General features: G+C 43.7%; 1 protein-coding gene and 3 long non-coding RNA genes across 6 annotated transcripts; 3 read left to right on the top strand and 1 right to left on the bottom strand.

Moving 5' to 3' along the window:
* The first annotated feature begins 42,223 nt into the window (after window positions 1–42,223).
* On the top strand, window positions 42,224–74,920 carry LOC140000535 (uncharacterized). The gene is made up of 3 exons (XR_011805576.1): window positions 42,224–42,388; window positions 46,417–46,557; window positions 74,543–74,920. It is a non-coding gene; the product is annotated as an uncharacterized lncRNA (long non-coding RNA).
* A 27,373-nt stretch (window positions 74,921–102,293) lies between these two features.
* On the bottom strand, window positions 102,294–106,011 carry LOC140000534 (uncharacterized). Its single transcript, XR_011805575.1, has 2 exons — window positions 103,282–106,011; window positions 102,294–102,603 (listed from the first exon to the last, which is right to left on the bottom strand). It is a non-coding gene; the product is annotated as an uncharacterized lncRNA (long non-coding RNA).
* An 8,140-nt stretch (window positions 106,012–114,151) lies between these two features.
* Window positions 114,152–116,142, top strand: LOC140000533 (uncharacterized). Its single transcript, XR_011805574.1, has 2 exons — window positions 114,152–115,044; window positions 115,797–116,142. It is a non-coding gene; the product is annotated as an uncharacterized lncRNA (long non-coding RNA).
* A 9,389-nt stretch (window positions 116,143–125,531) lies between these two features.
* LOC140000555 (uncharacterized) lies at window positions 125,532–133,904 on the top strand. 3 transcript variants are annotated; one of them, XM_072030570.1, is made up of 3 exons: window positions 125,532–129,395; window positions 129,479–129,652; window positions 130,213–133,904. In XM_072030570.1, the coding sequence occupies exon 3, from the start codon at window positions 131,772–131,774 to the stop codon at window positions 133,788–133,790; it is 2,019 nt and encodes a 672-aa protein (XP_071886671.1). In that variant the 5' UTR covers window positions 125,532–129,395; window positions 129,479–129,652; window positions 130,213–131,771; the 3' UTR covers window positions 133,791–133,904. The 3 variants fall into 3 exon arrangements, with proteins under 3 accessions (XP_071886671.1, XP_071886670.1, XP_071886669.1); XM_072030569.1 differs by having other exon boundaries at window positions 125,532–129,652; window positions 130,292–133,904; XM_072030568.1 differs by having other exon boundaries at window positions 125,532–129,652.
* The last annotated feature ends 10,275 nt before the right edge of the window (window positions 133,905–144,179 follow it).

The raw sequence follows: 144,179 nt of genomic DNA, 5'->3' as shown, positions 1-144,179 counted from the left end.
CCAATCAATCCCACTGCAACCTTGTCATTTTTAGTTGCAGAGTCCCACACCTTGACCTCAATTTGGTCCCATGTTTCAGGATCATAAACTGTCCAATTATTAAGAAGGAGAATGAGATGTAAGGTTACCAGGACAGTCTTTGTTTCTAAGGGCGTATGATTCCCCATAATGTGCAACTGCTTACCAGCGAGAGGCATTTGTGTGTGCAGGTCCTCTTCTCTCAGCTCGAGCTTCTTTACAGCTCCAGTGCACCTGTTTCCAGCGACTTTCTGTACGAGCTTCTTTAAGCAGTTTTCTGAGTTTGACCGAACCTATCTTCATGAGGCGATCAATGTGCCTGTTCCCATCCTGGTCTCTGTTCTTCTAGCCTGTTCCTTTTCATTCCTTCTTTTTGCTTCTTTATTTATGACATAATTTCATCACATTGTGTTGCCTCTTTTTTATTTTTTTTAAATCTTGAGGGCAGGCTCCCCTCTTATACTCTTCTCTCCACAGCAGTTCTTTTCAAAACAACTTTTCATTGGTCAGACAACTTTGAATGTAACAACAACAGAAAACACCCAGAAACATCCATACCTTAACGGCTGGAAAACAAGAGACCAGCTGGAGAACAAGCAACCCCAGATGGCAAGCTGTCACCTCAATCACCCTTCTTTGTTCCCTCTAAACTCTTTTATATTCCTGATGGCCTCATCGTTAAGAGTCTAATGTTATCTCAACCATGGGGCTTTCCAACCCCCATGGCCACACTCTCAAATCTCCCCCTTTATTAATATCAACCATTTTCTCGACAGGAATTACCACTCCATATATAACAGACTGAAAAGTGCTGTTTTATCCAAGTTTTCATTAGTGGTGCCCAATATATGGGCCTGGCGGTGTATCTTGTGATCCTATTTTTGCTCTTAAATGCTTTGAGTGTGACAAGAAGAAAGGCGGGAGCATTATCTAAGTAACAGTTTAGAAGTTTTGGTATATTTGCTGTGGTGTTTGGTCACTTTCCCAAGTACTGGGGGGGAAGGGGCTGACTGATTATCAAAGCAGTAGAACGGAGAGAGTCATTTCTTTGGTGGTTTGGGCTTGAGCCCTGGGAATTTGTTAAGAACTGGGATATCGAATTTTTTTAGGCGTCAATACCTTTTTAAACCCCCATATTGAGGGATGCACAGGAGTGATTCCTTGTTTTGTATGGGCTTACTAACAAAGTGCATGAGAAAAATTGGTATTCGGCTTGAAATTCGGTCCTGTTGAAATGTAAATTTTGTGGAAAAGGTGGTAATATTTGTCTAGAAGATGGAAGTCTGAATGCTTCAGGTGTTTTCCCGAAGTCCAGAGGATTTGTGATTGGAATGGACCTCATTAGTAATCTGAAATAGTAAAGTTTGTATGTGGGAAGAAGAGTTTAATCCCAGAGAACTGGGACATTTGGAAAGAAGATTAGGAAAAGATCGTAAAAACCTGCAGTGAAAAGATTTGTGTGGAAATTGAAACAAGGGACAGTAACCAGTAAGGAATAGTAAATAAATAAATACAAGTGATTTAAAGATCAAAGCCTAAATTTCCTTAAGTGGTATATTCTTTATTGCAGCGCTGGATGCACGGGGGATCTTTCCGCCTATCGTGCATGTTCGAAGTGACAAATTATCTCATATTTATACAGCGAAACAATGAATATTCTATTAGCGCCTATACATAGTCATTACCTAAACCCGCCTACTCTCGCTTCATATGCTAATTAGCTTATCAGTCCTTGCGCTTTCGCAAAGCCTTCCAAGAACTGTGGGCCGGGGTCTTTGGGTGTGGGCAGTGGTCTTTGGGAGGAAGGCCGTAGGTCTTCCTCATGATGCACTTTTCACCTTTTGCTTAATCAGTTGTTTTCCAAGCTGTAAAAATGCTGAGTTGGCTTTCGGCCTAACTGAGGGTCAGCAGATAACAGGATGTCTCAGTTAACAAGACATAACATACAGTTGACTCAAGTTATCTCAAGTCTCAGCCTGACTGAGGGTTAACAGACAACGGGATGTTTTCAAATAACAAGATGCTTCAACATAACAGAAGGACAACAGATAACAAGATGTCATTTACTTTGTTCTCATTAATTTTTAACCACAAGATTTATTCTATTCTAAAGTGAGTCTATACAATATCATTCCCCCCTTTTCTGGAAAATCTAGTAAATTCTTTTACTTAATATGAAAATTTTCTTCCCAGTCTTTATGATATGTACCCCTCAATACCTTGCCATGCACATTTGTCAAGGAGGCTAACATGGACATTCGTTGTAACAATTTCCAGTTCCAAACAAGTATTACAAAAGACAATATTAAACTTATACCAACTAATATCAATAAAACAATAATTGGGTGACACAGTGTGTTCAAAATCCCAGTTGCAGTTGGTGACCATCCAAAGAGTGTATCCCACCAGTTGTGACTTGTGTCTTGTTTCACTCTTTGCAAAACTCTGCTTATTTCCTTTGTATCATGATGGACAGTGATTAGAGTCTTCTCTCCATTTTCATGAATGCCTTTTAAAATTTTAATCAGGTCTTGGTGTTTAACTAGTTGCTTCACTAGTGTGAGGTTCATCCCAATAGGTGTAGGTAGTAACTTATGATACATTGTGTTGTTAGACTCGATCAACTGGTGGGATACCACTGGTGCCAAATATTGAAAATCACACCCGACGATTCTAACAAAGTTACAAATACAGAAGTTAGAATGATTTTTGCTATGGAGAGTTATATTCTCCTTATCTATTTCTACAAAATCACAAGCAGTTATTAAACACACACAGCCTTGACCAATATATACAAGAACAGTCTTTTGACTAGTATTTGGATGAATTTCAAAGTGGCAGATACCTTGCTCGTGTCAAGACATACGTCCTGAGCATCAATTGTATTGCTTTCACAAATAAATCCTCGTTGTTCCCGGGTAACACATGATTCTAGATTTACAGACTGCCATTTCCCATTCTCCATCCGTGCCCATGTTCTATGCTCCGAAGGATAGAGCACTGTCTTGCAATGATCAGGTGAATAACATAAACTGTGGCATTACATATAGTAAGCACAAAGGCAGTAGCCATGTTAACAATGGGATCATAAGTAAAATTTACCAGGGTCCACAAGGACTGGAACTTCTTCTCAAAATCATTAGCATTGTCCCAAACAGTCTTTTGGACTTCTGCCCAAAAAATGCCTTCACTTCCTTCCCTAATGATCAAGGCAGCCGTTGCCTGCAACCATAACTGTGCTTGCATACAACTAAGAGCTAAGAATATATTATCTTGAACCATACTAAGTGCATCTATTATTAGTTTGTGGTAATCCAATTTACCTGGGCGAATACAACCTTCTCGTTTGCCATTTTTGGAAATCGGTTTTACTAAAATCCCCGTTACTTTCTCATAGGCCGTTCCATTAATCATTCGGCACCCTATTTTAATTTCATCCCCTTATGGTTCTTTGGTGTGTCCACTTTTCTCCTAATTTTCGTCATTCTTATGGTTTATATAAATAGTTACCATTTGTTCGCCAGATGACCATGACTGATAACTTTCCATTAAAGTTCTTATCCTCTGTTGTTACGGCTTCAGTCCAAGGCCACCCACCATTCTCTATTATCACAGAAGCACCTTCTTGAATCACAATTACAACTATAAGCCATAGAAACAAAACAATTCTATGAACAAATTTTCTACCAACCATATTACCAAATACTCCTGACCATAATGTCCTCATTTTGTTCGACTAAGCTTTAGTTTCAGTTCATCGTCACCTGGTGTTACTTTCCAGGGAGCTCCTGGAGCCTTCTTCACTCGGGAATAATGGATCCAAGCGGCTTGTTCTCTAATCTTGATAGCAGTGTAAGTTGTCAGCAACACTTGATACAGTCCATTCCATTTTTCCTCTAGGGGTTGTCCTAAAAAAGTCTTTATATATATATATAATCCCCAGGCTTAAAGGGGTGGATTGGTTGATCCAACCCTCTAGCCCTGGTCCCTAACACAAATTTATGTACTTTATTTAATTGTTTTTGAAGTTTAGTTATATAAGCATATAAATATTCTGATCCCAACTGTTGCAGGAAGCACGGCCAAAAGCATGACAGACACCAGCAGAGTCAGATCATGCTCCATTTTATTGCCCAAATAGCCTAACTTTTATAGTGAACTTAACAGGGGTGGACAGCGTTTCACACAAGATTATTGGTCAAAAGCACTCAGACAAACAACTACAAGAAAACAACCCCACCTGCAAGAAAACAACCCCTTGTGATTAGCAGTCACGTAGACCTTGTCCTTGAAGCCAGCTACTGGTAACAATATTTTTCTGAATTCCTCAATTGGGCGATGTGGGAACACTGTCATGGGAACTTCTCATAGTTGCCCTGGTAGCTTGGTTTGCTCAGCTACAGCAAGCCATAGGATTTTTGCTGTTTCAAGAAATCCCTCAACAATTCCCCCTTCTTCTTTTGAGCAAACCAAGCCCGACACAGCAGTTTTACAAGTAACTCTTTAGCTCTACTTACAACACACAACGATGATTACCACCACCATAAACCAAATCCTTAATCCCCTTGTGACTAAACCCAGCAACCATCTACACTTTGTTTCAAGCAAGTCAGTGAACCATTGATTGAAAGGATTGATACCATATTGAATCTTTCTCATGTGCTCTTTCAGGAAAGTAATGGATTTGTGAATTGACTTATTACGATCAGAAAGGTTTAAACAGTACATTCCCTTAAAGTCCTCACACCCATTCCTTTGAGCCAAAAGCAAGATGTCAATAGCAGCTTGATCCTGTAAAAGCAGATGTCGCAGACTATTTTGATCTGGTAACATCTCCTCAAGTATCTCTGTCGTGGCATAGGCTTGCCTCTCGGCCCAGCATACCAATTTTTCTAAGTTGTTACGTGCGGCCGCAGATGCCACTCCAGGCACTGAAATTGCTAATGCCGCTCTAGCTGCAACCCCACACAATTCAACATTATCATTGCAATCCGATGCAAGCAATGCCCATTTATGTCTGGTGATCTCACACAACTGTAACAAGCTAGGAGCAAATACAATGAGTTCATCTAAGTAACATGGACATCTGATAGCATTTGCAGGGATACCTTGCCAGGCCCCATCCCCACAAATCAGAAGCACATCAGGAGGTAAGGCCAAAGCTGCACAATTGTTCCAAACACTGTAGTTGTTACCCCTTGTCTCCATGCTATAAACCCCTAAACCCTGCTTAGCAGCGTCATTGTAATCACAGGTGTTATTTGTGTTTTTGTACCGGTATGGCCCTTTCCCAGTTCCTGTAGCAGGATTCATCTGATAGCCACGGCTACGTTCACATTTGTAGCCACCTTTCAGGTTGATACAGATTTGACTACAGATACCAGGGTTTTGGCATTCATCAATGTCTCCACAGTTTCTCTTGTCTACAAACTCAAACCCAGCTGGACAGTCACATTCATTTTTGTTGCATTCCTTCAGGGGCTCATCACCCTAGTCCTTGCAGTCTCTCTGCCGGTTACACACTTTATTGATATCTATGCATTCTCCACTTCTGCACTTGAATTTGCCAGGTCCAGAACACTGAATAACATTGTTACAGTTTGCTTCATCAGTGCCATCCAGACAGTCTCTCACACCACTGCACTGCTTACTCCCATGGACACAGTTCCCATCTACACATCTGAACTGGTCTGGCCTGCAGGTCCGAGAAGGGCAGTTAATTTCATCACTTCCATCCTTGCAATCAGGATCTCTGTCACAGTCTTTTTCACCTGAGCCGCACTGTACCTCACTCACATAACACTTCACCAGAGTTGCAGGCTGGCGGCCACACTGCTCCAAAGATTCATCCGAGTGGTTGGAGCAGTCACCTTGACCATTGCAGACAAAGCTTTTGGAAATACATTGTCCACTACTGCATGTGGACTCTGCTGCACTACAAGTCACGTTGCCACAATTCTCTTCATCTTCTCTACTGTCACAGTCCTTTTCACCATCACATTTCCATGACACTGGGATACACTGGGTCGACTGAGGACCACAGCTGATTTCATTTACCCAACATGTTCTCATATGACACAGCTCAGCACTCTCGTCAGACCCATCTTCACAGTCCGGATCCCCATCACACTGCCATCTGTTTGGCACACACTGACCACTGTTGCACACAAAGTCAGATTCAGCACACGTCTTCTTCACAGAAGCACTCTCATCACTGCCATCTGAGCAGTCTTCATCACCATCACATTTCCAGAGTAAAGGAATACGGCATCCATTACTACATGGGAACTAGGATTCTTCACATTTTGCTCTAGCACTGTCGGCAGCAGTGCACAGGCAGGTGAGGGCGAGCAGCAGGCAGAATGCCCCACAGCGCGGCAGCGCCTGCCGCCACCCTGCACCTGTGTCACGTATACTACTCCTATTACCCATGTCAGTGGCATCCTCCTGGTACCGTTTCTGTCTTTGTCGCCCCTTACTCTCCCCCTTTTCTTTTTGCCACTGACCATTCACCACAAATGGATGAGACACATGATTACTAGTTAGGAAAGAGAGTGTAACGTCTGCTATACAGCTGTAGGCTGTGCCAGCTGCAACCTTAGAAGCTGTTTGTGAACGAGCCTGCCGGTGGGCATTTGGCAGTGTAATCTGCGCCTCTGCACTCCTGCTCCACAATAGAGCTAAATTGTCACTAGTAATCCATAGAATGTGGCAACCCCACGGAATGTTATCCAGAAACGTAGTTATAACACCAATCTGGGGACGAATAGTCTTTTTTGCATTGCAAGATAAACCTCTTATAACAAGAATGCCAGAGAGAAGCAGCACAGCCGCCGCTGCCTCCATGGTCACGTCAGACGGGCTGCAGGGTCCTGATGTCAGTCCCTCTGCTCTGTGCCGACTCGCCACATGGTGAGGGTCGGCTGCCGTTGTCCACTGACGCCTCTGGTCTCCTGTAGCAACTCGATCTCGGATGTCCCGCATCGCACCGCGATTACTTCAATTTCATGCGATTACTGCAAATTTCCCGCGTCTCTCCGCGATTCCTTTTTCCGCGTCCCCCCGCGATTCCGCGTCTCTCCGCGATTCCCTTTTCCGCGTCTCTCCGCGATTCCGCGTCTCTCCGCGATTCCTTTTTCCGCGTTTGACAAGGAAAAGCTTCAGGCCATCCTGAAAACGTGTCAGTCAGAACCAGTAAATAACAATACCCCCCTTTTCTAGGAAGTTCTGAAAAAATCAATTTACCACTGTTTTCCCAGATAATTTCCTTTACCGATTATTCCAAATTTTATTCTATTCTTGGTATTGGGGTTATTGCGTAAACAGATGCTACATTGTTGAGTTACTTGTTCTCCCCAATATGTTTTATTGTGTTCTGTAAGAACTATGGGCCATGTCAAATTAGAGGGTATTATTACATGGTTATCTTTTAAATATACCCATCCATCTGGTTTCATTTTACCTTTCAAATCTTCATTTAATTTTAAGTCCTTTTTTTTTTGTATAATTTGGCTTTTTGGTTCATGTATATAGTTTGGATTTTACTGTCTGGTATCAAAGACAATGCCTTCACCTCAGTTATTTCAGCTGCCCACTTAGCCTCCTGATCTGCCAATCGATTTCCAATTTCAAAATCAGCGTTTCCCTTTTGGTGTCCCCGACAATGCATGATAGCTACCTTTTCTGTTTTTTTTTTACAGCCTCTAACAATTTTAAAATTTCTTCAGCGTGTTTTATCTGTTTTCCCTGTGCGGTCAGCAATCCACGTTCTTTCCAAATCATTCCATGAGCATGTACCACGCCAAATGCATATTTAGATTCTTTCCAAATATTTATTTTCCTTCCTGCTGCCAGTTCCAGTGCTCACGTAAGTGCAATTATCTCTGCTTTCTGGGTGGACGTCCCAGGGAGTAATGGTTTAGACTCGATTACCTGTTGAGCAGTTGTAACAGCGTATCCTGCCTTACGTCGTCCTTGTTTTACAAAGCTGCTCCCATCAGTATACCAAGATTCATCAGCATCTTCTAAAGGTTCTTCCTTAAGATCGGGTCGATTAGAATACATAGTCTCCATTGTTTCTATACAATCATGAGTTATAGGTTCATCCAGAGTTCCGCTAAGGAAAGAAGCTGGATTTACGACGTTAGTGACCACAATTTCCACATCATCTTGTTCTACTAATATTGCTTGACATTTTAAAAATCTCTGTGGTGAAAGCCAATGGTTTCCTTTTTGTTCCAAAACTGTTGAGACCGTATGGGAGACTAACACTGTCATTTTCTGTCCCATTGTATATTTCCGAGCTTCTTGTATATTGAACATCTGCAACAGCTCAAAGGCATCTGGGCTATCCTTTACTTACTTCATCTAATTATTTAGAGAAGTAAGCTACTGCTCATTTATAGGGACCCAATCTTCGTGCTAGTACTCCCAAAGCTATCCCTTGTCTCTCATGAGAGAACAACCAAAAGGGTTTTGAGAGATCCAGTGTTAAGGGAATCTGGAAACAACATAGATCCCACGGCCTGCTGCAGCTGAGCAAACCAAGATACCAGGATAACTGTGAGAAGCTCCTAGGACAGCGTTCCCACATCGCCCAACTGAGGAATGTAGAAAATATTGTTATCAGCAGCTGGTTGGTGCCAAGGACAAGGTCTACGTGACTACTAATCACAAGGGGGTTGCTTTCTTGCAGGTGGGGTTGTTTTCTTATAGTTGTTTGTCTGAGTGCTTTGACCAATAATCTTGTGTGAAACACTATCCTCCCCTGTTAAGTTCACTATAAAAGTTAGGCTATTCGGGCAATAAAATGAAGCATGATCTGACTCTGCTGGTGCCTGTCGTGCTTTCGGCCGTGCTTCCTGCAACATATGGCGCCCGAACAGGCTGAGACCCGAACAGGCTGAGGCCGGGACATCAGAGCGGCGCCGGGACATCAGAGCGGCGCCGTGAGATCCGAGGCACACGGCAAGCCGACCACCGCACAGAGAGAAGCATTGAAACACCCTACTAACCGACCTGAGCAACGGCCTCGTGGTGAGACGCGGGAGGGACGCGGGAAACGGAATCGCGGTGGGATGCGGAATCACAGCGGGACGCGGGAAACGGAATCACAGTGAGACGTGGAATCGCGGAGGGACGCGGAAAACGGAATCACGGCGGGACGTGGAATCGCGGCGGGACACGGGAAACGGAATCGTGGTGAGACGCGGAATCGCGGTGGGACACGGGAAACGGAATCGCGGTGGGACACGGAATCGTGGCGGGACGTGGAAAACGGAATAGCGGTGAGACGCGGAATCGTGGCGGGACGCGGAAAACGGAATCACGGCGGGACGTGGAATCGCGGTGGGACACGGGAAATGGAATCGCGGTGGGACACGGAATCGTGGCGGGACGCGGAAAACGGAATAGCGGTGAGACGCGGAATCTCAGTGGGACACGGAATCGCGGAGGGACGCGGGAAACGGAATCGTGGCGGGACCTGGAATTGCGGGGGAATGCGGAAATTTGACGTGATCATGGTGCGACTCAGGACATCCGAGATCGAGTTGCTACAGGAGATAAGAAGTGTCACCGAATGACAACAGGGCGGAGATCGCGTAACCATGGAGGCGGAGGCGGCCGTGCAGCTTCTCTCTAACATTCTCACTATGAGAGGCATGTCTTGCAATACGAAAAAGGTTAAAGCCTTGATAAATTGGGCCCAGAAGGAGGGTTTTCTGAAGGAGAGCCCTCAAACTTTTAGCCCAGATGAGTGGCAGCTCATAGGAGACCATTTATGGCAGACAAGTACCACACGTGGAAAGTTTGATAAGGATTTATGTAAAACCTGGCGTTTGGTGATTGATGCACTGGGCAGTCTGAAGGCCGAACGCCAGGTTGTCATGGCGGCGACGCAAGCTTTGTCCATGCAGTCTGGGGCTACCAAAACATCAACTACGAAATCCGACACCTCATTGTCACAATTGTTTCCATCGGGTCCTATACTGACCCCGGTTCGAGGCATGACCTCTTCAATAAAGGACTCAGCGGCAGCCATTGCTAAGGGACTGTCTGAGCCCGGTATGGATGCGGCCTGTGAACTGCCCTCTTCGCCTCCTGCACCAGAAAATCTCGACACGATGCCCCCAGCATCTGCGCTGCCACCGGAGAACCATAAATCCACCCCGGATGTCTCTCCCTCGTTATCTACCACCCCAACTCCATCAGCACTGATATCAACCAGGTGGTCTGGTATCATACGTGACGCTATTATCGAGGGAGATTGGCACGCCTCCTCCTCCTTGGCCTGCCCAGTTATTGTCAACTCTGGGCAAGGCACCGGGTCGTGGCAGCCACATGATTGGAAGCTTCTACAACAAGCTAGAAAAACAGTTACGGATTATGGCTTACACTCCCAGGCGGCATGACAAATAATTCACTGGATCTTCCAGGAAGATTTGATGTGTCCATTCGACTGTCAAAACATAGCCCGTCTATTGTTAACTCCCTCTCAACTGTTGATTTTTGAAAGAGAATGGCTACGGTTGGCACAAGTGGAAGCGGGTCGACCGCGTCAAACGGGGGACCCCCTATACGGCACCACGGTTGAAATGCTAATGGGGACGGGCCCGTACTTCGATCCTCAACTTCAGCTGCAGTTCCCTGAGATTGTTCATCGAACAGTTGCACAGCTCGCACTACGGGCTCTTTTTGCCCTCCCTGGGGAAAAGAAAGCTCCTCCATTTGCTTCAGTTCACCAGGCCCAAGGTGAACCTTATAACAAATTCATCGACCGATTGTGGACAGCGATCATGGATCATCCAGACTTGACACCAGACTTAAAACGGAGCATGTTTAGAACGCTTGCTTTTGACAACGCGAATGCAAAAACCCAAAGCATCCTAGCCACGCTACCAAAAACTGCTCCCATCGAAGAAATGTTGGAGAGGGTCGAGCGTGTTGATCAGTCCAAGCAAGCAGCTGTGATGGCTCAAGCTGTTGCAACAGCCATTGGTGATCCTTTAGCTGCCATAGTGTCCCGATCCAATGGTGGTCCCTCAAGACGTAACCCCCAGGAGCAGTGGCGATGTACAGCCAGACGGGGCGGATTTCTCGACAACAATGCCCCAGCCACCAGAGGAAGCCTCGGAGTGGACCTGGCAACAGCAGTAAGCACTTTCAGTTTCACACTTTCCGATAAGTCTGTAACGGCAATTCCTACGGGGATCCAAGGCCCACTATCAAACACACCATTAGGCGGCTTGCTATTAGGTAGATCCTCTGTAGGCCTTAAAGGATTGATGGTCATTCCTGGGGTTATCAACTCTGACCACGTAGGAGAAATTAGCGTCATGGCGTACACGCTCAACCCACCCTTGTTTATTCCGAAAGGTACCAGAATAGCTCAACTTGTTGCACTCCGAAATTATCAACCCTGTGTGGGAGCACAGGTCGACCGAGCAGGCGGTTTTGGCTCCAAGGACCATGTTATCTGTTTTACCAGATCTTTGGCCTCCCGACCTATGATGAATGTGGTATTATCCATCAGATCACACCAAATTACTGTCACTGGCATGATCGATTCTGGTGCGGATGTTACGATCTGCAGCTCCATGATATGGCTGAAACATTGGCCACTAACATCTCCAGCCACTGGAATTACAGAATCACAGAATCACAGAATCACAGAATTTCTAGGTTGGAAGAGACCTCAAGATCATCGAGTCCAACCTCTAACCTAACACTAACAGTCCCCACTAAACCATATCCCTAAGCTCTACATCGAAACGTCTTTTGAAGACTTCCAGGGATGGTGACTCCACCAACTCCCTGGGCAGCCTGTTCCAGTGAAAGACGGGAGTAGGCGGCAGCTCGGCGACATATCTCAGTGCACAGGTTGTGACATTGAAATTCCAAGAGAAAACGATTTCGGCTAGGCTGTATGTGATGGCACTGCCCGCAAATCTTCAAATGTTAATCGGGAGGGATATACTTTCTCAGCTCGGGGCAGTGATTACTACCGACAGCAAGGATTTTCCTTAGCAGCCACTGCTGAGCAACCGCCCACCCTGGCCTTAACATGGCATTCTAATCGGCCTATCTGGGTGGAGCAGTGGCCGTTGACGATGGACAGGTTGCAGCAAGCACAGACCTTAGTTCAAGAACAGCTCCAGGCAGGACACATACGTCCATCCACAAGTCCCTGGAATACGCCGATTTTTGTGATTCGAAAGAAATCAGGAAAGTGGCGACTCCTACAAGATCTCAGAAAAGTAAATGACCAAATGCAAGCTATGGGAGCCTTGCAACCTGGTTTACCATCCCTGACCATGCTGCCTGAACATTGGTCCCTTTTGATCATAGACTTAAAAGACTTTTTTTACAATTCCCCTAGCAGACAAGGACTGCCAGAGATTTGCTTTTACGGTACCCGCCATTAACAAGCAAGCTCTGGCGAAACGCTACGAATGGCTCGTGCTTCCACAGGGTATGAAGAACTCCCCCACATTATGTCAACTACATGTAGCTTGGGCCTTGGAGCCAATCCGAACAGCGTGGTGTGATGTCATTATTTACCATTACATGGATGACATTCTGTTTTGCAGGCCAGATTGCCTCCAGGATTCCGATCTACAGTTTATTCAGAATACCCTGGAAGCAAAAGGACTAAAGATAGCTCCAGAGAAAGTTCAACGTGTCGTGGTTTAACCCGGCCGGCAGCTAAACACCACGCAGCCGTTCGCTCACCCTCCCCCCTCCCTCTCTGGGACGGGGGAGAGAAATGGAAAGTGAAGCCCGTGAGTTGAGATAAAGACAGTTTAATAAGACAGGAAAATAATAATAACAATAATAAAATAATAATAATAATAACAATGGTGATAATAGGAAAATAATAATAATATGTACAAACAAGTGATGCACAATGCAATTGCTCACCACTCGCTGACCGATGCCCAGCCTAACCCCGAGCAGTCCGGCCCCCTCCCCCTGGCTAGCCACCCCTATATATTGTTTAGCATGACGTCAGATGGTATGGAATACCCCTTTGGCTAGTTTGGGTCACCTGTCCTGGGTCTGTCCCCTCCCAGCTCTTACTGCACCCCCAGCCTGCCCGTTGGCAGGACAGAGCAAAAGGCTGAGATGTCCTTGGCTTAGTATAAGCACTGCTCTGCAACAATTAAAGCATCGGGGTGTTATCAGCACTCTTCTCATCCTAAGCCAAAACACAGCATTCTACCAGCTACTAGGAAGAAAATTAACTCTGTTCTAACTGAAACCAGGACATCTATCCACCCCTTATTCCCTACCATTTATGTCATGCTCAGGTTACACTCTTTTCCATACATTCTAATCAGTCACCTATAGTAGTCATGGTAGTGATAACATACAGTATAATATACTAATTAACATGGTACAATTCAGTTCATGGGCTATTCTCACCCAGTATTAAATCTCCTTGAGGTACACACCGGACCTCTCCGTTCTTTTGCATCACCCACCAAGTGTATCCAGGTCCCTGAGCGAAAACAATTCCACGAATAGGTTTGCCTTTTCCTGAGGCAGGAGTAGCCCAGACTGTTTTACCCAGCATATTTCTTACATGCACTACAGGAACTTTATCCCCATCTACAGTACGTAACAGGTTGGATTGGGCAGGTCCAGCTCAGTTGGCAGATCCCCTAGTATTGACTAACCAGGTGGCCTTTGCCAAATGCGTATCCCAGTTTTTGAATGTCCCAGCGCCCATTGCTTTCAGGGTAGTCTTTAACAGTCCATTGTATCTTTCAACTTTCCCCGAGGCTGGTGCATGATAGGGGATGTGATACACCCATTCAATACCATGCTCTTTGGCCCAAGTGTCTATAAGGTTGTTTCGGAAGTGAGTCCCATTGTGTGACTCTATTCTTTCTGGGGTACCATGTCGCCATAGGACTTGCTTTTCAAGGCCCAGGATAGTGTTCCGGGCAGTGGCATGAGGCACAGGATATGTTTCCAGCCATCCGGTGGTTGCTTCCACCATTGTAAGTACGTGGCGCTTGCCATTGCGAGTTTGAGGGAGTGTGATGTAATCAATCTGCCAGGCCTCTCCGTATTTATATTTCAGCCATCGTCCTCCATACCAAAGAGGCTTTGACCGTTTGGCTTGCTTGATTGCAGCACATGTTTCACAGTCATGAATAACCTGTGCTATAGCGTCCATGGTCAGGTCCACCCCTCGATCACGAGCCCATCTGTATGTTGCGTCTCTACCTTGATGGCCTGAGGTGTCATGGGCCCATCGGGCTATAAATAATTCGCCTTTATGCTGCCAATCCAGGTCCACCTGAGCTACTTCAACCTTAGCAGCCTGATCCACCTGCTGGTTGTTTTGATGTTCTTCAGTAGCCTGATTCTTGGGCACATGAGCATCTACGTGGCGTACCTTTACAGCCAGGTTCTCTACCCGAGCAGCAATATCTTGCCACAATGCAGCAGCCCAGATGGGTTTGCCCCTACGCTGCCAGTTGTTTTGCTTCCATTGCTGTAACCATCCCCACAGGGCATTTGCTACCATCCATGAATCGGTGTAGAGATAGAGAACTGGCCATTTTTCTCGTTCAGCAATGTCTAAAGCCAGCTGAATGGCTTTCACTTCTGCAAACTGACTCGATTCACCTTCTCCCTCAGCAGCTTCTGCAACTCGTCGCGTAGGACTCCATACAGCAGCCTTCAATCTCCAATGCTTCCCCACAATACGACAGGACCCATCAGTGAACAGGGCATATTTCTTTTCATTCTCTGGTAACTGGTTGTACAGTGGGGCTTCTTCAGCACGACCCACCTCCTCCTCTGATGATATCCCAAAGTATTTGCCTTCTGGCCAGTCCATAATCACTTCCAATATTCCTGGGCGACTGGGGTTTCCTATTCGAGCCCGCTGAGTAATCAGTGCAACCCACTTGCTCCATGTAGCATCAGTTGCATGATGCGTAGAGGGGACCCTTCCCTTGAACATCCAGCCTAGTACCGGCAATCGGGGTGCTAGGAGGAGCTGCGCTTCAGTACCGACCACCTCCGAAGCAGATCGAACTCCTTCATATGCTGCCAATATCTCCTTTTCAGTTGGAGTATAGCGGGCCTCAGATCCTCTGTATCCCCGACTCCAAAACCCCAGGGGCCGACCTCGAGTTTCCCCAGGTTCTTTCTGCCAGAGGCTCCAGGTGGGGCCGTTCTCCCCGGCTGCAGTGTAGAGCACATTCTTTACATCTGGTCCTGTTCGAACTGGCCCAAGGGCTACTGCATGGACTATTTCCAGCTTGATTTGTTCAAAGGCTTGTCGTTGTTCAGGGCCCCATTCAAACTCATTCTTCTTACGGGTTACTTGGTAGAGTGGGTTTACAATCAGACTGTAATTTGGGATGTGCATTCTCCAAAACCCCACAACACCTAGGAAAGTCTGTGTTTCTTTTTTGCTAGTTGGTGGAGACATAGCTGTTATTTTGTTGATCACATCCATTGGGATTTGACGACGTCCATCTTGCCATTTTATTCCTAAAAACTGGATCTCTCATGCAGGTCCTTTGACTTTATTTTGTTTTATGGCAAAACCGGCTTTCAGAAGGATTTGGACTATTTTCTTCCCTTTCTCGAAAACTTCCTCTGCTGTGTCACCCCACACAATAATGTCATCGATGTACTGCAGATGTTCAGGAGCTTCCCCCTGCTCTAGCGCAGACTGGATCAGTCCATGGCAAATGGTAGGGCTGTGTTTCCACCCCTGGGGCAGCCGATTCCAAGTATATTGGACTCCCCTCCAAGTGAAGGCAAATTGTGTCCTGCACTCTGCTGCTAGAGGGATGGAGAAAAATGCATTAGCGATATCAATTGTGGCGTACCACTTGGCTGCCTTCGATTCAAGTTCATACTGAAGTTCCAGCATGTCCGGCACTGCAGCACTCAGTGGTGGCGTCACTTCGTTCAGGCCGCGATAGTCCACTGTTAGTCTCCACTCGCCATTAGACTTTCGCACTGGCCATATGGGACTATTGAAAGGTGAATGGGTCTTGCTGATCACTCCTTGGCTCTCCAATTGACGAATTAGCTTATGGATGGGAATCAGGGAGTCTCGGTTGGTGCAATATTGCCGCCGGTGCACAGTTGTGGTAGCGATTGGCACTTGCTGTTCTTCGACCCTCAGCAACCCCACAACAGAGGGGTCCTCTGAGAGACCAGGCAAGGTAGATAATGGTTTAATGCCCTCTGTCTCTAAGGCAGCTATACCAAAAGCCCACCGGAACCCTTTTGGGTCCTTGCAATATCCTCTTCTAAGATAGTCTATGCCAAGGATACATGGAACATCCGGGCCAGTCACAATGCGGTGCTTTTCCCACTCATTCCCAGTCAGACTCACTTCAGCCTCCAATACAGTCAACTGCTGAGATCCCCCTGTCACTCCACAAATACAGATGGGCTCTGGTCCTTTATAGCTCGATGGCATTATAGTACATTGTGCACCGGTGTCTACTAAAGACTTATACTTCTGTGCGCGTGATGTGCCAGGCCATCGAATCCACACAGTCCAATAAACTCGATTGTCCCTTTCCTCCCCCTGGCTGGAGGCAGGGCCCCCCTAATCCTGGTCAGAATCTTCTTCGTTTCTGTGTTTGAAGGACTGTCTGCTGGAAGTTGGAGCAGCAAACTTTTCGGAGAATCCCTTTTTCCTGATTGTTTTCTTTTGCAACTCACGTACCCGTGCCTCTAGGGTCGCGGTAGATTTTCCATCCCATTTTCTCATGTCCTCTCCATGGTCTCGTAAGTAAAACCACAGGGTGGCACGGGGTGAGTACCCACCATATCGTCTTCCTTGTGTAGGTGAACGCCTACCCCTGACAGCTGAGACACTGCTCTGTACAGGTACGGAGGAGAATAATCTCTCTTCAAGTTGGTGAACCTTTTCAGAAAGTTTCTCCCAAGTGTTCTCTTTTGGTCGGTGGACACTAGTTTGTTTAGGTGGGGAGGAAGATAGATTATTGGTCAAAAGCACTCAGACAAACAACTAGAAGAAAACAACCCCACCTGCAAGAAAAAAAAACCCTTGTGATTAGCAGTCACATAGACCTTGTCCTTGAAGCCAGCTGCTGGTAACAATATTTTTCTGAGTTCCTCAATTGGATGACGTGGGAACACTGTTGTGGGAACTTCTCATAGTTGCCCTGGTAGCTTGGTTTGCTCAGCTACAGCAGGCCATGGGATTTGCTGAGGCCTACTCCTGGTTGCTTAAAGCAAGCTCAGATCGAACAGTTGTTCCACGGACTCATGTCCACGCCCTTTGTGCCAATTCCCAACAGTCATGGAACTTAAAGGATTGTTTGTTACCTTTTCTGATTGTACATATGTATAGGCGTACTCATGTTTTTTATGTAAAAACAATGTTCTATGTATTTCGAATGTTTGATGTTCATGTGTGTGTGTTGATAGAGCGCAGACTCCCTGCGCACCCAGCGCTGCTTACTTGTCTTTTGTACCTTTTATAAATATTCCTTTTATAAATATTACTAAATTCAGATTGAGTTGAGACTTCATTTATAACACGGGTAAAGCAGACTGCACATAGGAAAATTAATAAAATTTATTACCTATTGCTGATGGGCTGGAGCAGTGAGAAACAAGCTGGGGGCATCTTCCCACATCTACTCTCTTCCACCTCTTCCCTGCACTGGGCCCGAGACTGGTTAAAGAGGCATGATCCATGAAGTAGTGGAGAAGGGAAGAAGGTAGGCACTCCGAGTTCAAGAATTGATCTGGTAACTCTGTGCACAGACCAAGATAAGAAATATTAAGTATTGCCTTGGGGGTCAGGTGAGACTCTGTGTGATGTGTGATTGACACCTACTTTTGTACGAAGCGAGTGTGGAGTTCTTATCTGCGGTTCTGTAGCTCCGCGAGCTGCATGGCTGTCGTGGTTTAACCCGGCCGGCAGCTAAACACCATGCAGCCGTTCGCTCACCCTCCCCCCTCCCTCTCTGGGATGGGGGAGAGAAATGGAAAGTGAAGCCCGTGAGTTGAGATAAAGACAGTTTAATAAGACAGGAAAATAATAATAACAAAAATAATAATAACAATAATAATAATAATGATACAATGGTGATAATACAAAAGTAATAATAGTATGTACAAACAAGTGATGCACAATGCAATTGCTCACCACTCGCTGACCGATGCCCAGCCTAACCCCGAGCAGTCCGGCCCCCTCCCCCCGGCTAGCCACCCCTATATATTGTTTAGCATGACGTCAGATGGTATGGAATACCCCTTTGGCTAGTTTGGGTCACCTGTCCTGGGTCTGTCCCCTCCCAGCTCTTACTGCACCCCCAGCCTGCCCGTTGGCAGGACAGAGCAAAAGGCTGAGATGTCCTTGGCTTAGTATAAGCACTGCTCTGCAACAATTAAAGCATCGGGGTGTTATCAGCACTCTTCTCATCCTAAGCCAAAACACAGCATTCCACCAGCTACTAGGAAGAAAATTAATTCTGTTCTAACTGAAACCAGGGCAACTGCCGAAAACGGAAAAAGCGTGAGATAAGGGAGAGAAAGGAAGAGTCTCAGGAAATTTGTTGTGCGGTACCCCTTGCACGGTAAAGTGCTTGGCAGTACACCCCACTTTTCCAGAATTGGAATTTTACTGCGTGGTACCCTGCAGGAGGTAAATTTCTGTAGCAGCACACTGACAAGGGCTAGGAGAAATGGGAGAATGTGGGTTCCAGGGGACAGGGAGATTTCCTTTGGGGAGTGTCTACCGACAGTTCTTCCTGAAGAACGATAAGAAATTGGAAAAATAATCTCAAAATTAGAGGAGATGATAAAAGAAAAAAAATAGTTAAATATTGTATATCAGTCTGGATAAATGAACCAATTTTGGAAACAGCAGTATTTTGGCCAAAATATGGGTCTGATGAAAATTCAGGCTTTAACTTTATATGTAAACAATAAGATTCCTTTTTTGGAGAAGGAGCCAAGTTATGCTCCCTATAATCCTAATATTGCATCAGTGACAGCAGCAGTTGCTCTGATCCACGCTCCACGGCGCGACTTCTCCAGGGACAGCGTCAGCTGCAGTTGCTGTGTCCCCTCCTGGAGCACCTGCCGCTGCCTCTGGTGCAATATCAGGATTTTAGGGAGCATAACTTGATTACTCCTCCAAAAACCTTATTGTTTACATATACATTTCAAGCCTGAATTTTCATCAGACCCGTTTTTTGGCCAAAGTATTTGGCCAAAATACTGAAGTTCCTTTTATTAGCTTTTTAGGCCAGATAATTACACAATATCAAACCATTTTTTAATCTTTTTTCCTAGTTTTTGGGTTGTTTTTCCAAATCCTTATCATTCTCTCCAAAGGACTATCTTTAGGCACAATCCCAGGGTCTCCAACCCCACCCTGCTGACTCTTGGAACCCTTAATCCCCAGCTCTTCCTGACGTGCTGCTGTGGACTTTACCACCCACAGGGTATCACATGCTTCACCTAGGATGAGGACAGAGGTGGGGTATACTGCCAAGCACCTCACTTCACTGTGCTCAGGGTACCATACACCTAAGGGCCCCAAACCCTCGAGACTCTCTTTCACTCCTCTCTTTCACTTCGTCCCTCTCCAGCCGAGGGGATTTCGTTCATCCCCTCACAGGACTACAGAGCCTTGCAGATCTGGACTCCATGATCGCTTTGCACTATAAGTGCATCTCATTCACACTCCACAGGAGTCTCCCTGAATCCAACCTGAGGCAAGATACGGTAAAGTTTCCCTTACCTCGGTCTGTGCACGGCTTCTCAGTCCGGGTTATCAGCAGTAATCCCAGTGCCTGTTCCCAATTCAGTCTGAACTATATCTGGGCTGTGTCTGTGTATGTCAGTGCTGGCCTCCGTTCTCCCCAGAACTTCATAGAGCCTGTCTTCAGATTAACAGTCTCAGTCCTTTGCCATCTGTACTGAGACAACCCACCACCACTGACAGGACTGCTGAAATCAGTGGAGTGCACCTTCCTGTCTGTGGTGGCAAGAAATCTTCGGCAGGTGACAAGATCCTGGAAGAGCCCCCAAACTGTAAGAAAAATCTCAAATAACTTTTTCTTCAGACAGCATCTTCTGTGAAGCTATTTTATTAGTGATTGCAATGGCGGGCGTCCTGTCAATCAGGAGCACCTTTTAGTAAACAAATCATAACCTTTTATTCCCTATTACCCGACACCTGATCACCTCCCCTGTTTCCTCATTGGCTGAATACTACAGGTTCACAAGCTACTCAATGCTCCTCTATACCATATATGTACAATTTTTTTTTCAACTCTTTAATTTCTCCTTTCTTATGTTTTGAGAACTTGTAATCTTTGTTTTACTGTTCTCACACTGCTCATCCTGTTTTTCTCAAGCTGCTAAGTTATTTTGGAACAGTGAGGCCTTCTACTGTCCACTTATTTACTTAGCATTTCTCTTTATGACTACACAACTACCTTGGAATACAGAAAAGTAATTCTCTACTGCAAAAACACAACTTAATTTCTCACAATATTAAATGGGTACTAATATTGCAATTGGACAACAGGCTCCTGTTAATCTTCCCTAAAAAGCAGATGAAACACAGTTCCTCATATAAAGCTAATTCTGTGGTTTCCTAGTTCCTATGGACTATGCTAGCAGATGGTATCAGCAGCATCCCTTCAGCTTTGGCTAAGAGTCAGCTTTTCATTTCAATTTGTCTCTTTTTAATTTCAACCATGGGCACTATATACAGTAACTGCTCGAGTTAGTCTAATAATTGTTGCAAAATACCATTTGTGGTGAAATTTAATGTCTACCTACTGAACAACAACTTGCAGATAACATTTTTTTTTTGGTCTACAGACAGATACAGAAATAATTCAAATGAATTTCCTTTATAAGTTACCCAAGGCAGATCCATGCAGTGTCACAGAGCATTCCTCCTTCCTAACAATTTGGATCTCTTTTTCAGTGATACCTTTCAAGTGCCTTTCCTTATTAGTCATGGGCCCAACTGGTAATGCAACGATCCTTAGGTCCTTGTATGAGCTTAGGACAGAGGACGAGAAGTTTGCTGCTGGCGTTGCATCTCCTCATCAATAGAGATGATTCTGCAAGAGGTATACGTCTCCCTCCAGCAGCCTAACAAATTCTGGACCATGTTTTCCTCACCACTTGAGATAACCCTGCCTCTCCTCAAGAGTCAAGACCATTCCTCTGACGATAGTGTTGGTGAATCTGCGAGGCACATTCCCTTTTGTAGGTTGCTTCCTGCTGAAGGAAAGCAAGCAGAGGAGTCAAAATGAATGGAGTGACCTTTTCCTGAGCAGGTTGCTTTCTTCATACAAAATAAAAGTTCTGGTCAATGGCCACTCTCTCTGCTTTTTACGGACAAAGATGGGGAGGATAAGATGAGAAAGGATGACAGAGGAGATTATCTTTCTTGACTGGTATCTGGAGAACCCAGTTTTGTGCAGCCCCATGAATTATAGGGACACAGTACTGTAGGAAGACTGTGCACTACGACAGGCAGTATTAACATGAAGTATGGTTCACAAAACTTTAGAAGATCTAGCTAAGAAAGTATTTCTGATTGCTATGAAAGGATTCCACATACAGGTGGGCAGGTTTCATATTGCAAGAAAAATATGATATAATGTATATAATTAGATATAAAAGTGAAGATATGAGAAACAAACTTTTTAGTATTGGGCAGTTTTTACAAAAGAATGTTCTTGGTAAAATTCTTGGTATAATATACATAAAATAAAACATTTTGATGGCTAGAGACTGTGGAAATGGGGACTGTAAACATAGTAGGATACAGGAATATGAGCCATAACTTACAGATAACAATTTTTATGTTTTAATTTATTTTATTGATCTCATGTTTAGATCCTTAACCTTATTCTCTGCTAACTGCATCCTGTCTCATTTTTATTTTTACTGATGGGATTATTATCTGTTGTATGTATTTTTAAAATTATTTTTATTTACAGATGATGACTGTTAGCTAGTGAAAAGGTCTGATATTTAAATATCTGAACCATACTTTGTTTGCTGTAGAGGAAAAAGGTTCATTTTAAATTATAAGAAAATTCTAAATTGTTGGCTTCTACTATTTTTCATCAGGACAGTAATGGTATATTAGTAAAATGTTGCTTCTAGGCTTGTGATAAACATAATGCCATGCAAACCTTTTATCCTGAAATTTTGAAAAGTATATATTATCTCAGTGGTTTTAAATTGTATTAAAGCATCTAGTGAGGTTAAAATCACCTTTTTTTCCTTCCTAAAGGATGGAAAACATGAACTGAATTCTTTGTGGCTGTATTTTTATACATTTCTTAGAGTATCCCTTAGGACTTTTTAGGAAATACAAGATTTCTACACAGAAATAAATAATTAAATGAATAAATCCTACAACTATCTTTTATTAATTCTGAAGTTCTTGGAAATGTATTTCTGCCCTTGTCATTTTGACATTCAGTGAATATTTAACAAATGTTTTCTTCCATATCATTTTAGTGTGTGACTGATGAAACGTTAAAATGCTGTCAACAGTGGTATATTTACATGTATAAGTTTGACTGCAAAAACATGTTGCCTATGTCTCCATCATGCACTAAACCATTACTATGCAGGAGAGAAAAAAGAGAGAAGAAAATGGAGGGAAGGTCCCTCCAGTATTTTCTGGACAGGTGTTCTGGTTGCTGAATCATAACTTTGATTTTGCAAGTGTGAGATTGGGATGGTGCTCGGGAATACTGGATGGGGAGGTTGTTTGTGTGATCTGATTACTGACACTTGCTTTAGTACTTAGATAATAAGGGGCAGACAAAAGTATCTCCTTAACAGTAAGTCAAAAATCACAATGAGATTTTCTCATTATTAAGCAGTGTTTTGCTGAAATGGAACTTTAGTTGTGGTTTAACCCAGTGGGCAGCTAAGCACCACACAGCCGTTCACTCACCCTCCCCCCTCCCTCTCTGGGATGGGGGAGAGAATTAGAAAGAAATGAAAGCCTGTGAGTTGAGAAAAAGACAGTTTATTAGGACAGAAAATAAATGAAAATAATAATAATAATAATAATAATAATAATAATAATAATAATAATAATAATAATAATAATAGAATCATAGAATCATAGACTACCCCGAGCTGGAAGGGACCCATAAGGATCATCAAGTCCAACTCCTGGAACCACACAGGTCTACCCAAAATTTTAGACCATGTGACTAAGTGCACAGTCCAATCGCTTCTTAAATTCAGACAGGCGTGGTGCAGTGACTACTTCACTGGGGAGCCTGTTCCACTGTGCGACCACGCTCTCGGTGAAGAACCTCTTCCTGATGTCCAGCCTAAACTTCCCCTGCCTCAGCTTAAACACCATTCCCGCGGGTCCTATCACTGGTGTTTACGGAGAATAGGTCACCTGCCTCTACACTCCTCCTCGTGAGGAAGCAGTAGACTGCGATGAGGTATCCCCTCAGCCTCCTCTTCTCCAGGCTGAAAAGGCCAAGTGACCTCAGCCGCTCCTCATACGTCTTCCCCTCTAGGCCCTTCACCATCTTCATTGCCCTCCTCTGGACACTCTCCAACAGTTTTACATCCTTTTTGTACTGTGGTGCTCAGAACTGCACACAGTACTTGAGGGGAGGCCGTATCAGCGCAGAGCAGAGCGGGACAATCATTTCCCTCGACCGACTAGCGATGCCGTGCTTGATGCACCCCAGGATATGGTTGGCCCTCCTGGCTGCCAGGGCACACTGCTGGCTCATATTCAACTTGCTATCAACCACAATCCCCAGATCCCCCAGATCCCTCTCTTCTAGGCTGCTCTCCAGCGTCTCGTCGCCTAGTCTGTACATATAGCCAGGGTTGCCCCATCCCAGGTGCAGGACCCAGCACTTGCTCTTGTTAAACTTCATGCAGTTGGTGATCGCCCAGCTCTCCAATCTGTCCAGATCTCTCTGCAAGGCTTTTCCACTCTCATCAAAGTCCACAACTCCTCCAAGTTTGGTGTCATCAGCAATTTTGCTCAGAACACCTTCTAGTCCTACATCCAAATCATTTATAAAAACATTGAATAGGACTGGCCCTAAAATGGACCCTTGAGGGACCCCACTAGTGCCCATCTGCCAGACAGATGCGGCCCCATTTACCACAACCCTTTGGGCCCTGCCCGTTAGCCAATTGCTCACCCATCGTATGATGTTTTTATTTAGCTGTATGGTGGACATTTTGTCCAGTAGGATCCTATGGGAAACTGTGTCAAAAGCTTTGCTGAAGTCCAAAAAGATCACATCATCTGGTTTCTCTTGATCGACTACATGGGTGATCTTATCATAAAAGGAAATCAAATTTGTTAGGCAGGACCTACCTCTCGTGAACCCATGTTGGCTGGGACCAATGACTGCATAGTCCCCCAGGTGCGCTTCAGTAACTTCAAGGATCATCTTCTCCATAATTTTACCAGGCACTGACCTGAGACTGACAGGCCTGTAATGGCTAGAGTCTTCTTTCTTACCCTTCTTGAAAATTAGCACATTTCCCAGCTTCCAGTCTACTGGGACCTCTCCAGATTCCCAAGATCGTTGAAAAATAATGGAGAGAGGTCCCGCGATGACATCAGCCAGCTCTTTAAGCACCCTGAGATGAATCCCATCTGGACCCATGGACTTGTATGGATCCAGGCGGAGCAGCAAATCCCGCACACGTTGAGGGTCGGTTGGGAGGTTGTCATTCCCACCATCATAGTCCTCCAGGTCAGGGCACCCTGTGTCCCGAAGCCCATCACCAGCATTGAAGACAGAGGCAAAGAAGGCATTAAACTTCTCTGCTTTGCCTGTGTCATTGTCTGTGAGGAGACCTTCTCCATTAAGTAGTGGACTTATGTTTTCTTTGGTCCTCCTTTTTCTGTTCACATATCTAAAAAAAAACTTTTTATTGCCTCCCACAATCTTGGCCAGCTTCAACTCTAGTTGGGCTTTGGCCACACGAATCTTCTCCCTACAAACGCTAACAGTGTCCCTGTATTCCTTCCACATTGCCTGACCCTCCTTCCAGCAGCCATACATTTTCTTTTTTTCCTAAGCTCCAGTAGACAATCCCTGGTCAGCCAGGCCGGCCTTCTGCCCCGCCTGCTTGACTTCCAGTATTTTGGGATTGCCTGATCCTGTGTTTTTAGGAGGCAGTGCTTAAAGACTGACCAGCACCAATGGACACCAATGCCTTCAAAAGCAGTTGCCCAGGGGACCTTGCTGACTAGTTCCCTGAGCAGCCTGAAGTCTGCTTTCCCCATATCCAGGGCTGAAGTTTTGGTGGCAGTTTTCCTTCTGTCACCATAAATTTTGAACTCAACCACTTCATGGTCACTATGGCTGAGAAGGCCACCAATTGCCACGTCCTCCACAAGACCCTCTCTGTTTTCCAGCAACAGATCTAGGAGGGCGCCTTTCCTAGTTGGCTCCCTTAGCACTTGCACCTAGAAGTTATCATCTAGGTGCTTTATGAACCTCCTGGACTTGCTCGTGTTGGCTGTGTGGCACTCCCAGTTGATGTCTGGCAAGTTGAAGTCCCCCATAAGGACAAGGGGAGTTGATCTCGAGGCATCTCTTAGTTCTGCAAAGAATACTTAATTGGCATTGTTGTTGTGGCCTGGTGGTCTGTAATAGACTCCCACAACGACATCCCCTTTATTTGTTCGTCCCTTAATCCTTACCCAGAGGCTCTCAACTTTGCCATCGCCAACTTGAAGTTCCACACAGTCCAGCCCATGCTTCACATACGCCTCCACCCCACCACCTCACCTACCCTGCCTGTCCCTCCTGAAGAGCCTGTAACCATCTATTGCAACACACCAGCCACAGGACTCATCCCACCAGGTTTCGCTTATGCCAATGATGTCGTAGTTGTGGGACTGGGCCAAGACTTCTAGCTCATCCATTTTATTCCTCATACTGCGTGCATTTGTGTAGAAGTATTTCAAATGTGCCTAATTGCATGCAGCACCTTTTGGAGCAGACCGAAGGACCTCACTAGCACACGGTCTCTCTGATCCTAGCACACCATCCCTTAGCTCTTCATTGGCGGGCCTGGTTTTATCCCTTTCCTGCTTCGACTCTAGTTTAAAGCCCTATCTATCAGCCCTGACAACTCCTGAGGAAAAATCCTTACCCCTCTCTGAGAGAGGTGCATCCCATCTGGTGCCAGCAGGCCTGGTGTCAGGTAGACCTTCCCATGATCAGCAAACCCGAAGTTCTGCCAGTTGCACCAATCTCAAAGCCACGTGTTAATGTGATGAGTCTGCATCGATCCCCCCTATCGGAAGGACAGAGGCAAACACAACCTGTGCCCCTGATCCTTTAAGTAGTCGCCCTGTTGAAGGTCTTTTTGAAACAGCAAAGATCCCATAGCTTGCTGCAGCTGAGCAGACCAAGCTACCAGGGCAACTATGAGAAGTTCCCATGACAGTGTTCCCACATCACCCAATTGAGGAATTCAGAAAAATATTGTTGCCAGCAGCTGGCTTCAAGGATGGGATCTATGTGACTGCTAATCACAAGGGGGTTGTTTTCTTGCAGGTGCGGTTGTTTTCTTGTAGTTGTTTGTCTGAGTGCTTTTGACCAATAATCTTGTGTGAGACACTATCCGCCTCTATTTAGTTCACTATAAAAGCTAGGCTATTCGGGCAATAAAAGGGAGCATGATCTGACCATACTGGTGTCTGTCGTGCTTTCGGCCATGCTTCCTGAAACATATGATGCCAGAACAGGCTGAGACCCGAACAGGCTGTGACCCGGACACACTGAGAGACGCTGAGAGATCTGACAGATGCTGACAGAAACAGAGAGACTTCAGAGACACAGAGAGCCCTGAGAGAAGCTGAGAGACGGTGGGAGAAGCTGAGAGACGCTGAGAGAAGCTGAGACCTGAGAAACGCTGAAAGACCCAACAGATGCTGAGAGACCTGAGACACACGGAGAGACTTCAGTGGCACGGAGAGCCCTGAGTGACGCTTCAGAGACACGGACAGCTCTGAGAGACACGGAGAGACCTGACAGAAGCCGGAACACCTGAGATATACTGAGAAACTCCAAGCACTGACCCGGACAAAGGACTCGCGGGGAGACGCGGGACAGTGACATCATCGCGGTCAGACGCGGAAGTCGCTGTGAGATGCGGGGTAAAATCGCGGGGAGACGCGGAAATCGCGGGGAGACGTGGGGAGAGATCGCGGTTCGACGCAGAGAGATTGCGGCTAGACGCAGAGAGAGATCACGGTTCAACGCGGGGAGAGATCGCGGGGAGACACGGAGAGATCGCAGCTAGACGCGGAAAACAAAGGAATCGCAGTGGGACGCGGGAAATTGACGTCATCACGGTGTGACGCGGGACATCCGGGATCGAGTTGGCACATAGCAGAGGGGCGGAGATCAGGACCCTGCAGCCTGTCTGAAGTAACCATGGAGGCAGCGGCGGCTGTGCTGCTTCTCTCTAGCATTCTTTTTATGAGAGGCATATACTGCAATGCAAAAAAGACTATTCGTCCCCAGATAGGTGATATAACTATCCTGTTACATAATTTGACAGATGTACAAATGTTCCTGGATAACATTCAGAGGGGTTGCCACATTGTACGGACTACTAATGACGCCTTAGCTATATTACTACCTTTATTGCGGTGCAGGAGTGCAGAGCCACAGATTACGCTAACAAATGACCACCGGCAGGCTCTTTCGCAAATAGCTTCTAAGGTTGCAGCTGGCACTGCCTGCAGCCATATAGCAGACATTACACTCTCTTTCCTAATTAGCATTCATGCGTCTCACCCATTTGCGGTGAATGGTCAGTGGCAAAAAGAAAAGGGGGAGAGTAAGGGGCGACAAAGACAGAAACAGTATCAGGAGGATGCCACTGACACTAACAGCACTGGGAATAGGAGTAGTATAAGTGCCACAGGTGATGGCAAAGGTGGAATGATAGGGCAGCTTTTTCGAGTTCTGGAATGGATTTTCCTACCGATTCAGCCAAAAACGAGTATTCCATATTCTCCCACGGGCCAAGTGATGGTTGACCAATCACGCCAGGTTTTAAAGGAACAATTAGTGAGATTAAAAGACATCAAGAACATCGATGAACAATTGTCCGAGGCATTGGTTGTCTTGAATCACTTATGTTTGACTAGTGACCGAGAAGACCCTCCTACAAGTATTCATTTTCAAACAATAAATATAGCAGCACCAAATGTGTTACCACAAATAAGAATGAATTACCGAGATCCTGCTACAGGAACTTGGAAAGGGCCATACGGGTACAGAAATACAAGTAACACCTGTGATTACAATGACACTGCTAGGCAGGGTTTAGGGGCTTATGGCACGGAGACAAGGGGTAACAGCTATAGCGTTTAGAACAATCGTACAGCAATGGCCTTACCTCCTGATGTTTTTCTGATTTGCGGGAATAGGGCCTGTCAAGGTATCCCTGCAAATGCTATTGGAGGTCCATGTTACTTAGGTAAATTTACTATATTTGCTCCTAGCTTCTCGCAGTTGCATGAGATCGCCAGACATAAACGGGCATTGCTTGCATTGGATTGCAATGATAATGTTGAATTGTGTGGGGTTGCAGCTAGAACGGCATTGGCATGGATGCCTGGAGTGGCATCTGTGGCCACACTTAACAACTTAGAAAAATTGGTATTCTGGGCCGAGAAGCAAGCCAATGCCACAACAGAGATACTTGAGGAGATGTTACCAGATCAAAATAGTCTGCGACATGCACTCTTACAGGATCGAGCTGCTATTGACTTCTTGCTTTTGGCTCAAGGGCATGGGTGTGAGGGCTTTGAGGGAATGTGCTGTATGAACCTTTCTGATCGTAATGAGTCAATTCACAAATCCATTAGTTTCCTGAAAGAGCACATGAGAAAGATTCAATATAGTATCAACCCTTTCAATCAGTGGCTCACTGATTTGTTTGAAACAATGCATAGATGGTTTCTGGGATTAATCAAAGAGGGATTAAGGATTCTGTTTGTTGTGGTGTTAATCATCATTGCGTGTTGTACTGTAATAAATGTGGTTAAAGGTTACCTGCAAAACTGTTACAACCTTTCTTGTGATTTGTGTTTCTGATACAAACAGCAATTACCCAGCCAAGTAATGAGACTCTAATGAACATGTCTTTCCTATATTATTTTTGAAGTTAATCAGAGAAGCCTTGTAGTATTGTAAAATTAAAGTCTGCTTTTTCCCTGACAAGACACATCTGGTTGTTCTACTAAATATTTATACTTGAGTAATTGAGAGTTATTAAATATATATATATAGGTTTTCCATGTAAACATGAAAATATATTATTTTTATTTACCTCTGGTTTTATTCTAGCATGATACAGATCAAATTTTTTTTTCTGCTTAGTCTGATCCAAATCCAATATCGATATATTTTTTTAACCGCGTATTTCATGTGGAAGTGTATCTCACCTGTGTACAGGAGGGAGTTTTGTTTAGTGGAAATAAAGCTGCAAGTGAAGAGAGGAATATTATTTTTGAGATCAAGGAACTCCTCCTTATTATGAAATGTAACAGTCATGAGCCATAGATTTATTTTTTTATTATTATTATTTCTGTCTCTTTTTTGTCTCATCTAATACAGTCTTCAGGACTGTGTGAAAAAAAACAGCAACTTCTCTTTGAGTCTTGAAAATGCAGATGTACCTGTGTACTTATAACCCATGTGTGGCTGGCCTGGTTGCACTGCTGAGGAGAGTTTAGATGGAAGCCTGGGACTGTTGTCTTCTGAGACTGCTCTTTGGAGGGCGGATTGGGGATCGCAGGAGATGTACGTTTGAAGCCCTAAAGTTGAGAAACTTGAACCTGCATCCTAAACCTAAGTATTGGAAAGTAAATTTGAAAATTACATGAAGTTTGGTGGAAAAGTAAATCATACTAAGAAGAGGGTATGGATTTTTTTAGCCTAGATTTTTTGGGAAGCAGTCTTATTCAAACAGGGTGAATTTGGTACATAAGTGCAAAGCTGTGGAAGATCTACCTGCAAAGAGAACCTGGGGGAAAATATTCTGGAAATGCATTTCGGGGGGGGGGGGGGGGGGGGGGGCGGAATAAAAAAATTGGAGGACCTAAACAAGGCTATGAACTTGAGTTCAGTACAGGGCTGTAAAGGAGTGGGACTACACAACAAAGAAAGGAAAAGTGGGGTGATGGCATACCTCTGCTTGCAATTGGTATGTCCTGACTCATTGGACTACCTGTCAAAATTTCTATATGACCAAGCATTGCAAATCATTTACCATATAATTTACCAACTCAGAGGGATGAAAGGCGAGTGGGAATTTTTGAGGGAGTTTACTGGCAAGAAAGGAAGGTGCTCCGCATCCTTTTCTTACTGTTCTGGACATTCATCTTATGATGGTGTGGACCACACTCTAGAAGAGCTACTTTCTGTCTGAATAGACAGGGAGTCATGTAAGTCTTGGTCTGATATTGAGTTTTCCATTAGAGAGATTAATGTTTAATCAGAGAATCCCACCATAAACAGCTCAAAATTTTTCATGGTAACAAAACTTAATTTAAGCTATGAAACAATAATTTCTTTTATAGGGCATTAACATATGCTTTGGATAGGCCATGCAACAAAAACAATACTGTGAATTGCTTTACTGGGATGAATTTTAAAAGCAATTTTAAACATTTTGATAAGAGTCTATTTTTTGCTAGATGATTTATCTATTTACTGATTTAGTATGTGTTTTTCTCTTACAACGTGTCCTGTAATAAGGGAGAGAAATCAGAGGAGAGAAAGCTGATGCTATTAATTGGAAATATTTTTTAATCATATCTACATGTTTCCCAAGTGGATTTTCTTTACAGTAAATTACTTAATAGCAGTGTAATCGGAATTTAACATTGTTTCAGTTTCATGAACTACTTACATTAATGATGATCTAATCTCCAGGTTGATGCACTCCTGTTTAGGAATTTAAATGCCAGCTTCAGGCTTTAAAAGTTTTTAAGATCTAATTGTCTAATTGTTAATAGTGTCTTGTTGCAGGAAGCACGGCCGAAAGCACGACAGGCACCAGCAGAGTCAGATCATGCTTCATTTTATTGCCCGAATAGCCTAACTTTTATAGAGAACTTAACAGGGGTGGACAGTGTTTCACACAAGATTATTGGTCAAAAGCACTCAGACAAACAACTACAAGAAAACAACCCCACCTGCAAGAAAAGAACCCCCCTTGTGATTAGCAGTCACGTAGACCTTGTCCTTGAGGCCAGCTGCTGGTAACAATATTTTTCTGAGTTCCTTAATTGGGCGATGTGGGAGTCATTGCCGTGGGAGCTTCTCACAGTTACTCTGGTAGCTTGGTTTGCTCAGCTACAGCAGGCCGTGGGATCTATGTTGTTTCCAGATTCCCTCAACAGTGTCTGTGCTTGTAATGCCAAAAAAAAGGGGGGGGGGGGCTTAAGAAACAGGACTTTATAGTTTTGTTTTCCTACAGCTGCTAGTCAATACAAACATATAAAAACAGGTACTACTAATTATCCTGTCATTGATCAAATAAAAATGACCTTTACCTTGTGTCAAACAAGATTCAGTGTTAAAAACGATAGTTCATTTAAGCAGCTTTGTCTAAGGAGAAACACCAAAAGCAACAGCAAAAATTCCCTGTACCCCGTAGAAATACCTTGAAACCAGGTTCCTAGCGCAAGGGCCCCAATACTTTTCCTTCTGGAACTCAGATTTTTGCCTGTGAGTTAGAAATTACACTCCCTGAATTCAAAGTATGTAATTGCTGAGATAAACAATTCAGGAGCAAGCCTTACATTGAAAATTGATAGGTGCAGGTTGCTGGTGTACAAAGACAAATGATGACTCTGCTCGGGATGTGTTTGCAAACAGAAAAGTAGAAGAAGGGCTACACGTATCAAACACTTACATTGCATTGAATAATGTGATAGGTTATTGTCAGTAGTAAGTAGAAAACATTAGGAAAAAATAGTGGTATTGCAGAGAATGGGATGATATAAGAAAAAGAAGAGCTGTAAGGCTTGGGAGCGTGTGTGCAGAGGGAAATTGGAATTGTCTGTAGAAGAACAAAGAGAACAGCAGGAAAGATAAAACATGGGTGATGGAAGGATAGTAACAGCTATTAATTACAATGAGAAGTCATTTGCGCTGTACCTTCACTGCGTGAAAATGGTGATCATTGAAATAGCGTAGGCCCAAGCATCTGAATCCAATAAATGCGGCTTATTTGCAGATGTGATGCCAGCAAGTGAAACCTTGCAAGAAAAAGAAATGCAAGTGCACCTTTGGGCTTGAAATTCACTCTTGGAACCAGATCATTTATGTTTATAGCCTCCATCATTAAGCATCTCTTCCCATAAGTATGCAATCTCAAATGCCAAACTGACCAGTGCTATTAAAAGTGTAAAACTTTTAAGTAAATAGAGAACATAGAAGGAGGAATAACATTATATATATATATATATATATATATATATATAAAGTATTAACCACTAAATATTTACCTCTTTGGTGCAAGTTTTATTGACCAAAATAAAAATTTGACCTTTTTTTTTCTAAAAGGGGAAAATGTTGTTCTCTTGATTTATTCTATCTGACAACTAAATATACTTTTCAAAGAGTTCTAAAAATAGTTGTCACACTATTAGTTACCTTTTTTGTTATTATTATTTATCTGTATCTAGTTCATATACTACCATCTTCTTTATAAGTACTTAAAAACATTAAACAACAATAACTTTACAAAGCTGTGGTGATTTTACCATGCTGGGCAGCTAAACCCCACAACCGGGCTCTCACTCCCCCTCTTTTAGATGAGGAGGGGGAGAAGTAAAGCAAAGAACAATTCACGGGTTGAGATAAGGATAATTTAATTAAAGGGAAATAATAATAATAATTAAATAAAGATTATTATGAACTAAACAATTTAACTAAAGGGAAATAAAAAGGGAAAGGGGAAAAGGGAGGGGGAAAGGGAAAAATAAAAAGAAGGGAGGAAAACAAACAAATAAAATAAATGAAGGCTATGTGGAAGTGCAGAGGAAAGAAATTACTCTCTACTTCCCACAAATGAGCGATGATTGACCAATGAGCAAGGCCTCAACGCACGCAGCCGGTGTTCGAGAGGAGGACCGACGTTTTCCCAACGAGAGCCCACCCCTCCCCTCTTCTTCCTGTTTCCACCTTTTATTGCTGAGTGTGACATCACATGGTATGGAATTTCCCTTTGATTGGTTTAGGTCAGCTGCCCTAGTGATGTTTCTCTTCTCACTTTTTTGCCCACCCCCTAGGAGGGTTAGAGAAAGTCCCGATGCTGTGCCACTGCTGCTCAGCAGTAGACACAACACTGGTGTGATAACACTGCTGTTCCAACTACAAGTGCAGAGTACGGCACTGCATGGGCTGCTGCAGGGAAAGTTAACATTCCAGCCAAACCCAATACAAAAGCGAGACTTGCTTTGCTTCATGGAAAACAAATGTTGAGAAAAGTGGTGTTACAAGCAAGCAGTGCTGCAGAGTGCTGAGCTAATGTAAATCCCCCATTTATGTAAAATAAAGGGTGAAGAGAGATTTAGTGAGTAAACTCAAAAGTTTAAGAGAAAACAGGTTTCAAAACTGACCTGAGCAGGATAAATTGTGACATTACTCACACAGTGCACACAGGGAAATGGATTATGTAAGAGAAAAGTAATAACAAAGATATTCTGTGGGAAAGGAATTTGCAGGTGGCTCTGCGCTGTTTCACACGTCCCTGAATTAGAGATAATGAGGAAACAAGCGGTAGAAACAAAAACTTGAGCAAGGTTGAGATAATGTAAATTGGCTACAGTGTTAAAGATGAGCTTTGGGCAGTGGCCAATTGCTGGCTGGATCAAAGGGTGTGTCTGAGGGTCTCTAACTAATAGTATGACAGAGCATGGGGCTATGGGGAAAGTATATGTAGTAGTGAAAAAGGGCAATAAATGTCTCCTGTTCAAGAGCCATCAGGAGTCTGTGTCTTGCATCCCTTCAATATTCTTATTTAATAAACATTCTGTGTTCATCTCAGTATTTTTCCTCTCAATGATAACAATAAAAAGAACAGGAAAGTTTATGCAGTAGATCTAGGAAAATATAAGTGGCTTGTTTACAATTAGTACAGCATTTTCTGAATTTAATTTCTTTGCTTTCTCTTTCATCCCTTGTGATACCACTTTGTCCAGGTTCTTGTCAGCAGGAGCCATTCCTTTACTTTGTGTGTGTAGTAGCCTGCATAAGGTAGATAACTGGCAAATTGTGCAACTGGACATTGCTGTTAACTGTTGTTATACATCGTCAATTATCACAGCCACATGAGAGCTTTTAAGCAGAATGCTTTTGATTTCTGAGGCAATGATTTTTGAGATATTCTTTTACTGCTGTTTGGATTGAGATCACTAGAATTGCATGTATTTTGCTGAAAACCAGGATATAGATATTCATCTTCTGTTACTTCATGTAATTTGTGTGTTTGTACCACTGCTGTGTTAACTCAAGACTTATATCTGAACCATGGATTTGTTTTATACAGGCAAATTAAACTGGATATGTGTCGTGGTTCCGCTAGAGTGGGCAGCCAAGCTCCACCACAGCCGCTCTCTCACTCCCCCTCCTCAAAGAGGAATGGGGAGAAAATACGATGAAAAGGGCTCAAAGGTTGAGATAAGGACAAGAAGATCGCGCAGTAATTATTGTAACGGGCAAAACAGACTCAGCATATGGAGATAGTAAGATTTATTGCCTATTACTAACAAGCTAGAGAAGTGAGAAACAAAGGAAAGAAACCAAAAGCACTTTCCCCCCCCCATCCACCCTCTTCCACCTCCTCCCCCCGAGCGGCGCAGGGGAACGGGGCAATGGGGGTTATGGTCAGTCTACAGCGCTTCTTCTCTGCCATTCCTTCTCGGTCACTCTCGTCTGCTGTGCTGTGGGGTCCCTCCCACGGGATACAGTCCTTGATGAACTGATCTGGTGTGGGCTTCCCACAGGCAGCAGCTCTTCCAGAACTGCTCCAGATATGGGTCTGTGAAATATGATAATCTGATTCGTGTCAGTATGGAACAGTGCTAGGGCCGCATGGTATGATGAATGTGACCTTCTGTCTTACATACCCTTGTATAACCACAAGTCTAAGAAAAACAGAGCGGTTAATGTATATAGTTCTTGTATCTTGCAAAGGAATGTTTTAGCAATTCATGTCAATAGAGGGCTTGAAGGGAAATGTATTTGTAGGCTTTTCCTTGAAGTCTCTGATATCTGGGGGGTTTCAGAATAACTGCTAACTATTATGACTATTGCATGGGACACTATGCAAGTCTCTGATATCTGGCCAGGAGATTAAGGAGACGGGGAGAGCTGAAGAACAACCAAAAGACAAAGCTTGCAAGAGAGGCTGCAAAGTCTCTGACATCCGGCCAAGATGGACAAAGGAGAAGGGCAAGAAAAAAAGCCTGGGAGGAAGACTATGAGCCTTCGGCACAAGAGATCCCCAGAGACCCCCAGAGGGACCACCGGAGACTGATACGCATGTTCCAGTAGGAGGGTTTGGATTCCAGAAACTAATTATAATAACCCTGTTTTTTTCTAGAAGTAATAATGAATATGAACTTATTGAGGCGCACCTGGGGGACAAAGCAGTCATTGGTCCCAGCCAGCATGGGTTTGTGAAGGGTAGGTCCTGCCTAACTAACCTGATTTCCTTTTATGATAAGATCACCCGTATGGTGGACCAAGGGAAACCAGCTGATGTGATTTTTTTGGACTTCAGCAAGGCTTTTGACACGGTTTCCCATAGGATCCTACTGGACAAAATGTCCAGCATACAGCTAAATAAAAACATCATACGATGGGTGAGCAATTGGCTAACGGGCAGGGCCCAAAGGGTTATGGTAAATGGGGCTGTGTCAGGCTGGCGGGCGGTCACCAGTGGGGTCCCTCAAGGCTCCGTTTTAGGGCCGGTACTTTTCAATATTTTTATAAACGATCTGGATGTAGGAATAGAAGGTATTTTGAGCAAGTTTGCTGATGACACCAAACTTGGAGGAGTTGTGGACTCGAATGAGGGTGGAAAGGCCTTGCAGAGGGATCTGGATAGGTTGGAGAGCTGGGCGATCACCAACCGCATGAAGTTCAATAAGAGCAAGTGCCGGGTCCTGCACCTGGGACGGGGAAACCCTGGCTGCACGTACAGACTGGGCGATGAGACGCTGGAGAGCAGCCTAGAAGAGAGGGATCTGGGGGTCGTGGTAGACAGCAAGTTGAATATGAGCCAGCAGTGTGCCCTGGCAGCCAGGAGGGCCAACCGTGTCCTGGGGTGCATCAAGCACGGCATTGCTAGTAGGTCAAGGGAGGTGATTGTCCCGCTCTACTCTGCGCTGGTGCGGCCTCACCTCGAGTACTGCGTGCAGTTCTGGGCACCACAGTATAAAAAGGACATGAAACTGTTGGAGAGTGTCCAGAGGAGGGCTACGAAGATGGTGAAAGGCCTGGAGGGGAAGACGTACGAGGAACGGCTGAGGGCACTGGGCCTGTTCAGCCTGGAGAAGAGGAGGCTGAGGGGAGACCTCATCGCAGTCTACAACTTCCTCGTAATGGGGTGTCGAGAGGCAGGAGACCTTTTCTCCATTAACACCAGTGACAGGACCCGCAGGAACGGGGTTAAGCTGAGGCAGGGGAAATTTAGGCTTGACATCAGGAGGAAGTTCTTCACAGAGAGGGTGGTTGCACACTGGAACAGGCTCCCCAGGGAAGTGGTCACTGCACCGAGCCTGTCTGAATTTAAGAAGAGATTGGACTGTGCACTTAGTCACATGGTCTGAACTTTTGGGTAGACCTGTGCGGTGTCAAGAGTTGGACTTGATGATCCTTAAGGGTCCCTTCCAACTCAGGATATTCTATGATTCTATGATTCTATGTAGGAGCCTAGGAGCAAAAAAATCAGCTGCCTTATGTAACTGGTGTGCGTCTTGGTGGAGCAGAGACTCCCGGTGCACCCAGCGCTGTTTGCTTACCTCTATTCCTTTAATAAATTGTAAACTTTGATTATAGTCCTATTTTGAAGACCGAGACATTTATTACAGGTCCGTACCACGGGGTCCATCCCTCAGGAGAAAACTGCTCCAACATGGCTCCCCCACGGGCAGCAGCTCCTGCCAGGTCACCTGCACCTGCATTGTCTCCTCTCCACGGGCTACAGGTCTGGCCCAGAATATGCTCGGGCAGAGGTCTTCCACAGGCAGCCTCCGAGCCTCCGTCCATGCAGGTCCACCTGCTCCACCGTGGTCTCTTCCAGGGGCTGCAGCATGGAACCCTGCTCCACATTGGTACTCCAAGGGCTGCAGTGGGACATCCTGCTTCACCATGGTCCTCACCACAGGCCGCAGGGGACTTCTGCTCCGGCACCTGGAGCACCTCTCCCCCTCCTTCTTCACTGACCTTGGTGCCTGCAAGGCTGTTCCTCACTCCCCTCACTCTCCCAGCTGCTGTGTGGCGCAACATTTTTTTCCCTGTCTTAAATATGCTCTCACAGAGGCGCAAAACAACATCGCTTATTGTCTCGGCTCTGGTCAGCAGTGGGGCCCTTACCACACATGGGGCAGCTTCTAGATCGTCCTCACAGAAACCACCCCTATGGCCCCCTGCTACCAAAACCTTGCCACGTAAACCCACTACAATATGTCAAAGCTATAGTCTTGCAGCAATGATATGTCAATGATGATTAACACCACAACAAACAGAATCCTTAATCCCTCTTTGATTAATCCCAGAAACCATCTATGCATTGTTTCAAACAAATCAGTGAGCCATCGATCGAAAGGATTGATATCATATTGAATCTTTCTCATGTGCGCTTTCAGGAAAGTAATGGATTTGTGAATTGACTCATTACGATCAGAAAGGTTCATACAGCACATTCCCTCAAAGTCCTCACACCCATGCCCTTGAGCCAAAAGCAAGAAGTCAATAGCAGCTCGATCCTGTAAGAGTGCATGTCGCAGACTATTTTGATCTGGTAACATCTCCTCAAGTATCTCTGTCATGGCATGGGCTTGCTTCTCGGCTCAGCATGCCAATATTCCTAAATTATTAACTGCGGTGACAGATGCCACTCCTGGCACAAAAATTGCCAATGCCACTCTAGCCGCAACACCAAGCAACTCCACATTATCATTGCAATCCGGTGCAAGCAATGCCCATTTATGTCTGGTGATCTCACGCAACTGCGACAAGCTAGGAGCAAATATAGTGAGTTTACCTAAGTAACATGGACCTCCGATAGCATTTGCAGGGATACCTTGCCAGGCCCTATCCCCACAAATCAGAAAGACATCAAGAGGTAAGGCCATAGCTGTACGATTGTTCCAAACTTCCAATTGTTCCAACTTGTTCCAATTGTTTGAGAATTAATACTCTCAGGAGGGCCGTGTCTTCTCGGTCACTAGTCAAACATAAGTGATTCAAGACAAACAATGCCTTCGCTCATCAATGTCCTTGATTTCTTTTAATATCGCTAATTGTTCTTTTAAAACCTGATGTGATCGCTCAACAATCGCTTGGCCCGTGGGAGAATATGGAACACCTGTGACAGGCTTTACTCCCCACATTTTCATAAACTTCTAACCCTTTTGCTAACATACGCTGGACCATTGTCCATCTCGCTCTGCTTTGGCCCTCCCATAATGGCAAAACACACCATCAGATGTCTAAACACATGGTGTGCTTTTTCTCCCCCCTGCACCGTTGCCCATATGAATCTTGAAAAAGTATCAATACTCACACGCACATATCTTTCAGTATCAAATTCCGATACATGTGTTACATCCATTTGCCATACCTCAAGTGCCTTAACACCCTGTGGATTAATACCCAAACCTAACCCTGGTCCATGATGACTACAGGAAGGTCACACTCTTACTATTCCTTTCGCCTCTGTCCAAGTAAGTCCAAGCATTCTCCAAAGACCCTTTGCATTCTGATGGAACATTTCATGCAACACTCGCGCATTTGCAAAATCACTCTAAGGCCTCTTTGTGACTATACTCACCAACTTGTCTGCTTGTGAATTACCTTCTGTTAACCCAATCGAGAACTGATGACTACGTATATGGATAACACAGTAAGGTGCAGTTCTCCCCTGAATGGCATCTCGCAGCTGCAGAAATAATCTGTCCCTCTTAGTTTGCCGTATCAAGGCATCCTCTATCCGTTTTACCACGTTGACAACATACAGAGAGTCTGAGACGATATTAATCGGCTCATGCATCCAGCACTAACAAGCCCAAACAACTGCAGACAATGCCAATGTTTGTAATGAATCCCCTGTCTCCTCCGGAATTATGTATTTCTCCCAACTTCCGTTCTCGTACCACACACACACAGCCTTCCTACTTGCCATACCTGCATCAGTGTATACAGTGCGACCCACCACTGGTCGGGACGAAAGCCGTGGTACTATCCTGCCATTTATATGATCTTATAACTTGCCATGGAGGCCCCTTTGGAGTTCGGGAATGTACCAATCCCGGGTAACCTAACACAGCTTCTCGTAGTGGTATGGATTGCTGTTAGCACCATTCCAAATGATCCTGAGTCATCAGAAGACTAATATCTCCTGGTTCCTGCCCGCTGATCTCAATACTCCGAGAGTAACCCTTACACACTAACTCTGCGATAGCTTCCACCCATGTTTGAACACTCGTTTTTGGCTGAATTGGTAGGAAAATCCATTCCAGAACTCGAAAACGCTGCCCTATCATTCCACCCTTGCCATCACCTGTTTCATTTATGTCATTCCTATTCCCAGTGCTGTTAATGTCAGTGGCATCTTCCTGATACCGTTTCTATCTTTGGCGTCCCTTACTCTCTCCCTTTTCTTTTTGCCACTGACCATTCACCGCAAATGGATGAGACGCATGATTGCTTATTAGGAAAGAGAGTGTAATGTCTGCTATATGGCTGCAGGCAGTGCCAGCTGCAACCTTAGAAGCTATTTGCGAAAGAGCCTGCCGGTGGTCATTTGTTAGCGTAATCTGTGGCTCTGCACTCCTGCACCGCAATAAAGGTAGTAATATAGCTAAGGCGTCATTAGTAGTCCGTACAATGTGGCAACCCCTCTGAATGTTATCCAGGAACATTTGTACATCTGTCAAATTATGTAACAGCATAGTTATATCACCTATCTGGGGACGAATAGTAGAGTCTGACATTTTCCATCCCAAGTATAGCCATGGCTGTTTCTGTTGAACCTTCTCTGGGGCTGTCTTCAACCCTTTTGCTTCCAAAGTATCCTTAATAAACTTTAAATCTGAATCCTGGAAGCATTCTGGCCTACCAAACCGAATGTTATCCATATAATGGTAAATAATTATGTCACACCACGCTGTCCAAATTGGTTCTAATGCCCAGGTCACATATAATTGACATAATGTAGGGGAATTCCTCATCCCCTGTAGAAGCACTAGCCATTCATAGTGCTTTGCCGGGGCCTGTTTGTTAATGGAGGGTACCGTAAAAGCAAATCTCTGACAGTCCTGTGCCACCACATCTGGTTGCCTCGACTGATCAGCTCTCTGTACCAACATGTCCTCTACTGCTACAGTTCTCAGCAGTGTAACTAAGATGTTTTGAGTTTTTGGGTTTGCATTATCAAATGCAAGCATTTTGAACACACTGCTTTTAGACTCCGCTGTTAGATCAGGATGATCAGGAATTGCTGCCCACAACTGATCGATAAAATTATCATATGGTTCCCCAGGGCCCTGTTCTAGTGATGAGAATGGAGGTGCTTTCTTTTCCCCTGGGAGACTAAGAAGAGCCCTCAGTGCGAGCTGCGCAGCTGTTTGGTGAATAATCACAGGGAACTGCAGCTGAACCTGGGTATTGAGATAAGGACCCATCCCCATTAACATCTCTGCAGTAATCCCATACAGAGGGTCCCACGGTTGATGCAGTTGACCCACTTCCCCCTGCGGTAACTGCAACCATTCCCTTTCAAACAATAACAATTGGGAAGGAGTTAACAATGAGCATGACAAGTTTTGAGAGTCAAGTGGACACATTAGTTCTGCCTGGAAAATCCATTGAAATATCTGTTGAGCCACCTGGGATTGTAAACCATAGTCCATAACCGTTTTTGGAGCTTGTTGTGAAAGCTTCCAATCATGCGGCTGCCACGACCCAGTGCCTTGCACAGGGTCGATATTAATAGGGCAGGCCAAGGATGTAGCATGCCAATGCCCTTCTATGATGGCATCACATATGACATCGGAGCACCTGTCCCTCCTTGGTGCCGACGGTGGTGTAGGGATGGACAATGAGCGAGTCGGCTCCGGTGGGGCAGACGATAGAAGAAGCTCCTCCGAATATGCAATTTTTAAGTTCTCCAATTTCACTAGCAGTTCTTGGAACAACTCCTCCACTGAAGGTAGATTTTCGCAAGCTGCTTCTGCACCTCTCATTGGCAAAGCATCCCGAGTGGATTTATTGCTGCCTGGCAGCGGCACAGATGCTGGCAGCACAGCTTCATCAAGATTTTCTGGTGCAGGGGGTGGGGAGGGCAGCCCCCACTCCCCATCAGCACTCTGCTCCGATAGTCCCGTAGTTATTTCTGTCGCTGATTGATTTATTGAAGAGGGCATACCCCGAACGGGTGGGTGCAGGAACCGACGAAAAAGATCATGCCAGCCATGTTCCTGAGGTCTCAGGTTTCATACTTGGCGTTCTGTCAGTCCCAGACAGTACTGACAAAGATTGTGCCACCGCCATAGCGAGCTGCTGTTCGCTTTTCATACCGCACAGCACATTAATCACTGTGTGCCACGTCCCACTTGCATCTTTATCTAGCTTTCCACTTGAGATGGCTTTATCCCATAAGTAATCTCCTACATGCTGCCACTCATCTGGGCTAAACATTAAAGGGATTTCCTTCAGAAAACCCTCCTTCTGAGCCCAGTGCACCAAGGATTTGATCTTTTTTACATTGCAAGATACACCTGTCTTAGAGAGAATACTAGAGAGAAGCTGGATAGCTGCTTCCTCCTCCGTGGTTACGTCAGACGAGCCGCAGGGTCGTGATCTCCACCCCTCTGCTATGTGCCAATTCACCACATGGTGGCGGTCGTCTGCCGTTTCCACTGACGCCTCCAATCTTCCATAGCAACTCGACCCCGGATGTCCTGCATCTCACCACGATTCTGCTCCGCGTCTCACCGGGATACCTCTGTTTCCGCATCTCACCGTGATCCCTCTGTCTCACCGCGATACCTCTTTCTCTGCGTCTCACCTCGTCTGTCCGGGTCTGTGCTCCAAGTCTCTCAGTGTCCCGCATGTAACCGCGTCTCTGTTCCTAGGCTATCTGCGTATCTTTGTGTCTGTCAGTGTCTCTCTGTGTCTCTCAGCGTCTCTCTGTCTCTGGGTCTCAGCCTGTTCGGGCGCCATATGTTGCAGGAAGAACGGCCGTAAACACGACAGACACTAGTATGGTCAGATCATGCTCTCTCTTATTACCCGAATAGCCTGACTTTTATAGCAAACTTAACAGGGGCGGCTAGTGTCTCACACAAGATTATTGGCCAAAAGCACTCAGACAAACAACTCAGACAACTCACCTGAACCTCAGTGCACTATGTACGATGGACTTCCTTTAGTCAAAACATAGATGACAAAGGGGACTCACGCTATCCTAAAGTTCATTTCTAAGAAAAACTTGCTACATTTCTCCACTGCTTAAAAAGAAAGACTGGATAAGTGGTTTCAACTGGAGGAAAGTTAGACAAGCCAAATCTAAATACTAGTTGCACTGAGAGATGCAATCACAGTAAAGATGAAGATACAAAGACATCTGTTGCAGGAACAACGACCAAAGTCATGACACACACCAGTATGGTCAGATCATGCTCTCACTTTATTACCTGAATAGCCTGGCTTTTATAGCAAACTTAACAGGGGTGGCTAGTGTCTCACACAAGATTATTGGCCAAAAGCACTCAGACAAACAACTGCAAGAAAACAACCCCCTTGTGATTAGCAGTCATGTAGATCCCATCCTTGAAGCCTGCTGCTGGCAACAATATTTTTATTCCTCAATCGGGCAATAATGGAACATTGTTATGGCAACTCCTCATAGTCGTCATGGTAGCTTGGTTTGCTCAGCTGCAGCAAGTCATGGCCTCCATGACTTGCTGCAGCTGAGCAAACAGTTGTTACCAGTCACATAGGGTCAAGATTTCTGGTCTAGATCCTGCCATATTTGGTAAGCTTTATCTGCCCTGACAAAATAAATTGAACTAACCTCTCTGAAAAATGATGCATTTGTTTGCTTCTTCCTTTGGGCCTTGAAAATAGCTTTCTATCTGAAATGATGTTAGTGTCAGGAGGTTGACATATAATTTAAGCTTTTCAGTTTGTTATATCATAAACCTATGACCTACCAAATTTTTGTCTCACAAATATCTTATAGACTTTATAACTTATATTTTTACCATAGGACAGTGGAGGGGAAGGCGCCAATGTATTCTCTTTAGTCACCAGTGATAGGACCTGTGGGAATGGTGTCAAGCTGAGTCAGGGAAGGTTTAGGCTAGACATCAGGAAGAGGCTCTTCACTGAGAGGGTTGTTGCATACTGGAACAGGCTCCCTAGGGAAGTAGTCACTGCACCAAGCCTGTCGGAGTTTAAGAACCATTTGGACTGTGCACTTAGTCATATGGTCTGAATTTTTGGGTAGACCTGTGTGATGCCAGGAGTTGGACTCAATGATCCTTATAGGTCCCTTCCAACTTGGGATATTCTATGATTCTATAGTATGTATATACCCATATATACCCATTTATCATTGTTAAAATGGACTATGCTAGGTTGTCCACTTCAATCCTTTTCAAAGAGGTATATTGACACTTTACTAGAGAACAGCATCAGGTTAATTGCACAGAAGCACTTTTTTTTTTTTTAACCTACATGGGGATTTATAATGTGTATACTTATACTGAGCCAGAAATTCTTTACTGTAGGAATTGTAACCTGAAGTCTGCTTTTGAATCTTATAGCCTTTTAAGATATAAAGATATACTAGGGTCTGCATATACAATGGTTAAAGTACCTCTTTAAATTTAATTAGTAGGTCATTAGTGATCATTTTAATACCAGAATGTTTACAAGGCTAATGAAAACAAGGCTAATGAAATACAGGAAGAAATCCAAGCCAAGAAAGTATAAGTACAGAACAGAAGACCTACTAAACATTGTCCATCATACTAAATGGAATGAAACTGGACTTTCACCAAAATAAGTTGATAGATCTGTCCCACTCTTTCTAAGAGTGTGATCCCCCAATGAAGTCTTCATTTCAATATCCCTGCAAAACTGTCTGTTCACTTAAATAATGTTAAAACAAGTTTGTTTATTTTTTTAATTTAAGCTGAACTCCCACTCCCCTTCTGTAGAAAGTTAGCTCAACAGGCTCACAGTTACCAAAATGACATGATCTACAGTAAGAAATGGATCTGTGATTCCTCTCTAATGATAGAGCTTAAGGAAGTGGAATACCTAGTGACAGCTGCTATATGAAAATAATCAGACTTCAATCAGTGGGAATGATCTCACAGCAGGCTTCTATTATTCAATAGAAAATGTTTAGAATAAAAATTTTATTGGTGCAGAAAAGAAAAATAATTAAGCAATAAATAGCTTGTCATAAACCCCATAGCAAGTTTGATTAGGGTTGCACTATTACAAACATACTCTAGAGATGGAGAATAATAATTGCAATTTTTTCATACAAGACTGGAGCACATTGCCATCCCTGTTGATTTCTTTTTTCTTTTGTTCATAAATGCTCGGTAATAGAAAATGAATTATGAAAACACAAACTTGTAAACTTGCTGACCTGCAACTTCAATACACCATTAAAAATCAGCAACTTTAGCACCAACAACTAACAAGCTTCCGTGGTTTTACTGAAAGTTTCAGGCTTCCTGTTGAGAGTTCTTGATGCCTCTATATCAACTCATAGTTATTGCAATGGATTTAGCAGAGGTCATAATGAGCACAACAAAACAGCTGATGGTATAGAACTGGACACTTACAATGCATGTTTCTGCAATAGAATTACAGTCATTCTAAACTAAAATCATAATATAAATACATTTTAAGTGCTTGGGGAAAGAAAATAAAAAGAAGCACAAAGCAAGTTAGATTCTGTGGTATTGCTCATCATCTTGCAACATCATTATTTTAGGTAAATTTACAACAAGAAAGGATGAATTAAGACTTGATTTAAAGTATAAGTATCTTGTACAGGATATAGAATATTTTTTTTATTGCCTGTAGCTAAGTAGCTAATTACCAAGTAGCTAATTACCAAGTAGCTCATACAGAAAGAGTGAGTGTGTGAGAATAAACTGATTGCATTATTTAACTCTTACAGTTTGAAGAAGTAGTAATGGTAATGGCAAATGAGTGAATGGAAAAATAAGATTTTCCCACCTTCTTTCAATTCTCTTTCAGTAACCCTTAGGCACAACTCCCTAATCACTATGGTTCCAGATCACAGTCCTCCTTTATGTGTGCTGGAGAGACTTACTACTCATACAGTTTAGAAAAACAGGTTGTTGGTTAAAATGCCATGCCTGGGGAACCTCACTGAACTCTTTGGTAGAATTAAGACTAGATGTGATCCCACAAATTATGATAGAGTGTACATATATATACTTATGAATGCATGTTCAGATATTACTTTAATAATTTAATTTAATAATTTAATTTTTTTTCCAGAAAGTACATCCTTCACAGAGAAGCATTTATTACAGTAAAGTATACACTATTTAAGAGTTTGTTCTTTGTCTCATTAACTTTGTCTTATGTCAGCAAAAAATTGTGCTTTAAAAAAATACATGAAAGATTTTCTTATGTTTCTGTTGAATCACTTGATTCTAGACAAGAACAACTGTAGTCAGGCTGACTCTGACTCCCAGTGAATGCTTTTTGAAGAAAGATTTTATTTACTGAATAGCCCTGTTGTGGCTCTGGAATTAAAAGGAGGGTGCAAAGGGAGAGCTGGCTTCCTTACAAGCTCCATAATGCTCCTTCCATAAAACCTTTCTAAACCTGACTTTTTCATGTGAGAAGACAAATGTTCTCATTCTATAATACTGTTCAAACTGTTTCACTAATCCTTAAAAACAACCAAACAAAACTTAAACTCTGCTGATTTTTTTGACTACGGCAATTGTGTTCAAGTTGAGGGTGTTTGGATGCCACTCAGAGAAGACATGTCCCAGAGCATTTTGTAACAAAATACATTAGTACATTCTGTTTCTTATTTCAGATTATGAGTTGCCTGAAGGATAAATGGCTCATAAAGTTCTCAATGGTCTAAAAGCAGGACCATCTGTTGGAGTCATCAATGACTTTGTGGCTAAGCTTAGCAGCTGGGAAACCTTCAACTCATCAGCTCTTCTTTAATCAGGTAGGCATCTCTGAAGTCAGTGGGAATTATCATAATAGATTCTCAAAGAGCTGAGACAATAAGAGCCTTCCCCATTTGGAAATGATATCCATATTTCAGCTCATTTCCATATGCAGATTTTTGGTTGTTTAGGTACCTGACAGTCATGCTAAAACTACTCCACATCTGCTCATATTATTCAGAGATGTCAGAATACTAGAAAGTGATAAAGAAAGATCCACTGGACCCTTAGTTATGATACAGCTGATAAATTTGAGTACTCAGATTTGGATGTGTGCTTGTGATTGTTACTTATGAATTTCTTTGTGCTTGGGAAGACAAAAACATGAAGGTCCAGGGGCAAAGGTGGGAGCTAATGCTTTGCTGGAGCAAAAGGAGAGTGTTCTTAATGAGTACGACTAAGATCACAAAGTTTGAGTTTCTGTTTCTACTTGATGTGTAGAAATACTATTGTGTATGACCAAACATACATTTTTAGGTTGAACTGCAGACTTGAAGTCACATGTAAGCTCTTTAGGCATTATGTGAGGAAAGGTCTGTAAATCAGACTGGAACATACAGTAATGGATGCTGAGTGTAGGCTGTTTCAGCTATTTACTAAGGAAACGATGAGGATTGGAGTGTTTTAAATCTACCTTCTCAGAGAGATGGATTGCAAACAACTGTAATGATGTATATTTCTGACCAAGAACTCTCCTCAAAATGTAGTAACCTGATCCATTACTTTTTAAATTTATTTCAGGAAATCGGGGAAAAGAGGGAAGCTGGCTGTTCTTGAAAAAGATCTCAGCTATTCTTTTCAGTAGCTTCAGAGAATAAATTATTCATTTAAATAGTTATTAAAAATAAATTACCTGCTTTACCTGACTAAATTTAAACATAGAACTCTTATTTTTATCCAACACTGAGGTTTAGAAAATGTAAGTGACAACAGTTTGTCGTGGTTTAACCCGGCCAGCAGCTAAACACCACGCAGCCGTTCGCTCACCCTCCCCCCTCCCTCTCTGGGACGGGGGAGAGAAATGGAAAGTGAAGCCCGTGAGTTGAGATAAAGACAGTTTAATAAGACATGAAAATAATAATAATAAAAATAATAATAAAAATAATAATAATAATGATACAATGGTGATAATAGGAAAATAATAATAATATGTACAAAAAAGTGATGCACAATGCAATTGCTCACCACTCGCTGACCGATGCCCAGCCTAACCCCGAGCAGTCCGGCCCCCTCCCCCCGGCTAGCCACCCCTATATATTGTTTAGCATGACGTCAGATGGTATGGAATACCCCTTTGGCTAGTTTGGGTCACCTGTCCTGGGTCTGTCCCCTCCCAGCTCTTACTGCACCCCCAGCCTGCCCGTTGGCAGGACAGAGCAAAAGGCTGAGATGTCCTTGGCTTAGTATAAGCACTGCTCTGCAACAATTAAAGCATCGGGGTGTTATCAGCACTCTTCTCATCCTAAGCCAAAACACAGCATTCCACCAGCTACTAGGAAGAAAATTAATTCTAACTGAAACCAGGACATCTATCCACCCCTTATTCCATACCATTTATGTCATGCTCAGGTTACACTCTTTTCCATACATTCTAATTAGTCACCTATAGTAATCATGGTAGTGATAACATACAGTATAATATACTAATTAACATGGTACAATTCAGTTCATGGGCTATTCTCACCCAGTATTAAATCTCCTTGAGGTACACACCGGACCTCTCAGTTCTTTTGCATCACCCACCAAGTGTATCCAGGTCCCTGAGCGAAAGCAATTCCACGAATAGGTTTGCCTTTTCCTGAGGCAGGAGTAGCCCAGACTGTTTTACCCAGCATATTTCTTACATGCACTACAGGAACTTTATCCCCATCTACAGTACGTAACAGGTTTGATTGGGCAGGTCCAGCTCGGTTGGTAGATCCCCTAGTATTGACTAACCAGGTGGCCTTTGCCAAATGCGTATCCCAGTTTTTGAACGTCCCAGTGCCCATTGCTTTCAAGGTAGTCTTTAACAGGCCATTGTATCGTTCAACTTTCCCGGAGGCTGGTGCATGATAGGAGATGTGATACACCCACTCAATACCATGTTCTTTGGCCCAAGTGTCTATAAGGTTGTTTCGGAAGTGAGTCCCATTGTCTGACTCTATTCTTTCTGGGGTGCCATGTCGCCATAGGACTTGCTTTTCAAGGCCCAGGGTAGTGTTCCGGGCGGTGGCATGAGGCACAGCATATGTTTCCAGCCATCCGGTGGTTGCTTCCACCATTGTAAGTACGTGGCGCTTGCCATTGCGAGTTTGAGGGAGTGTGATGTAATCAATCTGCCAGGCCTCTCCATATTTATATTTCAGCCATCGTCCTCCATACCAAAGAGGCTTTGACCGTTTGGCTTGCTTGATTGCAGCACATGTTTCACAGTCATGAATAACCTGTGCTATAGCGTCCATGGTCAGGTCCACCCCTCGATCACGAGCCCATCTGTATGTTGCGTCTCTACCTTGATGGCCTGAGGTGTCATGGGCCCATCGGGCTATAAATAATTCACCTTTATGTTGCCAATCCAGGTCCACCTGAGCTACTTCAATCTTAGCAGCCTGATCCACCTGCTGGTTGTTTTGATGTTCTTCAGTAGCCCGATTCTTGGGCACATGAGCATCTACGTGGCGTACTTTCACAGCCAGGTTCTCTACCCGAGCAGCAATATCTTGCCACAATGCAGCAGCCCAGATGGGTTTGCCCCTGTGCTGCCAGTTGTTTTGCTTCCATTGCTGTAACCATCCCCACAGGGCATTTGCTACCATCCATGAATCGGTGTAGAGATAGAGAACTGGCCATTTTTCTCGTTCAGCAATGTCTAAAGCCAGCTGAATGGCTTTCACTTCTGCAAACTGACTCGATTCACCTTCTCCCTCAGCAGCTTCTGCAACTCGTCGCGTAGGACTCCATACAGCAGCCTTCCATCTCCGATGATTCCCCACAATACGACAGGACCCATCAGTGAACAGGGCATATTTCTTTTCATTCTCTGGCAACTGGTTGTACAGTGGGGCTTCTTCAGCACGACCCACCTCCTCCTCTGATGATATCCCAAAGTATTTGCCTTCTGGCCAGTCCATGATCACTTCCAATATTCCTGGGCGACTGGGGTTTCCTATTCGAGCCCGCTGAGTAATCAGTGCAACCCACTTGCTCCATGTAGCATCAGTTGCATGATGCGTAGAGGGGACCCTTCCCTTGAACATCCAGCCTAGTACCGGCAATCGGGGTGCTAGGAGGAGCTGCGCTTCAGTACCGACCACCTCCGAAGCAGATCGAACTCCTTCATATGCTGCCAATATCTCCTTTTCAGTTGGAGTATAGCGGGCCTCAGATCCTCTGTATCCCCGACTCCAAAACCCCAGGGGCCGACCTCGAGTTTCCCCAGGTTCTTTCTGCCAGAGGCTCCAGATGGGGCCATTCTCCCCGGCTGTGGTGTAGAGCACATTCTTTACATCTGGTCCTGTTCGAACTGGCCCAAGGGCTACTGCATGGACTATTTCCTGCTTGATTTGTTCAAAGGCTTGTCGTTGTTCAGGGCCCCATTCAAACTCATTCTTCTTACGGGTTACTTGGTAGAGTGGGTTTACAATCAGACTGTAATTTGGGATGTGCATTCTCCAAAACCCCACAACACCTAGGAAAGTCTGTGTTTCTTTTTTGCTAGTTGGTGGAGACATAGCTGTTATTTTGTTGATCACATCCATTGGGATTTGACGACGTCCATCTTGCCATTTTATTCCTAAAAACTGGATCTCTCGTGCAGGTCCTTTGACTTTATTTTGTTTTATGGCAAAACCGGCTTTCAGTAGGATTTGGACTATTTTCTTCCCTTTCTCGAAAACTTCCTCTGCTGTGTCACCCCACACAATAATGTCATCGATGTACTGCAGGTGTTCAGGAGCTTCCCCCTGCTCTAGCGCAGACTGGATCAGCCCATGGCAAATGGTAGGGCTGTGTTTCCACCCCTGGGGCAGCCGATTCCAAGTGTATTGGACTCCCCTCCAAGTGAAAGCAAATTGTGGCCTGCACTCTGCTGCTAGAGGGATGGAGAAAAATGCATTAGCGATATCAATTGTGGCGTACCACTTGGCTGCCTTCGATTCAAGTTCGTACTGAAGTTCCAGCATGTCCGGCACTGCAGCACTCAGTGGTGGCGTGACTTCGTTCAGGCCACGATAGTCCACTGTTAGTCTCCACTCGCCATTAGACTTTCGCACTGGCCATATGGGACTATTGAAAGGTGAATGGGTCTTGCTGATCACTCCTTGGCTCTCCAATTGACGAATTAGCTTATGGATGGGAATCAGGGAGTCTCGGTTACTGCGATATTGCCGCCCGTGCACAGTTGTGGTAGCGATTGGCACTTGCTGTTCTTCGACCCTCAGCAACCCCACAACAGAGGGGTCCTCTGAGAGACCAGGCAAGGTAGATAATGGTTTAATGCCCTCTGTCTCTAAGGCAGCTATACCAAAAGCCCACCGGAACCCTTTTGGGTCCTTGCAATATCCTCTTCTAAGATAGTCTATGTCAAGGATACATGGAGCATCCGGGCCAGTCACAATGCGGTGCTTTTCCCACTCATTCCCAGTCAGACTCACTTCAGCCTCCAATACAGTCAACTGCTGAGATCCCCCTGTCACTCCACAAATACAGGTGGGCTCTGGTCCTTTATAGCTCGATGGCATTATAGTACATTGTGCACCGGTGTCTACTAAAGCCTTATACATCTGTGCGCGTGATGTGCCAGGCCATCGAATCCACACAGTCCAATAAACTCGATTGTCCCATTCTTCCCCCTGGCTGGAGGCAGGGCCCCCCTAATCCTGGTCAGAATCTTCTTCGTTTCTGTGTTTGAAGGACTGTCTGCTGGAAGTTGGAGCAGCAAACTTTTCAGAGAATCCCTTTTTCCTGACTGTTTTCTTTTGCAACTCACGTACCGGTGCCTCTAGGGTCGCGGTAGATTTTCCATCCCATTTTCTCATGTCCTCTCCATGGTCTCGTAAGTAAAACCACAGGGTGGCACGGGGTGAGTACCCACCATATCGTCTTCCTTGTGTGGGTGAACGCCTACCCCTGACAGCTGAGACACTGCTTTGTACAGGTACGGAGGAGAATAATTTCTCTTCAAGTTGGTGAAACTTTTCAGAAAGTTTCTCCCAAGTGTTCTCTTTCGGTCGTTGGACACTGGTTGGTTCAGGTTGGGGGGAAGATAGACTCTCTTTAAGTTGGTGGACCTCTTCAGAAAGTTTCTCCACAGCTGAGACGCAGGCCTGTAAGGAAGAGGAAAGACTTTCTTCGTACTGCCGGAGTTGTTTAGCCGCTTCATCCACTGTGGGTTCCTCATCCTCTTTCCAGGCCATTATTGCCAATGAGCTGGCATATGATGATGGTGCACTCCGTACAAACTTCCGCCACATGGGTCGTGTACACTTGACTTCATCTGGGTCTTTGGATGTTTGTCTGAGGTCTGGATCCTCATAAATCACTTCCCGTATGGCTAATTCCCTCAGGTACTGGATTCCCTTCTCCATAGTGGTCCACTTGCCTGGTAGACATAAAAGTTCTTCCTTGAAGGGATACCTTTCCCTCACAGCTGAGAGGAGACGCCTCCAGAGGCTGGTGGATTGTGCTCCATCTGCAATTGCTTTGTCAATGCCGGCGTCTCGAGCAAGGGATCCCAGCCGCTTGGCTTCCCTGCCGTCTAATTCTACACAATTGGCTCCAGAGTCCCAGCACCGGAGCAGCCAGGTGACAAGCTGCTCACCTATACAATGACCAAAATCTTTTCGCACATCTCGTAGTTCGCGCTCGTTTAGGCTTCGGGTAGTTACTGTTGCTTTTTCGGCATCCTCATCTTCCTCCTCCTGAATCCTTGATGGCCCAGCGTCGTCGTCATCTTCGTCATCTCTATACCTAGTTTTGGCAGAAGCCTTACTTGGATTGGCAGAAGACTCTCTGCGTTCTAAATGACCTGAATCTCTATACCATTTTTTCACCTTCTCTACAGGGGCAGCTTGCACTGCTACTGCTCGTTTCTCTGACTTTGTTACAGGGTCTGCCACAGAGGTTGGAATACCCTCTGCAGGGTCAACTTGCACTGCTACAGCTCGTTTCTCTGACCCTGTTACAGGGGTTGGAATACCCTCTGCAGGGTCAACTTGCACTGCTACAGCTCGTTTCTCTGACCCTGTTACAGGGGTTGGAATACCCTCTGCAGGGTCAACTTGCACTGCTACAGCTCGTTTCTCTAACACGGCCACAGGAGCTGGAGCGGCTGCAGGAGCTGGAGCGGCTGCAGGAGCTGGAGCTGGAGCGGCTGCAGGAGCTGGAGCTGGAGCTGTTGCAGGAGCTGGGACTGGAGTAGCGGCAGGAGGTGGAGCTGGAGCGGCTTCAGGAGCTGGAACTGGAGCGGCTGCAGGAGCTGGGACTGGAGTGGCTGCAGGAGCTGGAGCTGGAGCGGCTTCAGGAGCTGGAACTGGAGCGGCTGCAGGAGCTGGGACTGGAGCGGCTGCAGGAGCCGGAGCTGGAGCGGCTGCAGGAGCTGGGACTGGAGCGGCTGCAGGAGCTGGAGCTGGAGCGGCTGCAGGAGCTGGGACTGGAGCGGCTGCAGGAGCCGGAGCTGGAGCGGCTGCAGGAGCTGGGACTGGAGCGACTGCAGGAGCTGGGACTGGAGCGGCTGCAGAAGCTTGGACTGGAGCGGCTGCAGGAGCTGGGACCGGAGCGGCTGCAGAGTCCACCGTAGGGGTCACAGTGGCCGTTGGATCTGTCACAGGGCTTGGAGTGGCCGCAGGGTCTGTCACTAAGTTGATAGCAGTATCAATGGCAGCTCGATAGGCATGAGCCAGGCCCCAGCACGTTACAATGATTTGTGTTACTTTGGAACTGCCAGAATCATGACACCTTCTTTTCAAGCATTCTGCCAGTTTTTGAGGATTTTGCCATTGTTCAGGGGTGAATTTCCAAAACACTGGGGGTGCCAACTGCTCTAGATGCCTGCCCATATCCTCCCATACTCCCTGCCACCCACAACTATACTGCCTCCGGGCAGATCTCCGGATGAGCTTCCTAAGTAGTTGTTTAACTTTAAGCAGGATCTGAAGTGCATTCATGAGGCAGAACAACAAGACTATGGTGGTCTGAGTATCCCAAGAATATTCAATATCTTGGAGAGCTATTGTGACAAGCTCAGGGGATAAGAGGGTGGTGAAGGAGGAAGGCAGAGTGATCCAGGAGGATACAGGGGTGGTGAAGGAGAAAGGGAGAGTAATCAAGTAAGAAAAAATATCTTCCCCTTTCCCCTCCACATATTGACTCTCTAATGGAGAAAAACAATAGGTATAATTGCTAATAGTTCCCAAGATACTGTTTCCAAAGTACAGAGTCCACGATGTTACTGAGTATAAATACCAAGTTAGAGTCATGACCAGATATCTTATCGTCTCATAAGCCATTGCTATAACACTCAGTACCATAATGATCTGAAACCAGGGCCCGGAGAGGATAAACAACACTACAGAGAGCAAATACGGAAAATAATGTACTATAATACTCAATTTGGAAAACAGGCGCAGCAGAGTTGAGATTAAAGCAATCAGCATCATGACAAGTGACTATTAAGCAGGTCTAATCCTTACACCAATTTTAGTTTAACACACTCTGATCAGATCTGCCATTATCTCAACCTTTCGGGCCCCACGTTGGGCGCCAAAAAGACTGTCGTGGTTTAACCCGGCCGGCAGCTAAACACCACGCAGCTGTTCGCTCACCCTCCCCCCTCCCTCTCTGGGACGGGGGAGAGAAATGGAAAGTGAAGCCCGTGAGTTGAGATAAAGACAGTTTAATAAGACATGAAAATAATAATAATAAAAATAATAATAACAATAATAATAATAATGATACAATGGTGATAATAGGAAAATAATAATAATATGTACAAAAAAGTGATGCACAATGCAATTGCTCACCACTCGCTGACCGATGCCCAGCCTAACCCCGAGCAGTCCGGCCCCCTCCCCCCGGCTAGCCACCCCTATATATTGTTTAGCATGACGTCAGATGGTATGGAATACCCCTTTGGCTAGTTTGGGTCACCTGTCCTGGGTCTGTCCCCTCCCAGCTCTTACTGCACCCCCAGCCTGCCCGTTGGCAGGACAGAGCAAAAGGCTGAGATGTCCTTGGCTTAGTATAAGCACTGCTCTGCAACAATTAAAGCATCGGGGTGTTATCAGCACTCTTCTCATCCTAAGCCAAAACACAGCATTCCACCAGCTACTAGGAAGAAAATTAATTCTAACTGAAACCAGGACACAGTTGTTGAATAATACGTTTTCTCTTCATGCATTTGTCACTATTTTTTATGACTTGCTCAAATATGTAGCAAATCAGAGTTTGTATTTTACCTCTGTTACCTGTATATTGTGTACCTGGTAGCTATACAACACAAATCCCCATTAAAATGTTGACAATGGAGTTTCAAAGGAGTGTCCTTAAGATGCAAAATTCTAACACCCTGATGCTCTGATAACATAAATCTGTTCATATAAGTGAAAGACTTTGATGTAAATGTTGAAACAAAGTGCTGCTGAAAATCAAAATTACTTTGGTTTTCATAATGTGCATTTTCACAATATATTAAGGGGAAATGTCATTTCTGATATGTTAACAAAGATGAAATTCTTCAAAAAGTTCTTTGCCTCTTTGCAACAAAAAGAAGAAAAAATAGCAAATCTGCTTGCATGTCCAGAATAAGAGCTATTAATACTTTGATACATGTTCATTGTAGTGCTTTGGTAAATCACAGTTGTCTTCTGAGGCCCAACTCGAAGCCCATGAGAAGCAGAGGGAAGAAATGCATTAACTGAAGGATTTCAGTGCAAGTTTTTCTTTGTATTTCTATGCTTAGTATGCTCCAGCTCAGTACAGAAAGGGTCAAAAAAAAGTAAAAGATATAACTGCCTTTATCTACAATATATTGTTGTTATAAATGAAGATACAACTCAATCTGAATTTAGTAATATTTATAAAAGGCAAGCAAACAGCGCTGGGTGCATGGGGAGTCTATGCTCTACCAACACGCACACACGAACATCGAACTTTCTAAATATACAGAACATTGCTTTTGCATATTAAATACGAGTACGCCTATATATACGTACAATCAGAAAAGGTAACAAACAATCCAAAGCAATGTATATTTAGAAATTTCGATGTTCGTGTGTGCTTGTTGGTAGAGCATAGACTACCCATGCACCCAGCGCTGTTTACTTACCTTTTATAAATATTCCTTTTATAAATATTACTAAATTCAGATTGAGTTGAGACTTCATTTATAAGAAAGACAACTGAGGAGAAGCAGGGAAAGAGGTAGAATGATAGAAAACTGATGATTACCAATTCTGACAGTAATGGTTACCTTTCTATTATTCACACAATTGATAGTTTGTAAAATTTGAAAGCATAAGGTAGAAAAACAGTTTAAAGAATTCTAAGCATCAGTGCTCTCAGCATTGCTTCTGTCTACAGGAAGCCAAAAAAGGTTTGTTTGCTTTTTTTCCTGGCAAATGGTGAAACATAGAAAAACACCATGAGAAACTGTGAGAAACACTCCATAGCCAATAATTTAGGCTCAGGCAAGGATCTCAGTGAAGTAGTAATTTATTCGCGATTGCAGTGGAGGGCGCCCCACAAGCAGGAGAGCACACCTACTAGTTCCAAAACACAGTTTATATACTTTTTGATGACAGGATCCTCCCCTGTTTCCCCACTAAGTGGGTAATCCAGGTTCACAGTCTATCTGATGCTTAACAGACAATGCATGGCCTTCAGTTGACGGCCTGTTAAATTTCACAGAATCACAGAATTTCTAGGTTGGAAGAGACCTCAAGATCATCGAGTCCAACCTCTGACCTAACACCAACAGTCCCCACTAAACCATATCCCTAAGCTCTACATCTAAACGTCTTTTAAAGACTTCCAGGGATGGTGACTCCACCACCTCCCTGGGCAGCCTGTTCCAGTGTCTAACAATCCTTTCAGTTTTTGAACTTTTTGAGTTCTTTACTGTTTGAAGGGGTAATGTTTCTTCGCTTATCTGACTTGACTTGACACCGTGATTTTCACCAAATTGTCCTAAGGAGTCTGATTGTCTGCATTTTACAAGGTCGCCTGCTAAGCTTTCTTATCACTGTAAGCCTATGTCAATACCACATTCCTTTCCTCTAAACAATGTAACTCTATCTTTCTATTCCCACAATACTACTACTACTAATGATAATAGTATTACTACTAATAATGTGTACAAAACAAGTGATGCACAATGCAATTGCTCACCACCTGCTGACCGATGCCAAGTCTGTCCCTGATCAGCAGGTCCCCGCACACTGGCTAGCCACCCCTATATATTGTTTAGCATGACGTCAGATGGTATGGAATACCCCTTTGGCCACTTTGGGTCAGCCGTCCTGGGTCTGTCCCCTCCCAGCTCCTGCTGCACCCCTAGCCTGCCCGCTGGCAGGACAGAGCAAGAAGCTGAGACATCCTTGGCTTAGTATAAGCACTGCTCTGCAACAATTGAAACATCGGGGTGTTATCAGCACTCTTCTCATCCTAATCCAAAACATAGCATTCTACCAGATACCAGGAGGAAAATTAACTCTGTCCTAGCTGAAACCAGGACATATATCCACCTCTTATTCCATACCATTTATGTCATGCTCAGGTTGCACCAATTCCAAAACATTCCAATTAAACGCCATTTTCATCTGTGGTATTGAAACATGGGATTAGAAATTAGAGAGTGATCGATTAAGAATGAATATCTAGGCAACACTCATTGCTTAATATGTGCTACATTTGCGATGTGCCTGTGCTGCGCTTAGGCCTTCAGATAACAGGAGCCCCTGGGACCCCAAGAACCAGATCAAACCAACCTCATGGTTCAGACTGTGACCAAGGGCTAGGAGATAAGGAGGACTGTTCTTAAAAGGACAAGATAAAGAATGTCAAACATGGAAGGCCTCGAGATAATAGGAGCCCCTCAGACCCGGAGAAAGGGACCAAACGCACCTTAGGCCCAGATTGTGACCAAGGGCTCAGAGACCATGCACAAGGAGACGAGGTGAAAAGTTCAACTTTTCAGACGAGGTGAAAAGTTCAACCCTGATGAAGACATCTTACTTCATCCTCATGACCCTCAGCGCCCACCACCAGAAGGCACCACGCAAGCGCAGAGGGGAGGAGTTTATGGAAATGACTTCCTGGAGCTAATTTTAATACTAAGCGGGGACACGTTATGAATATGTATAGGCATACTGGGAAACCTCACAGAATCACAGAATCACAGAATTTCTAGGTTGGAAGAGACCTCAAGATCATCGAGTCCAACCTCTAACCTAACACTAACAGTCCCCACTAAACCATATCCCTAAGCTCTACAAGCTCTATAAGCTCTATCCCTAAGCTCTACCTCATGCATATGTAAATCTTTACTGCATATAACCAAAGCAAGTTGCCGTGTTAGCGGCGCACGACTTTGGTGGGACTACCCCCCGTGCTACCCAGCGCTGCATAAACATACCTACTTTACAATCTTACTGATTGTGGAGTCAGCTTTCTGTGAGTCATTTTTGCGAGCCAGCCAGGAGACACTCTGCTCAGCTGCGGGATCATCTGCGGAGCGGACGCCCCTAGGTGCACCCTGGGTATTTTGCTCAGAGGGGACTCCACTCTCAGCTGCTCACCACTGGAGCAGACAAAGACCTCCTGAAACTGTGGAAAAATGGTATGTTTTACAGTACAGGAAAGACCTGTAAGTCGTACACGTGGCTGGGGCAGCTGGTAAATCGTGCAGAGACGTCTGGTGTGCAGCATAGTCCCCGTAAGGGAGAAGGGTACCCTACAGGCTGACCGATAGAGCGGTCAAGGGAGATTTGCTGACCAATAGAGCAGCCGCTAGTGATCTTGGGAGCAGATTGAGCAAATCCGAGGTTACCGCTGCATCCCGGTTTTGGGAGCCAGGACGGACCTGCTAATGACTGCATAAAAAGCAGGAGAAGGGTAAGCGGGCCACTCACAATTGTGACAAGGTTACCTGGGTAATATTTTCATCTGCTGGAGGGATACTAACTGGAGTGTTAATAATTGTATGTCTTATTCTTAAATGTCCAGGTATTTTGTGTTGAAAGTATTTGTGTAAAGGTATGGGTTTGAAACAAAGTGGAATAAGTCACTCCATGAAGAATACAAACAGAGACAATACTTGTTTGGTTGGTTATCATTCTAAATTATATATTCTTGTGGTATGAATGAGATGTGCTAGGGGCCTCTCTGTGAGACTGCATGATTGTGCTGTGTGAGTGAGACACAGCATCGCAGCGAAGCAAGTGCGGAGTTCTGACCCATGGTTCCGTATTCTCCGCGAGGGGAGCAGCCGGAGATGAACGAAATGCATGACAGACCGAAAAGAAGTGCTGTATTATCCAAGTTTTGATTAGTGGTGCCCAATATATGGGCCTGGCGGTGTATCTTGTGATCCTATTTTTGCTCTTAAATGCTTTGAATGTGACAAGAAAAAAGGCGGGAGCATTATCTAAGTAGCTAACAGTTGAGAAGTGTTGGTGTATTTTCTGTGGTGTTTGGTCAGTTTCCCAAGTACTGGGGGGGGAGGGGGCTGACTGATTATCAAAGTGGTAGAAAGAAGAGAGTCATTTCTTTGGTGGTTCAGGCTTGAGCCCTGGGAATTTGGTAAGAAGGAGGACAGCGAATTTATTTAGGCCTCAATACCTTTTTAAACCCCAATATTGAGGGATACACAGGAGTGATTCCTTGTTTTGTGTAGGCTTACTAACAAAGTGCATGAGAAAAATTGGCATTCAGCTTGAAATTCAGTCCTGTTGAAATGTAAATTTTGTGGAAAAGGTGGTAATGTTTGTCTAGAAGAGGGAAGGCTGAGGGCTTCATCTCTTTTTCTGAAGTTCCGTGGATTTGTGATTGAAACGGGGCTCGTTAATAATTTGAAATAGTAAAATTTGTATGTGGGAAGAAGAGTTTAATCCCAGAGAATTGGGACATTTGGGAAGAAGATTAGGAAAAGATCGTAAAAACTTGCAGTAAAAAGGTTTGTGTGGAAATTGAAAGAAGGGACAGTAACTAGTAAGGAATAGTAATAAATAAATAAATAAATAAATAAATAAATAAATAAAAAAAAATGAATGGGAAATCAAGAAAATGAGTAATATCCAAAACAAAGACGTTTTAAAGAATGCCTCCTTGGGTGCATATTGGTACATTCGAAGGATATTGTTAGAAATGAGGGCACAGAAAGCAAGAGGACTTTCACTAAGTATTGCAATCAATGGTGGCCACTATATAAACTAAATGGCCACTTTAGGGATCAATCGACTATAACACCGTCTTGCAAGTAATATTTTTGAGGAGAGAAGGAAAATGGGATGAGATGTTGTATATTGATATGTTGTTTCAGTATCTTAGAGGGAAAAGGAGTGGAATTAAGTTGGCCCCTGACTGAGCCTTTGGTGTTGGCATGAGAAAAGTACAGGCAGGAGAAAGATAAAGGAAGTGTTAAAAGGGTTGTTGAAGGTGTTAAAGGTTGTGTGGCATGTAGTATTTGACAAAGCTGTTTGACATTGAATGAGCAGGGAAAGAGGATGTAGGAATGTTAATAGTTCTGTCTCAACAGGAGGGTGAGATCTCAAAATCATGGGTGTGAGCCCTCTGGGGCAGAGGGACCATGATGGGTCAGAGAGAGTTGTCATGGAAACAGAAAAGCAGCTAACTCTTAAAACAACCTGAGTTCATGTGTGAGCTCAGATTGATATTGGGACCGCTCAGGGAACTTTCAAAGAGAAAAAAATTAAAAAAATATATATAAATAAAAAATTTGGACCTGGCTTCAGAAAACAAACAGAGGCAAGTGGTTAGCCTCTTTCTATGGCAATCAGCCCCTGATACCAGAAAGAAACTGTCTTAGGTTGCAGGATAAATTTACAACATTCAGGAATGATGGGGACCTGGGGCATCTAGCCTAGCAGGTCATCTGGTTAAAATAAAGCCAGGGAATGAAGAAGTGAGGCTTGAATTTTTTGTTGGTTATGGGAGCTTCTTTCTCTGTGTTAATTAGTCTGTAAATGTAATAGGAGCAACTGGCCAACAGGAAAAGGCTTTTTTTTTTTTTTTTTTTTTTTTTTTTTTTTTTTGCAGTGCTTGACATTTAAATTGGGAAAAATGATTGGAATTACAAAATGAGAAAAACGGTCAAGTTTGGTTTATGGTACTAGATTTACAGGATTCCTTTTTCTGCCTGCCCTTGGCAACTGAAAACCAGAAACTCTTTGCCTTTGAATGGGAAAATCAAGCTGTCAATAAATAAATTTTTCTAAGCAGCTGGATGCTGCTACAAAAGTATGGCCGGGATGCCTCAGAGCCGTTGCAGCAGTGGTGCTAAATATCCAGGAAGCGCATTCCTGAAATCAGCAGAAACCAAGGGGATCCAGTACACCATGACTGCCTGGAGACCATGGAAGCTAACTACTCGAGCCGTCCAGATCTGAAGGATGCTCTGTTGAGGGATTTCTTGAAACAGCAAAAATCCCATGGCTTGCTGTAGCTGAGCAAACCAAGCTACCAGGGCAACTATGAGAAGTTCCCATGACAGTGTTCCCACATCGCCCAATTGAGGAACTCAGAAAAATATTGTTACCAGTAGCTGGCTTCAAGGACAAGGTCTATGTGACTGCTAATCACAAGGGGGTTGTTTTCTTGCAGTTGTTTGTCTGAGTGGTTTTGACCAATAATCTTGTGTGAAACACTGTCCACCCATGTTAAGTTCTCTATAAAAGTTAGGCTATTCGGGCAATAAAATGGAGCATGATCTGACTCTGCTGGTGTCTGTCGTGCTTTCGACCGTGCTTCCTGCAACATATGGCGCCCGAACAGGCTGAGACCTGAACAGGACCTGAACAGACATCGCACCGGAGCAGGACATCGCAGCACCGGAGCAGACATCGCAGCCGAGCACGGACATCGCAGCGGCGCCGGGGCAAACATCGCAGCGCAGCGGGACACCAGCGCAGCGGGACACCAGCATCACCGGCACATCCGAACGCAGGTAGACCAGGAGACCAGCGGCGCCGGGACCAGCGGCGCCGCGATCTCGCCGCGCCGTCGGGACTTCGGAGCGCCCATCCGACCGGCTCTTCAGCAGACCGGACACCGGCCCGGACACACGGTACACAGGCCTCACGGTGAGACGCGGTACTCCCGCTGAGAGACGCGGAAAACGGTGGGACACGGGGTTTTGCGGCGGGACGTGGAATTGCGGAGGGCCGCGGGAAATTGAGTTGCGGCGGGACGTGGAATTGCGGAGGGCCGCGGGAAACGGAGTCGCGGCGGGACGTGGAGTTGCGGAGGGCCGCGGGAAATTGACGTGATCACGGTGTGATGCGGGACATCCGAGATCGAGCTGCTACGGGAGACCAGAGACATCAGTGGACAACGGCAGCCGACCCTCACCGTGTGGCGAGTCGGCACAGAGCAGAGGGGCGGACATCAGGACCCTGCAGCCTGTCTGACGTAACCATGGAGGCAGCGGCGGCTGTGCTGCTTCTCTTTGGCATTCTTTTTATAAGAGGTTTATCTTGCAATGCAAAAAAGACTATTCGTCCCCAGATCGGTGTTATAACTATGTTTCTGGATAACATTCCGTGGGGTTGCCTCATTCTACGGACTATTAATGACGATTTAGCTCTATTGCAGGGCAGGAGTGCAGAGACGCAGATTACACTGCCAAATGACCACCGGCAGGCTCGTTCACAAACAGCTTCTAGGATTGCAGCTGGCACTGCCTGCAGCCGTATAGCAGACATTACACTCTCTTTCCTAACTAGTAATCATGTGTCTTATCCATTTGTGGTGAATGGCCAGTGGCAAAAAGAAAAGGGGGAGAGTAAGGGGCGGCAAAGACAGAAACGGTACAAGGAGGATGCCACTGACACTACTAGCACAGGTAATAGGAGTAGTATAAGTGACATAGGTGCAGGGCGGCGGCAGGCACTGCCGCGCTGTGGGGCATTCTGCCTGCTGCTCGCCCTCACCTGCCTGTGCACTGCTGCCGACAGTGCTAGAGCAAAATGTGAAGACTGCTCAGACGGCAGTGATGAGAGTGCTTGTGTGAAGAAGACGTGTGCTGAATCTGACTGTGTGCAACAGTGGTCAGTGTGTGCCAAACAGATGGCAGTGTGATGGGGATCCTTACTGTGAGAATGGGTCTGATGAGATTGCTGATCTGTGTTATATGAGAACATGCCAGGTAAATGAAATCAGCTGTGGTCCTCAGTCAACCCAGTGTATCCTGGTGTCCTGGAAATGTGATGGTGAAAAAGACTGTAACAGAGATCCTGATTGCAAGGATGGAAGTGATGAAATTAACTGCCCTTCTCGGACCTGCAGGCCAGACCAGTTCAGATGTGTAGATGGGAACTGTGTCCACGGAAGAAGGCAGTGCAGTGGTGTGAGAGACTGTCTGGATGGCACTGATGAAGCAAACTGTAACGGTGTTATTCAGTGCTCAGGACCTGGCAAATTCAAGTGCAGAAGTGGAGAATGCATAGATATCAACAAAGTGTGTAACCAGCAGAGAGACTGCAAGGACTGGGGTGATGAGCCCCTGAAGGAATGCAACATACATGAATGTGACTGTCCAGCTGGGTTTGAGTTTGTAGACAAGAGAAACTGTGGAGATATTGATGAATGTCAAAACCCTGGTATCTGTAGTCAAATCTGTATCAACCTGAAAGGTGGCTACAAATGTGAACGTAGCCGTGGCTATCAGATGAATCCTGCTACAGGAACTGGGAAAGGGCCATACCGGTACAAAAACACAAGTAACACCTGTGATTACAATGACGCTGCTAAGCAGGGTTTAGGAGTTTATAGCATGGAGACAAGGGGTAACAACTACAGTGTTTGGAACAATTGTACAGCTTTGGCCTTACCTCCTGATGTGCTTCTGATTTGTGGGGATGGGGCCTGGCAAGGTATCCCTGCAAATGCTATCAGATGTCCATGTTACTTAGATGAACTCATTGTATTTGCTCCTAGCTTGTTACAGTTGTGTGAGATCACCAGACATAAATGGGCATTGCTTGCATCGGATTGCAATGATAATGTTGAATTGTGTGGGGTTGCAGCTAGAGCGGCATTAGCAATTTCAGTGCCTGGAGTGGCATCTGCAGCCGCAGGTAACAACTTAGAAAAATTGGTATGCTGGGCCAAGAGGCAAGCCTATGCCACGACAGAGATACTTGAGGAGATGTTACCAGATCAAAATAGTCTGCGACATCTGCTTTTACAGGATCAAGCTGCTATTGACATCTTGCTTTTGGCTCAAAGGAATGGGTGTGAGGACTTTAAGGGAATGTACTGTTTAAACCTTTCTGATCATAATGAGTCAATTCACAAATCCATTACTTTCCTGAAAGAGCATATGAGAAAGATTCAGTATGGTATCAATCCTTTCAATCAATGGTTCACTGACTTGTTTGAAACAAGGTGTAGATGGTTGCTGGGTTTAGTCACAAGGGGATTAAGGATTTGGTTTATGGTGGTGGTAATCATCGTTGTGTGTTGTAAGTATAGCTAAAGAGTCACTTGTAAAACTGCTGTGTCGGGCTTGGTTTGCTCAAAAGAAGAAGGGGGAATTGTTGAGGGATTTCTTGAAACAGCAAAAATCCCATGGCTTGCTGTAGCTGAGCAAACCAAGCTACCAGGGCAACTATGAGAAGTTCCCATGACAGTGTTCCCACATCGCCCAATTGAGGAACTCAGAAAAATATTGTTACCAGTAGCTGGCTTCAAGGACAAGGTCTATGTGACTGCTAATCACAAGGGGGTTGTTTTCTTGCAGGTGGGGTTGTTTTCTTGCAGTTGTTTGTCTGAGTGCTTTTGACCAATAATCTTGTGTGAAACACTGTCCACCCCTGTTAAGTTCTCTATAAAAGTTAGGCTATTCGGGCAATAAAATGGAGCATGATCTGACTCTGCTGGTGTCTGTCGTGCTTTCGACCGTGCTTCCTGCAACAATGCTCCTTTTGATGATGTGGAAATATGGGAGCAGCTATGTCATCAGCGGAAAACAACATGCTGGGTATGCAGTTACAACTCGCAAAGACGTAATAGAACCTGGACTAAATAATTAGGTTATTGGAAGCAATTCAGCTGCCTGAAAAGGTAGCAATCATGCACTTTAAGGCACACCAGAAAGTGAGTTCAGAATTGGAGGAAGGAAATGATCTGGTGGACAGAGAGGCAAAAGAAGCAGCAGAAGGTGAGGTAGCAACTGAGGGAGCCCTGATTCCAGACAGGCAAATTCCCCTTGAAGGTAAGCTTATATATAACAAAAAGGATAGACAATTAATCAAAAGTCAGAAGGGAAAATATAACCAAGAGGGGTGGGCTATTACTAAAGAAGGGAAAGGAAGCCAGTCATCCCCTCCAATTTATTGTGGTCACTGGTAAAGAAAGAACACCAGAAAACACATTGGGGAATAGATGCTTTGTATAACTATCTAATTGGAAAAATTATTGCCAGGAATTGATATGCTACCATCACTCAAATAAATTAACAATGTGATCTTTGTCTCCAGACTAACCCCAAAAATGCCCCCAAACCAAAACTGGGTCAAACTGGAAAAGGTCATGGGCTTGGGCAAAAGTGGCAAATTGACTTTTTTGAAATTCCAAGAAAAGGTGGGTGTCGATATTTACTGGTGTTAACAGATACCTTTTCAGGATGGCCAGAGGCTTTCCCCACTAGGACTGCCAAAGCCTGAGAGGCAACTAAGTCTCTTGTAGAGAAAACTTTGAAACCACAGTGGGAAGGACTATACTAGGTGCTCCTTACAACCTCCACCACAATTGAGATCAAGGAACAGAGTGCCTGGATTCACCATTCTCAAGTGAAGAAAGCTCCAGAAGCCCCCTGGAAAGTAACGCCAGCTGACGGTGAACTGAAACTAAAGCTCAGTCAAGCAAAATGAGGACATTACAGTCAGGAGTATTTAGTAATATAGTTAGCAGGAATTTAGTTAACAGAATTGTTTTATTGGCTTATAAGTTGTAATTGTGATTCAAGAAGGTGCCTCTATGATAACAGAGAATGGTGAGTGGCCTTGGTCCGAAGCTGTAACAACAGAGGATAAGAGCATTAATGGAAAGTTAGCAGTTGTGGTTATTTGGCGAACAAATGGTGACCATTTATATACATTATAAGAATGGCAAAAATTAGGGGAAGAATGGACACACCAAAGAACCATAGGGGACGAAATTAAAATAGGATGCTGAATGATTAATGGAACGACCCATGAGAAAGTAACAGGGATTTTAGTAAAACTGATTTCCAGAAGTGGCCAACAAGAAGGTTGTATCTGCCCAGGTAAATCAGATTGCTGGTATAATTTTATATTAACACAGACTGCAGTAATTAGCTGGTTTTGGCTGTACTTCTTACAACAGTGGGACAAAACTAAAACAGCCCCTACAATCATCCTTATTGGCATTAGGAACTAGCCAATGGCAAGTTTCAAAGGTGTTACCGAGATGGGAAAAGGCGGAAGACCAAGACCACAAACTAATAATAGATGCACTTAGTATGGTTCAAGATAATGTATCTTTAGCTCTTTGTTGTATGCAAGCACAGTTATGGATGCAGGCAATGGCTGCCTTGATCATTAGGGAAGGAAGTGAAGGCATTTTTGGGGCAGAAGTCCAAAAGACTGTTTGGGACAATGCTAATGATTTTGAGAAGAAGTCCCAGTCTTGATGGACTCTGGTAAATTTTACTTATGATCCCATTGTTAACATGGCTACTGCCTTTGTGCTTACTATATGTAATGCCACAGTTTATGTTATTCACCTGATCATTGCAAGACAGTGCTCTATCCTTCGGAGCATAGAACATGGGCACGGATGGAGAATGGGAAATGGCAGTCTGTAAATCTAGAATCATGTGTTACCCGGGAACAACGAGGATTTATTTGTGAAAGCAATACAATTGATGCTCAGGACGTATGTCTTGACACGAGCAAGGTATCTGCCACTTTGAAATTCATCCAAATACTAGTCAAAAGACTGTTCTTGTATATATTGGTCAAGGCTGTGTGTGTTTAAGAACTGCTTGTGATTTTGTAGAAATAGATAAGGAGAATATAACTCTCCATAGCAAAAATCATTCTAACTTCTGTATTTGTAACTTTGTTAGAATCGTCGGGTGTGATTTTCAATATTTGGCACCAGTGGTATCCCACCAGTTGATCGAGTCTAACAACACAATGTATCATAAGTTATTACCTACACCTATTGGGATGAACCTCACACTAGTGAAGCAACTAGTTAAACACCAAGACCTGATCAAAATTTTAAAAAGAATTCAGGAAAATGGAGAGAAGACTAATCACTGTCCATCATGATACAAAGGAAATAAGCAGAGTTTTGCAAAGAGTGAAACAAGACACAAATCACAACTGGTGGGATACACTCTTTGGATGGTCACCAACTGCAACTGGGATTTTGAACACACTGTGTCACCCAATTATTGTTTTATTGATATTAGTTGGTATAAGTTTAATATTGTCTTTTGTAATACTTCTTTGGAACTGGAAATTGTTACAACGAATGGCTATATTAGCTTCCTTGATAAAAGTACATGGCAAGGCATCGAGGGATACATATCATAGAGACTGTGAAGAAGAAATTTTGTATTAAGTAAAAGAACTTAATAGATTTTCCAGAAAAGCGGGGACTGAAACATGGAATTAGAAATTAGAGAGCGATTGATTTAAGAATGAATATGTGCTACATTTGTGATGTACTGTGCCTGTGCTGCACTTAGGCCTCCAGATAACAGAAACCCCTGGGACCCCAAGAACCAGATCAAACCAACCTCATGGTTCAGACTGTGACCAAGGGCTCAGAGATAAGGAGGACTGTTCACAAAGGGACAAGATAAATAATGTCAAATGTGTAAGGCCTCGACATAACAGGAGCCCCTCAGACCCCAAGAACCAGATCAAAACAACCTTATGGCCCAGATTGTGACCAAGGCCTCAGAGAGCATGCACAAAGAGATGAAGTGAAAAGTTCAACCCTGATGAAGACATCTTACTTCATCCCCACGACCCTCAACGCTCACCACCACAAGGCACCGTGCAAGCGCAGACAAGAGGAATTTATGGAAATGACTTCTTATAGCTAATTTTAATACTAAGCGGGGACAGGTTATGCATATGTAACTCTTTACTGAATATAACCAAAGCAAGTTGCCATGTCAGGTGCGCACGACTTTGATGGGACTACCCCCCCCGTGCTGCCCAGCGCTGAATAAACATACCTACTTTACAATCTTACTGATTGTGGAATCCATTTTCCACAAGTCACTCTGAGCAGGATAAAAGCTTGCAATTGTAAACTAACCTTTTATTTTCACAGGTAACTAATGAGTGTGACTTGTGATTGAGAGAAAGGACTGGCCTATAGCACTCCCAGCAGGTTTTTGTTCTAGTAGTAGTGTACATCTTATTCTTTGTATTGATAATTATTTGGAAACCTAAGGGTTAAAAATAACGACAGGGAAAAATCAGCTATTAATTTTGTTTCTAGTGATTGTAGGCCTCATAGAAGGCCTTGGTCAATTGGCACATTAGAAAAGGCATGACATAGTTAGATGGGATACCCCATCAAAATATGGGTTAATGTGACAGAGGGTATGTACCACAATCCGTCATGTTTGATGCTCGTGAGGTGTTAGCTTGTGGAGATTTAAATGCTCAGCGACAATTGAGCAGAAAGAAAATTGCTACTTCACTGAAATCCTCGTCTGAGCCTATGTTATTGGCTAGAGTGTGATTCTCACAGAACTGAGTGGGTTTCTCCACGGGCAGCGAAAAACAGGTGCTTTGGGAGATGCTCCAGGTGTGTGTCTGTGCCGCGGGGTCTATTCGTCCAGAACTGGTCCAGCTTGGGAGGGTCCCTTGGCTACCCCGCCCCCCCTCCCCCAATCACCTGATCCTGCACGGGCTCCTCTCCATGGGCTGCAGAATGGAGATCTGCTCCTGTTGTACACCATGGGCTGCGGGGGGAGGGGTCAGGGGGTCAGCCTGCTCCACCAGGGGCCTCTCTGTGGGCTGCGGGGGGGGCTTTGGCTCCGGCACCTGGAGCTCCTCCTCCCCCTCTGTCGTGGTTTAACCCAGCCGGCAGCTGAACACCATGCAGCCGTTTGCTCACCCTCCCCCTCCCTCTCTGGGACGGGGGACGGGGGGGGGGGGACGGGGGACGGGGGGGGGGGGGGAGAGAAATGGAAAGTGAAGCCCATGAGTTGAGATAAAGACAGTTTAATAAGACAGAAAAATAACAATAACAATAACAATAACAATAACAATAACAATACAATGGTGATAATAGTAGTACTACTAATAATATGTACAAACAAGTGATGCACAATGCAATTGCTCACCACTCGCTGACCGATGCCCAGCCTAACCCCGAGCAGTCCGGCCCCCTCCCCCCGGCTAGCCACCCCTATATATTGTTTAGCATGACGTCAGATGGTATGGAATACCCCTTTGGCTAGTTTGGGTCACCTGTTCCAGGTCTGTCCCCTCCCAGCTCTTACTGCACCCCCAGCCTGCCTGTTGGCAGGACAGAGCAAAAGACTATGTCCTTGGCTTGGTATAAGCACTGCTCTGCAACAATTAAAACATCGGGGTGTTATCAGCACTCTTCTCATCCCAAGCCAAAACACAGCATTCCACCAGCTACTAGGAAGAAAATTCTGTTCTAACTGAAACCAGGACACCCTCCTTCTGCACTGACTTTGGTGTCTGCAAGAAAGCACCTTGGAAGATGGGGCAGAAGAAAAGCAAGCCTTCTGGCCCCATGGGCGGGGGAAGAAAATTGCCAGACATTCCCCCAGATAGCCCACTAGGACTAATGTTAAAACACTGGAACAATTCCCCTAGAAGAAGAGACAAATCAAAGGAAAAAATGACACATTATTGCATGGAGGTATGGGGAGGGAAACCCATTTGAGGTCCTGGCGTTATATGGCCTATTTTTGGATCTTTCGAAGATTGGGTTTGCATTGCTTTAAGGACCCTCCACCAAGTCCAGAGGAGAGTGAATATGCAGCACTCTGGATTCCCCAGCACTCTGGATTCCCCAGCCTCAGGCGGGACAAACGGCATTAGTGTTTGCCTTAAACGAAACTAAAATAGAAAAAGAAAAAGCATTTCAAGATTAGCAGGATCAGGGGCTCTATTTGCTGAGGACCCCAGGAAAAAAGGAGCCCTTGATAACCCTAAAAGTGGGTCCTCAACGCCAGGAGGTAACCTTTCTTGTAGACACCGGGGCGGAAAGGTCTACCATACAAAGTTTGCCCCTGAGATGTGAAATATCGAAGGAAAGAGTAAATGTGGTAGGAGCAAAGGGAGAACCATTTAAGGTACCAGTAATTAAAAATGTGATGTTTGAAACAGACTGTAAGTTTGGGGTGGGTTCACTCCTTTTGGTACCTGAGGCTGACTATAATTTATTAGGAAGAGACATGATTATTGAACTGGGAATTGGAGTGGAGGTAGAAGGAGATGCCTTGCAAATAAAACTATGCCCACTTACTGTTAAGGATGAAGGGGAAATAAACCCAGAGGTTTGGTACACCCCAGAAAAAGTGGGACGTTTGGACACTGAACCTTTTGAGGTAGTTATAAAGAATCCTTGTTAAATATGAAGTGGTAATTCGTGTTGAGAAAATGGTTGATATTAATAAAGAAGGGGGAGATTTGGGAATGTGGCCATGGGGGTTGGAAAACCCCATGACTGAGATAACATTAGACTCTTAAGGACGAGGCCATCAGGAATATAAAAGAGTTTAGAGGGAACAAAGAAGGGTGATTCAGGAGACTCCATGCAGTCTCCGGTTTCTTGTTCTCCAGGTGGTTCATTTGTTCTCCAGCCGTTAAGGCATGGATGTTTCTGGGTGTTTGCTGTTGTTGTTACATTCAAAGTTGTTTGACCAATGAAAAGTTGTTTTGAAAAGAACTGCTGTGGAGAGAAGGGTATAAGAGGGGAGCCTACCCTCAAGAAAGGAGAAGAAAAAAAAAAAAAAGAAAAAGAAAAAGGCAACACGATGAAGTTACGTCATCAATAAAGAAGCAGGAAAAAGAGGTGAAGAGGAACAGGCTGGCAGAATGGAGACCAGGACGGGAACAGGCACTTTGATTGCCTCATGAAGATAGGTTCGGCCAAACTCAGCAAACCGCTCAGAGAAGCTCGTACTGAAAGGCGCTGGAAATAGGCGCACCGGAGCTGGGAAGAAGCTCGATCTGAGAGAACCGGACCTGTGCACACAACTGCCTCTCGCTGGTAAGCAGTTGCTCATTATGGGGAATCATACGTCCTTAGGAACAAAGACTGTCCTGGTAACCTTACAGCTTATTCTCCTTATTAACAATCGGACAGTTTATGAGCCTGAAATATGGGACCAAACTGAGGTCAAGGTGTGGGACTGCAACTAAAAATGACAAGGTTGCAGTGGGATTGCTCGACACCTGGCGAGCACTGAGGCCTTATAGAGCCATGTGGGACCACAGTCACAAACGTGTAGCTTGCCAGATAGTGAGGGAGCTGCGGGCTCCTTTACTGATCCGACTGCTACGCCATGGGCCCCTCTGCTGCTACAGCCATCGAAGGCTTTTGCTGTTACGCCCCCTGTTGACCTGAACGTGCCTTTTGACCCAGGCCTCATTGGCCTTGAAAAGGAGATGGATATGCTTTTCTTCGATCCGGGAAGAACAGGATACATAAGGCCTGAAGACCGAGTTGCTTGACAACTTAAAGCAAGACATATTGTTCAAAAGGAATGGAAAATGGAGACTGTTAAGTCATGGAACTTAAAGGATTGTTTGTTACCTTTTCTGATTGTACATATGTATAGGCGTACTCGAGTATAGTATGTAAAGCAATGTTCTGTATATTTAGAATGTTTGATGTTCATGTGTGTGTGTTGGTGGAGCGTAGACTCCCCGTACACCCAGCGCTGTTTACTTGCCTTTTATACCTTTTAGAAATATTTGTTTTATAAATATTACAAAATTCAGATTGAGACCTCATTTATAACAGCCTACAAGGGTTAAAGGTTTCAAAATCCAATTTGCAATTTGTAGAGGAAGAGGTGAATTATTTAGGACACTGGATTAGCAAAGGAACTAAGAAATTAGACCCCGATAGGGTAAATGGGATTTTATTATTACAAGCCCCAAAGAATAAAAGGCAAATTCAACAGCTTTTGGGACTGTTCGGATACTACAGGCAATGGATTGAAAATTTTAGTGCCAAAGTACGATTTTTGTACCAAAAGTTAACAACAGATGGATTGCTAAAGTGGACCCAAGAGGATGTAGATAAATTAGAAGAGTTAAAAACTGACCTCGTAAATGCCCCAGTTTTAAGTCTCCCAGATGTGAGACTCCCATTTTACTTATTTGTGACCACAGTGGCTGGAACTGCTTATGGGGTTTTAACTCAAGCATGGACGGGGAAGAAGAAACCGGTGGGATACATCTCCAAATTGTTGGACCCTGTGAGTAGGGGATGGCCTACCTGTCTACAGGCAGTAGTGGCTGTAGCCTTGATAGTAGAGGAGGCAAATAAGATTACCTTCGGGGGAGAAATAAAAGTATACTCCCCCCACAATATTTGAGGAGTACTGCAACAAAAGGCAGAAAAATGGATAACTGACTCAATGCTTTTAAAATATGAAGGCATTTTAGTTCTATCCCCAAAATTGGAAATAGAAACTACAAACTTGCAAAATCCAGCTCAATTCCTCTATGGGGAGCCCGTAGAGGGACTGGCCCATGATTGTCTCAGAGCTATAGAAGAACAGACCAAAATTAGACCTGATTTAGAAGAGGAGGAATTAGACCAAGGGGAAAAAATATTTGTTGACAGATCTTCTCGAGTTGTGGAGGGGAAGAAAAAATCAGAATATGCCATAATTGATGGAGATCGGTTGATGGTGAGAGAATCAGGATCCCTGAGCCCCAGCTGGTCAGCCCAAGCATGTGAACTATATGCGGTATTACGGGCTTTAAAACTATTAAAAGGAAAAGAAGGGATAATATTTACTGATTCAAAATATGCTTACAGGGTAATACACACATTTGGGAAGATTTGGGAAGAAAGGGGACTTATTAATTCACAAGGAAAAGGCCTCATCCATGAAACATTAATTACTAAAACCCTAAAGGCCCTGAGAGGACCATTAAGAATCGCAGTAGTACATATTAAGGACATCAACAGGGTACCTCTCCTGAAATAAGAGGAAAGAATATAGCTGATCAAGAGGCTAAAGCAGCAGCTTTGCTAACACTATCCACAAAGCAAGATATTGATCCTGAAACAGAAAAGCCTCCCGACCTAAAATTCACTAATTCGAAGGAAGCCAAATTACAAGAAATGGGGGTGGTAAAGAAACAAGGATTATGGGAATTACCAGATGGAAGGCAGGTAGTACTCAAAGCATTAGCTGTAAAAATTATGAAGCAACTGCATTTAAAAACCCACTGGGGTACTCAAGCCCTGGTAGACCACTTTGCTATAAAATATATGTGTATTGGGATTTATAATGTAGCTAAAGGGATAATGGGAGGATGTTTAACATGCCAAAAGGTTAATAAACAGCAATTAAGAGAAAGAATTCCTGGTGGACGAAATTTGGCCTATTGTCCATTTGCCAAAATACAAATTGACTTTACCGATCTTCCCAAAGTGGGGAGATATAAGTATTTGTTGGTTATGGTGTGCCATTTAACCCATTATGTAGAAGCCTTTCCCACTGCCAGACAAACAGCTAATACAGTAGTTAAAATACTGTTTGAAAATATTATTCCATGATACGGAATCATAGAAGTCATTGATTCCGATTGAGGTCCCCACTTTGTGTCAAAAGTGGTACAAAAGGCTTTGACAACCCCATGGGAACAAAGTAAAAATTCCACACCCCTTGGCACCCCCAAAGTTCTGGAAGGGTAGAATGCATGAATGGGGAAATTAAGAAACAATTAACCAAACTAATGATAGAAACTAAGATGTCATGGGTAAAATGTTTACCGCTGGCCTTATTAAACATCCGAACACAACCCCGGACAGATATTGGGATTTCACCTTTTGAAATGATGTATGGGATGCCATGTGATATTGAGTCTCCTGCTGACTATCCAATTTTAGAAGATAAGAACATTAAGTCATATGTAGTAGAATTGATGAAACGGAAGCAGCAATTATGGAAGAAAGGGTTAGTCACTCAAAGGCCTCCATTAGAAATAGCATTGCATTCGATACAACAAGGTATTAGTAAAGACATGGAGAGAAACTTATCTCACTCCTCGATGGGAGGGACCATTTCTTGTTTTACTTACTACAGAGACTGCTGTTCGGACTGCAGAGTAGGGGTAGACACACGCCTCAAGGATTAAAGGCCCCCTTCCGCGAGATCAGTGGGAGGTAGTCGGAACCCCACAGGACTTGAAACTAACGCTTAAGAGGAAGAAGAACTGAGGTCTATAAAACCCTGACTGATGATATTCTGTGAGACACCTGGTTGTATTTGCTATCCTGTTGTACTTTTTGAATGTGTTTTGTGGAAAGAATGCTGGTGGACACACTGTAGGTGGGGGTATCTGCCTATGGATTTCTGTGTCCAATGCTATAGGTCAGAAAGATCTAAAACTGAGCAAGCCCTTTGGGTTGCAGAAATATCAGGAAAAGTAGTTGAAGGGTTCCCGGCCTGGTGGGAGGTCTTTGCTAAAGGGGTAAATCCTGAAACGGGGTGTGGCCATCCTAACGAACCCAAACGCTGACCACTGACTAATATTTTTCAAGTACTTTGCAGAACGACAATGCTACACTTGCTGTGTACAGTCCCTCAAGTAAAAGCCCGCAATTGGGCAGCCTTGTGGACAAGGAAGCACATCCAGGGAGGATATGACTGCTGCCGAGAAGATGGACAACCTTGCTGCTCCCTGCACCAGAGTAGGCGAAGGAGGCAGAGTCGTATGGAATCGGACTCCCAAAAGGAGCGCCAAGTCCAAGGTTAAGAGAATGAGACATACACTGGTAACTAAGTGGAGACGAGGGGTCGGGAAATATCTTGACCATCCTGAAAAAGACCCTAGGGGACTAAAGAATTATAACTACTCTCTGTGGCTGGATCCACCAGCATTGTATCCTAGAGATATGGTACTCTAGAGAATAATTGTGGGATGGATTCTGTTCCCTGCCTCAGCCAACGCACACCAACCATTTAAGTGGTCCCTAGTCTGCACATTTAATGTTGATTAGAAAACAATATGAACAAATTACTGGGGAGGAAGGGAACACTCCTATTCTTAAAAATGCAAAGGAAGTTCTGAGCCTATTTGATGAACAAAATAATGATAAAAACATTAAGGGGGGATTGTAATGAATGTGTTAAGGACTTTGTTCATCAAATCGAATGTAGATATAGGAAGCTTGAGCTGTAACCACAAGTATGTGGTAAAGTAAACAATTGCAGGATGTGGAAAATGCTTATACAAGACATATAGAAGCAGTGCATGAGCAGAGGACGGGGTCATCACTAGGATATCTGAGGAAGATGTCAGGCCTTCATCTCCATGACCACCAGGAGGCAGATTACGACCCCCTAGCAACGGGACACGCAGGCACAGAAACAACACAGAGTACACCGGAAAGCCGCGTCCACAGGAAATAAGAACTGTATAAATGAAGGACTAAAAGCCAGCCTAAGTTGCGAACCGTTGGCGGAGCCCATCGCTCCCCAGCCACCCAGTGCTGTTTTGCTCAGCTATTGCTTGCTAATAAATTCTCTATGGTTAATTTGAACTGACTCCTCCAATTTGTCACGCTTATTTATAACATTCTCACTCACTCTCCCAGATGCTGTTGTGCATCACGTTTTTTTTTGTTTTTTTTTTTTCCTTTTCTTCTATGTGTTCTCACATAGGCACAAAACTGCATTACTCATGCCTTGGTTCTGGGCAGTGGTGGGCCCCTTTGGAGCTGGCTGAAACTGGCCCTTATCTAACATGGGGTGACTTGCGGAAAACGGACTCCACAGTCAGTAAGATTGTAAAGTAGGTATGTTTATTCAGCGCTGGGCAGCATGGGGGGGGTAGTCCCGCCAAAGTCGTGCGCACCTGACGCAGCAACTTTCATTGGTTTTATGCAGTAAAGAGTTACATATGCATGAAGTTTCACACTATGCCTATACATATTCATAACCTGTCCCCGCTTCATAACCTGTCCCCGCTTCATATTAAAATTAGTTCCAAGGAGTCATTTCCATAAACTCCTCCCATCTGTGCTTGCACAGTGTATTCTGGTGGTGGTCATCAGGGGTCATGGGGATGAAGATTGATGACTCTTCCTCATCACTGCTAGTTGACCTCTTGTCTCTGTGCAGACTCAGTTGCTCCTTGACTCTTGTCCATCCACAGGACCAGTTTCTTAAGATAGGCTCACACTCTTATTACAAGACTGACCTTGGTAAAGGGGCCCAAGGCTTCTTGCTTTAATTAATTTGCACCATCCTAGTTTCATGATGTCAGCACTCTATCTCTACTTGCCCCTAACTCCCTCTCTCAGTTCCCCCTTTTCTAAAGTTAGTAAATTCTTTTCTAAAAGGTTAGTGAGTTATTGTATTCTCCTAACTCCCTCTTTCAGGGGCAGCTACTGGATTCTTCTCACAGGGGCTACAACTGCAGCCCCCCCCCCCCCAAACCTTGCCAAATAAACCCAATACACTAGGGAAAATAGGTCATTGCTGGCCTGTAAAGTATCAGTGCCACTTTTTGGGGACTTTGAGAAATGTCAGTCTTGGGTATATTATTCACTGGAGAAGAATGTTTAGGAGGGGAATGATTTGCCAGACAGCTATGCAAGAATGGGAAAGAACTAACACCCACCTCCCCCCACCCCCCGGACCGAGAGTAATTCCGATAGAGCAGAAATTTCTGCTTATCTAACTGTGATAATAACAACCCACAACACAGAAATCATATGAGAGACTCAGGGTCAGAATTAGAAAGTACTCGGGGATGAATATGAGGACTTGGTAGCCCAAGGTCTCTTGAAAGTTTATTTTGTGATTAAAGTCTGGTCAGATATACTGAAAAAGCTCCAGAAGGTGGGAGGATGGAGAGAACAGTGTAGGTAGTATGAAGGTGTATGCCAGGAGGGGAGATGAGAAGGAAAAGCAGAGAGCGAAACAAATGGTATCCACAGTGTACTGGGTAGTGAGGCAGAGGGGGAGATAGAGGGCCCAGGATGGAAAGGAGAGGAAGAGAGACGGAGGAATAGCAGACAAGGAAAGCTACCTGTGTTGCAGCCTAAATCCTAGCAGGGTCAGGATTTGAGACGATGTTTTAACTGTGGCCAGGCTGGCCACTTCAAATAGGAGTATCTGGAGTGGAAGAAGGAGGAGAGATTTCTGTTAAAAATTCAGAATAGGGGAGTCAGGGCTTCTCAGAAAGCTAGGTCACTGACTGTAATAAATGACTGAGTCCCAAATAGGATTGCAATTAAAGTTTACAATTTACTAAATGAATAGAGGCAAGCAAACAGCGCTGGGTGCGCCTGGAGTCTCTGCTCCACCAAGACACACACCTATTACATCAGGCGGCTGGTTTTTATGCTCCTAGATTAATACATATTCATTACATTCATTTACTTCTAGAAAAGGCAGGGTTATTATAATTAGTTCCCGGAATCTAAACCCTCCTCCTGGTGCATGCGTATCAGTCTCCGGTGGTCCCTCTGGGGTCTCTCGTGCTGAAGGCTCGTAGTCTTCCTCCAAGGCTTTTTCTTTGTCCTTCTCCTTTGTCCATCTTGGCCAGATGTCAGAGACTTGTGCAGCGTCCCCTGCAAGCTTTGTCTTTTAGTTGTCCTTCATCTTTTTCCCTTCTCCTTAATCTCCTGGCCAGATATCAGAGACTTGTATAGTGTCCCATGCAATAGTCATAATAGTTAGCAGTTATTCTGAAACCCCTTTGTTCTCTTATCCCCTATTGACATGAATTGCTGGACCATTCCTTTGCAAGATACAAGAACTATATACATTAACCACTCTGTTTTTCTTAGACTTGTGGTTATACAAGGGCATGTAAGAGAGAAGGCCACATTTCATCATATCATGTGGCTCTAGCATTGTTCCATATTGACACAAATCAGATGAACACATTTCACAATCCCTCATCTCCTTTTTCATGGTATAGATTTGTGTTTTCTTTTCCAATCGAGTCAATACTTGCCGAATTGATACCAACTTTGGATCTTCGTTTGTTTTTATTATCATCAGGGAATGGGTTTTCTCTTTCCCTGGTTCTGGGTCAACAGGTTCTGCAGATATTTGCATTCCTTGTATAACTGAGTGTATTAGTCTGGTAATACAAGGTATTAAACATGGAATTATTAACAATCCTCCACATATCCCAATACAACCATCCTTATTTTAGTAAGCCAATCACCACCCATAAAGTCCCCCCACAATCCTCTTATATCGATTCCATTCGAAGTTTGAACTGGGACATGCACAATTTTCTTTATTTCTTATACAAGTTCATTTACAGCTTTTCCTTCATCATCAATCTCTAAACAGCAATTACTAAGGTTAAATTTTTCACAGACTCCTCTTTCTTGTGCTAGTAAATAATCCAAAGCTAAGCGATTTTGATACAAAGCAGCTCTCATCTTGGTATTTTGCTTTGCAATTAATCCAAGTGCATCTCCGGTTTTATTTACAACTATTTCTACCAGAGCTTGTAACCTAATTATTCTATGAAACTTATATATTGGGGTCCTATAGTCCCAGGATCTGTCTTCTGCCCACATAGCTGGATCATAATAGGCAAACACCTTCAATCAAGGGGTTGGGCCCGCTTTCAGGGTCGATTCAGGCTTGTGTTACCCTTCGGCCTGTCAGGGTGATCCAGCTCCTGGAAAACGAATCACAATTTTATATGGGTTTAAAAAAAGATGTTCTTATATTATTTTCTTGGGACAACCTGACCTTAGTGTGGGAGAAGTCCGGTCAAGGCCCTCTCACTCGGCAGTCAATACCCATAGGGGTTGCCTCCCTCGATAGACCATACACACCGCAGTGGAGGGTCCTGCCCTGGTCATGCCTTCTCCCTTTCCTCCCTTCAGGCTTGTCCTCTTTATCTGGTGCCCTTAATTCATGCAGAGCCTCGTTGCCAGAATATTAGTTCTTCTTTAGCTTTAATTTCAGTTCCCCAGGAGCGGACTCAACCCTCCAAGCTGGACTCAACCCTCCAAGCTTCTGTAGTTATTGGTCCCTTCACTCTGGATGTGTGGGTCCAACCCCTTTCTGCTGTTCTCACAGATGTTTCAGTAGTAAGTAAAACAAGGTACAGTCCCTCCCATTTGGGGTTCAATGATTCTTCCCTCCAGGTATTTATTAAGACCTTGTCTCCTGGTTGTATCTTATGAATAGCAAACCCCAGTGGGGCGTTTTGTGCTAAAATTCCCTTTTCTCTTAATTGTTGTAGTTGTTTCCCTGTCATGATCACATATTTCTGACTTTTATAATTCTCTATCAAAGAATAATCCAATGGCATTCCTTGGGAATACGGCATTCCATATAACATCTCATAAGGTTAGATACCCGTTTCACTATGGGGCATAGTCTTAATATTCAATAATGCCAATGGTAAACTGTTGCAGGAAGAATGGCCGAAAACACGACAGCCACTAGTATGGTCAGATCATGCTCTCTTTTATTATCCGAATAGCCTGACTTTTATAGTAAACTTAACAGGGGCGGATAGTGTTTCACACAAGATTATTGGTCAAAAGCACTCAGACAAACAACTACAAGAAAACAACCCCACCTGCAAGAAAACAACCCCCTTGTGATTAGCAGTCACATAGACCTTGTCCTTGAAGCCAGATGCTGGCAACAATATTTTTCTGAATTCCTCAATCGGGCGATGTGGGAACACTGTCATGGGAACTTCTCATAGTTGTCCTGGCTGCTTGGTCTGCTCAGCTGCAGCAAGCCATGGGATCTTTGCTGTTTCAAAAATCCCTCAACAGCAAACGTTTTATCCAAGACAGCTGGGTTTCAATCATTAATTTAGCCAATTGTTGTTTAATCGTTTGATTCATTCTCTCAACTCATCCTGAACTTTGTGGATACCATGGAGTATGGTATTCCCATTTAATGCCTGGGGCTGTGGTTAAGTCCCGTAACACCTTAGATGTGAAATGTGTCCCCTGGTCAGTGTACCTGCTAGGGTAGAAGTCCCAGGTCCTTCCTGTCATTCCTGCCTGCAGCCGAAGACAATTTCTTTCTGATATCAGAAAGAGGCTAGCCAATTGCCTCTGTTTGTATTCCAAAGCCAGGTCCAAATTCTTCTTTTTATTTGTTTGTTTGTTTTGTTATGTGTTTTTTTTCCATTGCATTTCAAAGTTGGTCCAAATATTCAATAGGGATTTCTTTTGGACCTTGTTGGAACAGATTCTCAGTTCCCAATTTAACCAAATTTTGGTATTTACCATTCATTATTTCCAGGGTGATTAGGGTCTCAGTGGGGGGTCAGTCAGGGGAATGCAGTCGTCTACAGTTCCCTGAGCAGTTCCATTGGCAATCTGAGTTCACTCATAAACACAGGTTGTTTTAAGAGTTAGCTGCTTTTCTGTTTCCATGACAACTCTCTCTGACCCATCATGGTCCCTCTGCCCCAGAGGGCTCACACCCATGATTTTGAGATCTCACCCTCCTGTTGAGACAGAACTATTAACATTCCTACATCCTCTTTCCCTGCTCATTCAATGTCAAACAGCTTTGTCAAATACTACATGCCACACAACCTTTAACACCTTCAACAACCCTTTTAACCCTTCCTTTATCTTTCTCCAGCCTGTACTTTTCTCATGCCAACACCAAAGGCTAAGTCAGGGGCCAACTTAATTCCACTCCTTTTCCCTCTAAGATACTGAAACAACATATCAGTATACTACATTTCATCCTATTTTCCTTCTCTCCTCAAAAACAACATTAATTGCAAGATAGCGTTACAGTCGATTGATCCCTAAAGTGGCCATTTAGTTTATATAGTGGCCACCACTGATTGCAATACTTAATTAAATTAAATATACAAGTGGCAGGCAATTCCGTTAGTCCTAACCAGGCTGCAGCATACTTGCTCTCTTCCATGGGTATTCTATTATTAACATGAATGTTCAAAGCCTGACAGACCCAGTCCTCCATGGATCCAAATATCGGCCAAAATACATGGGGTCTTAAGGGTTCTTTTTGTCATTCTATCATATAATACTGGAACATTTTTAATTTACTCTTTAATTTTCTGGGGCCCCTATTGTTCCAATTTCTAATCATTATTCCTAATGGACTTTCTGGTGGTATGTCTGGTAATTTGCTCCCTTTCTTCTGGTCATTGGTCTTCGATTTTGTCTGACTCATCTAGGAATTTTACTATGGCAATTCCCACAGCCCTTGGTTACCTTAGTAAGAGTGTCTTGCAGGGGGTTTAGGACCTATCACCCACCCACAAATCCTATAGGAATCGCTTCAGTCCTTCACCAGCCAAGTCCCTTGCGGGAGATTGGAACCGCGATTAGAAGACCTCCACATTCGCTTCGGAACTGAGTTCCATCTCAGTCACACTCTTACACACACAAGCATCTGAATCCCACCCCACCGAATGGTATACGCCTTAAATATTTATGACTCCGTCGTCTTCGTTCGGATCTTCGCGCGCAGAATTACAGGCAAAATACAGTGCTGCAGCCGGCAAGGGAGGTCATAAAAAATCAAAATCTTTGCTTACCTTTATTCAGGTTCAAGATGGTGCTAGTCCCGACCCAACTTGAACAGGAGCCATCAAATGGTGTGGTGCCTCTCCTAGATCAAATCAGAATTCAGGAACCAAATCCATCTTGGATGAGCCACCAATTGTAAAAAATGACTGAGTCCCAAATAAGATTGCAATTAAAGTTTACAATTTACTAAATGAATAGAGGCAAGCAAACAGCGCTGGGTGCGCCTGGAGTCTCTGCTCCACCAAGACACACACCTATTACATCAGGTGGCTGGTTTTTATGCTCCTAGGCTAATACATATGTTTTGCCTGCTTGAATGCTAGCTTTTTAAATTTGGCTCAGATAAAGATTATTCTGAATTATTCCACAGTTATCGTCATGGTGTCGCGTTAAAGGGGTGTAGCTGATTAACCGTTACGGGCCCGGTTGGATTCAGAGTACTGAACCAGTCGGACATTCACCAAAAACGTATTAACCACCTGGGGGTCCGTTCAGACATTCACCAAAAATGCATTAACCGTCTGGGGGTCTGGTTAGATTCAGAACACTGAACTATCACGGATAACCACCCTCACCCTAGTTGCATTAATGAGAGCTATCACAATGCAATCAAGTATGGTTTATTACAGCAACAGGTAATCAGGTTCTTTTGGATTGCCGGTGATAGTGACTATCTGCAAAAGCAAGCTAGTATGCATGAAATACACAGGTGTTATAGGTGTTACAGATGTTATACAGGTGTTGTAGGTGTTACAGATGTTATAGGAGTTATAGATGTTATAGATGTTATAGGTGTTGTAGGTGTTACAGGTGTTACAGGTGCGCAGCCTAGAAACAAACGTGTTAAAAGGATCAAAGACTCTATAGAGATTTATAAGCAAATATTCAGATCTCACCCAAAGGCGTCCCAATGGGGGGGGAAGAGAGGCTCAGCCCGTCGACTGATCCCAGGAGTCAGGAGGTCCTAAGGATGTTGTATGTCCTCGGGATGGTATCTCCCCTGACGATGGTATCTTCCCTAACATCCCCTCTCTCTTGGGCCAATTTATATTATTTTCTATCTTTTAGGTGGAGCTTGAGTGACTCTAGTCAAGCATATCTTAGTTATGATTGGTGTAAAGTTTTCCCGTCTCCGTTTAAAGTAATAGGCTCCGAGAAATTCAGAGCGCATGCTCAGTGAGGGGTGGTCGCACCTTGGAGGCGGGTAGCTTTTGGGATGGAGGTGTGTTTTGGTATTATAATGATATTATAATGAGCAAAAAGTACACTAGGGTACAGCATTTGTCAAAACATGACAGGTCTTTGGCTTAGGGTGGCAAAAAGTGCAGCTTTGTGCACAAGAACAATCGAGGCCCCACCTGATTACAGAGCCTAGCCGTGGTGTCTCCACTCCACTCCACGCTCCGTGGTGTTCCTTAGAGCTAGCACACCAAGTTTCCCCAGCGCGATAGCATCTAAGGTTGGGAGCCTAGGGAATGCAGTTATGCCCTACCCTGAAAGCCTCTTCAATGCTGTACCTTTTCCTTAAAAGTGTGAATGTTAGTTTTATTTTCCTAGTTACTTCAGGCAATTACACCACGCATGGGCAAAACAGACTTAGCATAGGAAGATTAATAAAATTTATTAGCTATTGCTGATGGTCTGGAGCAGTGAGAAACAAAGAAAAAAGCTGGGGGCACCATCCCCCATCCACTCTCTTCCACTTCTTCCCTGCTTTGAGTGGCACAGGGAGAGGGGCGGTAGTGGGGGCTGCAGTCAGTCCGTGGTACGTTTCCTCTGCTCCTTCCTGGTCACTCTTCCTCCTGCTTTGTTGTGGGTGCCGACCTTCCTGGGCTGGTCCTGTTTGGGTTTCTCCACGGGAAGTGAAAAACGGGCTCCTTGGGAGCTGCTCTGGTGTGGGGTCCCTCTTGTGGGACCCGACCTTCCTGGGCTGTTCCTGAATGGGCTGCAGCGTGGAGATCTGCTCCACTGCGGTACACCATGGGTTGCGGGGGTCTACCTTCCCCACCAGGGGCATCTCTGTGAGCTGCAGGGGGACTTCGGCTCCAGCACCTGGAGCACCTCTGCACTGCACTCCCCCTCCTCTGCACTGACCTTGGTGTCTGCAGGGAGGTTTCTCACTCCTCGCTCCCCCAGCTGCTATTGTGCAGCATTTTTTTTTCCTTTTCTTTGGTGTGCTCTCATAGAGATTTAAACTGCTAGACTAACTTGTTGGGAAAGGATTTGATAATGAAATTGGGCATTCAAATAGTAAATTGTTAGGCTGGAATAACCGTGTTATTAAGGGGATGCTCTCAGACCCTGAGAGCAAAGATATATTTACCTTTGAGTGGAAAGACCCTGAAATGGGACGGAAGCAACAATACAGATGGACAATTTTACCTCAAGGGTTTTCAGGGCCACCAATTTATTTGGGCAAGTTGTAGAACAAATTTTGGAGCAATTCCAACCTCTAGAGGAGGTGTTACTGTTACAATATGTGGATGATCTTTTATTGTCAGGACAGGAGAAAACAGCTGTGAAGGAAGACACTAACAAGCTAATAAAGGTTCTGGTAAAACAGGTCTTGAAAGGATTGAAAATAAATTAAAATTTGTAGAAAGAGAAGTCAAGTATTTAGGGCATCTAGTGTCTGAGGGGGAATGAAGAATAAATCCAGAGAGGATTCAGGGAATTGTTGAGCTACCCCTGCCCAAAACTCAAAAGAAGTAAAAGTTTTAAGTGAAAGAGGTTTTTAAGGAATTAGAAGTCACGAAGTCCAAAGGAAAACATACTCCCTGATGGGAGAGAAATGCTGAATGAAGTATTAATGAGGCAAATATTAACCGTTTTGCATCAAGAGGGTCATTGGGGAATTCAAGCAATGTGTGATGCGGTGCTATAGAAATATGTATGTGTAGGAATATATATACTCTGGCTGAACAAGTACGCAGGAGTTGTGTAGTGTATCAAAAGGTAAACAGGAAAATAATCCCCAGTCAGTTTAAAGGAGGGTGAGAACCAGGAATTCAACGCTTCCAAAATGTACAGGTAGATTTAAATACTTATTAATCTTGGTTGATCATTTGTCAGGGTGGGTGGAAGCTTTCCCTTCAGTATCTGCTACTGCGAACATAATAACTAAAGCGATTCTAGAACAAATAACTCCCAGGTATGGAATTGTTGAAAATATTGACTCTGATCAAGGAAATCACTTTATGCCAGAAACATTGCAAGGGCTAATGTGGACTCTAGGAATTAAGTGTAAATTTCACACTCCTTGGCATCCTTCCTCTTCTGGAAGGGTGGAGAGGATCAGATAGTAAGGAAGCAATTGACTAATTTCTGGAAACTCGGCTTCCCCAAAGTGCTTATCTTTGGCACTTCTCCGAATTCAAATTGCACCAAGAAAAGATGTGGGAGTTTCACCATATGAAATATTATTTGGATTGCTGTACATGGACAAAGGGAATGAATTACCTCAGTTTGAGACAAAAGATGCTTTTCTTAAGAACTATATACTTGGGCTGTCATCCTCTTTGTCATCTCTCAGGACCTGTGGACTGTTAGCTCAAATCCCACCCTTGGAAGTCCTGATCCATCCATTCTGAGTAGGAGATTGGGATCTGATGTGAACATGGAGAGAAATGAAACTGCAACCTTAGTGGGACGGACTGTTACAAGTGCTCCTGACTACTGAGATGACAGGAAGAACGGCTGAGAAAGGGTGGACTCATACCTGGGTAAAAGCATAAGTTAACCCTGATACCTGAGAGACTGCATTAACTAAGACTTTTAAGGTTAAAACTGTTGAAAATGTCCATTGTAAACCTTTAACTTCTTAGAAGAATTCTTAATGAATTAATGAGTAAAAGGGATTGAATTACACAGAATTGGAGTGTTTCCAGGGAACACTCTCTGGAAGTGACATCTATTGAGTTCTGTCTCGAAATAATTGTTGGATTTGCACCCAGATGCCTAGAAAGACTGAAAAGGCCTTGTCCCTGATTGCTGTTTCCAGCAACAACCATGTCTGGATTCTCTAGATTTCTAAAAATGACAGATCATACTCAGTCCTGGGAAGGAATAGATTTTAGAGTTGAGTTCCCTACACATAGTCCTGGCTACAACATACTGTGTTCTCAAAGGTGCCTTTTAAACAACATTGATAGAAACTCAGGGGGCAATATTACTGACCCTGGGTGTGTTAATAGTATCCATGAAGTAGGGAATAATCCATAGTGTACCGAATATGGTAGCCACGGGAATGCTAATATACATAGTGCACACCATGTACAACATGAGAATCCTGTAACTGGATGGCCTGTGCCAAATGGCAAGGGGTGGTACTGGCCATGTGGCCATAAAGCCAGGAAGGTGTTGCCCCTAGGATGGAAGGGAGCTTGCACCCTGGGGGCAATATTTCCAAAAGTAACTATTATTGAAGACCCACAAAGCCAAAGCCCCCTTGAGACCACACACAGAATTAAGCGGACTCCTGATGATCCTCTAGTAAAATTTTCTAGCATTTCACAGTTTTACAAGATGTTTTTACCATGGTTAGGGGAGAGTGAATTAGAAAATGCTATTGTAAATATCTCAACTATAATTGAAGAACTAGAAAATAAGTTTGATAAGTTTGCAAAAATAGTACTCTAGAATCGAACGGTATAAGATTTATTAATAACCTCATAAGGAGGAGCATGTACTGTAATTAATACTAGTTGCTGTATATATGTAGATCAAATGGAATGAATTTGACTGATCTCAAAAATATTTGGGGAAAAAAAACACACAAGATCCTACATAGAGTAGCTAAAGATGACAATTCCTTGGGATTTAGAAACATTTGGGAGAAACTAACTTCGTGATTACCTGAATGGAATTGGCTCAAACAACTATTTGTTGGTATTGTAATAATAATGGCATTGTATATCTGTCATCCCCTGTGACATCCGAAGAAGAATATTGCACCTTAATGTTGGAAAAACTCAAGAGTGTGGCATGTGAAGAGATGCAAAAACAACAATAGGAATAAGAAAAGAAGAGGGGGGAATCGTGATAAATTAAGTTGTGTTTTTGCAGTAGAGAATTACTTTTCTGTATTCCAAGGTAGTTGTGTAGTCATATAAGGAGAAATGCTAAGTAGATAAGTGGACAGTAGAAGGCCTCACTGTTCCGAAATAACGTAGCAGCTTGAGAAAAACAGGATGAGCAGTGTGAGAACAGTAAAACAAAGATCACAAGTTCTCAAAACATAAGAAAGGAGCAATTGAAGGGTTAAAAAAAAATTGTACATATATGGTATAGAGGAGAGTTGAGTAGCTTGTGAACCTGTAGTTCTCAGCCAATGAGGAAACAGGGGAGGTGATCAGGTGTCGGGTAATAGGGAATAAAAGGTTATGATTTGTTTACTAAAAGTCGCTCCTGATTGACAGGATGCTCCCCATTGCAATCGCAAATAAAATAGCTTCACAGAAGATCCTGTCTGAAGAAAATTATTTGAGATTTTTCTCACAATATTGCTTCTGATTTTGCTAGGAGTGATTTTAGGTCTCTATTGAGAAGTATAAATGCTTTATCCAAATGACACAAGTTTTGCTGCTTTGTAAAACTAGGTGAAATCACAGTCATAATCAGTTTGCTCATACATTTTCCAGATGTGCTACTAATGATCTAGTCCTGTGATACCAAGAACCATTTTTTTTATATTTTATTTTGCAGTTCTAAATGCTGCTCTTTCTCTAGTAAGCAGCACCTTTATCTGGGGAGAAGTCTTGCCTTCTCTTGCATGTGAGAATGAAGGAGTGGAAGGTTTTGATTTTTTTTTGTCCTAATCCAAATTTTATTTTATATATATATATAGACACGCATATATAAGACTCATTATTACAGTAAAACATCCAAAAGAAGAATTAAAGATTCTTTGATAGTCTACAGTGAAGTAAGAGCTAAAACCCAAACCACTATCAGTAACTCCTGCTTTGCGCTTTATGAGAAAATGCCACAGCTCTGAGAATTGAGGGTTGAGGTGTAGCACCCTGTGCCTGCTGCAGACAGGAAAAATATTTGGGGGGGGGGGGGACACAACGATAGAAAACACCGTCCAGAAATCCTGTAGCCCAGCAGAACATTAATATAAAGAGGCTGTGATATAAATAGAGCAACAACAACAATAGCTCCAGCCATATCTGAGAAATGAGTGGGAGAAGTGATTGGAGAGTTTTTTACTTGCTTTATTGCTGAAGATATAAAATTAACTGTGCTTGGGCAGAATGCTTCCAACTAAATACCTGACGTTGAGACTGAACCCCAAATCAGTGTATTCTCTGCTTGATGGCTCAGTGATTTTCTAAAATGGACCCTGAATTAGGAGCAAAACTAGCTATTGTTCTTGGCCTTAAGGGCTACAGAAAAGTTCCTGCGTTTTTTTGATTCTATAGACATGCAGGGCATGAGGTAGGTTTATAACATTCAACACTGAGATTTATATTCTAACTGTGCAGTTACCAAAAAAAAAAAAAAAAAAGTACCTGACACACAAGGTAAAGTGAGAGCTAGGCTTTTTATATCACTCATTGCCAGCTGCTGACATCTCAGCTAAATGTGACCTTCTGCTAGCTCCACAGCTGATTTTGCTAACTGCAATAGCAGAATAGATGCTCTTTCCTTACAGGGATAGGTCCTAAGGCTCAGTTTGATATTTCTTGTGTTGTTTGTGTTGTGCTTTTTCATCAAAATCTTTACTTAAAGGTAACTTTACATCTTCTTTGTGTGTGTATGTGGGGCTGGGTTTTAAAAATCACATTTCAGTTATTTTTCATCAGGAGATGCCCTGAGTATTCATGGAGAATGGGGTAGAGAAGCCACATTCCCTACATTCTATTTGTCTTGAGCTAGATGCAGAAACCCCAGTGGTGTTGGTGTGGGAAAAAATAGTTTTCCTCAAAGAATACAGTCATGTATTCTGGTTATCTAATAAATTTGCACACAGAAATCTCATCAGGAATTAATGTATTTTCTACACTAGGTAGTGCACTGTATTTTAGAACAAAGCAGGACAGGTACTGAAATGAGAATATTTTACCTTAAAGAAACAAGGTATAAAGGACAGGGTTATGACAAGAACAGAATAAATACAGGGCTCCAATGAAGTCAGTTGCCAAATGTGGTAAAATATTAATTAACCAGCACAGTAGAGGATTTTCTGGTCATTCTCAGAGTCAAAGCATCCCTAGCAATAACAGGCAGGCTCCTAATTCCCATGCAGTGTGAAAGAGACTACATCTCCAGTAATTTACTAACCCTATGATCACTAACAAAAAAAAAATAAAAAAAATGCACTGCCAGTGATTTTGTTCTTGCTGCCCAGCATCAGGTCAAGATTTTGCTATCCATGAAGCATTTTTACTTAATGTACAACCTCTAGGATTATTATCTTTGTGCTGTCTTATAGCCAATAGGCTGCTTTCAATTTATTTATTAATGAAATGTACACCACAATGACCAAGCCTCCTGCTGAAACAAAATCTTTGCATTCTAAATTCTTTCCAATGTATCTAGTTCCTGAGTTTCCATTAAACAAGAAATGACTCTTGTAAATGAAACTATTTCCCATGCCAATTACTAACACTATGATATCTTATTTCAGATTATGTTAATCAGAGAAAATGTAACCTTAAGTGCTATTCTCTGTGCTGGAAATCTAATTGTAATGGTAGACAGAACATTTTTATTTCTCTTCCTTTTGAACCTACTCTAGAAGCTGCATAAAATTATATAACAATCTAAGCATTAAGCAGGGAGATAACTGACATTTCAGATCTACTAATACGTAGTTACAAATCAGATAATTTTATATCTCAGCAGATTTATTAATCTGAAAAAAATAATTCGAAGCAGTGTGATTTTAATAATGATATTCACATTAAATTACTTTCTGAGGCTAACCTCTCACTAACACTATTCTAAATCTTTTTTATTTTTTTAATATGAGAAAGCTACACAGGAAATTAAAAAAAAATAATAATCCTTATGAACGTCACATAACTACAATCTTGCAATTTTTTATGAATAAGGTACACTGTTGTTTTGCCAGGCTGTCTGTGCTATTTTAAGCCCATGAAATATTTGGAACAGATACTTCCAATCACACTGTGCAAATGCCAGGTGTGAAATATAGGTTCAGTTTAAGCCAGTGGGACTCTTTTTACTGACTTCAGTGGGGCTAGGATTTCTCCACATTAATTTCACTTTCAGGATCTAGTTTTGACTTCATATACAGCCAAAAGCAAGATAAGATATATGAGTAGCATTTAGCCAGGAACAGCCTTAGAAAGTAACATAACACATCTAAATCATAACGTCTTCCTTATTTCTTCTTTGCTTTCAGGGGTTGTAATTTGCTGCTCATCTACAACGATATTAAATTGCTTCACCCTTCCTACATATGCACTTAAAAACTCGAGCTCTCTACACTGAATAGGGGAGTTACAGACTAGTCTGAAACTTATTTCCAGCCTACTCCTTATACGAGTCTTTTTGCTAGGAAAAAGTGAGCTCTACTTGCTTTATGCTATAAAGACATAAAAGAAATTCTTGCTCTTATCCATTGATTGTCATGATGGGAGATGCAGCCTCATCAGTCTCCTCCAACAAGTCTGGAAGCAAGAAGTATCCTTTACTATCAAACAAGTATTACGTATGCCTTAAAAGTGAAAATTTTTTTTTTTTTTTTTTGCCAAAACTCATCAATGTTTTTCCAGTCTCATGTTTTCTTCCTTTTTTCTTTTCTCCAGATATATTCTACAGGAAGGAGAAAGGATAGGAGCTATTTCTAATCAATATTTCTAACAGTGTTTCTAATCAAACTTTGGGTTTATGGGATTATACTAAATTTCTTAGTTAAATTTCTTTAAAAACTTGTGGAAAGCATCCAGGCTGACAGTCCTAGAACTGAAGCTACAAGACTATTAAAATACTCTGACTAGTTTTCAAGCTTTGCTGTATTTTCTCTCTTTTGAGTTTATTGGCCAAATGTTCTATAGTGTACATATACTGGTTTTAAATACTTATTTGTCTAAGTATCAGTCATGTAGAACTCGGTAAGAATATAGATAGAAAGAATGCAAAGTCTTCAGTGCCAAATGAAGAACTGGTTTAAAATATTCAAACAGCATTTTTTCTTTATCATATTGTCAAAAAGTTCCAGAATGTAAGAAAATGATGTGTACCCTTGATGCCATTTGCTAAAAGAAAGCAAACTAACCTTTTATTATAGAAACTCTTGCTTTTACAGCAAATTAATAGAATTGCTTAATATGATATGGAAGCTGCTTCAAAACAGAGTTGATTCTCTCCCCACATCCCCACAGGATTTTTTAATTTTTTTTCCCGATAGACTGTCTGAGCTGCAAATCACGAGCCTCACAATATCAGGTTTCTAATTTAGTGTCTAAGGTAAGTCATTAGGATCAATACCTACCATGGCTCACAAACACATGCTAATGTCTGTCTCATTTTAATTCTTTTGCATCTGAAACCTTTCCAGCCTTGAGGACTCCTACAGACAGTGACAGTGCATAACACATAATCTATGCTCATGTTCTGTTCAATATTGTAGCAGCCGTAGCCATATTGAAGGCTATTCTTCAATTTTGAAGAGAGGTAGCTATTTTAATGTTATGTTCATTGAATGCAGTGTCTTAAAGAGAAAAGTAGCAAAGCCATAATTTTAAGTCAACCAAGTTGTGTTCAATAAAGAACTAGTTAGAAGAGCAGACCATTTTGGAGAATGCTGTAATACTTCAAACATTAGGGAAGTCTCAGAGGCATTGCACTACAAACTGACCTAGTATTCCTCAGGCTGTTTTCAATGGCATAGATTTATTACATGTTTTGGTACCTAGGACTGCACTGAAAATAAAGTTCCCCAGTGTTTTATGAAGCATCAGTATAGCTAAAAAGGAATAAACTCTTTCCTCTTCTTCCCCTGTTCCCTGGGTGTTGAGGAAATGATATGTTCCTCGTGGATGAGGGACAGGTGATGGCCCTCTCAGTGTAAACTACACACCTAACATAATAACGTATTTTTTAAAATAGCTGTAAGCTTACATATGCAGTTTTAGATACTTTCATAAACCCAACACCCTTTGAAAAACCACCATGCTGGGGCTCTGAATCTTGTTGTTGTACTGGGTCTGTCTGGGATGGGGTTAACTTTCCCTGCAGCAGCCCATACAGTGCTGTGCTCTGCACTTGAAGCTAGAACAGCAGTGGTATCACACCAGGGTTGTGTCTACTGCTGAGCAGTGCTGACACAGCATCGGGACTTTCTCTAACCCTCCTAGGAGGTGGGCAAAAAAGTGAGAAGAGAAACATCACTAGGGCAGCTGACCTAAACCAACCAAAGGGATATTCCATACCATATGATGTCACACTCAGCAATAAAAGGTGGAAACAGGAAGAAGAGGGGAGGGGTGGGCTCTCGTTGGGAAAACATCTGTCCTCCTCCCGAACACCGGCTGCGTGCGTTGAGGCCCTGCTTCAAGGACGTGGTCAAGCATCGCTCATTTGTGGGAAGTAGAGAGTAATTTCTTTCCTCTGCACTTCCACATAGCCTTTATTTGTTTTTGTTTTTTTTTTTTTCCCATTTTTCGCCTTTCCCTTTTTTCCCTTTAGTTAAATTATTTAATTAATAATGTTTTTCCTTAATCATTATTTTTTCTTTTAATTAAATTATCCTTATCTCAACCTGTGAGTTGTTTCTTTTCTTCTTCCCCTCCTCTTCTGAGGAGGGGGAGTGAGAGAGTGGTTGTGGTGGAGTTCAGCTGCCTAGCAAGGTAAAACCACCACAGTTGTATGACAATTTTTACAAACAGTACATTTAAGTCAGTTTGTTTTTCTTGCAGCTACTAACCATGGATAAAAAACAGCCATGGTTCAAGTAAAATAATTCACATATGAGTCATAACACCTTATTGCAGTCTACAACTTCCTCGTAAGGGGGTGTCGAGAGGCAGGAGACCTTTTCTCCATTAACACCAGCGACAGGACCCGCGGGAACGGGGTTAAGCTGAGGCAGGGGAAGTTTAGGCTTGACATCAGGAGGGGGTTCTTCACAGAGAGAGTGGTTGCACACTGGAACAGGCTCCCCAGGGAAGTGGTCACTGCACCGAGCCTGACTGAATTTAAGAAGAGATTGGACTGTGCACTTAGTCACATGGTCTGAACTTTTGGGTAGACCTGTGCGGTGTCAAGAGTTGGACTTGATGATCCTTAAGGGTCCCTTCCAACTCAGGATATTCTATGATTCTATGATTCTATGATTGGGATATGACCTTGGATTTCATGACAATGACTACATCATTAAAAATGCCATGTGTCAGTTATCTTACAAATGGCCACACGTTCTTTTCATGACTCATTACAAATTTTCACCAAGTTTCATTGCCTCCCTGTGTGAGTGGGAGAAATATATATGAGTCAGATGTTATTGCACCATAAAATAAAGTTACAATAAGGAATGCTGAAAGACAGAAAATTGCAAGAAATTCTCAAGAAAATCCACTTTGTATATTGGGGTGCTGCCAGGTTTTTGCTTCTACTGGGTTTCTTTTGTAGGAATGCCTCTGGCCTGATACATATGTTTAATACTTTGTCCACTTAGGTATGCGCCTGTGCATTGAACAGCAGCTAGCTGATGCCATATTGTATGCAGCACATCTGAAAAAAAGTCTCTTCACATGTTTGACATAAATTAGTCATATAAAAGGCATAATTGTTAAACTGTCTGAACATAAAACAAAGTCCACATAATATTGCTGAATGAGCTGGTCAGGTAAGAGTCCTCTAGATGTCCTTATTCTATCAGTAAATGCAACTAGAACAAGAATTATAGTGAGACATCAGACAAAATGCAATATGCTTGTCAGCTGAGCAGAGCTTAATGGACCCAATATAGGGTCTGATCCTTCATTTTTGAAAGTCCTTGAAATCAATGGTTGTTTTGGCAAAGTAGGAGTTATCAGACTCTCCAGCACTTAACTATGTGAAACTTCTGGTTAAGGCAGAACAGATATATTTATTAAGCAAAACCTAGAACTTTGGAAGGTCATATGAACCACGTACACTGAATTTCTACTTTTGGATTGGTTTACTTGCTGTCTGAACATGTTTACCTCTGACTTCTGTAATCTTACTGTTTACAGAAAGTACCTGCAAGAAATAAATTTGTTTTGCAATTTGTTTTTAAACTTCATAAGAATATGGGGATGAATCCTACCTTAAGCATTTTTAAATTGCTTTCTTGGTATGACAGAAGTGTAAAGCAGTTTAAGTAATGAGGGACAAGGCAGTGAAACTGCACTTTGCAAATGTACAAAGAGCTGTCCATCATTGTAGCCTGATTTTTTTTTTTTTCAAAACTACTTAGAGAGCTGAGACATATTCTACTTTGCAGCTCAGTCTTAATCCTAAGAGAAGTTACTAACTGCTGATCTCAGCCACATTGGCTGATTCTTAGCTCCTTTCAAAAACTGTTACAGCCAGCATATCAGCTGACATCATATATAAACACAGTAACTGGAAGACATTTTCAGTGTAATAAAATCTGGTTTATTTTATAGATGACATTTTCTTCCCTTGAGTAGCTCTGTTACCATGAACTCATTAATCTATTCCCTTTTCTACCTTTTTTACTTGCTAAAGTTTCTGCTTTTTTTTTTTTTTAAATCCTTTTTCAGGACTAATATTATCATTTTCATTAGAGCTCATACTTGTTCTGGATGCCATCTCCAAGCAATTGGAAGAGAAGAAGGTTATGAGGACTAGTCAGCATGGATTCACCAAGGGGAAGTCGTGCTCGACCAACCTCGTTGCCTTCTACGATGACATCACCAGCTGGGTGGATGAGGGGAGAGCGGTGGATGTCATCTACCTTGACTTTAGCAAGGCTTTTGATACTGTCTCCCATGACATCCTACTAGCAAAGCTGAGGAAGTGTGGGATAGATGAGTGGACAGCAAGGTGGGTTGAGAACTGGCTGACTAGCCGAGCTCAGAGGGTGGTGATCGGAGGAGCAGAGTCCGGTTGGAGGCCTGTGACTAGCGGTGTTCCCCAGGGGTCGGTGCTGGGTCCGGTCTTGTTCAACATCTTCATCGACGACCTTGATGAGGGAATAGTGTCTGCCCTCAGCAAGTACGCCGATGACACAAAGCTGGGAGGAGTGGCTGACACGCCAGAAGGCTGTGCTGCCATTCAGCGAGACCTGGACCAGCTGGAGAGATGGGCAGCAAGAAACCAAATGAGGTTTAACAAGAGCAAGTGTAGAGTCCTGCACCTGGGCAGGAACAACCCAAAGTATCAGTACAGGCTGGGGGACAACCTGCTGGAAAGGAGCTCTGAGGAGAAGGACCTGGGGGTCCTGGTGGACGACAGGTTGACCATGAGCCAGCACTGTGCCCTTGTGGCCAAGAGGGCTAATGGGATCCTGGCGTGCATTAAAAGGAGTGTGGCCAGCAGGTCAAGGGAGGTGATCCTCCCCGTCTACTCTGCCCTGGTCAGGCCTCACCTGGAGTACTGTGTCCAGTTCTGGGCTCCCTGGTACAAGAAAGACAGGGATCTCCTGGAAGGAGTCCAGCGGAGGGCCACAAAAATGATATGGGGCCTGGAGCATCTTTCCTATTAAGAAAGGCTGAGAGACCTGGGTCTGTTCAGCCTGGAGAAGAGAAGACTGAGAGGGGATCTCCTCAATGAATATAAATATCTGAGGTGTGGGGAACAGAAGGATGTAGCCAACCTCTTCTCAGTGGTTTGTGGGGATAGGACAAGGGGCAATGGCTGCAAGGAAGTTCCGCACCAGCATGCAAAAGAACTTCTTCACGGTGAGGGTGACGGAGCATTGGAACAGGCTGCCTAGGGAGGTTGTGAAGTCTCCTTCTCTGGAGATATTCAAGGCCTGTCTGCATGCCTACCTGGGCAGCCTGCTCTGAGAAACCTGCTTTAGCAGGGGGGTTGGACCCGATGATCTTTCGAGGTCCCTTCCAACCCCTATGGTTCTGTGATTCTGTGATTCATTGATTCTGAAACTGAACCCAATAGTTAGCAACACCTGACTATTGAGCAAAATGGAAAAGCCTGATCCTACCATCCCACGCTGAACAACGTGTTACCACTGGCCCATGTATTTAACACCAAAAATCATTCATTCTCAGCAAAACACCCTTTAGACACGCTTGTTGTGGTTTGTTTTTTTTTCCGCAGGAGAGTATTATGTAACAGCAGACAAGGTACATTCAGATAGCTAATGAAAAGTCATATGCTAACTCTGCTTCTTTGATGGGAGTAAGACACACATCAGCTCTGGTCTGGAAAAAACATGTAGCTGTGGGCAATATTTGAAGTTCATCCTCTTTGAAGAGGCATTTGGTTGTACTTTACCAGGTAAAATCATCTGCCTGTACCTGGTTCTATAGCTTCCCTCTCAGGGAATCAGGAAAGTAGCTTCTCATCCATAGCTGTTTCATGGTAACACTATCTTAAGATACATTCATAGGGCAAATCAAACAGTACAGCTTCATCTTAGGGCTAGAATAACCAAACCATGTGAACCTCTAATGAATCATGATTTATTTTGCTTTGTTTTGTACATCAGCAGTAAATACCTGAAGTGATTTTCAGAGCTCTTTCAACAGAATACTGCATTTTGGCCTTCCTTGAGTAATGCATTCTCGTATGATTTGTCATGTCCAAAAGATTCACAAAAGGCATGACATGGCCTTAAAGGAGAAATTGGAAATAACTCAGTTTGACTGACAAGAGGAAAGCAGCTTTTGTCTGCCTGACCCATGTCAAGTATGGACAATGAGCCAATGTAAAGGTCACTGTGAATAACAGCCAAGGGGAATTTCAGACTTTCCCCACTGTGAATAACAGCCATGGGGAATTTTCAGACTTTCCCCACTTCCTCATAACTGCTCAATCATCCATTAAACCACCAACACTATTACTGTGAACTGCCTGGAAAAGAAGGCACTTGAAATTTCATTTGTTTCAGAAGCTATGTGAACATATTCATAGCATAGTGCTAGACAAAAGGCAACCCAGAAATGAAAATCACAGAATCACAGAATCACAGAATTGTCTAGTGTCCTGGTTTCAGTTAGAACAGAATTAATTTTCTTCCTAGTAGCTGGTGGAATGTTGTGTTTTGGCTTAGGATGAGAAGAGTGCTGATAACACCCCAATGTTTTAATTGTTGCAGAGCAGTGCTTATACTAAGCCAAGGACATCTCAGCCTTTTGCTCTGTCCTGCCAACGGGCAGGCTGGGGGTGCAGTAAGAGCTGGGAGGGGACAGACCCAGGACAGGTGACCCAAACTAGCCAAAGGGGTATTCCATACCATCTGACGTCATGCTAAACAATATATAGGGGTGGCTAGCCGGGGGGAGGGGGCCGGACTGCTCGGGGTTAGGCTGGGCATCGGTCAGCGGGTGGTGAGCAATTGCATTGTGCATCACTTGTTTGTACATACTATTATTACTTTCATATTATCACTATTGTATCATTATTATTATTATTGTTATTATTATTTTTGTTACTATTATTTTCCCTGTCTTATTAAACTGTCTTTATCTCAACTCACGGGCTTCACTTTCCATTTCTCTCCCCCGTCCCAGAGAGGGAGGGGGGAGGGTGAGCGAACGGCTGCGTGGTGTTTAGCTGCCGGCCGGGTTAAACCACGACATCTAGGTTGGAAGAGACCTCAAGATCATCAAGTCCAACCTCTGACCTAACACTAACAAGTCCCCCACTAAACCATATCACTAAGCACTACATCTAAACGTCTTTTAAAGACCTCCAGGGATGGTGACTCCACCACTTCCCTGGGCAGCCCATTACAATGCCTAACAACCCTCTCAGTGAAGTTCTTCCTAAAAAAACATACTCTTCTGTGGTGGTTTTACCGTGCTGGGCAGCTAAACCCCACAACCGCTCTCTCACTCCCCCTCTTTTAGATGAGGAGGGGGAGAAGTAAAGCAAAGAACAACTCACAGGTTGAGATAAGGATAATTTAATTAAAGGGAAATAATAATAATAATTAAATAAAGACTACCATGAACTAAACAATTAAACTAAGGGGAAATAAAAAGGGAAAGGGGAAAAGGGAGGGGAAAAGGAAAAATAAAAAGGGAGGAAAACAAACAAACAAAATAAATGAAGGCTATATGGAAGTCCAGAGGAAAGAAATTACTCTCTACTTCCCACAAATGAGCGATGATTGACCACGTCCTTGAAGCAAGGCCTCAACGCACATAGCCGGTGTTCGAGAGGAGGACCGACGTTTTCCCAACGAGAGCCCACCCCTCCCCTCTTCTTCCTGTTTCCACCTTTTATTGCTGAGTGTGACATCACATGGTATGGAATATCCCTTTGATTGGTTTAAGTCAGCTGCCCTAGTGATGTTTCTCTCCTCACTTTTTGACCACCCCCTAGGAGGGTTAGAGAAAGGCCCGATGCTGTGCCACTGCTGCTCAGCAGTAGACACAACACTGCTGTTCCAGCTACAAGTAGAGTACGGCACTGTATGGGCTGCTGCCGGGAAAGTTAACATTCCAGCCTGACCCAGTACATCTTTATAAACATACAAACCCACAAAAGAAAATAGCAGTCTGGTGTAATTTAAGCAGCTTTGGATGATGTTTCAGATATGTGTGACCATAAAATGTAAGATTCTTTTGTACATGTGGGCATGAAAATTGACCTAAACATGAAATTCAATTAAAAACAACAGCAACAACAACAAGCACAAGATATTAGCTAATTACTTTTGCTCCCTCCAGAATTGCCTTCTTGAATGTAACCCACATTTGTTGCAATATGATGCCTGAGTGAACTAACTGTATTACAGCTTATCATAAATTCTTTGATCGCCAAAGACAAACTCAGGAAGGATCAGGCCCTGTAGTGCTAGGTTCTGTGTAAGTGAATTGGAAGATATGACCTCTCCCTGGAACAACTCAGTATTCAATTTCAGAGATAGCAGACAAGTGTAACAAACAGTAGCCCCATCTCCCAGTTTCATCTGTAATTATTTGCTTGTGGAGTGCAGTAATTATTTGTGAACCCACACTTCAGTAGCAAATTAATACTCCCACTCACTGTTCTGGCTCAGCTACTATAACTATAAAACCAGAATTGAAGTTCTGACCAATGTCTTCAAACACTTCCACCCTGCTCACACTCCAGCAGCTTCTACAGGAAGGTAAATTCATTATGCATTCTAAAGAGGATTTGCAATCTGAGTTACAGTCTACCAGTGTCCCAAAGGGAAACAAATAAAAACAGTCTCTCTATGTTGCATTTTTTATACTAATTATTTGCACTTTAGATTTTACCCAGAAAAATGTATATCATATTCTTGCAGACTAGCACATAGCAACAGTGGAAATAAATATTCTTTAGACAATTGATAAAGTTGAAGGTTCTTCACAGCTTGTAAACAACTTAAATATTGCATGGCATGTAAAAAGGCACCAAAAAGGAAATTGATTCCAAAACTGAAAATGAGAAAAACAAAATCCCAATAAACTAAATTAACAAAAATCAAGAAGGGCAAGTTTTTACCGGTGACCTTAGATGACCTCCATTAGAGAGTAATTACTATACAATCAATAGTCCTTATGCATAACTACAGACACAAATGGTCAATGGGAAGTGATAAAAGAATGGTGATCAATAAACATTACAGTTTGGCATACCATGGTCCAAGCAGTGGATGAAAATACATCACTTTTTGACTTTGGAAAGACAATATAAAAAGCAGGATTCACCAAAGTTTGGTATTTGAACAATTTCCATGATATACTAGATCACTATTCCTTTTAAAATCCTTTCTATACAGCTGAATTAAATGACCTGGTTACAACATGCCTGCTTAATTATCAACTTCAGTGTGATCCCATTTTTATGCAATATGGGTGGGCACATTTCTGAATAATCCCTAAAAAACATATACCTGTGAAAATGAGCATGCTCCTCTTAGCTGTTCAAGATCAGAATCAAATCAAATCATTGTTTCTTTGCCACAGTAACAGAAAAGAGAAAGGCTAGACACTCGTTGAGATATTGAACCTCCTTCTGTTGATGGTGGATATACAATTTCAGCGGCCTAAACCAAAACACACTGAAATATCTAAAGAAGGGAAGGAAGCAACTCTTATTGAGCTCAAGCAATCTTGAATCTGGCCCATGATGAAGACCCAACTGTAAAAATATAAGTTAGTATTATTCCCTGATCATTGCTAGAAAATCAGTCATAAGCCGTCCTTAAGAGCTGCACTTTATATTTCAGAAAATGAGTTGTAATTTTTGCAGTAAAATTTACATTCCTCACTAAGAGACAGCAGTCAGTCAGCTATATAATATAAATCACATGTTTACCACAGCTTCACACACATACACTCCTCCTGCAGTCAGAGAAAACTGATGAAAATTATCCCTGGGACATGGTTTCAACAGACAGCACATGAATTTTTGCACAGGAAATCATATAATCACAGAATGGTTTAGGTTGGAAGGGACCTCTGGAGAAATGTTTACTGTTCCTTGTGATCCTGGACAGGATCCGCTCCTAAGTCTGTGGTTGGTCAAAATCAAAAATAGAAACCAAAGGGATTCATGTAAAAGGACTGTGATTTTGTTAATTTAAAATTGTATTAGGAATTCTTTCCCTGTGAAGAGAAAATATTACAATCTATATGATATAGTTTCCTAAAAAATTCTAGTTTTGGAATTAGATGACTTTTAAGGTCCCCTCCAACCCAAGCCACTCTATGATTCTAAAACCAGTTCATATACACTGCCTTGAAGGGAGTTTAGATGATTTAAAAGTAGACACAATGGTTTAAATCAAGATAATTTGCAAGTTCTCAATTCCCTCAAAAATACAGTTTTAGAAGAATTTTATGGATTCCAATATTAACCACAAATAGCCATAGCAATCAAATGCCCGTTCTATTGCTTACTACTGCTTTTAGGCTTCATGCCTTTGGATGCATAGAGCATATTACTCTGATTCTTTAGCAACACCTTTCTAGGGCCAATAAGATATTCCTTGATGAAGTTGGTGAATGCTGACCCTCTATCGTGGTTCCAAGAACTTCATCAGGATTAATTGCTTTCAGTAGTTGTTCTGGGATAAGATTTAAAATGTTCCAGCATCACACCAAGCAAAATAATGTTACTTTCCTTTTTCCATTTTTTTTTTCTGCACATTTTTCACTAAGCAGGAAGATTGTTTGAGGTTGTTTGGTCAAACTGGATGGATTTGGATTTCTGAACACAACACCTTTGGTTGCTCTCTCCCCACCCTTTTGCCTTCCTATGATTAAGTGGTTATTACAAGTAGTCAGGTTACATCTGGACATGAAGCTCTGAATGACACCAGTCTCTGAATGATTTTACCCTCGGGTACTGATATTGTCTGTTCCACCATTGCCCAAATTATATAAATTGCTTCAACATGTTTATGCACAGCTAATGGATTGTATTGTAAGGAATAATGTTTTGACTACCCATAAATCTGTGTTAGACCTTCTAATTCCATCATAAATGTGTTAATATCCTTTACAAATAATTTGTTTCTATTTCCATGCGGGACACAATTGGCAGACAGCATCGTGGGGGACTGATAGTATCTTTATAATATTAGATTAAGATGATTGTGGGTTTTGATTAAAACCCATTAAACTTTCTGCATGTTCTATTCACTTGCTTGGGACTGATTAAAGAGATGACAACAATCTGTTTTCCTTTGTAGGGCTGCATGACTGTTGCCGACGGAAGGAAGACCCAGACGCTCAGTATGAGTGAACAGTGAACTTCAACTTTAATGGATAGCTCAGTCGCCTTTTATCTAGTTTGAACATAATCAACTCATACATATTGCAGAAACTAAGCTCAGGATTGGTTAACACTTCCCGGGCTTTTCAGTCTGGTCCTCCTTCTTTTGGCTACCTGTCCCACCTTAGGGACTTTCCCGATGGCCCAAGGGCATCGTGTCCTTGAGCCTGATTGGCTCTCAGCCAGCTGCATACGTGCCAAGGCTCATGTGAGTTGAGTACGGTGCTTCACCAGCCCATTGTCTCCCAACTGCTCAACATTCACATGTCCTGCCTCACTTAACGATTCCTCCACACATGACTAATTACAGGTGGTTGTACTTGGAAAAAAATAATTTATGATACTGATTGTCTACACTACTGATTGACCCCAGTTCTGTGATTTTTACCTAGTAAAATAGTGCTTATTTCTGCAAAGCCAATGGGACTGCTTCCATGAGCAGCTTCAGGAAGCTTATCCATTCAGTGTACTCTCTCCAGTTAAAACCTGGCAAAGGTTCGTGTGAGAGCAACATACACATGTATGGTCCTTCTGGTGTCTGCAAGATTTCTCCAGTGCATTAGCTCAGTCTACTAATGGAGACCAGCAGATTTGCATGAACTGGCCTCAAAGCCAAAGACCATGGGGTCTGTTTTTTCCTGATATAGCTGTGTTCTTAATCCCTCATTGTGAAAATTTCTGCTTCCAGCATAGAGGTCCCCTGTACTTCATGTGTGTCTACTTGTGGTTGTTTTACTTGGGTGGGCGGCCAAGCTCCACCACAACCACACTCTCACTCCCCCTCCTCAAAGAGGAACAGGGAGAAAATACGATGAAAAGGACTCAAGGGTTGAGATAAGGATGGGGAGATCACTCAACAATTATCGTGACGGGCAAAACAGACTCAGCATATGGAGATAGTAAGATTTATTGCCTATTACTAACAAGCTAGAGAAGTGAGAAACAAAGGAAAGAAACCAAAAGCACTTTCCCCCCCCATCCACCCTCTTCCACCTCCTCCCCCTGAGCGGCGCAGGGGAACAGGGGAATAGGGGTTATGGTCAGTCTATAGTGCTTCTTCTCCACTGCTCCTTCTCGGTCACTCTCGTCTGCTGTGCTGTGGGGTCCCTCCCATGGGATACAGTCCTTCCCGAACTGATCCGGTGTGGGCTTCCCACAGGCAGCAGCTCTTCAAGAACTGCTCCAGATATGGGTCCGTACTGTAAGGAATGTTTTAACAATTAATGTCAATAGAGAGCTTGAAGGAAACTATGTACTTTCCTTGAAGTCTCTGATATCTGGGGGTTTCAGAACAACTGCTAACAACTGCTAACTATTATGACTTCTGAATGGGACACTATGCAAGCCCCTGATATCTGGCCAGGAGATTAAGGAGAAGGGAAAAGCTGAAGGACGGCTAAAAGACAAAGCTTGCAGGGAACGCTGTGCAAGCTTTTGACAGACAGCCAAGGAGTACAAAGAAGAAGGACAAGAAAAAAAAGCCTGAGAGGAAGACTATGAGCCTTCAGCATGAAAGACCCCCAGAGACCCCCAGAGGGACCACCAGAGACTGATACGCATGCTCCAGTAGGAGGGTTCAGATTCCGGAACTAATTATAATAACTCTTTGGGTTTTTTTTAGAAATAGTAATGAATATGTAAGTCTAGGAGCAAAAAAAATCAGCATCTTGATGTAACGGGTGTGCGACTAGGTGGAGCGGAGACTCCCGGCGTACGCAGCACTGTTTGTTTACCTCTATTCTTTTAATAAATTGTAAACTTTGATTATAAACCTATTTTGGGACTGAGCTATTTATAACAGTTCCACAAGGTCCATCCCTCAGGAGCAAACTGGTCCAACCTGGGTCCCCCACGGGCAGCAGCTCCTGCCAGGTCACCTGCTCCTGCGTGGTCTCCTCTCCATGGGCTACAGGTCTGGCCCGGAATCTGCTCCGGCAGGGGTCCTCCACAGGCGGCAGCCTTTGTCAGTGCAGGTCCACCTGCTCCACCGTGGTCTCCTCCACGGGCTGCAGCATGGAACCCTGCTCCACATTGGTACTCCAAGGGCTGCAGGGGGACATCCTGCTTCACCATGGTCCTCACCACAGGCCACAGGGGACTTCTGCTCCGGCGCCTGGAGCACCTCTCCCCCTCCTTCTTCACTGACCTTGGTGCCTGCAAGGCTGTTCCTCACTCCCCTCACTCTCCCAGCTGCTGTGTGGCGCAACATTTTTTTCCCTACACTGCTATGTTTTAGTATCAACTGAAACCCCTTGCAGTGAGTCAAGGAGGAAAATTATAAACAGTAAAGTGCAAGATGTGAGTTTATTGGTGAGCCAACATGACTTTGAGCTCCTCTGTTAGCACTAGCTGGTATAGTGTGATTCCATTACATTTCTGTGATTGCAGTCTACAGTATCTTCATTTACACTGGGGCTGCATTTTTTCTTTGTACCCTAGAAGTTAATTATTAGCAACACATAAAAGATCCTTATGATTTATTTATCGATAACCTTAATGTAATGGCCATTATTATCATTACTAGAAGTACTGGAGAGAGAAGATTATGATAATACCTGTAAGGTGTAATACAGAGGAATGTTCCTTGAACATTTATAAGGGAAAACTAATCCTCCTTTCCTCATTCCCTAAAGATTCAAAATAATAGTCTTAGCTGTAGATGAGTGATAAGGTTAAAATCAAAACATACAAATGGTTAAAATGTTCCATATGCTTTCTGCTGTCCCTCTTTCCTAGATATTGTAATTAGATTATGTTCTGGGAAGTATTTGATAGCAGCAGCAAAGTAGAAGGTGATGGTCCTCTTGACCTATGACCTTATCAGAAAATCATCAAATAGCAACGTTTCTCCCAAGGAGTAATACCCGCAGTATTTGCTAACATTTTCAACACAGAGGCAAAGAACCAAATGCATCACAGAGAAACAACATCCTGGAAGTCAGAACTCAGGCAAGGTAAAAGTACTTTGTCCTGGTTTCAGTTAGGTGTACTGGGTCTGGCTGGAATGTTAACTTTCCCTGCAGCAGCCCACGCAGTGCTGTACTCTGCACTTGTAGCTGGAACAGCAGTGTTATCACACCAGTGTTGTGTCTACTGCTGAGCAGCAGTGGCACAGCATCGGGACTTTCTCTAACCCTCCTAGGGGGTGGGCAAAAAAGTGAGAAGAAAAACATCACCAGGGCAGCTGACCTAAACCAATCAAAGGGATATTCCATACCATGTGAATAGGTAGTGAAAGCCATGAGGCCTTAATTCTGACCATAGTACTGTCTGTCGTGTTTTTGGTTTTTCTTCCTGGAACCTATGGCGCCCGAACAGGCTGAGACCCGGAGATGCTGAGAGACGCTGAGAGACACTAAGAGACCTGACAGACACTGAAAAACCTGATAGACGCTGAGAGACTCCAAGCACAGACCCGGACACAGGTACCGCGGTGAGACGCGGAGATTGAGAGATTGTGGTGAGACGCAGAGACAGAGATTCTGGCGAGACGCAGAGACAGAGATCGCGGTGAGACGCAGAGGCGGAGATCGCGGTGAGACGCGGAGCAGAATCATGGTGAGATGCGGAAGAGTGAAGTATCGTGGTGAGACGCGGGACATCCGGGGTCGAGTTGCTATGGGACATCGGAGGCTTCAGTGGAAACGGCAGACGATCGCCACCGTGTGGTGAATTGGCACATAGCAGAGGGGTGGAGATCACGACCCTGCGGCTCGTCTGACATAACCACGGAGGAGGAAGCAGCTATCCAGCTTCTCTCTAGTATTCTCTCTAAGACAGGTGTATCTTGCAATGTAAAAAAGATCAAATCCTTGGTGCACTGGGCTCAGAAGGAGGGTTTTCTGAAGGAAATCCCTCTAATGTTTAGCCCAGATGAGTGGCGGCACGTAGGAAATTGCTTATGGGATAAAGCCATCTCAAGTGGAAAGCTGGATAAAGATGCAAGTGGGACGTGGCACACAGTGATTAATGTGCTGTGCGGTATGAAAAGCGAACAGCAGATGGCGATGGCGGCGGCACAAGCTTTCTCAGTACCGTCTGGGACTGACAGAACGCCGAGTATGAAACCTGAGACCTCAGGAACATGGCTGGCATGATCTTTTTCATCGGTTCCTGCACCCACCCGTTCGGGGTATGCCCTCTTCAATAAATCAATCAGCGACAGAAATAACTACGGGACTATCGGAGCAGAGTGCTGATGGGGAGTGGGGGCTGCCCTCCCCACCCCCTGCACCAGAAAATCTTGATGAAGCTGTGCTGCCAGCATCTGTGCCGCTGCCAGGCAGCAATAAATCCACTCGGGATGCTTTGCCAATGAGAGGTGCAGAAGCAGCTTGCGAAAATCTACCTTCAGTGGAGGAGTTGTTCCAAGAACTGCTAGTGAAATTGGAGAACTTAAAAATTACATATTCGGAGGAGCTTCTTCTATCGTCTGCCCCACCGGAGCCGACTCGCTCATTGTCCATCCCTACACCACCGTCGGCACCAAGGAGGGACAGGTGCTCCGATGTCATATGTGATGCCATCATAGAAGGGCATTGGCATGCTACATCCTTGGCCTGCCCTATTAATATCGACCCTGTGCAAGGCACTGGGTCGTGGCAGCCGCATGATTGGAAGCTTTCACAACAAGCTCCAAAAACGGTTATGGACTATGGTTTACAATCCCAGGTGGCTCAACAGATATTTCAATGGATTTTCCAGGCAGAACTAATGTGTCCACTTGACTCTCAAAACTTGTCATGCTCATTGTTAACTCCTTCCCAATTGTTATTGTTTGAAAGGGAATGGTTGCAGTTACCGCAGGGGGAAGTGGGTCAACTGCATCAACCGTGGGACCCTCTGTATGGGATTACTGCAGAGATGTTAACGGGGATGGGTCCTTATCTCAATACCCAGGTTCAGCTGCAGTTCCCTGTGATTATTCACCAAACAGCTGCGCAGCTCGCACTGAGGGCTCTTCTTAGTCTCCCAGGGGAAAAGAAAGCACCTCCATTCTCATCACTAGAACAGGGCCCTGGGGAACCATATGATAATTTTATCGATCAGTTGTGGGCAGCAATTCCTGATCATCCTGATCTAACAGCGGAGTCTAAAAGCAGTGTGTTCAAAATGCTTGCATTTGATAATGCAAACCCAAAAACTCAAAACATCTTAGTTACACTGCCGAGAACTGTAGCAGTAGAGGACATGTTGGTACAGAGAGCTGATCAGTCGAGGCAACCAGATGTGGTGGCACAGGACTGTCAGAGATTTGCTTTTACGGTACCCTCCATTAACAAACAGGCCCCGGCAAAGCACTATGAATGGCTAGTGCTTCTACAGGGGATGAGGAATTCCCCTACATTATGTCAATTATATGTGACCTGGGCATTAGAACCAATTTGGACAGCGTGGTGTGACATAATTATTTACCATTATATGGATAACATTCGGTTTGGTAGGCCAGAATGCTTCCAGGATTCAGATTTAAAGTTTATTAAGGATACTTTGGAAGCAAAAGGGTTGAAGATAGCCCCAGAGAAGGTTCAACAGAAACAGCCATGGCTATACTTGGGATGGAAAATGTCAGACTCTACTATTCGTCCCCAGATAGGTGATATAACTATGCTGTTACATAATTTGACAGATGTACAAATGTTCCTGGATAACATTCAGAGGGGTTGCCACATTGTACGGACTACTAATGACGCCTTAGCTATATTACTACCTTTATTGCGGTGCAGGAGTGCAGAGCCACAGATTACGCTAACAAATGACCACCGGCAGGCTCTTTCGCAAATAGCTTCTAAGGTTGCAGCTGGCACTGCCTGCAGCCATATAGCAGACATTACACTCTCTTTCCTAATAAGCAATCATGCGTCTCATCCATTTGCGGTGAATGGTCAGTGGCAAAAAGAAAAGGGAGAGAGTAAGGGACGCCAAAGATAGAAACGGTATCAGGAAGATGCCACTGACATTAACAGCACTGGGAATAGGAATGACATAAATGAAACAGGTGATGGCAAGGGTGGAATGATAGGGCAGCGTTTTCGAGTTCTGGAATGGATTTTCCTACCAATTCAGCCAAAAACGAGTGTTCAAACATGGGTGGAAGCTATCGCAGAGTTAGTGTGTAAGGGTTACTCTCGGAGTATTGAGATCAGCGGGCAGGAACCAGGAGATATTAGTCTTCTGATGACTCAGGATCATTTGGAATGGTGCTAACAGCAATCCATACCACTACGAGAAGCTGTGTTAGGTTACCCGGGATTGGTACATTCCCGAACTCCAAAGGGGCCTCCATGGCAAGTTATAAGATCATATAAATGGCAGGATAGTACCACGGCTTTCGTCCCGACCAGTGGTGGGTCGCACTGTATACACTGATGCAGGTATGGCAAGTAGGAAGGCTGTGTGTGTGTGGTACGAGAACGGAAGTTGGGAGAAATACATAATTCCGGAGGAGACAGGGGATTCATTACAAACATTGGCATTGTCTGCATTTGTTTGGGCTTGTTAGTGCTGGATGCATGAGCCGATTAATATCGTCTCAGACTCTCTGTATGTTGTCAACGTGGTAAAACGGATAGAGGATGCCTTGATACGGCAAACTAAGAGGGACAGATTATTTCTGCAGCTGCGAGATGCCATTCAGGGGAGAACTGCACCTTACTGTGTTATCCATATACGTAGTCATCAGTTCTCGATTGGGTTAACAGAAGGTAATTCACAAGCAGACAAGTTGGTGAGTATAGTCACAAAGAGGCCTTAGAGTGATTTTGCAAATGCGCGAGTGTTGCATGAAATGTTCCATCAGAATGCAAAGGGTCTTTGGAGAATGCTTGGACTTACTTGGACAGAGGCGAAAGGAATAGTAAGAGTGTGACCTTCCTGTAGTCATCATGGACCAGGGTTAGGTTTGGGTATTAATCCACAGGGTGTTAAGGCACTTGAGGTATGGCAAATGGATGTAAGACATGTATTGGAATTTGATACTGAAAGATATGTGCGTGTGAGTATTGATACTTTTTCAAGATTCATATGGGCAACGGTGCAGGGGGGAGAAAAAGCACACCATGTGTTTAGACATCTGATGGTGTGTTTTGCCATTATGGGAGGGCCAAAGCAGAGCGAGATGGACAATGGTCCAGCGTATGTTAGCAAAAGGGTTAGAAGTTTATGAAAATGTGGGGAGTAAAGCCTGTCACAGGTGTTCCATATTCTCCCACGGGCCAAGCGATTGTTGAGCGATCACATCAGGTTTTAAAAGAACAATTAGCGATATTAAAAGAAATCAAGGACATTGATGAGCGAAGGCATTGTTTGTCTTGAATCACTTATGTTTGACTAGTGACCGAGAAGACACGGCCCTCCTGAGAGTATTAATTCTCAAACAATTGGAACAAGTTGGAACAATTGGAAGTTTGGAACAATCGTACAGCTATGGCCTTACCTCTTGATGTCTTTCTGATTTGTGGGGATAGGGCCTGGCAAGGTATCCCTGCAAATGCTATCGGAGGTCCATGTTACTTAGGTAAACTCACTATATTTGCTCCTAGCTTGTCGCAGTTGCGTGAGATCACCAGACATAAATGGGCATTGCTTGCACCGGATTGCAATGATAATGTGGAGTTGCTTGGTGTTGCGGCTAGAGTGGCATTGGCAATTTTTGTGCCAGGAGTGGCATCTGTCACCGCAGTTAATAATTTAGGAATATTGGCATGCTGAGCCGAGAAGCAAGCCCATGCCATGACAGAGATACTTGAGGAGATGTTACCAGATCAAAATAGTCTGCGACATGCACTCTTACAGGATCGAGCTGCTATTGACTTCTTGCTTTTGGCTCAAGGGCATGGGTGTGAGGACTTTGAGGGAATGTGCTGTATGAACCTTTCTGATCGTAATGAGTCAATTCACAAATCCATTACTTTCCTGAAAGCGCACATGAGAAAGATTCAATATGATATCAATCCTTTCGATCGATGGCTCACTGATTTGTTTGAAACAATGCATAGATGGTTTCTGGGATTAATCAAAGAGGGATTAAGGATTCTGTTTGTTGTGGTGTTAATCATCATTGACATATCATTGCTGCAAGACTATAGCTTTGACATATTGTAGTGGGTTTACGTGGCAAGGTTTTGGTAGCAGGGGGCCATAGGGGTGGTTTCTGTGAGGACGATCTAGAAGCTGCCCCATGTGTGGTAAGGGCCCCACTGCTGACCAGAGCCGAGACAATAAGCGATGTTGTTTTGCGCCTCTGTGAGAGCATATTTAAGACAGGGAAAAAAATGTTGCGCCACACAGCAGCTGGGAGAGTGAGGGGAGTGAGGAACAGCCTTGCAGGCACCAAGGTCAGTGAAGAAGGAGGGGGAGAGGTGCTCCAGGTGCCGGAGCAGAAGTCCCCTGCGGCCTGTGGTGAGGACCATGGTGAAGCAGGATGTCCCACTGCAGCCCTTGGAGTACCAATGTGGAGCAGGGTTCCATGCTGCAGCCCCTGGAAGAGACCACGGTGGAGCAGGTGGACCTGCATGGACGGAGGCTCGGAGGCTGCCTGTGGAAGACCTCTGCCCGAGCATATTCTGGGCCAGACCTGTAGCCCGTGGAGAGGAGACAATGCAGGTGCAGGTGACCTGGCAGGAGCTGCTGCCCGTGGGGGAGCCATGTTGGAGCAGTTTTCTCCTGAGGGATGGACCCCGTGGTACGGACCTGTAATAAATGTCTCGGTCTTCAAAATAGGACTATAATCAAAGTTTACAATTTATTAAAGGAATAGAGGTAAGCAAACAGCGCTGGGTGCACCGGGAGTCTCTGCTCCACCAAGACGCACACCAGTTACATAAGGCAGCTGATTTTTTTGCTCCTAGGCTCCTACATAGAATCATAGAATCATAGAATATCCTGAGTTGGAAGGGACCCTTAAGGATCATCAAGTCCAACTCTTGACACCGCACAGGTCTACCCAAAAGTTCAGACCATGTGACTAAGTGCACAGTCCAATCTCTTCTTAAATTCAGACAGGCTCGGTGCAGTGACCACTTCCCTGGGGAGCCTGTTCCAGTGTGCAACCACCCTCTCTGTGAAGAACTTCCTCCTGATGTCAAGCCTAAATTTCCCCTGCCTCAGCTTAACCCCGTTCCTGCGGGTCCTGTCACTGGTGTTAATGGAGAAAAGGTCTCCTGCCTCTCGACACCCCATTACGAGGAAGTTGTAGACTGCGATGAGGTCTCCCCTCAGCCTCCTCTTCTCCAGGCTGAACAGGCCCAGTGCCCTCAGCCGTTCCTCGTACGTCTTCCCCTCCAGGCCTTTCACCATCTTCGTAGCCCTCCTCTGGACACTCTCCAACAGTTTCATGTCCTTTTTATACTGTGGTGCCCAGAACTGCACGCAGTACTCGAGGTGAGGCCGCACCAGCGCAGAGTAGAGCGGGACAATCACCTCCCTTGACCTACTAGCAATGCCGTGCTTGATGCACCCCAGGACACGGTTGGCCCTCCTGGCTGCCAGGGCACACTGCTGGCTCATATTCAACTTGCTGTCTACCACGACCCCCAGATCCCTCTCTTCTAGGCTGCTCTCCAGCGTCTCATCGCCCAGTCTGTACGTGCAGCCAGGGTTTCCCCGTCCCAGGTGCAGGACCCGGCACTTGCTCTTATTGAACTTCATGCGGTTGGTGATCGCCCAGCTCTCCAACCTATCCAGATCCCTCTGCAAGGCCTTTCCACCCTCATTCGAGTCCACAACTCCTCCAAGTTTGGTGTCATCAGCAAACTTGCTCAAAATACCTTCTATTCCTACATCCAGATCGTTTATAAAAATATTGAAAAGTACCGGCCCTAAAACGGAGCCTTGAGGGACCCCACTGGTGACCGCCCGCCAGCCTGACACAGCCCCATTTACCATAACCCTTTGGGCCCTGCCCGTTAGCCAATTGCTCACCCATCGTATGATGTTTTTATTTAGCTGTATGCTGGACATTTTGTCCAGTAGGATCCTATGGGAAACCGTGTCAAAAGCCTTGCTGAAGTCCAAAAAAATCACATCAGCTGGTTTCCCTTGGTCCACCATACGGGTGATCTTATCATAAAAGGAAATCAGGTTAGTTAGGCAGGACCTACCCTTCACAAACCCATGCTGGCTGGGACCAATGACTGCTTTGTCCCCCAGGTGCGCCTCAATAAGTTCATATTCATTATTACTTCTAGAAAAAAACAGGGTTATTATAATTAGTTTCTGGAATCCAAACCCTCCTACTGGAACATGCGTATCAGTCTCCGGTGGTCCCTCTGGGGGTCTCTGGGGATCTCTTGTGCCGAAGGCTCATAGTCTTCCTCCCAGGCTTTTTTTCTTGCCCTTCTCCTTTGTCCATCTTGGCCGGATGTCAGAGACTTTGCAGCCTCTCTTGCAAGCTTTGTCTTTTGGTTGTTCTTCAGCTCTCCCCGTCTCCTTAATCTCCTGGCCAGATATCAGAGACTTGCATAGTGTCCCATGCAATAGTCATAATAGTTAGCAGTTATTCTGAAACCCCCCAGATATCAGAGACTTCAAGGAAAAGCCTACAAATACATTTCCCTTCAAGCCCTCTATTGACATGAATTGCTAAAACATTCCTTTGCAAGATACAAGAACTATATACATTAACCGCTCTGTTTTTCTTAGACTTGTGGTTATACAAGGGTATGTAAGACAGAAGGTCACATTCATCATACCATGCGGCCCTAGCACTGTTCCATACTGACACGAATCAGATTATCATATTTCACAGACCCATATCTGGAGCAGTTCTGGAAGAGCTGCTGCCTGTGGGAAGCCCACACCAGATCAGTTCATCAAGGACTGTATCCCGTGGGAGGGACCCCACAGCACAGCAGACGAGAGTGACCGAGAAGGAATGGCAGAGAAGAAGCGCTGTAGACTGACCATAACCCCCATTGCCCCGTTCCCCTGCGCCGCTCGGGGGGAGGAGGTGGAAGAGGGTGGATGGGGGGGGGAAAGTGCTTTTGGTTTCTTTCCTTTGTTTCTCACTTCTCTAGCTTGTTAGTAATAGGCAATAAATCTTACTATCTCCATATGCTGAGTCTGTTTTGCCCGTTACAATAATTACTGCGCGATCTTCTTGTCCTTATCTCAACCTTTGAGCCCTTTTCATCGTATTTTCTCCCCATTCCTCTTTGAGGAGGGGGAGTGAGAGAGCGGCTGTGGTGGAGCTTGGCTGCCCACTCTAGCGGAACCACGACACATATCCAGTTTAATTTGCCTGTATAAAACAAATCCATGGTTCAGATATAAGTCTTGAGTTAACACAGCAGTGGTACAAACACACAAATTACATGAAGTAACAGAAGATGAATATCTATATCCTGGTTTTCAGCAAAATACATGCAATTCTAGTGATCTCAATCCAAACAGCAGTAAAAGAATATCTCAAAAATCATTGCCTCAGAAATCAAAAGCATTCTGCTTAAAAGCTCTCATGTGGCTGTGATAATTGACGATGTATAACAACAGTTAACAGCAATGTCCAGTTGCACAATTTGCCAGTTATCTACCTTATGCAGGCTACTACACACACAAAGTAAAGGAATGGCTCCTGCTGACAAGAACCTGGACAAAGTGGTATCACAAGGGATGAAAGAGAAAGCAAAGAAATTAAATTCAGAAAATGCTGTACTAATTGTAAACAAGCCACTTATATTTTCCTAGATCTACTGCATAAACTTTCCTGTTCTTTTTATTGTTATCATTGAGAGGAAAAATACTGAGATGAACACAGAATGTTTATTAAATAAGAATATTGAAGGGATGCAAGACACAGACTCCTGATGGCTCTTGAACAGGAGACATTTATTGCCCTTTTTCACTACTACATATACTTTCCCCATAGCCCCATGCTCTGTCATACTATTAGTTAGAGACCCTCAGACACACCCTTTGATCCAGCCAGCAATTGGCCACTGCCCAAAGCTCATCTTTAACACTGTAGCCAATTTACATTATCTCAACCTTGCTCAAGTTTTTGTTTCTACCGCTTGTTTCCTCATTATCTCTAATTCAGGGACGTGTGAAACAGCGCAGAGCCACCTGCAAATTCCTTTCCCACAGAATATCTTTGTTATTACTTTTCTCTTACATAATCCATTTCCCTGTGTGCACTGTGTGAGTAATGTCACAATTTATCCTGCTCAGGTCAGTTTTGAAACCTGTTTTCTCTTAAACTTTTGAGTTTACTCACTAAATCTCTCTTCACCCTTTATTTTACATAAATGGGGGATTTACATTAGCTCAGCACTCTGCAGCACTGCTTGCTTGTAACACCACTTTTCTCAACATTTGTTTTCCATGAAGCAAAGCAAGTCTCGCTTTTGTATTGGGTTTGGCTGGAATGTTAACTTTCCCTGCAGCAGCCCATGCAGTGCCGTACTCTGCACTTGTAGTTGGAACAGCAGTGTTATCACACCAGTGTTGTGTCTACTGCTGAGCAGCAGTGGCACAGCATCGGGACTTTCTCTAACCCTCCTAGGGGGTGGGCAAAAAAGTGAGAAGAGAAACATCACTAGGGCAGCTGACCTAAACCAATCAAAGGGAAATTCCATACCATGTGATGTCACACTCAGCAATAAAAGGTGGAAACAGGAAGAAGAGGGGAGGGGTGGGCTCTCGTTGGGAAAACGTCGGTCCTCCTCTCGAACACCGGCTGCGTGCGTTGAGGCCTTGCTTCAAGGACGTGGTCAATCATCGCTCATTTGTGGGAAGTAGAGAGTAATTTCTTTCCTCTGCACTTCCACATAGCCTTCATTTATTTTATTTGTTTGTTTTCCTCCCTTCTTTTTATTTTTCCCTTTCCCCCTCCCTTTTCCCCTTTCCCTTTTTATTTCCCTTTAGTTAAATTGTTTAGTTCATAATAATCTTTATTTAATTATTATTATTATTTCCCTTTAATTAAATTATCCTTATCTCAACCCGTGAATTGTTCTTTGCTTTACTTCTCCCCCTCCTCATCTAAAAGAGGGGGAGTGAGAGCCCGGTTGTGGGGTTTAGCTGCCCAGCATGGTAAAATCACCACAGCTTTGTAAAGTTATTGTTGTTTAATGTTTTTAAGTACTTATAAAGAAGATGGTAGTATATGAACTAGATACAGATAAATAATAATAACAAAAAAGGTAACTAATAGTGTGACAACTATTTTTAGAACTCTTTGAAAAGTATATTTAGTTGTCAGATAGAATAAATCAAGAGAACAACATTTTCCCCTTTTAGAAAAAAAAAGGTCAAATTTTTATTTTGGTCAATAAAACTTGCACCAAAGAGGTAAATATTTAGTGGTTAATACTTTATATATATATATATATATATATATATATATAATGTTATTCCTCCTTCTATGTTCTCTATTTACTTAAAAGTTTTACACTTTTAATAGCACTGGTCAGTTTGGCATTTGAGATTGCATACTTATGGGAAGAGATGCTTAATGATGGAGGCTATAAACATAAATGATCTGGTTCCAAGAGTGAATTTCAAGCCCAAAGGTGCACTTGCATTTCTTTTTCTTGCAAGGTTTCACTTGCTGGCATCACATCTGCAAATAAGCCGCATTTATTGGATTCAGATGCTTGGGCCTACGCTATTTCAATGATCACCATTTTCACGCAGTGAAGGTACAGCGCAAATGACTTCTCATTGTAATTAATAGCTGTTACTATCCTTCCATCACCCATGTTTTATCTTTCCTGCTGTTCTCTTTGTTCTTCTACAGACAATTCCAATTTCCCTCTGCACACACGCTCCCAAGCCTTACAGCTCTTCTTTTTCTTATATCATCCCATTCTCTGCAATACCACTATTTTTTCCTAATGTTTTCTACTTACTACTGACAATAACCTATCACATTATTCAATGCAATGTAAGTGTTTGATACGTGTAGCCCTTCTTCTACTTTTCTGTTTGCAAACACATCCCGAGCAGAGTCATCATTTGTCTTTGTACACCAGCAACCTGCACCTATCAATTTTCAATGTAAGGCTTGCTCCTGAATTGTTTATCTCAGCAATTACATACTTTGAATTCAGGGAGTGTAATTTCTAACTCACAGGCAAAAATCTGAGTTCCAGAAGGAAAAGTATTGGGGCCCTTGCGCTAGGAACCTGGTTTCAAGGTATTTCTACGGGGTACAGGGAATTTTTGCTGTTGCTTTTGGTGTTTCTCCTTAGACAAAGCTGCTTAAATGAACTATCGTTTTTAACACTGAATCTTGTTTGACACAAGGTAAAGGTCATTTTTATTTGATCAATGACAGGATAATTAGTAGTACCTGTTTTTATATGTTTGTATTGACTAGCAGCTGTAGGAAAACAAAACTATAAAGTCCTGTTTCTTAAGCCCCCCCCCCCCTTTTTTTTGGCATTACAAGCACAGACACTGTTGAGGGAATCTGGAAACAACATAGATCCCACGGCCTGCTGTAGCTGAGCAAACCAAGCTACCAGAGTAACTGTGAGAAGCTCCCACGGCAATGACTCCCACATCGCCCAATTAAGGAACTCAGAAAAATATTGTTACCAGCAGCTGGCCTCAAGGACAAGGTCTACGTGACTGCTAATCACAAGGGGGGTTCTTTTCTTGCAGGTGGGGTTGTTTTCTTGTAGTTGTTTGTCTGAGTGCTTTTGACCAATAATCTTGTGTGAAACACTGTCCACCCCTGTTAAGTTCTCTATAAAAGTTAGGCTATTCGGGCAATAAAATGAAGCATGATCTGACTCTGCTGGTGCCTGTCGTGCTTTCGGCCGTGCTTCCTGCAACAAGACACTATTAACAATTAGACAATTAGATCTTAAAAACTTTTAAAGCCTGAAGCTGGCATTTAAATTCCTAAACAGGAGTGCATCAACCTGGAGATTAGATCATCATTAATGTAAGTAGTTCATGAAACTGAAACAATGTTAAATTCCGATTACACTGCTATTAAGTAATTTACTGTAAAGAAAATCCACTTGGGAAACATGTAGATATGATTAAAAAATATTTCCAATTAATAGCATCAGCTTTCTCTCCTCTGATTTCTCTCCCTTATTACAGGACACGTTGTAAGAGAAAAACACATACTAAATCAGTAAATAGATAAATCATCTAGCAAAAAATAGACTCTTATCAAAATGTTTAAAATTGCTTTTAAAATTCATCCCAGTAAAGCAATTCACAGTATTGTTTTTGTTGCATGGCCTATCCAAAGCATATGTTAATGCCCTATAAAAGAAATTATTGTTTCATAGCTTAAATTAAGTTTTGTTACCATGAAAAATTTTGAGCTGTTTATGGTGGGATTCTCTGATTAAACATTAATCTCTCTAATGGAAAACTCAATATCAGACCAAGACTTACATGACTCCCTGTCTATTCAGACAGAAAGTAGCTCTTCTAGAGTGTGGTCCACACCATCATAAGATGAATGTCCAGAACAGTAAGAAAAGGATGCGGAGCACCTTCCTTTCTTGCCAGTAAACTCCCTCAAAAATTCCCACTCGCCTTTCATCCCTCTGAGTTGGTAAATTATATGGTAAATGATTTGCAATGCTTGGTCATATAGAAATTTTGACAGGTAGTCCAATGAGTCAGGACATACCAATTGCAAGCAGAGGTATGCCATCACCCCACTTTTCCTTTCTTTGTTGTGTAGTCCCACTCCTTTACAGCCCTGTACTGAACTCAAGTTCATAGCCTTGTTTAGGTCCTCCAATTTTTTTATTCCGCCCCCCCCCCCCCCCCCCCCCCCCGAAATGCATTTCCAGAATATTTTCCCCCAGGTTCTCTTTGCAGGTAGATCTTCCACAGCTTTGCACTTATGTACCAAATTCACCCTGTTTGAATAAGACTGCTTCCCAAAAAATCTAGGCTAAAAAAATCCATACCCTCTTCTTAGTATGATTTACTTTTCCACCAAACTTCATGTAATTTTCAAATTTACTTTCCAATACTTAGGTTTAGGATGCAGGTTCAAGTTTCTCAACTTTAGGGCTTCAAACGTACATCTCCTGCGATCCCCAATCCGCCCTCCAAAGAGCAGTCTCAGAAGACAACAGTCCCAGGCTTCCATCTAAACTCTCCTCAGCAGTGCAACCAGGCCAGCCACACATGGGTTATAAGTACACAGGTACATCTGCATTTTCAAGACTCAAAGAGAAGTTGCTGTTTTTTTTCACACAGTCCTGAAGACTGTATTAGATGAGACAAAAAAGAGACAGAAATAATAATAATAAAAAAATAAATCTATGGCTCATGACTGTTACATTTCATAATAAGGAGGAGTTCCTTGATCTCAAAAATAATATTCCTCTCTTCACTTGCAGCTTTATTTCCACTAAACAAAACTCCCTCCTGTACACAGGTGAGATACACTTCCACATGAAATACGCGGTTAAAAAAATATATCGATATTGGATTTGGATCAGACTAAGCAGAAAAAAAAATTTGATCTGTATCATGCTAGAATAAAACCAGAGGTAAATAAAAATAATATATTTTCATGTTTACATGGAAAACCTATATATATATATTTAATAACTCTCAATTACTCAAGTATAAATATTTAGTAGAACAACCAGATGTGTCTTGTCAGGGAAAAAGCAGACTTTAATTTTACAATACTACAAGGCTTCTCTGATTAACTTCAAAAATAATATAGGAAAGACATGTTCATTAGAGTCTCATTACTTGGCTGGGTAATTGCTGTTTGTATCAGAAACACAAATCACAAGAAAGGTTGTAACAGTTTTGCAGGTAACCTTTAACCACATTTATTACAGTACAACACGCAATGATGATTAACACCACAACAAACAGAATCCTTAATCCCTCTTTGATTAATCCCAGAAACCATCTATGCATTGTTTCAAACAAATCAGTGAGCCACTGATTGAAAGGGTTGATACTATATTGAATCTTTCTCATGTGCTCTTTCAGGAAACTAATGGATTTGTGAATTGACTCATTACGATCAGAAAGGTTCATACAGCACATTCCCTCAAAGCCCTCACACCCATGCCCTTGAGCCAAAAGCAAGAAGTCAATAGCAGCTCGATCCTGTAAGAGTGCATGTCGCAGACTATTTTGATCTGGTAACATCTCCTCAAGTATCTCTGTTGTGGCATTGGCTTGCTTCTCGGCCCAGAATACCAATTTTTCTAAGTTGTTAAGTGTGGCCACAGATGCCACTCCAGGCATCCATGCCAATGCCGTTCTAGCTGCAACCCCACACAATTCAACATTATCATTGCAATCCAATGCAAGCAATGCCCGTTTATGTCTGGCGATCTCATGCAACTGCGAGAAGCTAGGAGCAAATATAGTAAATTTACCTAAGTAACATGGACCTCCAATAGCATTTGCAGGGATACCTTGACAGGCCCTATTCCCGCAAATCAGAAAAACATCAGGAGGTAAGGCCATTGCTGTACGATTGTTCTAAACGCTATAGCTGTTACCCCTTGTCTCCGTGCCATAAGCCCCTAAACCCTGCCTAGCAGTGTCATTGTAATCACAGGTGTTACTTGTATTTCTGTACCCGTATGGCCCTTTCCAAGTTCCTGTAGCAGGATCTCGGTAATTCATTCTTATTTGTGGTAACACATTTGGTGCTGCTATATTTATTGTTTGAAAATGAATACTTGTAGGAGGGTCTTCTCGGTCACTAGTCAAACATAAGTGATTCAAGACAACCAATGCCTCGGACAATTGTTCATCGATGTTCTTGATGTCTTTTAATCTCACTAATTGTTCCTTTAAAACCTGGCGTGATTGGTCAACCATCACTTGGCCCGTGGGAGAATATGGAATACTCGTTTTTGGCTGAATCGGTAGGAAAATCCATTCCAGAACTCGAAAAAGCTGCCCTATCATTCCACCTTTGCCATCACCTGTGGCACTTATACTACTCCTATTCCCAGTGCTGTTAGTGTCAGTGGCATCCTCCTGATACTGTTTCTGTCTTTGTCGCCCCTTACTCTCCCCCTTTTCTTTTTGCCACTGACCATTCACCGCAAATGGGTGAGACGCATGAATGCTAATTAGGAAAGAGAGTGTAATGTCTGCTATATGGCTGCAGGCAGTGCCAGCTGCAACCTTAGAAGCTATTTGCGAAAGAGCCTGCCGGTGGTCATTTGTTAGCGTAATCTGTGGCTCTGCACTCCTGCACCGCAATAAAGGTAGTAATATAGCTAAGGCGTCATTAGTAGTCCGTACAATGTGGCAACCCCTCTGAATGTTATCCAGGAACATTTGTACATCTGTCAAATTATGTAACAGGATAGTTATATCACCTATCTGGGGACGAATAGTCTTTTTTGCATTGCAGTATATGCCTCTCATAAAAAGAATGCTAGAGAGAAGCAGCACAGCCGCCGCTGCCTCCATGGTTACTTCAGACAGGCTGCAGGGTCCTGATCTCCGCCCCTCTGCTATGTGCCAACTCGATCCCGGATGTCCCGCGTCACACCGTGATGACGTCAATTTCCCGCGTCCCACTGCGATTCCTTTGTTTTCCGCGTCTAGCTGCGATCTCTCCGTGTCTCCCCGCGATCTCTCCCCGCGTTGAACCGTGATCTCTCTCTGCGTCTAGCCGCAATCTCTCTGCGTCGAACCGCGATCTCTCCCCACGTCTCCCCGCGATTTCCGCGTCTCCCCGCGATTTTACCCCGCATCTCACAGCGACTTCCGCGTCTGACCGCGATGATGTCACTGTCCCGCGTCTCCCCGCGAGTCCTTTGTCCGGGTCAGTGCTTGGAGTTTCTCAGTATATCTCAGGTGTTCCGGCTTCTGTCAGGTCTCTCCGTGTCTCTCAGAGCTGTCCGTGTCTCTGAAGCGTCACTCAGGGCTCTCCGTGCCACTGAAGTCTCTCCGTGTGTCTCAGGTCTCTCAGCATCTGTTGGGTCTTTCAGCGTTTCTCAGGTCTCAGCTTCTCTCAGCGTCTCTCAGCTTCTCCCACCGTCTCTCAGCTTCTCTCAGGGCTCTCTGTGTCTCTGAAGTCTCTCTGTTTCTGTCAGCATCTGTCAGATCTCTCAGCGTCTCTCAGTGTGTCCGGGTCACAGCCTGTTCGGGTCTCAGCCTGTTCTGGCATCATATGTTTCAGGAAGCATGGCCGAAAGCACGACAGACACCAGTATGGTCAGATCATGCTCCCTTTTATTGCCCGAATAGCCTAGCTTTTATAGTGAACTAAATAGAGGCGGATAGTGTCTCACACAAGATTATTGGTCAAAAGCACTCAGACAAACAACTACAAGAAAACAACCGCACCTGCAAGAAAACAACCCCCTTGTGATTAGCAGTCACATAGATCCCATCCTTGAAGCCAGCTGCTGGCAACAATATTTTTCTGAATTCCTCAATTGGGTGATGTGGGAACACTGTCATGGGAACTTCTCATAGTTGCCCTGGTAGCTTGGTCTGCTCAGCTGCAGCAAGCTATGGGATCTTTGCTGTTTCAAAAAGACCTTCAACAGGGCGACTACTTAAAGGATCAGGGGCACAGGTTGTGTTTGCCTCTGTCCTTCCGATAGGGGGGATCGATGCAGACTCATCACATTAACACGTGGCTTTGAGATTGGTGCAACTGGCAGAACTTCGGGTTTGCTGATCATGGGAAGGTCTACCTGACACCAGGCCTGCTGGCACCAGATGGGATGCACCTCTCTCAGAGAGGGGTAAGGATTTTTCCTCAGGAGTTGTCAGGGCTGATAGATAGGGCTTTAAACTAGAGTCGAAGCAGGAAAGGGATAAAACCAGGCCCGCCAATGAAGAGCTAAGGGATGGTGTGCTAGGATCAGAGAGACCGTGTGCTAGTGAGGTCCTTCGGTCTGCTCCAAAAGGTGCTGCATGCAATTAGGCACATTTGAAATACTTCTACACAAATGCACGCAGTATGAGGAATAAAATGGATGAGCTAGAAGTCTTGGCCCAGTCCCACAACTACGACATCATTGGCATAAGCGAAACCTGGTGGGATGAGTCCTGTGGCTGGTGTGTTGCAATAGATGGTTACAGGCTCTTCAGGAGGGACAGGCAGGGTAGGTGAGGTGGTGGGGTGGAGGCGTATGTGAAGCATGGGCTGGACTGTGTGGAACTTCAAGTTGGCGATGGCAAAGTTGAGAGCCTCTGGGTAAGGATTAAGGGACGAACAAATAAAGGGGATGTCGTTGTGGGAGTCTATTACAGACCACCAGGCCACAACAACAATGCCAATTAAGTATTCTTTGCAGAACTAAGAGATGCCTCGAGATCAACTCCCCTTGTCCTTATGGGGGACTTCAACTTGCCAGACATCAACTGGGAGTGCCACACAGCCAACACGAGCAAGTCCAGGAGGTTCATAAAGCACCTAGATGATAACTTCTAGGTGCAAGTGCTAAGGGAGCCAACTAGGAAAGGCGCCCTCCTAGATCTGTTGCTGGAAAACAGAGAGGGTCTTGTGGAGGACGTGGCAATTGGTGGCCTTCTCAGCCATAGTGACCATGAAGTGGTTGAGTTCAAAATTTATGGTGACAGAAGGAAAACTGCCACCAAAACTTCAGCCCTGGATATGGGGAAAGCAGACTTCAGGCTGCTCAGGGAACTAGTCAGCAAGGTCCCCTGGGCAACTGCTTTTGAAGGCATTGGTGTCCATTGGTGCTGGTCAGTCTTTAAGCACTGCCTCCTAAAAACACAGGATCAGGCAATCCCAAAATACTGGAAGTCAAGCAGGCGGGGCAGAAGGCCGGCCTGGCTGACCAGGGATTGTCTACTGGAGCTTAGGAAAAAAAGAAAATGTATGGCTGCTGGAAGGAGGGTCAGGCAATGTGGAAGGAATACAGGGACACTGTTAGCGTTTGTAGGGAGAAGATTCGTGTGGCCAAAGCCCAACTAGAGTTGAAGCTGGCCAAGATTGTGGGAGGCAATAAAAAGTTTTTTTTTAGATATGTGAACAGAAAAAGGAGGACCAAAGAAAACATAAGTCCACTACTTAATGGAGAAGGTCTCCTCACAGACAATGACACAGGCAAAGCAGAGAAGTTTAATGCCTTCTTTGCCTCTGTCTTCAATGCTGGTGATGGGCTTCGGGACACAGGGTGCCCTGACCTGGAGGACTATGATGGTGGGAATGACAACCTCCCAACCGACCCTCAACGTGTGCGGGATTTGCTGCTCCGCCTGGATCCATACAAGTCCATGGGTCCAGATGGGATTCATCTCAGGGTGCTTAAAGAGCTGGCTGATGTCATCGCGGGACCTCTCTCCATTATTTTTCAACGATCTTGGGAATCTGGAGAGGTCCCAGTAGACTGGAAGCTGGGAAATGTGCTAATTTTCAAGAAGGGTAAGAAAGAAGACTCTAGCCATTACAGGCCTGTCAGTCTCAGGTCAGTGCCTGGTAAAATTATGGAGAAGATGATCCTTGAAGTTACTGAAGCGCACCTGGGGGACTATGCAGTCATTGGTCCCAGCCAACATGGGTTCACGAGAGGTAGGTCCTGCCTAACAAATTTGATTTCCTTTTATGATAAGATCACCCATGTAGTCGATCAAGAGAAACCAGATGATGTGATCTTTTTGGACTTCAGCAAAGCTTTTGACACAGTTTCCCATAGGATCCTACTGGACAAAATGTCCACCATACAGCTAAATAAAAACATCATACGATGGGTGAGCAATTGGCTAACGGGCAGGGCCCAAAGGGTTGTGGTAAATGGGGCCGCATCTGTCTGGCAGATGGGCACTAGTGGGGTCCCTCAAGGGTCCATTTTAGGGCCAGTCCTATTCAATGTTTTTATAAATGATTTGGATGTAGGACTAGAAGGTGTTCTGAGCAAAATTGCTGATGACACCAAACTTGGAGGAGTTGTGGACTTTGATGAGAGTGGAAAAGCCTTGCAGAGAGATCTGGACAGATTGGAGAGCTGGGCGATCACCAACTGCATGAAGTTTAACAAGAGCAAGTGCTGGGTCCTGCACCTGGGATGGGGCAACCCTGGCTATATGTACAGACTAGGCGACGAGACGCTGGAGAGCAGCCTAGAAGAGAGGGATCTGGGGGATCTGGGGATTGTGGTTGATAGCAAGTTGAATATGAGCCAGCAGTGTGCCCTGGCAGCCAGGAGGGCCAACCATATCCTGGGGTGCATCAAGCACGGCATCGCTAGTCGGTCGAGGGAAATGATTGTCCCGCTCTGCTCTGCGCTGATACGGCCTCCCCTCAAGTACTGTGTGCAGTTCTGAGCACCACAGTACAAAAAGGATGTAAAACTGTTGGAGAGTGTCCAGAGGAGGGCAATGAAGATGGTGAAGGGCCTAGAGGGGAAGACGTATGAGGAGCGGCTGAGGTCACTTGGCCTTTTCAGCCTGGAGAAGAGGAGGCTGAGGGGATACCTCATCGCAGTCTACTGCTTCCTCACGAGGAGGAGTGTAGAGGCAGGTGACCTATTCTCCGTAAACACCAGTGATAGGACCCGCGGGAATGGTGTTTAAGCTGAGGCAGGGGAAGTTTAGGCTGGACATCAGGAAGAGGTTCTTCACCGAGAGCGTGGTCGCACAGTGGAACAGGCTCCCCAGTGAAGTAGTCACTGCACCACGCCTGTCTGAATTTAAGAAGCGATTGGACTGTGCACTTAGTCACATGGTCTAAAATTTTGGGTAGACCTGTGTGGTTCCAGGAGTTGGACTTGATGATCCTTATGGGTCCCTTCCAGCTCGGGGTAGTCTATGATTCTATGATTCTATTATTATTATTATTATTATTATTATTATTATTATTATTATTATTATTATTATTTTCATTTATTTTCTGTCCTAATAAACTGTCTTTTTCTCAACTCACAGGCTTTCATTTCTTTCTAATTCTCTCCCCCATCCCAGAGAGGGAGGGGGGAGGGTGAGTGAACGGCTGTGTGGTGCTTAGCTGCCCACTGGGTTAAACCACAACTAAAGTTCCATTTCAGCAAAACACTGCTTAATAATGAGAAAATCTCATTGTGATTTTTGACTTACTGTTAAGGAGATACTTTTGTCTGCCCCTTATTATCTAAGTACTAAAGCAAGTGTCAGTAATCAGATCACACAAACAACCTCCCCATCCAGTATTCCCGAGCACCATCCCAATCTCACACTTGCAAAATCAAAGTTATGATTCAGCAACCAGAACACCTGTCCAGAAAATACTGGAGGGACCTTCCCTCCATTTTCTTCTCTCTTTTTTCTCTCCTGCATAGTAATGGTTTAGTGCATGATGGAGACATAGGCAACATGTTTTTGCAGTCAAACTTATACATGTAAATATACCACTGTTGACAGCATTTTAACGTTTCATCAGTCACACACTAAAATGATATGGAAGAAAACATTTGTTAAATATTCACTGAATGTCAAAATGACAAGGGCAGAAATACATTTCCAAGAACTTCAGAATTAATAAAAGATAGTTGTAGGATTTATTCATTTAATTATTTATTTCTGTGTAGAAATCTTGTATTTCCTAAAAAGTCCTAAGGGATACTCTAAGAAATGTATAAAAATACAGCCACAAAGAATTCAGTTCATGTTTTCCATCCTTTAGGAAGGAAAAAAAGGTGATTTTAACCTCACTAGATGCTTTAATACAATTTAAAACCACTGAGATAATATATACTTTTCAAAATTTCAGGATAAAAGGTTTGCATGGCATTATGTTTATCACAAGCCTAGAAGCAACATTTTACTAATATACCATTACTGTCCTGATGAAAAATAGTAGAAGCCAACAATTTAGAATTTTCTTATAATTTAAAATGAACCTTTTTCCTCTACAGCAAACAAAGTATGGTTCAGATATTTAAATATCAGACCTTTTCACTAGCTAACAGTCATCATCTGTAAATAAAAATAATTTTAAAAATACATACAACAGATAATAATCCCATCAGTAAAAATAAAAATGAGACAGGATGCAGTTAGCAGAGAATAAGGTTAAGGATCTAAACATGAGATCAATAAAATAAATTAAAACATAAAAATTGTTATCTGTAAGTTATGGCTCATATTCCTGTATCCTACTATGTTTACAGTCCCCATTTCCACAGTCTCTAGCCATCAAAATGTTTTATTTTATGTATATTATACCAAGAATTTTACCAAGAACATTCTTTTGTAAAAACTGCCCAATACTAAAAAGTTTGTTTCTCATATCTTCACTTTTATATCTAATTATATACATTATATCATATTTTTCTTGCAATATGAAACCTGCCCACCTGTATGTGGAATCCTTTCATAGCAATCAGAAATACTTTCTTAGCTAGATCTTCTAAAGTTTTGTGAACCATACTTCATGTTAATACTGCCTGTCGTAGTGCACAGTCTTCCTACAGTACTGTGTCCCTATAATTCATGGGGCTGCACAAAACTGGGTTCTCCAGATACCAGTCAAGAAAGATAATCTCCTCTGTCATCCTTTCTCATCTTATCCTCCCCATCTTTGTCCGTAAAAAGCAGAGAGAGTGGCCATTGACCAGAACTTTTATTTTGTATGAAGAAAGCAACCTGCTCAGGAAAAGGTCACTCCATTCATTTTGACTCCTCTGCTTGCTTTCCTTCAGCAGGAAGCAACCTACAAAAGGGAATGTGCCTCGCAGATTCACCAACACTATCGTCAGAGGAATGGTCTTGACTCTTGAGGAGAGGCAGGGTTATCTCAAGTGGTGAGGAAAACATGGTCCAGAATTTGTTAGGCTGCTGGAGGGAGACGTATACCTCTTGCAGAATCATCTCTATTGATGAGGAGATGCAACGCCAGCAGCAAACTTCTCGTCCTCTGTCCTAAGCTCATACAAGGACCTAAGGATCGTTGCATTACCAGTTGGGCCCATGACTAATAAGGAAAGGCACTTGAAAGGTATCACTGAAAAAGAGATCCAAATTGTTAGGAAGGAGGAATGCTCTGTGACACTGCATGGATCTGCCTTGGGTAACTTATAAAGGAAATTCATTTGAATTATTTCTGTATCTGTCTGTAGACCAAAAAAAAAATGTTATCTGCAAGTTGTTGTTCAGTAGGTAGACATTAAATTTCACCACAAATGGTATTTTGCAACAATTATTAGACTAACTCGAGCAGTTACTGTATATAGTGCCCATGGTTGAAATTAAAAAGAGACAAATTGAAATGAAAAGCTGACTCTTAGCCAAAGCTGAAGGGATGCTGCTGATACCATCTGCTAGCATAGTCCATAGGAACTAGGAAACCACAGAATTAGCTTTATATGAGGAACTGTGTTTCATCTGCTTTTTAGGGAAGATTAACAGGAGCCTGTTGTCCAATTGCAATATTAGTACCCATTTAATATTGTGAGAAATTAAGTTGTGTTTTTGCAGTAGAGAATTACTTTTCTGTATTCCAAGGTAGTTGTGTAGTCATAAAGAGAAATGCTAAGTAAATAAGTGGACAGTAGAAGGCCTCACTGTTCCAAAATAACTTAGCAGCTTGAGAAAAACAGGATGAGCAGTGTGAGAACAGTAAAACAAAGATTACAAGTTCTCAAAACATAAGAAAGGAGAAATTAAAGAGTTGAAAAAAAAATTGTACATATATGGTATAGAGGAGCATTGAGTAGCTTGTGAACCTGTAGTATTCAGCCAATGAGGAAACAGGGGAGGTGATCAGGTGTCGGGTAATAGGGAATAAAAGGTTATGATTTGTTTACTAAAAGGTGCTCCTGATTGACAGGACGCCCGCCATTGCAATCACTAATAAAATAGCTTCACAGAAGATGCTGTCTGAAGAAAAAGTTATTTGAGATTTTTCTTACAGTTTGGGGGCTCTTCCAGGATCTTGTCACCTGCCGAAGATTTCTTGCCACCACAGACAGGAAGGTGCACTCCACTGATTTCAGCAGTCCTGTCAGTGGTGGTGGGTTGTCTCAGTACAGATGGCAAAGGACTGAGACTGTTAATCTGAAGACAGGCTCTATGAAGTTCTGGGGAGAACGGAGGCCAGCACTGACATACACAGACACAGCCCAGATATAGTTCAGACTGAATTGGGAACAGGCACTGGGATTACTGCTGATAACCCGGACTGAGAAGCCGTGCACAGACCGAGGTAAGGGAAACTTTACCGTATCTTGCCTCAGGTTGGATTCAGGGAGACTCCTGTGGAGTGTGAATGAGATGCACTTATAGTGCAAAGCGATCATGGAGTCCAGATCTGCAAGGCTCTGTAGTCCTGTGAGGGGATGAACGAAATCCCCTCGGCTGGAGAGGGACGAAGTGAAAGAGAGGAGTGAAAGAGAGTCTCGAGGGTTTGGGGCCCTTAGGTGTATGGTACCCTGAGCACAGTGAAGTGAGGTGCTTGGCAGTATACCCCACCTCTGTCCTCATCCTAGGTGAAGCATGTGATACCCTGTGGGTGGTAAAGTCCACAGCAGCACGTCAGGAAGAGCTGGGGATTAAGGGTTCCAAGAGTCAGCAGGGTGGGGTTGGAGACCCTGGGATTGTGCCTAAAGATAGTCCTTTGGAGAGAATGATAAGGATTTGGAAAAACAACCCAAAAACTAGGAAAAAAGATTAAAAAATGGTTTGATATTGTGTAATTATCTGGCCTAAAAAGCTAATAAAAGGAACTTCAGTATTTTGGCCAAATACTTTGGCCAAAAAACGGGTCTGATGAAAATTCAGGCTTGAAATGTATATGTAAACAATAAGGTTTTTGGAGGAGTAATCAAGTTATGCTCCCTAAAATCCTGATATTGCACCAGAGGCAGCGGCAGGTGCTCCAGGAGGGGACACAGCAACTGCAGCTGACGCTGTCCCTGGAGAAGTCGCGCCGTGGAGCGTGGATCAGAGCAACTGCTGCTGTCACTGATGCAATATTAGGATTATAGGGAGCATAACTTGGCTCCTTCTCCAAAAAAGGAATCTTATTGTTTACATATAAAGTTAAAGCCTGAATTTTCATCAGACCCATATTTTGGCCAAAATACTGCTGTTTCCAAAATTGGTTCATTTATCCAGACTGATATACAATATTTAACTATTTTTTTTCTTTTATCATCTCCTCTAATTTTGAGATTATTTTTCCAATTTCTTATCGTTCTTCAGGAAGAACTGTCGGTAGACACTCCCCAAAGGAAATCTCCCTGTCCCCTGGAACCCACATTCTCCCATTTCTCCTAGCCCTTGTCAGTGTGCTGCTACAGAAATTTACCTCCTGCAGGGTACCACGCAGTAAAATTCCAATTCTGGAAAAGTGGGGTGTACTGCCAAGCACTTTACCGTGCAAGGGGTACCGCACAACAAATTTCCTGAGACTCTTCCTTTCTCTCCCTTATCTCACGCTTTTTCCGTTTTCGGCAGTTGCCCTGGTTTCAGTTAGAACAGAATTAATTTTCTTCCTAGTAGCTGGTGGAATGCTGTGTTTTGGCTTAGGATGAGAAGAGTGCTGATAACACCCCGATGCTTTAATTGTTGCAGAGCAGTGCTTATACTAAGCCAAGGACATCTCAGCCTTTTGCTCTGTCCTGCCAACGGGCAGGCTGGGGGTGCAGTAAGAGCTGGGAGGGGACAGACCCAGGACAGGTGACCCAAACTAGCCAAAGGGGTATTCCATACCATCTGACGTCATGCTAAACAATATATAGGGGTGGCTAGCCGGGGGGAGGGGGCCGGACTGCTCGGGGTTAGGCTGGGCATCGGTCAGCGAGTGGTGAGCAATTGCATTGTGCATCACTTGTTTGTACATACTATTATTACTTTTGTATTATCACCATTGTATCATTATTATTATTATTGTTATTATTATTTTTGTTATTATTATTTTCCTGTCTTATTAAACTGTCTTTATCTCAACTCACGGGCTTCACTTTCCATTTCTCTCCCCCATCCCAGAGAGGGAGGGGGGAGGGTGAGCGAACGGCTGCATGGTGTTTAGCTGCCGGCCGGGTTAAACCACGACAGCCATGCAGCTCGCGGAGCTACAGAACCGCAGATAAGAACTCCACACTCGCTTCGTACAAAAGTAGGTGTCAATCACACATCACACAGAGTCTCACCTGACCCCCAAGGCAATACTTAATATTTCTTATCTTGGTCTGTGCACAGAGTTACCAGATCAATTCTTGAACTCGGAGTGCCTACCTTCTTCCCTTCTCCACTACTTCATGGATCATGCCTCTTTAACCAGTCTCGGGCCCAGTGCAGGGAAGAGGTGGAAGAGAGTAGATGTGGGAAGATGCCCCCAGCTTGTTTCTCACTGCTCCAGCCCATCAGCAATAGGTAATAAATTTTATTAATTTTCCTATGTGCAGTCTGCTTTACCCGTGTTATAAATGAAGTCTCAACTCAATCTGAATTTAGTAATATTTATAAAAGGAATATTTATAAAAGGTACAAAAGACAAGTAAGCAGCGCTGGGTGCGCAGGGAGTCTGCGCTCTATCAACACACACACATGAACATCAAACATTCGAAATACATAGAACATTGTTTTTACATAAAAAACATGAGTACGCCTATACATATGTACAATCAGAAAAGGTAACAAACAATCCTTTAAGTTCCATGACTGTTGGGAATTGGCACAAAGGGCGTGGACATGAGTCCGTGGAACAACTGTTCGATCTGAGCTTGCTTTAAGCAACCAGGAGTAGGCCTCAGCAAATCCCATGGCCTGCTGTAGCTGAGCAAACCAAGCTACCAGGGCAACTATGAGAAGTTCCCACAACAGTGTTCCCACGTCATCCAATTGAGGAACTCAGAAAAATATTGTTACCAGCAGCTGGCTTCAAGGACAAGGTCTATGTGACTGCTAATCACAAGGGTTTTTTTTTCTTGCAGGTGGGGTTGTTTTCTTCTAGTTGTTTGTCTGAGTGCTTTTGACCAATAATCTATCTTCCTCCCCACCTAAACAAACTAGTGTCCACCGACCAAAAGAGAACACTTGGGAGAAACTTTCTGAAAAGGTTCACCAACTTGAAGAGAGATTATTCTCCTCCGTACCTGTACAGAGCAGTGTCTCAGCTGTCAGGGGTAGGCGTTCACCTACACAAGGAAGACGATATGGTGGGTACTCACCCCGTGCCACCCTGTGGTTTTACTTACGAGACCATGGAGAGGACATGAGAAAATGGGATGGAAAATCTACCGCGACCCTAGAGGCACGGGTACGTGAGTTGCAAAAGAAAACAATCAGGAAAAAGGGATTCTCCGAAAAGTTTGCTGCTCCAACTTCCAGCAGACAGTCCTTCAAACACAGAAACGAAGAAGATTCTGACCAGGATTAGGGGGGCCCTGCCTCCAGCCAGGGGGAGGAAAGGGACAATCGAGTTTATTGGACTGTGTGGATTCGATGGCCTGGCACATCACGCGCACAGAAGTATAAGTCTTTAGTAGACACCGGTGCACAATGTACTATAATGCCATCGAGCTATAAAGGACCAGAGCCCATCTGTATTTGTGGAGTGACAGGGGGATCTCAGCAGTTGACTGTATTGGAGGCTGAAGTGAGTCTGACTGGGAATGAGTGGGAAAAGCACCGCATTGTGACTGGCCCGGATGTTCCATGTATCCTTGGCATAGACTATCTTAGAAGAGGATATTGCAAGGACCCAAAAGGGTTCCGGTGGGCTTTTGGTATAGCTGCCTTAGAGACAGAGGGCATTAAACCATTATCTACCTTGCCTGGTCTCTCAGAGGACCCCTCTGTTGTGGGGTTGCTGAGGGTCGAAGAACAGCAAGTGCCAATCGCTACCACAACTGTGCACCGGCGGCAATATTGCACCAACCGAGACTCCCTGATTCCCATCCATAAGCTAATTCGTCAATTGGAGAGCCAAGGAGTGATCAGCAAGACCCATTCACCTTTCAATAGTCCCATATGGCCAGTGCGAAAGTCTAATGGCGAGTGGAGACTAACAGTGGACTATCGCGGCCTGAACGAAGTGACGCCACCACTGAGTGCTGCAGTGCCGGACATGCTGGAACTTCAGTATGAACTTGAATCGAAGGCAGCCAAGTGGTACGCCACAATTGATATCGCTAATGCATTTTTCTCCATCCCTCTAGCAGCAGAGTGCAGGACACAATTTGCCTTCACTTGGAGGGGAGTCCAATATACTTGGAATCGGCTGCCCCAGGGGTGGAAACACAGCCCTACCATTTGCCATGGACTGATCCAGTCTGCGCTAGAGCAGGGGGAAGCTCCTGAACATCTGCAGTACATCGATGACATTATTGTGTGGGGTGACACAGCAGAGGAAGTTTTCGAGAAAGGGAAGAAAATAGTCCAAATCCTTCTGAAAGCCGGTTTTGCCATAAAACAAAATAAAGTCAAAGGACCTGCATGAGAGATCCAGTTTTTAGGAATAAAATGGCAAGATGGACGTCGTCAAATCCCAATGGATGTGATCAACAAAATAACAGCTATGTCTCCACCAACTAGCAAAAAAGAAACACAGACTTTCCTAGGTGTTGTGGGGTTTTGGAGAATGCACATCCCAAATTACAGTCTGATTGTAAACCCACTCTACCAAGTAACCCGTAAGAAGAATGAGTTTGAATGGGGCCCTGAACAACGACAAGCCTTTGAACAAATCAAGCTGGAAATAGTCCATGCAGTAGCCCTTGGGCCAGTTCGAACAGGACCAGATGTAAAGAATGTGCTCTACACTGCAGCCGGGGAGAACGGCCCCACCTGGAGCCTCTGGCAGAAAGAACCTGGGGAAACTCGAGGTCGGCCCCTGGGGTTTTGGAGTCGGGGATACAGAGGATCTGAGGCCCGCTATACTCCAACTGAAAAGGAGATATTGGCAGCATATGAAGGAGTTCGATCTGCTTCGGAGGTGGTCGGTACTGAAGCGCAGCTCCTCCTAGCACCCCGATTGCCGGTACTAGGCTGGATGTTCAAGGGAAGGGTCCCCTCTACGCATCATGCAACTGATGCTACATGGAGCAAGTGGGTTGCACTGATTACTCAGCGGGCTCGAATAGGAAACCCCAGTCGCCCAGGAATATTGGAAGTGATTATGGACTGGCCAGAAGGCAAATACTTTGGGATATCATCAGAGGAGGAGGTGGGTCGTGCTGAAGAAGCCCCACTGTACAACCAGTTACCAGAGAATGAAAAGAAATATGCCCTGTTCACTGATGGGTCCTGTCGTATTGTGGGGAAGCATTGGAGATTGAAGGCTGCTGTATGGAGTCCTACGCGACGAGTTGCAGAAGCTGCTGAGGGAGAAGGTGAATCGAGTCAGTTTGCAGAAGTGAAAGCCATTCAGCTGGCTTTAGACATTGCTGAACGAGAAAAATGGCCAGTTCTCTATCTCTACACCGATTCATGGATGGTAGCAAATGCCCTGTGGGGATGGTTACAGCAATGGAAGCAAAACAACTGGCAGCGTAGGGGCAAACCCATCTGGGCTGCTGCATTGTGGCAAGATATTGCTGCTCGGGTAGAGAACCTGGCTGTGAAAGTACGCCACGTAGATGCTCATGTGCCCAAGAATCGGGCTACTGAAGAACATCAAAACAACCAGCAGGTGGATCAGGCTGCTAAGATTGAAGTAGCTCAGGTGGACCTGGATTGGCAACATAAAGGTGAATTATTTATAGCCCGATGGGCCCATGACACCTCAGGCCATCAAGGTAGAGACGCAACATACAGATGGGCTCGTGATCGAGGGGTGGACCTGACCATGGACGCTATAGCACAGGTTATTCATGACTGTGAAACATGTGCTGCAATCAAGCAAGCCAAACGGTCAAAGCCTCTTTGGTATGGAGGACGATGGCTGAAATATAAATATGGAGAGGCCTGGCAGATTGATTACATCACACTCCCTCAAACTCGCAATGGCAAGCGCCACGTACTTACAATGGTGGAAGCAACCACCGGATGGCTGGAAACATATGCTGTGCCTCATGCCACCGCCCGGAACACTACCCTGGGCCTTGAAAAGCAAGTCCTATGGCGACATGGCACCCCAGAAAGAATAGAGTCAGACAATGGGACTCACTTCCGAAACAACCTTATAGACACTTGGGCCAAAGAACATGGTATTGAGTGGGTGTATCACATCTCCTATCATGCACCAGCCTCCGGGAAAGTTGAACGATACAATGGCCTGTTAAAGACTACCTTGAAAGCAATGGGCACTGGGACGTTCAAAAACTGGGATACGCATTTGGCAAAGGCCACCTGGTTAGTCAATACTAGGGGATCTACCAACCGAGCTGGACCTGCCCAATCAAACCTGTTACGTACTGTAGATGGGGATAAAGTTCCTGTAGTGCATGTAAGAAATATGCTGGGTAAAACAGTCTGGGCTACTCCTGCCTCAGGAAAAGGCAAACCTATTCGTGGAATTGCTTTCGCTCAGGGACCTGGATACACTTGGTGGGTGATGCAAAAGAACTGAGAGGTCCGGTGTGTACCTCAAGGAGATTTAATACTGGGTGAGAATAGCCCATGAACTGAATTGTACCATGTTAATTAGTATATTATACTGTATGTTATCACTACCATGATTACTATAGGTGACTAATTAGAATGTATGGAAAAGAGTGTAACCTGAGCATGACATAAATGGTATGGAATAAGGGGTGGATAGATGTCCTGGTTTCAGTTAGAATTAATTTTCTTCCTAGTAGCTGGTGGAATGCTGTGTTTTGGCTTAGGATGAGAAGAGTGCTGATAACACCCCGATGCTTTAATTGTTGCAGAGCAGTGCTTATACTAAGCCAAGGACATCTCAGCCTTTTGCTCTGTCCTGCCAACGGGCAGGCTGGGGGTGCAGTAAGAGCTGGGAGGGGACAGACCCAGGACAGGTGACCCAAACTAGCCAAAGGGGTATTCCATACCATCTGACGTCATGCTAAACAATATATAGGGGTGGCTAGCCGGGGGGAGGGGGCCGGACTGCTCGGGGTTAGGCTGGGCATCGGTCAGCGAGTGGTGAGCAATTGCATTGTGCATCACTTTTTTGTACATATTATTATTATTTTCCTATTATCACCATTGTATCATTATTATTATTATTTTTATTATTATTTTTATTATTATTATTTTCATGTCTTATTAAACTGTCTTTATCTCAACTCACGGGCTTCACTTTCCATTTCTCTCCCCCGTCCCAGAGAGGGAGGGGGGAGGGTGAGCGAACGGCTGCGTGGTGTTTAGCTGCTGGCCGGGTTAAACCACGACAAACTGTTGTCACTTACATTTTCTAAACCTCAGTGTTGGATAAAAATAAGAGTTCTATGTTTAAATTTAGTCAGGTAAAGCAGGTAATTTATTTTTAATAACTATTTAAATGAATAATTTATTCTCTGAAGCTACTGAAAAGAATAGCTGAGATCTTTTTCAAGAACAGCCAGCTTCCCTCTTTTCCCCGATTTCCTGAAATAAATTTAAAAAGTAATGGATCAGGTTACTACATTTTGAGGAGAGTTCTTGGTCAGAAATATACATCATTACAGTTGTTTGCAATCCATCTCTCTGAGAAGGTAGATTTAAAACACTCCAATCCTCATCGTTTCCTTAGTAAATAGCTGAAACAGCCTACACTCAGCATCCATTACTGTATGTTCCAGTCTGATTTACAGACCTTTCCTCACATAATGCCTAAAGAGCTTACATGTGACTTCAAGTCTGCAGTTCAACCTAAAAATGTATGTTTGGTCATACACAATAGTATTTCTACACATCAAGTAGAAACAGAAACTCAAACTTTGTGATCTTAGTCGTACTCATTAAGAACACTCTCCTTTTGCTCCAGCAAAGCATTAGCTCCCACCTTTGCCCCTGGACCTTCATGTTTTTGTCTTCCCAAGCACAAAGAAATTCATAAGTAACAATCACAAGCACACATCCAAATCTGAGTACTCAAATTTATCAGCTGTATCATAACTAAGGGTCCAGTGGATCTTTCTTTATCACTTTCTAGTATTCTGACATCTCTGAATAATATGAGCAGATGTGGAGTAGTTTTAGCATGACTGTCAGGTACCTAAACAACCAAAAATCTGCATATGGAAATGAGCTGAAATATGGATATCATTTCCAAATGGGGAAGGCTCTTATTGTCTCAGCTCTTTGAGAATCTATTATGATAATTCCCACTGACTTCAGAGATGCCTACCTGATTAAAGAAGAGCTGATGAGTTGAAGGTTTCCCAGCTGCTAAGCTTAGCCACAAAGTCATTGATGACTCCAACAGATGGTCCTGCTTTTAGACCATTGAGAACTTTATGAGCCATTTATCCTTCAGGCAACTCATAATCTGAAATAAGAAACAGAATGTACTAATGTATTTTGTTACAAAATGCTCTGGGACATGTCTTCTCTGAGTGGCATCCAAACACCCTCAACTTGAACACAATTGCCGTAGTCAAAAAAATCAGCAGAGTTTAAGTTTTGTTTGGTTGTTTTTAAGGATTAGTGAAACAGTTTGAACAGTATTATAGAATGAGAACATTTGTCTTCTCACATGAAAAAGTCAGGTTTAGAAAGGTTTTATGGAAGGAGCATTATGGAGCTTGTAAGGAAGCCAGCTCTCCCTTTGCACCCTCCTTTTAATTCCAGAGCCACAACAGGGCTATTCAGTAAATAAAATCTTTCTTCAAAAAGCATTCACTGGGAGTCAGAGTCAGCCTGACTACAGTTGTTCTTGTCTAGAATCAAGTGATTCAACAGAAACATAAGAAAATCTTTCATGTATTTTTTTAAAGCACAATTTTTTGCTGACATAAGACAAAGTTAATGAGACAAAGAACAAACTCTTAAATAGTGTATACTTTACTGTAATAAATGCTTCTCTGTGAAGGATGTACTTTCTGGAAAAAAAATTAAATTATTAAATTAAATTATTAAAGTAATATCTGAACATGCATTCATAAGTATATATATGTACACTCTATCATAATTTGTGGGATCACATCTAGTCTTAATTCTACCAAAGAGTTCAGTGAGGTTCCCCAGGCATGGCATTTTAACCAACAACCTGTTTTTCTAAACTGTATGAGTAGTAAGTCTCTCCAGCACACATAAAGGAGGACTGTGATCTGGAACCATAGTGATTAGGGAGTTGTGCCTAAGGGTTACTGAAAGAGAATTGAAAGAAGGTGGGAAAATCTTATTTTTCCATTCACTCATTTGCCATTACCATTACTACTTCTTCAAACTGTAAGAGTTAAATAATGCAATCAGTTTATTCTCACACACTCACTCTTTCTGTATGAGCTACTTGGTAATTAGCTACTTGGTAATTAGCTACTTAGCTACAGGCAATAAAAAAAATATTCTATATCCTGTACAAGATACTTATACTTTAAATCAAGTCTTAATTCATCCTTTCTTGTTGTAAATTTACCTAAAATAATGATGTTGCAAGATGATGAGCAATACCACAGAATCTAACTTGCTTTGTGCTTCTTTTTATTTTCTTTCCCCAAGCACTTAAAATGTATTTATATTATGATTTTAGTTTAGAATGACTGTAATTCTATTGCAGAAACATGCATTGTAAGTGTCCAGTTCTATACCATCAGCTGTTTTGTTGTGCTCATTATGACCTCTGCTAAATCCATTGCAATAACTATGAGTTGATATAGAGGCATCAAGAACTCTCAACAGGAAGCCTGAAACTTTCAGTAAAACCACGGAAGCTTGTTAGTTGTTGGTGCTAAAGTTGCTGATTTTTAATGGTGTATTGAAGTTGCAGGTCAGCAAGTTTACAAGTTTGTGTTTTCATAATTCATTTTCTATTACCGAGCATTTATGAACAAAAGAAAAAAGAAATCAACAGGGATGGCAATGTGCTCCAGTCTTGTATGAAAAAATTGCAATTATTATTCTCCATCTCTAGAGTATGTTTGTAATAGTGCAACCCTAATCAAACTTGCTATGGGGTTTATGACAAGCTATTTATTGCTTAATTATTTTTCTTTTCTGCACCAATAAAATTTTTATTCTAAACATTTTCTATTGAATAATAGAAGCCTGCTGTGAGATCATTCCCACTGATTGAAGTCTGATTATTTTCATATAGCAGCTGTCACTAGGTATTCCACTTCCTTAAGCTCTATCATTAGAGAGGAATCACAGATCCATTTCTTACTGTAGATCATGTCATTTTGGTAACTGTGAGCCTGTTGAGCTAACTTTCTACAGAAGGGGAGTGGGAGTTCAGCTTAAATTAAAAAAATAAACAAACTTGTTTTAACATTATTTAAGTGAACAGACAGTTTTGCAGGGATATTGAAATGAAGACTTCATTGGGGGATCACACTCTTAGAAAGAGTGGGACAGATCTATCAACTTATTTTGGTGAAAGTCCAGTTTCATTCCATTTAGTATGATGGACAATGTTTAGTAGGTCTTCTGTTCTGTACTTATACTTTCTTGGCTTGGATTTCTTCCTGTATTTCATTAGCCTTGTTTTCATTAGCCTTGTAAACATTCTGGTATTAAAATGATCACTAATGACCTACTAATTAAATTTAAAGAGGTACTTTAACCATTGTATATGCAGACCCTAGTATATCTTTATATCTTAAAAGGCTATAAGATTCAAAAGCAGACTTCAGGTTACAATTCCTACAGTAAAGAATTTCTGGCTCAGTATAAGTATACACATTATAAATCCCCATGTAGGTTAAAAAAAAAAAAAGTGCTTCTGTGCAATTAACCTGATGCTGTTCTCTAGTAAAGTGTCAATATACCTCTTTGAAAAGGATTGAAGTGGACAACCTAGCATAGTCCATTTTAACAATGATAAATGGGTATATATGGGTATATACATACTATAGAATCATAGAATATCCCAAGTTGGAAGGGACCTATAAGGATCATTGAGTCCAACTCCTGGCATCACACAGGTCTACCCAAAAATTCAGACCATATGACTAAGTGCACAGTCCAAATGGTTCTTAAACTCCGACAGGCTTGGTGCAGTGACTACTTCCCTAGGGAGCCTGTTCCAGTATGCAACAACCCTCTCAGTGAAGAGCCTCTTCCTGATGTCTAGCCTAAACCTTCCCTGACTCAGCTTGACACCATTCCCACAGGTCCTATCACTGGTGACTAAAGAGAATACATTGGCGCCTTCCCCTCCACTGTCCTATGGTAAAAATATAAGTTATAAAGTCTATAAGATATTTGTGAGACAAAAATTTGGTAGGTCATAGGTTTATGATATAACAAACTGAAAAGCTTAAATTATATGTCAACCTCCTGACACTAACATCATTTCAGATAGAAAGCTATTTTCAAGGCCCAAAGGAAGAAGCAAACAAATGCATCATTTTTCAGAGAGGTTAGTTCAATTTATTTTGTCAGGGCAGATAAAGCTTACCAAATATGGCAGGATCTAGACCAGAAATCTTGACCCTATGTGACTGGTAACAACTGTTTGCTCAGCTGCAGCAAGTCATGGAGGCCATGACTTGCTGCAGCTGAGCAAACCAAGCTACCATGACGACTATGAGGAGTTGCCATAACAATGTTCCATTATTGCCCGATTGAGGAATAAAAATATTGTTGCCAGCAGCAGGCTTCAAGGATGGGATCTACATGACTGCTAATCACAAGGGGGTTGTTTTCTTGCAGTTGTTTGTCTGAGTGCTTTTGGCCAATAATCTTGTGTGAGACACTAGCCACCCCTGTTAAGTTTGCTATAAAAGCCAGGCTATTCAGGTAATAAAGTGAGAGCATGATCTGACCATACTGGTGTGTGTCATGACTTTGGTCGTTGTTCCTGCAACAGATGTCTTTGTATCTTCATCTTTACTGTGATTGCATCTCTCAGTGCAACTAGTATTTAGATTTGGCTTGTCTAACTTTCCTCCAGTTGAAACCACTTATCCAGTCTTTCTTTTTAAGCAGTGGAGAAATGTAGCAAGTTTTTCTTAGAAATGAACTTTAGGATAGCGTGAGTCCCCTTTGTCATCTATGTTTTGACTAAAGGAAGTCCATCGTACATAGTGCACTGAGGTTCAGGTGAGTTGTCTGAGTTGTTTGTCTGAGTGCTTTTGGCCAATAATCTTGTGTGAGACACTAGCCGCCCCTGTTAAGTTTGCTATAAAAGTCAGGCTATTCGGGTAATAAGAGAGAGCATGATCTGACCATACTAGTGTCTGTCGTGTTTACGGCCGTTCTTCCTGCAACATATGGCGCCCGAACAGGCTGAGACCCAGAGACAGAGAGACGCTGAGAGACACAGAGAGACACTGACAGACACAAAGATACGCAGATAGCCTAGGAACAGAGACGCGGTTACATGCGGGACACTGAGAGACTTGGAGCACAGACCCGGACAGACGAGGTGAGACGCAGAGAAAGAGGTATCGCGGTGAGACAGAGGGATCACGGTGAGATGCGGAAACAGAGGTATCCCGGTGAGACGCGGAGCAGAATCGTGGTGAGATGCAGGACATCCGGGGTCGAGTTGCTATGGAAGATTGGAGGCGTCAGTGGAAACGGCAGACGACCGCCACCATGTGGTGAATTGGCACATAGCAGAGGGGTGGAGATCACGACCCTGCGGCTCGTCTGACGTAACCACGGAGGAGGAAGCAGCTATCCAGCTTCTCTCTAGTATTCTCTCTAAGACAGGTGTATCTTGCAATGTAAAAAAGATCAAATCCTTGGTGCACTGGGCTCAGAAGGAGGGTTTTCTGAAGGAAATCCCTTTAATGTTTAGCCCAGATGAGTGGCAGCATGTAGGAGATTACTTATGGGATAAAGCCATCTCAAGTGGAAAGCTAGATAAAGATGCAAGTGGGACGTGGCACACAGTGATTAATGTGCTGTGCGGTATGAAAAGCGAACAGCAGCTCGCTATGGCGGTGGCACAATCTTTGTCAGTACTGTCTGGGACTGACAGAACGCCAAGTATGAAACCTGAGACCTCAGGAACATGGCTGGCATGATCTTTTTCGTCGGTTCCTGCACCCACCCGTTCGGGGTATGCCCTCTTCAATAAATCAATCAGCGACAGAAATAACTACGGGACTATCGGAGCAGAGTGCTGATGGGGAGTGGGGGCTGCCCTCCCCACCCCCTGCACCAGAAAATCTTGATGAAGCTGTGCTGCCAGCATCTGTGCCGCTGCCAGGCAGCAATAAATCCACTCGGGATGCTTTGCCAATGAGAGGTGCAGAAGCAGCTTGCGAAAATCTACCTTCAGTGGAGGAGTTGTTCCAAGAACTGCTAGTGAAATTGGAGAACTTAAAAATTGCATATTCGGAGGAGCTTCTTCTATCGTCTGCCCCACCGGAGCCGACTCGCTCATTGTCCATCCCTACACCACCGTCGGCACCAAGGAGGGACAGGTGCTCCGATGTCATATGTGATGCCATCATAGAAGGGCATTGGCATGCTACATCCTTGGCCTGCCCTATTAATATCGACCCTGTGCAAGGCACTGGGTCGTGGCAGCCGCATGATTGGAAGCTTTCACAACAAGCTCCAAAAACGGTTATGGACTATGGTTTACAATCCCAGGTGGCTCAACAGATATTTCAATGGATTTTCCAGGCAGAACTAATGTGTCCACTTGACTCTCAAAACTTGTCATGCTCATTGTTAACTCCTTCCCAATTGTTATTGTTTGAAAGGGAATGGTTGCAGTTACCGCAGGGGGAAGTGGGTCAACTGCATCAACCGTGGGACCCTCTGTATGGGATTACTGCAGAGATGTTAATGGGGATGGGTCCTTATCTCAATACCCAGGTTCAGCTGCAGTTCCCTGTGATTATTCACCAAACAGCTGCGCAGCTCGCACTGAGGGCTCTTCTTAGTCTCCCAGGGGAAAAGAAAGCACCTCCATTCTCATCACTAGAACAGGGCCCTGGGGAACCATATGATAATTTTATCGATCAGTTGTGGGCAGCAATTCCTGATCATCCTGATCTAACAGCGGAGTCTAAAAGCAGTGTGTTCAAAATGCTTGCATTTGATAATGCAAACCCAAAAACTCAAAACATCTTAGTTACACTGCTGAGAACTGTAGCAGTAGAGGACATGTTGGTACAGAGAGCTGATCAGTCGAGGCAACCAGATGTGGTGGCACAGGACTGTCAGAGATTTGCTTTTACGGTACCCTCCATTAACAAACAGGCCCCGGCAAAGCACTATGAATGGCTAGTGCTTCTACAGGGGATGAGGAATTCCCCTACATTATGTCAATTATATGTGACCTGGGCATTAGAACCAATTTGGACAGCGTGGTGTGACATAATTATTTACCATTATATGGATAACATTCGGTTTGGTAGGCCAGAATGCTTCCAGGATTCAGATTTAAAGTTTATTAAGGATACTTTGGAAGCAAAAGGGTTGAAGACAGCCCCAGAGAAGGTTCAACAGAAACAGCCATGGCTATACTTGGGATGGAAAATGTCAGACTCTACTATTCGTCCCCAGATAGGTGATATAACTATGCTGTTACATAATTTGACAGATGTACAAATGTTCCTGGATAACATTCAGAGGGGTTGCCACATTGTACGGACTACTAATGACGCCTTAGCTATATTACTACCTTTATTGCGGTGCAGGAGTGCAGAGCCACAGATTACGCTAACAAATGACCACCGGCAGGCTCTTTCGCAAATAGCTTCTAAGGTTGCAGCTGGCACTGCCTGCAGCCATATAGCAGACATTACACTCTCTTTCCTAATAAGCAATCATGCGTCTCATCCATTTGCGGTGAATGGTCAGTGGCAAAAAGAAAAGGGAGAGAGTAAGGGACGCCAAAGATAGAAACGGTATCAGGAAGATGCCACTGACATTAACAGCACTGGGAATAGGAATGACATAAATGAAACAGGTGATGGCAAGGGTGGAATGATAGGGCAGCGTTTTCGAGTTCTGGAATGGATTTTCCTACCAATTCAGCCAAAAACGAGTGTTCAAACATGGGTGGAAGCTATCGCAGAGTTAGTGTGTAAGGGTTACTCTCGGAGTATTGAGATCAGCGGGCAGGAACCAGGAGATATTAGTCTTCTGATGACTCAGGATCATTTGGAATGGTGCTAACAGCAATCCATACCACTACGAGAAGCTGTGTTAGGTTACCCGGGATTGGTACATTCCCGAACTCCAAAGGGGCCTCCATGGCAAGTTATAAGATCATATAAATGGCAGGATAGTACCACGGCTTTCGTCCCGACCAGTGGTGGGTCGCACTGTATACACTGATGCAGGTATGGCAAGTAGGAAGGCTGTGTGTGTGTGGTACGAGAACGGAAGTTGGGAGAAATACATAATTCCGGAGGAGACAGGGGATTCATTACAAACATTGGCATTGTCTGCAGTTGTTTGGGCTTGTTAGTGCTGGATGCATGAGCCGATTAATATCGTCTCAGACTCTCTGTATGTTGTCAACGTGGTAAAACGGATAGAGGATGCCTTGATACGGCAAACTAAGAGGGACAGATTATTTCTGCAGCTGCGAGATGCCATTCAGGGGAGAACTGCACCTTACTGTGTTATCCATATACGTAGTCATCAGTTCTCGATTGGGTTAACAGAAGGTAATTCACAAGCAGACAAGTTGGTGAGTATAGTCACAAAGAGGCCTTAGAGTGATTTTGCAAATGCGCGAGTGTTGCATGAAATGTTCCATCAGAATGCAAAGGGTCTTTGGAGAATGCTTGGACTTACTTGGACAGAGGCGAAAGGAATAGTAAGAGTGTGACCTTCCTGTAGTCATCATGGACCAGGGTTAGGTTTGGGTATTAATCCACAGGGTGTTAAGGCACTTGAGGTATGGCAAATGGATGTAACACATGTATCGGAATTTGATACTGAAAGATATGTGCGTGTGAGTATTGATACTTTTTCAAGATTCATATGGGCAACGGTGCAGGGGGGAGAAAAAGCACACCATGTGTTTAGACATCTGATGGTGTGTTTTGCCATTATGGGAGGGCCAAAGCAGAGCGAGATGGACAATGGTCCAGCGTATGTTAGCAAAAGGGTTAGAAGTTTATGAAAATGTGGGGAGTAAAGCCTGTCACAGGTGTTCCATATTCTCCCACGGGCCAAGCGATTGTTGAGCGATCACATCAGGTTTTAAAAGAACAATTAGCGATATTAAAAGAAATCAAGGACATTGATGAGCGAAGGCATTGTTTGTCTTGAATCACTTATGTTTGACTAGTGACCGAGAAGACACGGCCCTCCTGAGAGTATTAATTCTCAAACAATTGGAACAAGTTGGAACAATTGGAAGTTTGGAACAATCGTACAGCTATGGCCTTACCTCTTGATGTCTTTCTGATTTGTGGGGATAGGGCCTGGCAAGGTATCCCTGCAAATGCTATCGGAGGTCCATGTTACTTAGGTAAACTCACTATATTTGCTCCTAGCTTGTCGCAGTTGCGTGAGATCACCAGACATAAATGGGCATTGCTTGCACCGGATTGCAATGATAATGTGGAGTTGCTTGGTGTTGCGGCTAGAGTGGCATTGGCAATTTTTGTGCCAGGAGTGGCATCTGTCACCGCAGTTAATAATTTAGGAATATTGGCATGCTGAGCCGAGAAGCAAGCCCATGCCATGACAGAGATACTTGAGGAGATGTTACCAGATCAAAATAGTCTGCGACATGCATTCTTACAGGATCGAGCTGCTATTGACTTCTTGCTTTTGGCTCAAAGGCATGGGTGTGAGGACTTTGAGGGAATGTGCTGTATGAACCTTTCTGATCGTAATGAGTCAATTCACAAATCCATTACTTTCCTGAAAGAGCACATGAGAAAGATTCAATATGATATCAATCCTTTCGATCAATGGCTCACTG

Source organism: Anas platyrhynchos, chromosome W, assembly GCF_047663525.1.
Source record: "Anas platyrhynchos isolate ZD024472 breed Pekin duck chromosome W, IASCAAS_PekinDuck_T2T, whole genome shotgun sequence".
Taxonomy (NCBI): Eukaryota; Metazoa; Chordata; class Aves; order Anseriformes; family Anatidae; genus Anas; species Anas platyrhynchos.
Note: the sequence above shows the minus strand (reverse complement) of the source record. Positions and strands in the feature narration are given on the sequence as shown.

Excerpts from the sequence above, each read along its gene's own strand:
- LOC140000555 (XM_072030570.1), top strand. The coding sequence starts at position 131,772 with ATGGATGTGATCAACAAAATAACAGCTATGTCTCCACCAACTAGCAAA.